The 105,949-nt window shown below is 38.9% G+C and overlaps 2 protein-coding genes across 2 annotated transcripts; both read left to right on the top strand.

Annotated features, from left to right (window-relative positions):
- The first annotated feature begins 10,514 nt into the window (after positions 1-10,514).
- Positions 10,515-17,682, top strand: LOC122865833 (transmembrane protein 230-like). Its single transcript, XM_044174737.1, has 4 exons — positions 10,515-10,672; positions 13,287-13,401; positions 13,687-13,809; positions 16,826-17,682. Exons 2-4 carry the CDS (start codon positions 13,300-13,302, stop codon positions 16,964-16,966), a joined length of 366 nt encoding a protein of 121 aa, XP_044030672.1. The 5' UTR covers positions 10,515-10,672; positions 13,287-13,299; the 3' UTR covers positions 16,967-17,682.
- A 964-nt stretch (positions 17,683-18,646) lies between these two features.
- Positions 18,647-79,904, top strand: igsf9a (immunoglobulin superfamily, member 9a). The gene is made up of 21 exons (XM_044173914.1): positions 18,647-18,939; positions 25,251-25,345; positions 25,522-25,722; positions 35,185-35,331; positions 39,853-40,001; positions 41,512-41,623; positions 44,546-44,687; positions 52,163-52,308; positions 53,981-54,123; positions 55,712-55,852; positions 56,318-56,434; positions 57,760-57,910; positions 58,191-58,302; positions 59,977-60,167; positions 62,128-62,345; positions 62,714-62,798; positions 63,977-64,147; positions 64,535-64,571; positions 64,879-67,164; positions 67,690-67,763; positions 69,263-79,904. Exons 2-21 carry the CDS (start codon positions 25,285-25,287, stop codon positions 69,424-69,426), a joined length of 4,848 nt encoding a protein of 1,615 aa, XP_044029849.1. The 5' UTR covers positions 18,647-18,939; positions 25,251-25,284; the 3' UTR covers positions 69,427-79,904.
- The last annotated feature ends 26,045 nt before the right edge of the window (positions 79,905-105,949 follow it).

The raw sequence follows: 105,949 nt of genomic DNA, 5'->3' as shown, positions 1-105,949 counted from the left end.
TCCCCTCAGGATGATTTGTAATAACTTTGGTGATCCCCTGACTTTTCATCTAGCAACATCATCAAATCAGAAAGTCTCATTTGTCCAATACTTTGGTCTGGGATTAAATACCTGCAGAACTAATGACATTCCCATCAGCCTCAGCTGTACTTTGTGTTTAGTGTTAATTAGCAAATGTTAGCATGCTAACATGCTTAGCTAAGTTAGTGAACATGGTAAACATTACCCGCTAAACATCAGCATTGTCATTGTAGTACAGCCTCACACAGTTGCTAGCATGGCTGTAGACTCTTAAGACAATCTCTTAGTAAGAAAATTAGTCAGGGATAAATGTTGAAGAAATGGGATGGGATACACAAGAATGAACTCCATGTTCAAATCTAGCCATATAACACGTTCAGATTAAACATTGTGTTTTGTAAAAAAAATTTATTTTGAAAAATATAGTTTTAATATATTTGTAAAAATTTAGTCTACCCTCATTAATATAGGGGGGACACAATATTAAAACACCTGTGAGTGTAACCCTATACAATTCAACAGCAACACAAATTGCAGCCTCCCAAATTACCACACAGCTGAATCAACACCTTTCTAAAACAGATTTAAAAAACTGATCATTCCCCTCATGAAGGGAGAATTTATTGCAGGACTGTTGTATTAGCCTGCAATAATTTTAGCTAGGGTACCTAATAAACTGGCAATTAAGTGCAGTCTTGCATATTTATTGTAGTTTTATTTCCTTTTGTAAAGTCACATGACTAATTAATATGTATATAAAGAAACTGGAAGCAATCTCATACAACAAATAAACAATAAAGGCCTTGTTGAATTTTGATGGACTTAAGTTGGTTTGCACCTGGCTGGCTGTGCAATTTCAAAATTAGTAACTGAAAGATCAAATTAACTGACAAACACACAGGCCCTGCTCTTAACAAGGGTCCCCTCCCAGAAACTTTATTACTGCTAAAAAACTAAAAATAAAGCTGCAGAACAAAAACAATATTAAGTACTGAATATCTGCTCCATCTGTTTAAGAAATTGTGATTGATGAAGTGCCACTATACATAAAAACAACCTGGCCTCAATACACACACGTTAAAGGTATGTGTGTGAAGATCTAAGAGGTGTAAACGCTAAGAGGCTTGAGGCAGTTTTTTGGCAAGAAGCCAAACTCGTCTTTCTGAACTCGTCTGCTCATTTGCATAGGTTGAGATTCTATGAGATGTAGACTATGAGGAGCTGTGTTGAAAAACCCTGTTCCTCCCCTGAAATGACAGCTTGACAGTTTTGAGAATGACTCAAGCACTCAAACTGCACTTTAGTCTTCAACAAGAGAAAAGTTTCTTCCTCTTCTTGCTCTTTCCTACTCTCCCTTTCCTTCATTGGCATGATTATCAAAGGTAAGCCAGCTTGCTAACGTGTGATTTGCTCACACTGGTACTTATGTAATAACAGAAGGATATGACTTTATTGCCCTGAAATGTATCTAAAAAGATCAGACTGGTCAGTCACTTATCCCATGGGCAGGAAAGTTTCTGTTTGTGGTATTCAGCTCCTGTCTGCAGTTTTGTTGTTTAACCTATGTTACCTTTCTCAAAAAAAAAAAAAAAAAAAAAAAAAAAAATATATATATATATATATATATATATATATATATATATAATAAACTCTTTCACTTTAAAGGTCAGGTTCCTTGCCTTGGGCAGACAGGCATCTCGGAGAGCTGTTAGGGCATCTTCTCATAACTGATGTTCTCTCACATTGGCCGACTTCAGACATTAAATTGATTGCATTTTGGGAAACTTCTCCTCTCTCCATTTATTGCCAGGGGAGTGCAAACATCCAGCTTCCACTTGGCAGAGGGAAATACATTTCGTTGTTATCAGCTTCAGTTGGTTAAATGCTAAATTATTCATAGGGAGGTAAAGGCTTGCCCTCATGAGATTAGTGCACCTAATTGTTCATCCAGTTTGCTGCTCAAATGCAGCAGCGAGTCTGGCTGAACACCAGCATCATGGATGATTTCTTTAATGAGAAAAAGAGACATGACATTCAGAAACTATTTACAGAACCCCTTAAACTTTTAATATACTCAGCTAAGCAATAATGGCAACTTTGCAGGCTGCGAAAATTAAAGGTAAATTAGACATAAAGTTGGAAGAAGGTGGCTGATGTTTACTCCTCAGTTTTAATTAGAACGAAGACAGGGTCGCACTCAGGAATTTGTCTTTCAATAAAGTTTACTTAATCATCTGTGTGGAAAAATACAAAACCTTTTCGGGCATCATCAGTGCGTACCAATGCAGGGATATGATCCTACATAAATAGGTCAGGTGAGTTAACAGGTGAATGCAATCACTAATCACTGCGACCTCACCCAGAATGGAATCACACATAGTCAACAGGGGAACACAATCATCGCGATTCCACTCAGACTGAATCGCATATAACCTCAAAGTCAAAACATTGAAACTCTATATATCTGATGACAAGCACATATGGAGCACTTGGTTAACTGCTCTGAGGCTTTTTCCATTGTCATTTTTTCTGTCAGTCAGTCTTGAAAAGCTCAGTGCACAAGGATGTGGAAAGGGGGAGCGATACTGCAGTTGCACCACTGTCTGCAGTCGATGGATATTTGTTTGCCACACTCAACTGAAAAACAATCCAAGAAGTCTGCTTAATTATATGCTAATTATACATAGACTGCCATATTGCTAAATGCCTGCAAGAAGATGTGTGCGACGTGTGCTCCTAGGAGAAGAAGACTTAACAGCATCCAAGTGCTTTTAGTTAACTGCAACAATCAATATTTGTGTATCAGCATTGAATTAAATGACTAGAGTGATGTGAAAAGGGTCACTCATGCCAAACCCACAGACAATCATCACCCAACTCTGCTTTTTTTATAATAATAATAAAACTTTATTTATAGAGCACTTATCAAAACAAAGTACAAAGTGCTTCACAACAAGAAAAATAAAATAACACAGTGAATGACGAAATATAAAGAAATAAAACACATGAAATACAGAAAAGCAATAAAATAAACAGTAAAATAAACAGCCAGTTCACGTAAAATCAGGATATGCTTTCAGATAAAAATGTGTTTTGAGACGAGATTTAAACGAAGACACTGACTCAGACAACCTAATTTCTTGGGCAAGTTGTTCCAGAGCCTCGGGGCCCTGATAGCAAAAGCTCTGTCCCCTTAGTTTTCATCCTGGACTCAGGAACAGACAGGAGACCCCTGCCCGAAGATCTCAAACTACGTGAAGGTTCATAAGGGATTACAAGGTCTAAAATATAATCTGGGGCCAGGCCATGAAGAGCCTTAAAAGTAATCAACAAGATCTTAAAATCAATCCTAAAACCAACAGGGAGCCAGTGTAAAGAGGCTAAAACAGGTGTTATGTGGTCATACTTCTTGGTCCTGGTTAACAGCCTAGCAGCTGAGTTTTGTACAGTCTGCAGTCGTGTCAGAGCTTTTGATTAAGACAAGTGAACAGGCTGTTACAATAATCAAGGCGTGAGGAGATAAAAGCATGCACAACAGTTTCTGCATCACTAAGATTTAAAATAGATCGTATTTTTGCAATGTTTCTGAGGTGATAGAAACATGATTGGACAAGCTTAGTGATATATTGCTCAAAACATAAATTGCTATCAAACAGGACACCAAGATTTCGTGCAACAGGCTTGATATGTTGTGACAGGTTACCAGTGGATGGCAGTATTTGTTTAGTGATGTGTTGGGGCCCAATAACAAGGATTTCAGTTTTATTTGAGTTGAGCTGAAGAAAATTTATCGACATCCAATTTTTTATGTCAGACAGGCAGTCCTGCAGAGAACTCAGCATACTAAGGTCAGTGGGCTTGACAGGGAGGTACAACAGTGTGTGTCATCCGCATAACAATGAAAAGAAATACCATGTCTGCGGATTACATCACCCAAGGGAAGCATGTATAAGGAGAACAATATTGGTCCCAGAATTGAACCTTGAGGCACACCATACTTGATATGGGAAAAGGATGACTTGAAGTTATTAATGCTAACACAGAATTTCCTATTGGACAGATAAGATGCGAACCAGTCTAGTGCAGTTCCAGATATGCCCACCCAGTGCCTCAGTCTGTCTAAAAGAATGCCATGATCAATTGTATCAAAGGCAGCACTTATGTCCAACAGCACAAGAATTGAACACATGCCTGCGTCTGCATTCATTAAAAGGTCATTAGTGACTTTGAGAAGGGCTGTCTCAAGCTCACTGTTTTGGTTTTGAGGCAAACAGCAAACAGACATTTAGCAACTAGCTGGTGAAGACAGTGGAACATTTAGCAGCTAAAGAGACAGATATTTTTCTCAGGAGTTGGCGGAGACCAAACCAGAGGTAAAAATCTCTGGGAGAATGAATATTGGACTTACATTACACCAGGTGGACACAAACATGGCTCCAAATAAATGCTAATGTTGCTCTGTGTCTTCTGGATGTGTAAATAGGTGAATGGTTGCTAACGTGTTAGCTATAACAACTTTATGAGATGATAATATGTCAGGGCTGTGTCATCATGTGTGTGATGTCAGTGTTTTAAAGTTCTGCAGCCCCCTAGAGGCCAAACCCCTTTAATGTCTCAGGTATTGGGTAGCAGAAAATAAGGCTTCATATGATGATCTGCAGTTTTGAAAATGGTCTCATTGAAACATCCTACACCTGTTACTATGGGTCCAACAGGCATGCATTATCATTTTCCCAGCATGCTCCGTAACCTGCTTAATGCCCTGACCTGCTGTCACACTGGCAGCAGAAGTTTGAGTTCTGATAGCTGAGCAAGGAAACTGACACACATCTCTGTGCAACCTTCTTAGACCACACTTCATTTTAACAGAGAGACTGATGGTGCACTTACATCCATCAAATGTATGACACACTGTTTTCCCTCCCTGTGTAGACACAGCAAGGTTGGCATTTCAAAGAAATGATGTCAATCCTAATTTGATTTCATGTGCTGGGCAGGGCTCTGCAGATATGCTGGTGGATGCCTGTGATACCAGGGGACTTGTTTGGGAAAAAAGATATGGTGGGTCCAATTAATCATGGAATGCACTTAGATGGGCAAATGGAATTTGAAATGAGCACTTTTGTTTCATTAACTTATAAAGCCTCGGGGGTTGACAGCAAACAAGGATGGATACATCAACAGTTGGGGCAAGAAGAAGAAAAAACTCAAATGGAAATGAAATGGAAAGACAGCCCATGGCATGCAATTAATGGCAGGGACTTGGCCAAGCCAACTTGAAAAATGTCCTATTGATTGCTACAAAAATGTAACGGTTGCTACATTTGAATAAGCAAACAGGTAACTGGTTCTTTCACTCTGTACATGCCTACCACGAATCATCAAATAGGTCTGTTTGCGCGAGTTAAATATTGTTCACTTTCATGTTTTCATATTAAAGGATGTATTAGAAGCTTCTCTGAGGTGTGATGATGATTAGGATTATTGATTCTAGTAACATTTGTTTAAGGATCCTAAGTTCCTTAAAGTTTACTGGTTTCTAATGTTTGACAGAAAACAGTGGATTATTTCATTATTCATTTCCCCCCGAATACACGTAGATGCACAACAGGTTACTTGATGCATATTGAAGAACTGCTGCATACTAAACATACTTATCAAATTTTAATCCACCACCACTCAAAGGAAAATAATTGAAAATAGTCAACATAATATATATTGTATACACACACACACACACACACACACACACACACACACACACACACACACACACACACACACGTATCTTCCAATCATATACACTACATGTACATGCCAGGACACAAACCAACATACACAGACATGCATCCATAAATGCACCAATCGGAATCAACATATGTACACATATATTTTCCTAAATTTACATTGTCTGCAGAAATACAACCAAAAATAAATGTATACCCATGTCTACATGAACACCTGAAAGCCTTGGAAGAAGAGGAAAAATAAGTAGATTGTGTGAATCAATCATTTTGAAAGTCTCAAGTGTAAAACAGAAATGATATGAGAGGCATAAAATGGGGGAAATGTTGGTCAAATGACCAAACTGTAAAGAGTGAGAAAATATATTTCCTATATTATTCCTGTTTTATTCATTTTGTTGTGACAGACAAAATACTTTTACAGTTTAAGAAAGATAAGCAGACAAAACTATACAGACACAACAGTAGGTACATTATGGGCCTGTCGAGGTGAACAGGATGTCCTGCCAGCTCTGCCACAGCAGGCGAGGCACCATGTACATCTCAGGAGTTTTATTTGTATTTATTTTTTATGACTGCCAGAGGAGCAGCAGGAGTGAACATCTTGTGAATATAAAGAATAGGATGGCGCAGGCCATGTAATATTTTCCACGGTAGCAGGCAAACCTTGGCATCAATTCGGGTATTAATTTTCAGCAGAAACTTTCAGCACTTTCTGATGACCACAGACCGAAACAGGGGTTTGTGTTATTAAAGTGCCATTATGCCTTTGATAGATGGCTCACTGCAAGTGCACCTCAAGATATTTTGTCCATTTGATTGGATCTCTTTTATTAAATGTGTCTGGCTGGCTATTAAATAATGGAGCATTTGGGACTGTCAAGGTTAAAAAAAAATTGTTGACCAGAGGGGTTTGTAAGAGTCTGGGAAAAGTTTTAAGAAAAGTGTTTACCTAAAGTTCTCTGGTGAGTGTTGAGGAATTTTGTTTTAGTTAATGTCAAGCTGGGGAACCAAGAGGCAGTGGTGGGACCCAAATGCAGACAATTAGGCAGAGTAAATGCAATATAAATCATTTAATGAACAGAAAAACACTTCTACAGATTCTGGCATGCAGCACTCACAACAGGTAAGCAGTCCATAGCAGGCCCAGGCCAAGTCCAAAGGAGCAAACAGAAATCACAGTCCAAGCTTCCGTGACGGATATCAACGAAAGGTAGGAGAGACGACACACAGGTGAAACTGATCAGATACTCAAAAATGGCAGGAAAGGCAAACAGTGACGAAGTAAAACCACAAGACACACAAGGGAAGGAGAATATTACAAAATAAAACAGTAAATAACATGCATGAACCCTCAAACCATGACAATTTTAGTTCGCTCCCTGACTTTAATACTGTTCATACATTTCTCGGTTGTGGAGCAGTCTGTGCTTTTTGATTTATTATAAAAAGAAAGAAATGTTGCTGATATATCATTTAGAGTATACATGGTATTTCTTTCTGTTAGTAATGGCTTGGATGATGATTATGATATAATTTTTTTTCCAATAGTTGTTCTACTTGTCCTGCCCAGTTCTGTCTGGATTTCACCCAGTAATCAAAGTAGTGTAGTCTTAACTGTGTGGTCTTATTTATGATAGTATAGAGTTCTTATTTGAACACAGTAAATTCTCAAAGAATGTCCCTGGGTTCCTGCCATCAATAGAAAAAGACAGTCAACTCCAGGCTCCAAGTGTTTGTTCCCTCCAGTTATATACTTTTCACTGTTAATACTGCAGCTTCCCAAATTGGTGTGGCTGTGAGGGAGTGATTCGGATTTTCTTCATGTGAATAAAGGAAGTTCTCACTAATTCAAATTGTACTGAATTCAGGATCCGTGCCGCTAGATCTGCTAGTAGCGTGGCTCTATGGATTGCAATCGGTTGGTCTACCACTTTGGTCCAGACTGAAATATCTCAACAACTGTCAAATTGAAATTTTGTACAGACATTTATGGTCCCCACGGGATAAAGCCTAATAAATCTGATGATCCTCTAGTACTAATAGCAGGTTGACATGTTTGTTTTTTAGTGAAATATCCAAACAACTATTGGATGGCTTGCCATGAACTTTGCATATATTCATTGTGCCCAGAGGATGAAGCACACTGACTTTGGTGATCCCCTGACTTCCTCTTGTGCCACCATGAGGTCTCAACAACTACTGAAGGGATTCACAAAACTTTGGTACACACAATCATGTTATTATTACTTAAATATTCTTATGTAGCCTATTAACATAAGTACACAACAAGTGGCTTGAGCTAAAATGCTGTACCTGGAGCTCTTATGTCTGTGAGTTGTGCATGCAGCTTCATGGCTTGTCTTCGAAAGATAAATTGTTTAGAATTGTATCAGGATTTCCTGAACTGTGTGAACTCTCTTCCTCTTCCTAACTGATTGTGACTCCCGCTGATAGAAGAAATGCTGCCTGGAGGAGGGAGGCTGATGCTGCTGATAGTCTGCAAAGGCTGTAAAGATTAGTTTAGCAGTGAAGCAGTCATTAGTAATATTTTTCCTCAGCTGATATGATTTGATTTGCATTTCTCCAAATCAGATTAATAAATGTTTATAGCACTTTCAAAATAAAAAAATGTCTAACAAATCTGACTGACTCTCAATTGGTACAAGTAGTTGACACATTAACCAATTTCAAGTGGAGATTGGCACTTTATGGAAAATTTGTTGCTGCTTAAAGCTCATACACCAGATAATATAGTAAATGTAATGAACTACCTCTATGCTGGTGCACTGTACATTCACATATCAGGACAGGAAGTAGCATACTATTAGATGATGGGGGTTCCATGCAGATCAAATTTCTGCAATACATCTATTTTCTATCACAGAGCTTAAAAATACAAAAGAGTGTGTGTGTGGGTTTGAAGAGGGAGTCGTCCATTCTTTGCACAACTGAATTGTCACCATACAAAGAATATAAATCTGGTGGAAATACTAAATGAATGTATTTATTTATTGAGAAAATCACAGCTCTTAGCAACTTCTCAACAAAAGCATTAGTAATATCAGCCTTCAAAATTCCATATCAGTTTAACACTAATAAAGTTGACTGACATGTCATGACAGGCAATCCACTTTGTAGGAAGCTCAAACTGAAGGATCTTTTTCTGAAAGTACAGTGCCATTTACTTTCAGCGTAACCAAACAGCTGCAGAGTCAATCGGCAAATGGACTGGAACATGATTACAGACTGGAGTATGAGAGATATAACAGAGTCACAGCAGAAGCATAGGTACGACGCTACAAATAAAGAAGAGTGTAATTTAACAAAAGGAAAATAGCATTGACAAACCAAGGAGAATGTGTTTTCTGAGGACTGCATGCCTGGGATTTTGAGTGGAGGGTGAAGATGCCTAACCTTTAGTTACCTTTATTTAGTTTAAAATAGTCTGCACATATTTGTGGGCATCGCACAGCAAGCTAGTACACCATGTGTAACACTTAATAGTTCATGATAAGAATCAGAATCAGAGTCAGAAATACTTTATTGATCCCCGAGGGGAAACTCTTTTGCTACAGCAGCTCACTATCATGTCAGTGCACACAGGAATAGAAGTACTAAACAAAAAAATATAATACACTATAATACAGGTCAGAAAATAAATTAAGTACCAAGTGGGTATAAGTATAAAATTAAAATAAGTGTGAAATACAAAGTGGGTTCACCGGTTGATGATAATAATACGGTATAAGTACGGTATAAAGTAATAGTGCATAGTAATAGTGAACTGTTAAGTTAAGTATAGCTTATTAAGATTATAATGAAACGGAGGATATTGCACAGCAGTAATAGAGGTATGAATGAATATCAATAAATAGGGAATTTTAAACTGAAAAGAGTATATTGCACAACAGTATTAACACAGAATATTACACAATTATGTCAAGTATTGCAGTGATGTTAATGATCCAATGTCGAGGTTAATGACTTAGGGTCATATAGACTGACACTTAGAGGGAGGAGTTAAAGAGTTTGATGGCCACAGGCAGGAATCACTTCCTGTGTCGCTCTGTGGTGCATTTTGGGGGACTGAGTCTTTCGCTGAAGGTACTCATTTGTTTGACCAACACGTCATGGAGTGGGTGGGAGACACTGTCCAAGATGGCATGTAGTTTGGCCAGCATCCTCCTCTCTGACAACACCGCCAGAGAGTCCAGCTCCACCCCCACAATGTCACTGGCCTTAAGGATCAGTTTCTTGAGTCTGTTAGCGTCCGCTACCCTCAACCTGCTGCCCCAGCATGCAACAGCATACGGGTCTTATAAAAAGAAAGAAAATAAAAAGACTTGTTTTTTGCTAAAAATGTTCAATTCTGTCAATATTTTGTAATTCACTGAAGCACATGTGGCTGCTTTTTAAAACACTGAAAGACAAAGGAGAGGAGTGTGGTCAAGGTAGAGTTTTTGAATTTCACTTATAAGTTAATATTTCTACACTGTAGGATATATAAGCCTGTGAACTTCAGCAGCACAAGAGACTGAGTAGGTCTATCTGCGGGTGCACACCGCTACAAGACACGCCTACTACAGGACGCTCTCAAAACAGTCGCAGTTTGGTTAGGTTTAGGCACTAAAACTACTTGGTTAGGTTTCGGAAAGGATGATGGTTTTGGTTAAAATAAGTACGTTGATCCAGGAAGTTCTCTCAGGGTGTGTGTCGTGCAGTGAAATGGGCGTGTCATGTGGCAAAGTGGGTGTGCCGTGCTGCAGATATTTTGTGCACATGCGCACTGCTTGAAAATAAGGAAGTTGACGTAGATCAATGAAAACAATGCAGATGTGGCACCATAGAGGAGCAGTCTACGCTAGATAACAACATTTATGGTGTTTATTGTACCTGAAGTGAAGGTAAGAGAGGAACGAGAAGAAGAAACGAGTTTGAAATTAATATATTCGTGCATGTCAGGTGACGTTAGTTAGCTTTTGATGGAGCTAATGCTCCAGCGTATTAGGTACGAGTGTTTGTTAGATATAAACGACCAAAACAGGTTAACTCAGCAGTTCACATCTTCATTTTTAGTTGTTTGCTGGACAAAAGTCTCAGCTACATAATGTTATAAATTCACAGAAGCTAATCTCCCTTCATTAAGGTCTAAAAATGCGGGTTCAAATCCTACCCAACACCAGGCCAGTCAGGGTTCTGGTGTGGAAATACTAGCTCCTTGTATTGTACTGTGGTTTAGTGGCCAAATGGAAAGTCGGCGGTTCGCTCCCGGCTTCCCCCAGCGCACTGAACCCCAAATTGCTAGTGAATGCGTTACTTTCTTTCAACTGATGAGCAGTTGGCAGCTGCCATCAGTGTATGAAGTTGGAAAAATAAATACAGTCCATTTACACCTTACCATTATTTAAGAACTGTTCAGTTTGATAAATATCTGCCCTAGGTTTGAAAACACACCATATACACCATGTGTGCAATTGTAGAATGTAAACTCCACCTCAGGTTGTCAAAAACCTCAAATTCCCAGAAACCAAGGACTTGACCTCAGTGTCTTAAGTGGTAGCTGCAGTCCTGAAGAGAACCTTAATAAAGCATAGCAAAATATACATACACGAAGTAAAGACAGGTGACAAATTAAAGGAAACACCTGAATAAATGAGGGGATACATATGGAATGCCGGAGCTTCTAAACAGATCACAAGGGCTCACTGAATGGTTTGATGAGGATGTCACCAGATCTCAAGCCAATTGAACACCTGTGGGAGATTTTGTAGCAACGTGTTAGACAGCGCTCATCATCAACAACAAATTAGGGAAGATGTTTTGGAAGAATGCTGTTCATCCCTACAGTAGAGTTCAAGAAACAGGGATAATCTAAGATGAACTGAAGCTGTTCTGGTGGCTCTTGGTAGACCAACACCTTACTGTGATGCTTAATGATGGTTTTTCATGTAATTTATCTCCCATCTGCTCACAGTAGATTTATTTGAATATGTTAGAATCAGAAGACAAAGGAAAAGATGCTACAAGAACAGATACGGTTCTGTCTCTCCCTCTGAAACCAGTCCAGATGAATACTAATAAATACTCCCTCATATTTGTAGTTTTAGCTCGCATGCAAAGCTGCATATGTTTTTCTCAGATAATATAGGGGCATCGTAAACACTTTCCCTCTATTTTTTGCTAAATCCACACTATTCCCTTGCTGCAGTAAGTGCTGTAACTTCACAAAAACTATAACCTGGAGCTTTCCTCGTCACAGAGGCTCTGTGGTGAGTTGATGTGACAGCTGCCAGCAAAGTAGCGGAATGTTTCTGAAAGCTCCTGGCTCTGTGCATTCATGCTCAAGTGCACGGATGCATAGAGCCAAAATACATAAACAAAACTTACGCCTTGAGGAAGATCAGCTCACGTGTAGAGTATAGTCACACTTCTCTTGAGTCCCTCTGGATCAGATCAGCATTGTGGTATCTTTCTCTGTTTGTGTGCATGCTGCATTAACGCTCACTTGGCTTGTGTGTAAGAAATACAAGAAATAGTAGTTAGTGTGAAAAGCAATATCCATCATGGCTGAAAAAGGAGCACTAGATTAATACAAATTTCTCTCAACAGAAGCATAATTGGCACATTTATTTCCCTGTGTGCTTTCTAGGTTTTAGGTTTTGTAAACGATTTTAGTGGGAATGGTAATTTTTGCATTTCATTTTCACTGAAAAAAATATAAAAATGATGATGATTTTTGCTGGGGTCTGCACCAAACAAGCATGTTCCCTTTTGTCTGGAGAATATGATTTGTAGGCCGGGGCATCTCTGTAGCACCACAATGCTTAATTTATAATGGTATGTTGTGACCCTAGACTGTATAAAACAAGTTGTGACGCATTTTAGCTTTTATGAAAAAATTGCAGCTCCTGCGATTTGGACATTGCACATTGCCATATTGCGATTTGCATAATATTTCGATTGACTGTTCCCCAAACCAATCCGACAGAGTGCTGCAAACACCTCACTTTACTAATATAATAAATACTTTAAACAGAGGCAGGCAGTGGCCTTGCACTTGTTTAAACAGTGAAAATTAATGTTTACTGGAAAGTTATATGCTGACTAAAAATGTCAGTTCACTGTTTACATTCTCAAGAAGAGTTGACATTGCGGAAATGATAAAAGGAGATGATCTGCTCACTAACCTCTCAGTCTGCCTAAGATTTTCACTTGGGAAGGTGTACTGTAGCTTTTTAAAAACTGATATTTGCTCCAAGCAGGGTTGTGTGGCAATATATGTCATCAGACGATATACATTTTTCCACCGTGAGAGATTTTGACTTACCATTTATACCGTGGTAGCTATAACCCAACTTACCTAAGATTTCTGGATATGGGCCATATGTTATAAATCAATGAGCAGCAAACAATATATTGTTAAGGAGGACAGTTGAGAAATATGATTGGGCCACAAATCAAAGGTTACTGTGGAGATATTATAAATGATTACCTCTCTGTGTCTCTCTTTCCAAACAGCTCCTCTGCCATAATGAAGGCACCTAGAAGCAATATGTTGGGTACTGGAACATCCAACAACAAGGTCAAGTATTCACGGCTGGCTGCTGATGACGACGGCTACATAGACTTACAGGTGAGAGACTTGTTCTTCTTCTGTGGTAACTCTACAAACCTGACATTATCTCTGATGCCTCATGCTGCTCTATGCATTGCTCAGGAGCTTGCTAATTAGTAAACGTTTTACTACCACAGGAAATTCATTTGAGGTAAATCCCAATTAATGACTTCCTGGAAATGTGTCCAAGCCTTCTGTGATTATACCAGAAATATGAGTAGCTGCCCTGCAAAAGAACACGTCTGATGAACTTTTGCTTCTGTTCTGTGTCTGTCTTTTGTTCACTAATTGAACACTTTACAGTTCAAGAAAAGCCCGCCAAAAGTCCCATACAAGGCGATTGCACTGGCATTATTCCTGTTTTTGATTGGCTCCTTACTGATAATCTTCGGGGCTCTTCTTCTGTCAGGAACCATAAAAGTTGAGGTGAGTTTGGTCAGTTAATGTAATAAAATCTGTTTAAATGGCAAATTACATTGATGGGTCTCAGGTCCAGATTTTGGAGTCAGTGTAGTTGGACTGTGGTTGAAATGTGTCCCCAGTATATACATTTAAATACAATGTCTTGTTCTATTGCCAAAAAGCTTAGTCAAGCATTCTCCTATAATGTTTGGGTTCCATAAAACTGACAGTAAATACCCTGTCAGGCTTGTTCCCAGAACACAAGTCTCTTGAAAAACCATTTGTGACAAAAATGTTTCTGTCTGAGCTGCCTGCCCCCTGTCTGTTCTGAGTGTAATTCCTGTTTGGAAGATACAGATGGGTGACAAATTAAAGCAAAAACCAACATGAAGTGTCTCAGTGTGGCGTCAGGCCACCACGAGCCTCCAGAACAGCTTCAGTGCTCCTTGCCAAGTCTGTGGAACTCTGTTGGCAGGATGAACGCCTTTCCTCCACAAGATATTCCCTCATGTATATATACACCACCTTTATTTAATCAGGTAATATCATTGAGATCAAGATCTCTTTTGCAAGAGAGACCTGAGTACAGCAGATAAAAAACAAACACAGTCAGACATAACAAAAGGACATATAGCATCAGAGACAGTCACAGACATCACTAAATAGATATGAAGATGAAAGTTTATATTATATCATTTGGTCTAATGTAGAGGGTGGTGGAGAGCATTGTCTTACACGTTGGTCCAAAATCTTCTGTAGGTGTTGAGATCTGGTAGCTGTAAAGGCCGTAGCATTTTATTCACATAAATTTCAAACTCACCAAGCCATTCAGTCAGCCCTGGTGCACGGAAGCATCTGCATTTCAAATGTTTCTCCACTCTCAATCAGGTTTTTCCTTTCATTTATTGCCCGTCTGTATATCTCTGTTTGTCTTGCTCCTATATGTGAACTAGAGAAGCGTAAGCGTAGAGTGCAAAGGGCGCTGAATTAATTATAGAAGAATTTACAGGTCGTACAGAAAGAAAGCCATACAAGAAAATTGGCTAAATAAAATATCCTAAAATCTGCAACCTTTTGATTTAAATTAGGGACTGTCTAACCAAAGAATAAGTAAACAAGGTAACTGACTGGTTTTCTGCACTCGGTGCTACAATACGAAAACATTTCAGTCAGTACCAAAAAAGTACTGCAGTCAGATACCCAGCTCTGCTTATGACACAAATCTAGAGAGCCAACACAGCCTCCAAAATTTCAACTCAAGCAGTAATTAAAACACTCACACTGCAGTTAATCCTGTCTTTAAATAGCTATAATAGAACAGTTGTCCTGACATTTTATTGCCTTGCTGCCAGTTTTCTGCTCCGCTCTCGCTCTTCCTGGCCTCAATGGTTTTGTGTGTGTTTGAATATAACTAATGATTTTGATATTTTATACCTTGGAATGCCAGCTTTGGTGGATCTCCTGCTGTGGTTTCTGCTTTTTTAATTCATGACTCCAAGTGGGAGGTAACAGGGCCTGCACATATTATATTTGTAATTACCAGTAGGAGGTTAATGTTAATGTTTTTTTTCCCAGTCTGCAGATTGTGTTTGCAGAAAATTTAATCTGACAGGAAGGCAGCATCAGAGTATTTGAGCCGTCTACTTGCCAATTAGCCCACACAAGTTAAATAGCATATCTAATACCACAAATTACACAAGGTTCAAGCAATGGATAATGGAAAAATAGGATGCAGGCAGGTTCTATTGCAAGAAGTTGTAGGAGATTTGGGTTGAAGGTGGTTTAATTATTTTTTGGTTTCAGCTGTAGAGAGTGTGTGTGTTTATTGCCCAACAGTGTTTCTGGTGAACTGGAGCTATGTCAAAAATGTCAAAAACATTTGAACAAGTCAACCATTACAGTGGCAAATAAAATGAAAGGAAAATGAAGCACATATTCAAACAAGTTAGTCCTTCACTTTACTTTAACTACTTATTATTAATGCTAATAACAGTTCAGGTATTAATTAACAGTCGTATTTTAATCTGAAGAATCAATGGTTGGTTCCCCAAAATTAGAAAAAGACGTGTAAGTTATTCATAGGGGAGAAAAAAATAAATCTCAACACAAGGTCTACTTACTTGCCATTTCTGGGGCTTTCATCTGCATCACCTGGTCTTCATTAGTGGATGGAGTTTGCTCAGTTCTCATGTAGATAGCTCAGTTGTCATCATGTGACTTAAGTATGGAACCTCAGTCAAATGATGACAACTGAGCACACCCCATTGGCTGACAAAGGCCATGAGATGTGGTTGAAAGCTTGGAAAAAACAGTAACTGAACCATATGTCAAGAATTTTCTTTTGTCCAACTACAAAAACACATATTTAAAAGTCTGTTGTATGTTGTTTTGTAACTTATGTTTGTCACCTCACATACATCTCAATAGATACTGCACATGACACAGACAAACATAATGTTTAAAATGCTTACAACCACAATACGATGATAGCCATTGCCACGGCCCATGCAGCAGTGCATCTTTCAAAAAAACAAAAACATCGAGAGGGCTGCAGTAACTCAATGCCCAAGACTGCCATCTGGTGGTGAAATGAAACACTTCACTTGGCGTTGATAGAGCCTGCCTGTGCCTCCTGGTGGTTAGCTGCTCTGTATGTGAAATGACTGATGATTTACATGAAACCAGATCTCAGATACATGAAGTCATCATGTCTGTGTGCCTCCTACACACCCTTTCCATTCAGAGGGTGTTCATGTCGTGCTGGCAGGCGACGTGGAGATAAGTATGTTAAAGCCTGATGAATACATTAAGCACTCTGCGATGCTTCTTCCAGCTCCTCATTATCAAGTACAGTATTTCCAGTATATGATGTTTATGAGTAAATAGTGGGTCCGTCACACGCCTAAAGTAGATAAATGGTTCTCAAGCTTTTTGGCTTGTTAACCCCTTAATACAAAGAAATGTCTACATGTAACCCCTCGTCACAGGTTCTGACCCCCAAATACTTCGTGTTCTGCTCTTCTTTGTTATGTTTTTTTAGCATCCAGACCGCACCATTCCTGTCATCATCATAGGGCTGCTCGTTTTCCTTCCTGGATTTTACCATTTGAGAATCGCCTACTACGCCGCCAAGGGTTACCGGGGTTACTCCTACGACGACATCCCAGATTTTGGCGACTGAGCGGCAGCTGCTGATTGGTGGAGAATCCCCTCCTTTTGCCACACTGTGTAACCTGAGACTGTTGCCTGCTGTTTACTTTGAGTTTCTGAATGTATGTAGCAAATAAGGCAAACCTTTTAACTGTTTTGGTGATTTTTTTTTTTTTTTTAATTCTGTGTTGTTTATTCGCTGCTCTGTGTTGTCTTGTCCTCCACACAAAAGCTTGACAAACCTTAGAGGCTTTATATATTCAACTTTGTTAACAGTGAACCAAACATTTAATGAGTAGAGAATGTCAGACCAGCTGCTTGCCTGCAACAGTACAGCAACACGTTGCTGACCTACAATACTCAGCACTCATTCAAGAAATGATAACAAACCTTGGATGAGTAGTGAGACTACACAGATGCCTTTAACTTACTATTGCTTGAAAGACTGAGAATTTTTGTGTTCTTTGCACAGTTGCACAGCTGTTTCATATCTATTTAATTGTGACTGTAGTCTGTATATCATGAAAAGCTCTGGAGGCTATATTTCTCCTTACGGATTATATTTGCAGTACTATCCAAAGATTTATTACTTCGTTGAAGTACAGTATATTTTTGAATGAAATGTATTACTTTCTGTATAAAGTATTGCAGTTTGTGCATATTCGTTTGGTTTTGGATATAAAAGAGATGTATTTTTACATACATTTGCTTGATTAAAAAAAATATGGAATAAAAGTATAAATCTGATCAAGAATCTGAAGTTTTGTTACTGTGATTCTTGATTTCCGTCAGGCCCATTCTCTGCAAAGTACTTTGAGACATGATTGTGATGGCAGATGACAGCGATAAATTGTGAATTAAACTTTTTACATAACCAAGACACTTTATGATACTTACACTTTACATAAAGAAAACATATGGCATGAGGGGATTGGAAACACACACACACACACACACACACAACCAAAAGGTAATAAATAAATAGAAACATGTTAAAGTACAAATAATAAATAGATCCAGAACTTCCTTCCTTGTAATATTATGTCTTCATTTAAAAAAACATGAATATTGACTAGAATTGAAAGCAAGAAAAGCCAAGAAATCACACAAGTAAGTTTGATCTGTTGTACAGTCTGTTTCAACAACTTCTTTTGTTCAGAGAAGAAAAAAATCAATTCTGCATTTTTGAAATCATTCACAGAAACAGCCAGTGACAATTTACTTTTGGTAAGAAATAATCCGCCTCATAGTACACACAAACAGACTATCACTGTCATCACAAAACAGCACGAAAGTCACACAGGGAGCAGTTTACTTCATTGCCATCCCTGAATCTTCTTCAACACTTTTTGGAAGGGTGACATCTATGAATACGTTTAGAATCCACTTTTTTCACTTTATTAGTAAAAATAAGTCATTTTCTGTATTTCTTTTGACTCATAGGTCCAACAAATGTAACTTTTTTTTTTCCTGGTTTGGCCACCAACATCAGGCAAAGGACACCCTCTTGTGGTTACCAGTAACCCGAGTGCCATCAGGGGATTTAAGGGCTAAAAAAAAAAGTCTTTTCATCCTCTGTCTGCGCAAACAAACGATTTTTATTAAAGCTGCATTGGCCTAAACATTAAAGGGCTTAAAAGGACTGTGCTAGTAACTTTATTTTAATGTGGTTTGAGTCTTTTGAACACAGCAGGTGCCAGGGGAGGAGGAGGAGGAGGAGGTGGGACTTTCAGGAGCTCAGCAGCAAAGTGCGTCGATGCTTCACTGTCACCTGTACGTGAAATGAACACCTGATGCCGGCGGGTTTTAATAACAAAACGCTCATGTTTCAGGCAGTTTGCAACGCCACAAAAGGAACAAGGCCTACGTGTAGTTTGCCAGACAGTGACCTGCTGTCCACACGGAGCAAACTGACGCACAAGTTGGACTAAGAGGAACACACGAAGGATGTGTTTTTAAAAGGAAGTAACATTATCGCAGCGGCTGCCAGTAACCGAGCTACAGGTAGGATAAGTACAAAGAAAAAAAAAACCTGGAGTTAATGAATCTGGAAGTGTTTCTGACTTCCAGCAGCTTTGAAAGGATGAGAAATTAATGCTATGCGCTCGTGCTGTGGGAGTGAGAAATTTCCTCTCAATCCTCAGAACTGTGTCATGCATTTAAACGTCGGTAATTAAGTTTCTATGGGGGCTTTTCATTATAGTGTGAAACTGGCAGAAAGTTTGTGGAGCTTCAACCAACCTGTCAAATGACAGCTAGGACTGTGTTAATCATTTATACGACTTCTGTACCTATGTTGTTTTTTCCCTCGCTGGCATTTATTGTTTTAATTGGGTTATAGTGGTGTGATAACCTTTTACAACAGATTTTTGAACCCTTTAAAACTATGGTTAAACATGGATAAGCTAGTGGATGTCTGGACAACTGGATACATTGCTTCAAAAAGCTGCCAAAAATAATGCTGCATCTATCCCATCCATTCAAATCATGTCCAGGGCTTTAAAAGTGCAATATTACAAACATTTAATCATTCCACATTATATGTCTGGCTTGATTGAGTCTGTCAAGGGCACAGTTTCCCATAATGTGATATTTTCCTTAAAGTTGACATCATCAGAGGGAGGTGAAAGGAAATTAATTTTGTGTACTTTCTTGTGAACGAAAAGGATTTTTTCCTGACACCACCTGAAATATATGGATGCAGTACACACTTCAAATCCTGTACTTAAGCAGATTGAAGTCAATGCAAATGAGTATCTGCAAAACAGTACTGAGCCGATACCAGTGTTTTTGCATGCTTTATCCCAGTGCATTACGCATGGCTCAAAAGCCTGTTGTCTTGTTGATTTAGAATAAAGTTAATGAGGAGACTCATTTGGAAATTCTTCACTGAGTCACTCAACAATAATGTAACTTTGACAGAAATTAAAGGAGACATTAGGGGTGGGCGATACGGTATTGCCAATATCTACCTGTGGACACATTTCTACCATCGACACGGTATATACCGTCTTATCGGCCAACCCTAGGAGGCATTATGATCAGTGTGATGAATTATCCATGTCCAGAAAGTCTCTGCTCCACTGTAATGACATGAATGGGAACCAGCAACTGTCAGAATGTTGGAAAAACACAGTTAAAACTAAGTATTTCTTTATAACACTGATAGTCATGACTAAGTAAGCAAAATCAAAGTTTAAAAGAAACATTATTCTTTATAAAGAGTTTAACACTCAAACTCCATCTGCGTCATTAGGACTGTGTGGGTGTGGTTTGAGCAGACAGGCTTTTTAGCCAAGATTTGAGAAGTATTTGTGACGTTGCCCCATCTCTGCTTTTAAACCCTGACGCCCTTGCTTTTCTGTATGTGAGTGAAGAATATTTCATGGATTAAATCAACAAAAAGACTGTGGCTTTCATCTGGATTTGCCTGCCTGCTTTCTGATTCATAGAAAAGATACCTAATGTTTGTACTCTGAGCATAGAGATGCAATACCCACACAGTGGAAACCTCTTTATTTTTACTTTTCTCTCTCCCTTTTTCAATCTGTCCTATTTTCTCTTAAGTGCACATCAAACCGAGCCACGCAGAGGGTTCCTATTGTGATGGGAAGCTTATGTTAGAATTTGAAAATTGGCTTTTCTATATTATGTGCAAGCTATGAAAAAATAAAATGTATACTTACAGGGGGCAGACAAAATAATGTAATCACCTCCATGGAGAAGAGCTCAAGCGCTGAAGTAACTAAATCACATGAACAATTACTGCTGCAGAGGTGGGTTACAGCAGGTTGAATGCCAATGAGCCGCATTGCTAATGAGCCAATCAGCATTTTTTTTTTTGCTGCGAAAGGCATCAGCGGGCAATCAGCACTCTGACAAGAGTTTTCAAAGCACATCAGCCAACAAAGCTCCAAAGATCAGGTGTAAAAAAAAAAAAAACTACAGTAAAATGTTTACTATGTCAAGAAGAACAGTCACAAAAATCTCAATGAAATGAGATTGGCAAAGATTAACTGTGTGTGTGTTACAAATTGAAACGAGTCGTCCAAGTCTTCTCAATGCAGAGGCCTAATGATTAAACATTCAAGCTGTCAGACTATAGGCCTGTATGTCACTGCCTTACTTGCTTTTTATTGTTGTGATATTTTTAACAGGTCAAACCTTCTCACTTTTGACTTGATATTTTTTGATTTTGAGTCTCAAATCAAGTCTTTAGGGAGCTAAGTCAGAATAATTTTGATGCAGGCTGTCTTCGGGATCCAAAGCTGTGAATGGGCCGTTGGTGGACCGAACTGTCGGCGGTTGGATTGCATTGTGGGTAATGTGGGCGCCAGGTTTTGACAAGGAAGAAGAATGTGTGGAATAAAAAAGCTGATATCTCTGGTTCTGCTGCATCTGGTCTGGTCCACTGTGAGTCTGACAGTGGTACGGCTAAATCTGTGGAGTACGCTTTTAATGTTTTTAGAAGCAACTTTGGAGAAATGTTTGCCATTATGATTTTGTTAGGTCAAAGTTTAAAAACACCATTTTCTGTTAAGTGTTATAGCACATTTGACTTTTTTTTTTCCCTTGACTCTCACTCTGGTCAGAGGTTAATGTCCAATTTAGCTTGCTGGCAGATACAAACAGCCTTGAAACCATCCTAACCCAAAGAACTAATATCCTTTGTTTCACATTTCCTAAAGGATACAGTACCTGTAGCTGTCTAAATCAATACCTGGGACATTATAAAGGACATGTTTTGAGTGTAGACACGGCAGTACTCAGGTGAAGGAAATGGAATTTGATCGGAAAACAAATGTGTAGGAGCCCCTTTATCATTTGGTTTCAAGCGTGGTGGGGCAAGCGGAGGCAGAACTGCTGATAAATCTGTTACTGTGCCTTGGTCGCGATTAATCAGCTGGTCCCCATTTCTCTCCCTGTGTAGATTAAAATGGCAACAACACAGAATTTCAACAGCATGCCTGTCACTGACATTTCTATTTCTGTCAGATGATAAATCTGCCTGAGACAGGACGCTTTCTTTTGTGAGCTACTGGTTCATTTATTATAGCTTTTAAACATTTTCCAGAGTGCTGTGCTGTCACTGTGCTTATGTTTATGCATGTCCTCAATGTCAGATGAAGGAAGAATATGGCTGTGGGAAACGTCAAGAGACCATCTGTGTTACCATGGCTGAGCGTTTCACCTGTGCAGGCCGCTTTGTTTGGCAGCTCTGTGAGTTTTTAGTTTAGATTTAATGACAGAAAATGTCCTGCAGCTTAACAAGATTTTTTTGCCTCTCATCTTTCTTCTTGCTGTGTTTGCCACACTTTCCCTGCTCTCTTTCTTTCCTCCACAGATTTTTTTTTTTGTTGTTCCACTTTATTGCCTTGCTATTTTGCCACACACACACACACACACACACACACACAGATAAGGCTCACCTTGTCAGAGCAATAAAACTAGAAACAACATTTTTATTCATCTGTAGCGGTCTGTATTTGGACGCCAAAGCAGATGTGTCTGGTTATCTTTCTTAAATCAGTGACATGATGAATGTCATTACAGGGTATTCAGTCCTTATCATCTCCAGTTAACAAGAGCCAGTTGATGAATGAGGAGAAGATGCTGAGCATCTGTTCATTATGTGCCAAACAGGGAAGAGTCGCCGCTGCTGAGTCATGGCAACAGGCAGTCTTAATTTTTGCGTGCGTGTGTGTGTGTGTGTGTGCATGCTATTCTTTCCTCCCCGCCCACTGTGTGAAGATGAGAAGCAACAGAATCATAATGTTGAGGTTTTTACCTTGGCTTGCCTGGCTCAGTCTCAGCAAACACTCGACATTCGATTAATTCAAATGTAATAAGTTCAGGATAAACTCTCTGCTGTGCCGCTTTGCATGAAGTCACGCGGGTGAAGGGCAGGGGATAGAAGCCTGTGGATGTTCCAATAGACAGCGACCAGCAGATGCAGAGGATTTTTCTTGACTTTCACTTTGATTTCGTGGAAAATCTGTGTATGCTGTGCTGTTTGCTGAAGCATGGGAGTGTGTTGGAACAAGCACTGCAGTTGTTGACAGCTCGCGTAATTGTTTTTCACCAGTTCAGAATTTGCCCCAGCCATGAAATGAAAGCCCATAAAAGCCTTATGGTTAGGGAGAGCAGATATGGCCTGTGCTGCTGCTGCTGGGACGAGGGTGTGTACACCGTTCATACTCAGGAAGCACAGAGACATCATTCATTTGACAATACAAATCTATTAAAGTCAACCTTGTTATTTATAGTGGACCTTTTATCCTGTAGAATGTTTTAAACACGTGACCATATATGGATAGGAACTATGCACAAGAAACAAAATAAACAAATATATGAGCCTCAATTAAATTTTTTGCAGTATTACTAAATTAATTTGTCCCAAATAGATATTACGTCATTCATGTCTTAGGTGATTGCTTTACATGTTGTTGCCTGCAGTGTGTCATGTCTTAATGTTGCAATGTTTTATACTGCTTAAGTGTCGTCAAGGACAGGATTTTCAGGATCATGGACAATAAAGTTGTATTGTATTCTACAGTATGTGCTAATGTTGACATTGCACTTTGTGGCAGGTAGCATTGAAGAAATGAATGTATGTTACAATTTTTGCAACAGTCAGAAATGATACAAGCCACGTGCTGTCAATCAAACTGTAAATTCCAATTTCAATGAGAGAAGTCTTTACTAATAGTGAGTTATTATTTTCTTTTGGTTCTTGTTTTATGAGCTTTCATTAAAGCTGGTGCACCTCTGCCAACAATTTTTTCACTTCTTTCCTGCTTCTTTTGCATCGTGCCTTGCGTTGAGGAACAAAAGGGTCCATCAACACCGCAATCAATAATTAATATTATGCTATATTAATATGATGGTATACTATATAAGCTGTTACTTCTCAGTCTTTACATTCAAAACATATGATCAGCTTATAGAAAATATGTCAAATTATATAAACTTTTGCTTGTAATGGAGTATTTTACATTGCAGTATTGCTACTTTTTACTTAAAATGAACTTTGTAACTTTTGAGAAAAGCAACAGCACAATCTGAAAAGTTGAATTCATAAACAATATAATACACTGCTGCTACAGGCTTACTTAGTCTGGTATTTGACCAGTAGCTTATAGTGGTTGGCTAATGTTAGCTAACGTTAGCAAACTTTAGGTAAATATAGCTGTATAACAGACATTATTGAGTCAGCTTCCTGACTTTATGACTCTTCTCCATTTGTACTACTGTTACAATAGCTTAGCGTTTTAGATAAATTCTTAAGAGTGGTTTTGCATTTAGCATCCTCCAATAATTGTCATTTGTAGCTGCAGTGGTCGCGGTTACGCAAAAGTTACCTAGTCTTGCTTTGCTAACATGCTAACACGTGCCTGTAGTATTTGTCTATGGCATTGCCACCAAAAGTTAGCCTTTGCTCTTTACATGGGTATCCTGTAATTAACTTAGCTTAATGAGATGTTGTTATAGATGTGGCCTAAAGCAAGCAAAGCTAGACTGGTGTGTAGATGTAGAGCTGATATCAGCCCATTTCCTGTCAAATCTGACGTTAACCAGCATCAGCTGTGGCGCACTGTAAATGACCTGCATGATACCCGGACCAATATGTAGAAGAGAAGATCTTGCATCAGCATGTGTGGCGTTTACTCTGATTTCATGCAGAAGCTGGTAGCTTCTACCATTGGAGGGTATGATGATGATGTATTCCTTTTTAGTGTATGTGTGTGTGTGTATCTTAAATCTGACCTATCATGTTGATTTCCTCACGCTGGTTTACACATTTCATAAAATGGAAGCAGGGGTTGTTTTGACCAGATTGAATCGGTTGCTACATCTTGACATTAAGTTACACTCCTTGATGTCTTGCTGTAGCTTACGCTCCCATCAGCTCAGTTTATCTCTGTCCTTGAGTGCTGACTCTCCTCGCTGCTCTAGCCAAACATCTTCATTGATGTGCTCTAAATAAAACACTTAGATGTCGCTCCGCACATGACTCTCAAAAGATTCATGTGACATTTATGACATTTACTTTCAGAAAAGGATATAGGGCCAAGGAGTTTTCTGGCAGCAGAGGCAGCTCTGCCCATTTGTGTAATGATATGGGATGAATTCCAGTTATTGGAAAGCTGTATAAAAATCTGAGCGCTCCTCTCCCCCCTGTCTGTATAAGTATGACAGAAGTGGCAGCTCTGCTGTAGCCTTTTTAGTTTGAAATCTGTCACAGATGGCTGTCTTCTTGCGTCCAAGCCAAGGAAGTAATGTGATCGTGTGACAATTGTCTCTTTTGCCAACAGATTGAACATGATGCAGGTTGTGTGAGTGACAGATATGGGGTCAGCAAGATCATATTTGCAGACTTTCACTGTGGTGGCCGTTTTTTGCCTATTTTGTAAGTATCTCCATCGTTTGATTAGAAAGATATTTAGCATCCCACTGTCCTTTCAGCTAATCTTTTCCATGATATGTGCACACCATTGTCCATATTAATCATTCAATTTCTTTTATCACATATCACGTAAACTAACTTAAAGTAATTTGTCATTTTGCTTTTGACAAACCCAACAGTGACCACTGAAGGTGTGAGGCCAGAGGTGCGTGGAAAGGTCGGAGGTGTGGTGGAGTTGGAGTGTAGTTTTCCTCCATCAGACCCAGCTGCTGTGTCCTCAGCGTCCCTGCATGTGGTGGAATGGGTTCGACAGGGACTCGACATCCCCGTCCTGATAAAATTTGGATCCTACGCGCCTCGCGTCCATCCACAATATGAGGGTGAGCATCAATGGAAATGATCACAATACGTAATCCATCTGAAAATAGTAATCTGACAGGCATCCTTACTGTTCACTTACTGTTATTGCTATAATTGTCTAAAGCAGCATATTTTGGTATTATACATGCCTGCTCTACATGTACAGTATAATTCTGGTTATTTCTAACCTGGGCTTTGTTTAATATGGATTGATAACATTTGATTATGATCAAACGTTTGTACTTTTATGCTCTGGTGAGAACTTATTTACTGAGCTTGCTGCTAGTGTTCTGTAGTGTTCATGTCATGTCAAAGGAAGGAGAAGAAGAATGATTTTAAGTAAAGACATATCAGATATTTATATGGGAATTGGGAGGGGGGTCTACTTAAATAATTGTGTGTGTGTGTGCGTGTCTAATATATAGACACAGACACACACAGTGTTTTATACAGTGGTGTGCAAAAGTGTTTGCCCCCTTCCTGATTTCTTATTTTTTGCATGTTTGTCACACTTAAATGTTTCAGATCATCAAACAAATTTAAATATTAGTCAAAGATAACACAAGTAAACACAAAATGCAGTTTTTAAATAAAGGTTGTTGTTATTATTAAGAGAAAATAAAATCCAAACCTACATGGCCCTGTGTGAAAAAGTGATTGCCCCTAAACCTAATAACTGGTTGGGTCACCTTTAGCAGCAACAACTGCAATCAAGCGTTTGCGATAACTTGTAATGAGTCTTTTACAGCGTTGTGGTGGAATTTTGGCCCACTCATCTTTGCAGAATTGTTGTAATTCAGCCACATTGGAGGGTTTTCGAGCATGAACTGCCTTTTTAAGGTCATGCCACAGCATCTCAAAGTCTTCATTTTGTTCTTCTTCAACCATTCAGAGGTAGACTTGCTGGTGTGTTTTGGATCATTGTCCTGCTGCGGAACCCAAGTTCGCTTCAGCTTGAGGTCACGAACAGATGGCCGGACATTCTCCTTCAGGCGTTTTTGGTAGACAGCAGAATTCATGGTTCCATTTATCACAGCAAGTCTTCCAGGTCCTGAAGCAGCAAAACAGCCCCAGACCATCACACTATCACCACCATATTTTACTGTTGGTATGATGTTCTTTTTCTGAAATGTGGTATTACTTTTACGCCAGATGTAATGGAACACACACCTTCCAAAAAGTTCAACTTTTGTCTCATCAGTTCACAAAGTATTTTCCCAAAAGTCTTGGGGATCATCAAGATGTTTTCTGGCAAAAATGAGACAAGCCTTAATGTTCTTTTTGCTCAGTAGTGGTTTTCGTCTTGGAACTCTGCCATGCAGGCCATTTTTGCCCAGTCTTTTTCTTATGGTAGAGTCATGAACACTGACCTTAACTGAAGCAAGTGAGGTCTGCAGTTGTTTGGATGTTGTTGTGGGGTTTCAGAATGGCTGAAGAAGAACAAAATGAAGACTTTGGAGTGGCCTAGTGGAGATAAGTTGAGCAAACTGTTTGTGAATGTTTATTCAACATCTGTTGCATAATAGCCGAACCTTATATGGATTCAGATGTGAATTTGATACAGCATTCTAGTGAGGCTGACAGACGACGTAGAAGAAGAACAACAACAAAATGAAGACTTTGGAGTGGCATAGTCAAAGTCCTGACCTTAATCCTATTGAGATGCTGTGGCATGACCTTAAAAAGGCAGTTCATGCTCGAAAACCCTCCAATGTGGCTGAATTACAACAATTCTGCAAAGATGATTGGGCCAAAATTCCTCCACATCGCTGTAAGACTCATTACAAGTTATTGCAAACGCTTGATTGCAGTTGTTGCTGCTAAGGGTGGCCCAACCAGTTATTAGGTTTAGGGGCAATCACTTTTTCACACAGGGTCATGTAGGTTTGGATTTTGTTTTCTCTAAAATAACAACCTTTATTTAAAAACTGCATTTTGTGTTTACTTGTGTTTTCTTTGACTAATATTTAAATTTGTTTGATGATCTGAAACATTTAAGTGTGACAAACATGCAAAAAATAAGAAATCAGGAAGGGGGCAATTTTTTTTTTTTTTAAATAACATTAATGAAAAATGTATTTATTTATGAATTAAATACAGAGGAGACTGCTGAGCTACTAAAAAATACCACAAAGTTAGTCAGTCAGTCCACCACTTTGGTCCAGACTGAAATATCTCCAAAAACAATTGGATGATGGGGCGACCCGGTAGCTCACCTGGTAGAGTGTGCGCACAATGTACTAAGGCTGAGTCCTTACCGCAGCAGCCCTGGTTCGATTTCAGCCCGGCGCTCTTTACTGCATGTCATCCCCCTCTGTCCCCCTTTCCTGTCTCTTTTCAGTCCTATCCAATAAAAGCAAAAAAAAAAAGAAAAAAAGAAAAAAAAGAAATCTTTAAAAAACAAACAAACAATTGGATGGCTTACCATGAAATCTTGTACAGACATCGATGGTTGTCTGGGGATGAATCCTACTGATTTTTGGAGATCCCCTGACTCTTCCTCTAGCGCCACCATGAGGTTGCTATTTGTGGTTTTGAGTAAAATGTCTCAACAACTATTGGATGGATTGCCATGAAATTTGATACATAAATTCATGTCCCCCTCAGTATGATCTGGTAATCTCCTGACCTTTAGTCTAGCGGCATCATCAGGTCAAAATTTCATTTTGTCAGGTACTTTGGTGCATGACCAAATACTTAGCAAAACTAATAAAGAATCCGGCCTGGGCCCTTTACTGCATGTCGTCCCCTCTCTCTCCCCTGCCTTTCCATGTCATTTAGCTCAAAGCACCACTGTGCCTAAGTACAGCCTCAGAGAGCCGCTAGCATGGCTGTAGACTCTTCTTGTTTAAACATCCAATATGATAAGCCATCATTGCTGTAGTAGAGAAAGTAAAACTTTGCTAAATATCCCACAATAATTAAAATGACAGGCCTTAATGCCACCACATATGCAATTTCAGGCCATGGAGCATTGGAAATTTTGATGCAAAAAATGTGACTATTTATTTATTTATTTTTTTTACCACAATCAATCGTCATGATAACAGAAAGTAGGAATTCAAGGCCCAGGTTGAAAGTAATTAGAATGAAGATATTATGACATGCTTCAGTCCCAGCTTCTTCCACTGAAAGAATGTAACCGGTATCTGGGTCTATTTGGTACCACACCTTCATGGCCTTTCAAACCACCCTCAGTGGGAGCTACTTTTTAAAGGAGCTGAAACTCTCGCATTGCATCATCATCTATTGTGCACTTTCTGCCCACAGCTCCGAGAACAAAGAGAGTCTGTGGGGAAAAAGAGCCTCAATGGACCAAGAATACCTATGTGTAGCTCCTGTTATCCTTTAAAGTCACAAACAATGGGACTAGTGTGGACAAAAGCAAAGCATGTCTCAGTGGCTCAGATCTTCCTTTTGTCAGAGTCGCTTTCTTTTCCATAGAGCTGCCCGAAGAGAAATTCAACTTATCGACCTTTCTGAAGGCTATTTGAATTTCTGCTGGAGCGTCATATAGGGTTTTGACAAAAGTGCAGTTTTAGAAAGAAACTGCTCAAGCATGATACCACTTCAAAGAGTGAAATGAATTCTTACTGTTTAACATTCAGGTGGGAGCAGATAGCAGACAGCTAACTACCACTTGTCAATTATTTTCAGCAACTTGCGTACCGGTAGATAGTAGACATCAACATTAACAAATGAAAATGAAACAATTAGATATTTAACCTCTTAAATCCTACTTACCCGCTGTTGCATCATTCATTAGAAACTCATGCTGTGCAGCTAATCATTGTTCAAATCCACATAACTTAATCTTGAATTCTAGTGGCGATCTCAAAGTTTTCAAAGATACCAAATATGTCAGGCTGGGGGGGGTGTCAGTTAACCCATTAGTGGATCAGCAGAGAATGAATCCACAATTTAAATACCCAAAAAATGGGCTCTGGCTCTTTTTAAACCAAACAATGAATCAATTTGCCTTTTACCACCCACTGTTCCACTGTCTATGGGATAGGAGTATGTAGAACTGTAGGACTGCATGTGCTATGAAAAGTTACGTCAATATGAACATGTGTCAATGCATTACATTTTGTTTTTTCTGTAATTTTCAAAAAGAATGCCCTGTCATACTGTAAAAGTAATCCTTGTATGATGCATTTTGATTGGATTAATCAAAAATGATGATAATTATTAGTTGCAGCCCTAATAATAATATTGATACAAGATGATAAGGCTGTTGTTATTCTATAATTTTCTTATTGTCAACAAATCCCATGAAATCTCCCAAATCTCCTGAAGATTTAAATCTACTGCACTACAGTGCCCATGTTCATCGTAATGAAGGAACATGTCAGCCAATGTAACGATGTGGCTCATTAACATGTTTTTAATAATGTTTGAACAACAATGGAGCTCTATGGCACAGAGTAATAAACTATATTAGGCTTCGGCTAAACAGAAAATACATGTTAGTGGGATCAGTTCATTGTTGACTTTGGGATTAGTTTACAATAAGAAAAGTATAGAATATTGCCAGCCTTATATATTAGCACAATCTAGAATTTTTGGTATCACAGATTCATTGGTTGTACTGACATACAGTAAAGAGCGCTAATCATTGCATTTAGGTGTGTGTTTGTCAAAGGATCAGAACCTACTTCCAGCTGAGCCAAGGCCTTACTCATTTGAGTTGGATGCCACTCCCTCACCCAACCCCGAGCAGGAAATACGATACAGACATTTACATAGCAATAAAGTCAGGGTGAACCTTGGCTGATGAATTATCGTAAGAGGGAGCGGGGCAGACTTTAATTCCAGCCCAGGCTCATAAAAGACAGTAGCCTTTTGTCGCTGACTCTGAAGACGATCCTTCAATGTACACTGATGTCACACTTCATTACACTGGATGTTAGTTTCAGAAGCAGGGCAATATACTGGTAGTAAAAACCCTAAAGTTTGCCTACCCTTTGGCCAGTGAATTACACTTCTTGTACACCTCACTCAACCATAAAGCATCCTGCACAGAAAAGCACCTTCTTTAAAATGGACAGGTATGCTAATCGCATGCCTCTCCGGTAACAAACAGAAGGCTGCTGTTCTTTATGGGTACAAAAGGTTTGAAAAAGATGCTTTGTCCAATCTGATGCTGAGCTCAGGCTTTCTCACAGGTTACTGGCTGGTGTGTAACAGGTGCAGCATGGGAATCTAACGCTTTAGAGATGGAACAACTGGTGTGGATTTCACCTCCTCAGGCCATGAATGTTCTCTGGTGTCTCAACAGTTTGGCTTCAGGACCCAGAGTCCAACTGTTGGTTAGCTGCTCTGATTCTTATGTTTACCCAAGTGATTCACTCTGCTGAGGCTCAATTTTTTCCCACCATTCCTCCCTCTTCGCCACCTTTTTAAAAGGGTAAAAATTGAACTTTTCTGTTTGTATGTCACCTCCTCCATCGGTATTTTTTGTGTTTGACTGTGTGTGTAGCTTCACAAAGTGTGAGATACATTAGATTTCCTTCAGATTGCTCCCCTGAGAGTGTTAAGAGCTAAAAGGGTTTAAATGTATTTGTTGTAATGGAGCAGAAAAGATCAAAGGATTAGTGTCTGCTCTGTGAAGAGGACAGAAAGTCCCTCAGCACCTATACAGCTGCTGACTCTATAAAAATACAGCTGTATAAATACTGTTCACAAGCTCTTCCTATGTAAACCCCATCGAAATCAGCAGGAGCAGACTGTGTGCACGTGTAACACGTTACACACAGCTAGCATGGCTAATATGCTTCCTGTCTCACATGGACAAACATGGAGAGTTTGCACTAGGATTACTCCTGTCCATTACAGCAGCGAGTAGTTCTGCCTCTGATTGTGAGAAAGGTCTCAATTCAAATTTCAAGCGATCGCACCGTAGAGCTTAGTAGAGCAACAATCAGCGAGGAGCAAAACCATATCTGCTTCTTTCTCTAACCCAAACCTGAATGCCTCCATGCGGCTTGCCAAGAGCTGATGTCATCTCTTAGAGACGAAGTGGGCTTCCTGCCCGTGAATATGACATTCTCAGGGACATAAACGGCCGTGTCGCGCGAAATGGTATTGAATTTAAATAATTTTTCATACAGTGCCCTGTCAAACCAAACAAGACACTTTCCCGATGACTCACCAAAAGACTTTTTTATCATTTAAAAACGTCATTTCTTAAATGTTACATATCCATTTTGGAAGAAAGAAAATCAATATCTCTGGTGCATCTTTCACTCTGAATGAAACTGAGAACCCCACACACACACACACACACACACTCCTTGGCCTTTTGAAAGTGTTCCTTTTTTCATTTCATAAGAATAGTTGAATTTGTTTGAAATGTGTGTGGGTTTTTTTGTAGTTTTAAGCACTATCCACTGCACAGCTCACAGTGCTTTACATAAAACAGACAATAAAAAACTAAATATGGGGAATAAAATCAACTGAACCCAGCAAAGCAGTAATAACATGACATTCAAATCTGTACAGAGTATAGAACAAAATTAAGGATCAGGCATAACATTTTTGCTGAAATGTATTAAAAGGCCAGTCGATGAAAAATGTGTTTTAAGATGTGTTATTCAATGATTTTGCAAAGAATCTCACTTCAAAACCCTTCTTGATCCATCTCAAATTACTTTACACAGTGGTTTTAATTAGTATTTCAGTTGAATGCAGATTATTTTTCATTTCTCCTTTTGAAAGCAGTTGTCTTAAGAAAGATAATGACGACCGCATTTAATCATCTATTCTACTCTAAAACCAGCCGAGTGTGCAGACATTTCAATTCAGACTGAACCCTTTCATTTGTAAAGAGTTGTGTTTCGTCATGGCACTGAATGGTTTTGTGTTTCTCTGTCACCTGAGAGTTTATTGTGGGACAAAGCCTTTGGGGGCATCAGTTGGAAACAGTTTGGCAAATAAATGCAAACGGGCAATTGCATGTGTGTGCGCGGGATTGAGTGTGGTGTGTGTGTGTGTGCATGAACTGAACAGATAGAGGATATTGTTTAGCTTGGACCTGTCAAAAAGCTGCTCTTTGGCTAATTTAATGGATTCAGTGAGCAGAGGGGGGTGAGTGGGGCAGAGAACATGAGGAGGGGGAGGAGGAGTTCTGTTGGTGGGGGTGGGGCTTCTACCAGTTGTCAGTATCATTTTCAGTCCCTGTTGCAGCTCTCTTATTTAGTTACCTGCATCATGATCTATGGAATCATTTTAGTCTCAGTTTCAGCAGTTATTTTTTTCTCATTTACATTATTTTTAAGCAAATTTCTGGCAGCAGATCTGTAAAGATGACTGAATGTTGGAGAAGCACAGGGAAGTTTGTTTTTCGTATCTATTTGGATCCCCTGAATCTCTCAACAGCAATAACAACTCTTCTTGCTGGGGAACCCAGAGTAGTTTTATTACAAAATCATATTATATATTCACTATATGGTCAAATGTTTGTGGACACTAAACCTTTACACCCATATGTGATTGTTGCACACCTCCAATCCAAAACCACAGGCATTAATCTGCTGCTACAACAGCCTCCACTCTTCTGGTTTTGGGCTTCCCACCAGATGTTGGAACCTGGCTGCAGGGATTTGCTCCCATTCAGGCACAAGCGTATTAATGAGCTCCAACACTGATGTTGGGCGATAAGGTCTGGCTTACAGTGTGTGTTCCAGTTCATCCCAAAGGTGTTTGACGGGGTTGAGGTCAGGATTCTGTGCAGACCAGTCAAGTTCCTCCACACCAAACAGGGAAAAACATTTCTTTCTTGGCTTTACACACGGGGGGCATTGTCATGTTGAAACAGGAAAGGGTCAAATACAAACTGGTGCCACAAAGTTAGAATCACACTATTGTCTAAAATATCACTGTATGCTGAAGCATACGATACGATAAAAACGGCTTATTCTAAGGTAATGAAAACACAGATTCTTATTTTCAGGTGATTATATACTATGCAATGCTGCAGCATATTTTGCAATACACATTACAGTCAATAATTGCTAACAAAAACAGCATACATGCATTGCAAAGAATGCAATTCCCCATTCTTTTGTTTTCCTAATAAGCTGATACTTATCAAACATTTCTTAAACTGTTAAAGGTCCTTTTTATAAGGAGTTTTTATGATAAAGAATTATAAATGATTCCAATGGTTTCTCTCCCAATACATAACTGTTTTCTTTGGTGGCCAGGAGTGAGTTTGGATTGAAAGCGGAAAAGGGAAATGTTTTATTTACATCAACAAGTCAAAGCTAATTTACCTAATTTAACTTTGTTTGCACGCTGAAAACTAAAGCCTGTGTTGAATGCATGCACACACTTGTTTTCACACTGTCCGACATGCGCAGCACAAACACAGAGATTACGTGTGTTGTCCCTTGTCTGGTTCTTTCTTTCTCTGCTCTCCTTCACATTTGGCCTCACACTTAATTTACCTCGCATTCAAATCTCTCGCAGTCATGCATTTTTCAAATGGCAGCAGCTGTGGTGTTAGGTCATGCTCTTGCTTCACCTCCACCCTTCCCTTCCCTTTTATCTGACGACTCCCAGGCACGGTCCCACAACATCCCTGCCTCAGCACAACCTTTCCTCTAAGGTGTTATAGTGACCTATATCACACTGAGCCAGTAAACATGAGAGAGGGGAAAAAACTGCCAGGGGTCAAAGGGTAGGATTTTGAAATGCACTAATCCCGAGTGTATGCTGATGTGTATTTTGCTCTGCTTTAACCCTCCCTCCCCTCTTTTCCCCCCTGTGGATTTAGTCCCCTTTGGCAGCTTGGAAAAGTAAATAAGGTGTGTTATCACTGCCAACATACCTAAATCCAACTTCTGGTTCTTTTGTACTGTCAGGACTGTCCCTCCCTGCCACAGTCACCAGAAATCAGAGCTTCTGTTAATAATTACCATCACAACACAGTCATCCCATTGGCACTGAGGCTTCCATGCTGCAGTGTGATTTCAGTTTACATGTTTTTATTTGTGAGATGGTGCAGAGAGAAGATTGTGTATGTTACGTAATGCTTTCATTGACAGTTTTTCGTCAGCCATGCTGTTCCATGCTGTTAGATCACTGGACAATTGTCTGTCTGATAAAGTGTGAAAATTAGATAGACAGAAAGATGTGGTGCTGCAGACTGGAAAAGATAAAGGGTTGATGTGGCAAGCTACGCTCCGCCGCAAGGGAGCCGTCACCTGGCAACCAGGAGATCACATTTCTAAGTTTGTGCGTGCATGTGTTCAGCTGTTGTTGATGTGTGTTTTGTGCATGGTGCTGGTGTGCGGCCATTTCAGGCAACGTTTGAGGACAATGTTCTTTTTCAGCACAACAAAGCTTCACACTCCAACAGTTACACACAGCTCAGATCTGGGAGATGACAAGTGAAATCAGCATCACATGCAGTTGGCCTGTCTCATGCCCCCTCACGCCTGCCCTCTCACCTTTTTAACTGCACTCTGTTTACGCAGGGCGTGTATTTCTGGTACGAATCACCACCCTGAGGCTGGAGGGCCTGCAGCTGGATGACCAAGGCTCGTACGAGTGTCGAATCCTCTTACTGGATGAACCCACGGATGAGCTGCAAAACGGCACCTGGACTCTGCTTACTGTAACTGGTGAGGTTTATAGAGTTGTTGTGTGTGTGTGTGTGTGTGTGTGGTTTTTATTTTTATTTATTTTTTGGCTTCATGCCTGTATGGCTGAAAGAAGATTATATTTGGCTTCATAAGGCAAAATCAGAGATCCAAATGTAAATAAACGACGGGATTGAAACTAGTTTGAACAATAAATAGCATTTGATCCGGTTATATAAGATGGCCCTCGGCTGGTGTGTCCATTAAAACACAGGAGGTTAGAATGGATAATTTTTACTCTTCAGTGTAAATTCCACAACATACAGCAGAGAAAAGCCAGCCTCAAGTACAGTAGGCTTGTGTATAGGGCTGCGTATTGGGTATATACTTTTTTGCTACCAACTGAAATGTGTCTGTAACACCAAGTATTAAAAACAGTCAAGTACCATTCATAATTTTTGTTTACTTATTCTTTGACTAGATATTTTCTGATTTTAAATCCTAATTTTAGATTTTAATTGGACAGGTTTTGTACGACTGCTTGTGCTTAGACAACATTTAATTTATGAGGAGTCAGGCTCTTTTTGCACCTTTCAGTTAATTAAAGTTTTAGGGTAAACATTTTTTCCAATTGGGCTCTTAAAGTCGAACTGAAATTTGAAGTCTCATCTCTTTTTGTGTAAGGAAATGAAAACTATAATACTACAGCTATTGTGTATAATTTTCCATTTTTAAGAGGATAATACCCAGGGGCGGAGCTAGACTCTAAGCACAGAGGGAGCGGAGCATTCTTGAGGGGCCCTTCTGATAAAGTCGTTTTAAAATTCCCATCTGTAAAATAGCTGATATATCCTATCCGGTATATCCGATAACAAAATACAGCATACATCGTTTCTTATTTTTGAAAGTGCCAACAGAATGGATCTTAGTACTTGATCTGTTTTAAAAAAACAAAAACAAAAACAAAAAAATGAGCAGTCTAAAAACAGTCTACAATGATCTTAACTCTAAGGTGCTGTTGGGAAATGGGGTCCTGTCTTTGTACTCACAATCCACTAAACATTTCACATTCCCCTTAAACATTTGCACTTACTAAATCTTGCGCATGTAGATTAATGTGTTGGTTAACACACAGAAACACAGAACATTAACAAAAAACGTGTTATCTATACATATATGTTCTTCGACTCTTTGTGTGACTAATGGGGAAGCAATATTTTGAGAGCTTGTACTTTTGCGGATAGTTTGTTTCCATCTAGTTCCATAATGATCTTCTGCAGAGCTTCGAAGGTTTTGTTTTAGCTCTCGCGGGTAGCTCAGGTTTAGAGAATACACAAGAGCAAGCAACATCGCCACCATAAAAGGTACATTTCTCAACTCATCCAGCACTTGCACCCCCTCCTAAAGGAAACACCCTGAGGGTCATCACTGGGCTCTGCGCCTTCGTGTCGAATGACAGAGATTCCAAAGTTGGTCTCTGCCATGGCCGTTCGACTGCTTTTGTCATCGCTCTGTGACAGAACGATTGATTTTTCACAGATGTACATTACATCCCATTTTTATAGCATGTGTCATTTTTACAGTATTACTGTATCTACATTCATTAGCTTCATTCACATAATCAAAACAAATTATGACCATCTGCTGCTAAATTGGTTCACTGAGCCATGGTGAGCTACTTCTACAGCTAAGCCCTACCAGTGTCCTGTCTGTTATTATCATGTGTTCAGTGGTTGTTATTCCATCATTACTACTCTGTGTTGTCGAGGGGATTATTTTTGCTCGGCCCAAGATTTATTTCCGTGTTCTGCCGACAGCGTTATGAAGGACAGCGAATGCATTCTCGTCTGATGTCAACGCTGTCAGTTGAAGTATGCAGATCAGAGAGAATATGCAAAAAAAAAAATAAATAAAACCAACAAACAGGAACACCATCTCAACCAACCAGCAGTCGGTTTCACATGAATGATGCAATTTTTAACTAGATTCACAGGAAGTCACAACATTAAAAGCGTTCAGAGGCTAGAGTAGTAGTGTATATACAGTGGTTCTTGAGAATATGTGAACCCTTTTGGAATAGTCTTTTTTTACATATTTCAGACTTATCTTTATTCTGTATATATATTATGTCTTCATATACGATAATTTTCTTTTTAAAACATGACACGATTAAAGGAAAACAAATAGTTTGAATAGATTTGGATTATTTACTAAATGCAATGATTAAACATGCAATATCCATGTGTGCATTAGTATGTGAACCCCAAGGATTCAGCAGCAGCTGCTGGCGCCTGTGACTTCAACTAAACCTTAGACTGTAAAAACAAGGTGAAACATGGTACATTCAGGTGCACCTCGTAACTTCTGAAATCTATACTTGAATGGCCACAAAGTTGTTTAAAACATGAAAGTTTCTCTTTTTTTTTCTTATTTTCCTTTGTTGAAATACATACATCTGTCATTACTTTCTTGTTCTCTCACTACATAATTTTTTAATAATCCAATAACAAAGCAAAGCCATAAATTCCAATCTTGATGTCACTGACATCACAGTGGGGTTCCAGAATCTATTCTTATCTATACCTTTTCCGTACACATTTGTGGAAACAGTGTCTGAGCTTCAAGCCTCTGGGTGGGTGTTTCCCACGGCAGTGTTTGACTGACATTTGAGGGCCGCTGTTGCTAGGAGATGCACTGTCATCTCCCATGGTGCGCTACTGACTGAAGCACGTCACAACGCTGTAGCCTAAGACATCTGTTTTAAGTTATTTGTGACTGACTCAGCAGGTGTTGAAATAGAGAGGCGAAGTCTCTCCCCGTCCGGTGGACCACCATGATTTTTGAAAAAAAAATATGTACAGTAGTTAATGGCGAGAGACAAAAAATTTGTGATCCCATTTTTGAATTGTGACATGAATTACACATATGTTTGTCAATTTAAAAGATAATTTTGCATGTCAAGAAAGTTGCAGAAATCATGCAACAAACATTGTGTCCTTTTTATTTTGGAATCCAACTTTTCACTGGAGAAGCCACTCTCTTCTCTCTCTTTAGAAGCACATTTTGTAGATCATACATTTCAGTTTGTCACTCCCTATACAATGGCATGATTTCAGCAACTTTCCATACCTTGGCCAAAAAATGCAAATCTATGGGTTTTCAGTACATTGTTTTCAGCCTCATTAAGCAGTTTAATTGAACGGGTACTTTTAACAAAAAATCTTCCATAACATCTTCCGCACATCTTGTCTTTATTTAATTTAGTCTATAAAGCACTGCTTTAACACCGTCTCTTGACACTTGCTATATGTATAGCACTTCTTTAAACTTTAAACTTTTGAAAAATGTTGTTAAAATAACTTTAAAAAAACAACCTTTTTTTTTTAAACTTTCCAGACAGATCGGGTAATTTGGATATCTTTTGACATTCTTCACACAGGTTTTGGAAAGAATCCTCTCTGACTGGAGTTATCATCATACTTATTGATAGGTTTAAATAATAAATCTAAATATGAAATATGCATCATTATTTTTTGTGCTTTGAAGTTTATCTGTATTTGGGAAAACCTTTGCTATGACTCTACACACAAACATACAGAACAAAGCATCAGTGCACGCTGCAGATCAAAGCGAGGTGAGACAGTTTCGCCGAGTTGGTCTGTGTGAGCGTCAGGTTGGAGATGAGAATTATAATGGAGTATAACTTTGTACTTGAGGCCTTGGATGTAACTTCACTGATATGCCCTGCAGGTACGCCCTTCACATCCTATTGTTTAGATTCTGCCTCAACATTTGAGCTAGTCAGTGGCCTTCACAGGCTGAAAAGTGCAGAGCTAAAAGAACTGTGGTTTCTAGAACAATTTATTCTACAAAGGTACAATAAGGGTATGAGTCCTGAGAAACTGTCAATTAACCGTTGAAGTTGCAAATGGTTTCTTTATGTTTGGAGTGTTTGCAGACGTTAAAGAAAGAAAAGGCTCTCTCTCATACATAATTCTGCACAGTGAAGCTCAATCATGCAACTGTAGGAACAAGAAGAAAAACATATTTTTGAGTGGAGGGGGACTTTAAAGTGGCAGCAAAACGTTCACGTTAGCAGATCTAAAAGGCAGTGTGGCTGACATTTTCACTTTGTTATGTGAAATAATAATGTACCTTTTATTCCAGTAAACTGCACACAGGGTGCTGCTGTTTAACAAACAAGGCCGAGCGGCTGTCACGCTGTATATAAATTGATGGGAGAGGGAGACAAAAGACTTACAGTCTGCTAGCAGCTATTCTCTTTGCAGTTTTCTCTTATTGCTGCTGCTCGGCAGACAGTGTGGATCTTGCCTTAGATTTATCTTTTGCTGTAGACAGTGAAGTGTCCATATCTTAGGCAACATTAGAGTTTTATTCACCTTAATGGGATGAATCTATTTGAAGAACCCAAGTTTCTGATTTCTGGTGTATTTTTGTAGAAAATCTTGTGTTGTGTATCTTTAAACATTAGGCGGTTTCCTCATATATAGATGAATAGATGCGTTTAGTTAAACTTTGCCTTTTTAATGTTTTGTTTCATAGCTCCACCCACATTCATTGAAGCCCCGCCTCCTGTGGTGGAGGCTCTGGTTGGAAGTCACCTCACTCTTGCCTGTGTTGCTAAAGGCAACCCTACTCCAACCATCACCTGGCTAAAAGATGGCGGTGTGATTAAAAGAATAAATTATCAGGTATGTTTATACAATTGTGTATGCATTATTGTGTGCTTAACTGAATATATGGATGTTTACCGCGTCACATCCATCTAGCTACTGTCTTCTGTTTGTAAAGTTACTATATCTATCTAAACTCTCTATCAAAATGTGTTAAAACATAAAATATTGCAGAGTAGGCTCTGTCTATCTAACTAGATAGTGCTTACTGTGTTGTACAGATACTTTTACTACAAGCTAGCTAGCTTAGCCAAAGGTACCTACCTGTACAACACAGTAAAAATACTCCAAGTCCTGTAATCACAATCTTACAAAAAAAGTCCAAAAGTATTAACAGCAAACTGTACTTGAAATACCAAAAGTAATAATACCTGTTCTGCAGAAAAATGGCCCCTGTGACTGGTTTATCATATATTACATTATTAAAGTGTAAATACTGATGTATCAGTATATTAGCAGCATTTAACTGTTACAGCAGGTCGAGGTGGAGCTAAGTTTAACTATTTTATATACACACACAGGTAGTTTAGTCCAGTGATTCCCAACCTAGGGGTCGGTTAGACAAATATGTATTAATTTTTTGGACTTTTCTCTAATCCTTTCTTGTTTGTCAAAAATTGAATAATTTGAACAGTTATTTAAATGAAACCATCTGCTGCAGTTACAACTAACAAGGAGCCCCAACTACACACTGCTATTTATAAAGGGCCACAAGCCAAAAATGTTTAATCACTAACATTAAACATTTTAAAATCTTAATCTGCAAAGGAAACTACTTACATGTTGTCAAATAAACGTAGTGAAGTAAAATGAAATATATACTAATACTCAAGTTAAGTGCAAGTACTTGAAAATTGGACTTAAGTACACTACTTGAGTAAATGTACTTAGTTGCATTCCACATCTATCAATCCATTAATCTATCTGGTATGTATCTCTCTGTTTGTATCTATCACATGTACTGTCTGTCTGTCTGTCTGTCTGTCTGTCTGTCTGTCTATCTATCTATCTATCTATCTATCTATCTATCTATCTATCTATCTATCTATCTATCTATCTATCTATCTATCTATCTATCTATCTATCTATCTATCTGTCTGTCTGTCTGTCTGTCTGTCTGTCTGTCTGTCTGTCTGTCTGTCTGTCTGTCTGTCTGTCTGTCTGTCTGTCTGTCTGTCTGTCTATCTATCTATCTATCTATCTATCTATCTATCTATCTGTCTCTATCTATCTATCTATCTATCTATCTATCTATCTATCTATCTATCTGTCTGTCTGTCTGTCTGTCTGTCTGTCTGTCTGTCTGTCTGTCTGTCTGTCTATCTGTCTGTCTGTCTGTCTGTCTATCTGTCTGTCTATCTATCTATCTATCTATCTATCTATCTATCTATCTATCTATCTATCTATCTATCTATCTATCTATCTATCTATCTATCTATCTATCTATCTATCTATCTATCTATCGTATCCATATGTACTACTTGCATCCGTCCACCTCTCAGTTTATCTGTCATATCATATTTACCAGGAAGGAGCCTTGTCTCTGAGAGCAGTGAGCATGCAGTCAGCAGGACAGTACACCTGCAATGCCTCCAACTCTGAGGGAAACGTGACTCGTGTGACCAAAGTAAAGCTCAAAGGTCAGTTGTTGCCTGTCTGTCTGTCTGTCTGTCTGCCATTTCCTTCAGTCTCTGTGATGTCTGTGTGCCTGACTGGCTGGGAGCCACCGTAATTTACATTTCTGTTTCTCCCTCTTGCATCATATGACAGAGTGGTAAAAGAAACTCAAACTGGATTTAACTCTTATTCTGTCCCTGTGTAGATAATATTGATATCATGATAGGAGACGGGATATCATCTGGGATTTCGGGGTGCTGCTTTATCGTGATAAAGCTTTGTGTTTTGCTCAATTTTAAATGGCTGGATTTTAGAGACGTGACTGTTTTCTGAGCTTGTTAGGCTGCTGTAGCTGAGTGAAATGAGAAAATATCTGTTTGGTCATCAAATTCACATTATTAAAGTATTTTTCTCTATATATGAAAAATACAAATGTCTCTTGAGGTATGTGGTCAAGATTTAATGTTTTCAATATTTCCAGGTCCTAATACACCCTTGACAGATTCACAGAACTTTTCAAGATACAGATTTACAAATTTACAGTCCAGTTTAAGGACAAATACATGTAGAATATGCAAATATGCTACTGTGTATCATTGGATTACACCGACACAGCACTGCATTATACATTTTGGAGTTTATTTCTGACTTCTTCTTCTACTCCTACTCCTACTCCTACTGCTGATTTTCTCTGGAGAACCAGGACGTGTCTGGAGTGTGTCATATGGGGAAATATTTTGTTTTGGCATAATGTCTCCTTGAGGTTTCACTTAATTTTGGAATCTCACAGTCGCAGTGGTCACATTTATGAATAATAATCTTCATGAGCCTAACACTCTTCAGTCTACATTATCTGAGCTTTGGCGGCGTTTTTCCACACCATTGCCACATGGATGGATTACAGTAGCGTAATGGCTGATCTGGATGAAGTCGGACTAAAAGCCTTAAGTAACCACTAAAATGTCACTCATGCATATATCCATCAAGCATTTAAGGTTATAGACCCGGTCAGCAATGACTGCTGTACTGATCATGTGGTTATTTATACATGAGACATGTGGCATGTCAGGCCTCCTCTATTAGCTCTTTGCAAATAGCACACGTGTTGGAGGTTTGTGCGGTAGAGGGAAAAGATAAATGCAGCTACACTGCAGTAGCTGTATGTGATTAGTTTCCAGGGAAATTACATTGGTAGATTTGACAGCACACAGTCTCAGGGATATCGACAGCTTTTCTTAGTTGCTTTCGCATAATCGGCAAATGAAAATCATAATTCTCAACAGCAATTCTCAAATCCACAGATCATTCTCTCACAAGACTATATGCATTTTTTTGTTGCATAACCCAGTGATGCAATGACTTTTCCTTGGTTTGTATTACTCTCAAGCACATTTATCAACATGCTCATTGTATAAATCCTCACATGCAAACCTTTCAAACATAAATGTTTCATATTTTCAGTATTCTAACATTATCTTAATGCCACAAGAACTGATAACAGGTGAATTTTAACATACAGATAGCAAAATGTTCATCCTCAATCTTTTGTGCAACTTAACTGAGTTTTTCATAGGTACCTCGGTTACTAAATTTGGAACAGACTTACGTTAGAGAGGGACAACAGGCCTCTCATATATGTAAAAATATACTGTATGTAATGTGTTTGGTCCAGCATAGACATGTAGGGGACAGCTGCATCATGCCAGGGCAAATATCACATAAACAATAGTGTGACCAGATAGTGTTGGGATAGCCAATGAGTTGTTTATGGGGATTTATGTATTCATTTGAATGGTTCCTAATTTACATGAATTTGTTGTATTTGATATTTGACATAACATTATTTTTTGTTGTTGTTTTTTGAAAACATTGTCTTCCTTTCCTTTTTAATTGTATTCCCTATAACCTGTGTAACCCACCCTCATGTACCCGGCTCCATCTGGCACAGCTTATACTATCACCCCTAACTTACATCAGTTGCGGGAATATTTTGTATCACAGAACCCCAAATTGTCTACCATCGCTGTTGTGTGGTGGGTAGGTCAGACGTCCGTTGTAGTAAAATATATATCTTAGCTGCTGTCATAGCAAGTAAGACAATTATACTGTGAGACAGAACCACTGCAAGACAACAAATCACAATCCCCCAAAAGAGCCACACTTGGTTCCAGCTTAATGTCTCTATGTAGTATGTTACTGATCTGTTGATGTTTTGATGTCCAATTGCATATCCACAGCATATGAAAACAAATCTGCATCCTCTTAATTGCATCTTGGACATTTAGAAGATACTGAAGGGTAGAGATGATGCAATTTAAAAGGAGAGTGACTTATAATGCAAGACATAAAGCTGGACTAATCTCTGTCTTGTGTTTGTATGAATGGATTGTGAGTCTTTCAGGATCTTTTCCCATTTTTCAACTGTATAGCTCTTACCAGGATCTTCCCATTTTGTCTTGCTGGTTAAATGTCATGAGCCACATTAGCAAAAAAGGTGACACTAACAGTGAAAAAAAGTTTTTTTCAGTTGGGTGTAGAAGATATTTCATCATTATAATTAGGGTTACTATATTTGACTTTATTTTTGGGTTATTGTGTTGAAGTCTGAATGAGAAATGAAAAAGAAACACAATTTTAGTGTCTTCTGCCATACTGACACAGTTCCTCATACAATTACCTGTCTTGACTTAAGCAATAATGAAGTGATGTGTCATTTTGAAGGCAGTGATGCACTCAAAGGTGACATTATTTACTTTTGAGTGAAATGTTTTGAGCTAGCGACCACCTTTTGCAGGAAAAAGAATGTGTTGTGGTCTCTGGTGATCGCTTCTTATGTTCTGAGAACTGCAGTAGTGTTTTAGAAAACGAGCTTAAGCAATTGAGAATATTATATGCTACACTCAGGCATGATGGAATTGTGATGGACTATTTTCTGTTCCCGCTAGGTCCGCCTGTCATTGTCGTCCCTCCCAAAAGCACCTCTCTCAACATGTCCCAGAATGCACTTCTCCGATGCCAGGCTGTGGCCGATCCCCCCAACATGACCTACGTGTGGCAGAAAGGTGGAGAAAACGTCTATCACATAGAGTGAGTGCAATCATTACTCTTTGTTCCTGAGCAGTCCATTTTTTTACCCTTTGATGTTTTATGTTGCGTGTTTCAGCTGGTGGAGTAAAATGTTACCTTTTGTGGGGTTTTTTTTGTTTTGTTTTATTCTTAACATTCTAGAAGTTGCAGGAATGGTTGTTACATCTAATTCAAATCTAGTTTTGCATTTCTCAAGGAAGTTGGGTGTTTTGTAAGAGAAGACAAAAAGACAAAACAAGAGACAAGACAAAAAAAACAACAACAAAAGGATACAACACAATGGTGAAAATGTGAAATAAACAAAGGACAATCAGTCAGTTGAATTCAAAGATCAGTCAGGTGAATAAAAAGATCCGAACATTTTGTTTGAAAATGAAAAGTCCTCTGGCAGACTGTACGAGAGGTCAGATCTATAGAGACTAAAATGTTCTTCTTTATGTCCACAGACTCTAAAATCTGCTTCTCCGTCAATAGAAACTAAAATCTTAGTTGAGGCCCATGGAGTTACAGTACATGAAAGCCAGTCCCGGTGGACCAAACAAATCTACAAGTGACATTTCTTAAAAGCCTGTCTGACACGTGCTCATGTGCCGCTCCACTGAATGATTTGATGACAAATGTTGAATTTTCTTTTAAAACTGACGGAGTAAGTGGAGTGATTTTCAAAAACGGGTAAAATACCTGCTTTGCTTCAGGTCTTTCACATGTGTTGCTATACTCTAAATAAAACTTCTCAAAGCTTTGTTGACTGAGGGCCAATTTGGAGAGTCTACATTAGATGGAAGACCACATGAGAACACAAAATGCACTCATGAAATTTACAGTAATTTGAGTCAAAAACCATAAATTTTATATGTTACTCAATCATTACGCACTCAGAACCCCTGCCTGTGAGGTATGAAAAAGTCAGCTTATGAAACTCTCAACATGGATGTTGCATTCTTTGCTTTGGAAGTCCCTTCATGCATGATTTCTTCTCAGGTGTGAGTTGGCTAACTACCTTTTGCTTGCACTAAAATAGCAACCCTTTGCTAGCAACTGTAATATCATGATAATGCTTCTGCAATGCCAAAGATGGCTCCTTGGAGAAATACACACCACTCCATATGTTTTTGTTATTCATGAAGACAGAGTCTGTCCCCTGGGAGTGTCTATGGTGATTCCTGCTTTGCTTGCTACAGTATGTAGGTACAAGTAAAACATTTTAAGGGACAGAAGCAGAGCTGTATTAATCAAAATGAACAATAAGTGATTTCTAATGTAACTTTTTCTTTTCACTTGGAGATAACTTTGGCTGCCCAAAATGTTTTTACAGGCCAAAACACATCTAAGGGCCACATTGGAGAACTTAAAACTGAGAGGTTTCTTTGGTAGATCATAAAAAAAAAGAGCTTTGCAGTAATCAAACTGCTAGTGATGAAAGAATGCTTTATTCCTCCAGTATTTGCCCAAGAGAGAGTGAGCTGTACATCGGCAATATTCCTGAGATGACAAAAGGTGGATTTTTCGCTACTTGTGATGTGAAATTCAAATCGGCATCAAGAAAACACACCAAGGTTACTAGCTTGGGGCTTGACATTTTGTGCCAGGGATTTTTTAAGTTAGAGCACAGCTTCTCTTTTTGGATTTTTACTGCAATGTTTTGCACCTCAGTCTTATGTTGGTTCAGTTGCAAGATATACTGTAACATCTACAGTGGTGTGAAAGTGTTTGCCCCCTTCCTGATTTCTTATTTTTTTGCATGTTTGTCACACTTAAATGTTTTAGATCATCAAACAAATTTAAATATTAGTCAAAGAAAACACAAGTAAACACAAAATGCAGTTTTTAAATAAAGGTTGTTATTATTAAGGGAAAACAAAATCCAAACCTACATGGCCCCTAAACCTAATAACTGGTTGGGCCACCCTTAGCAGCAACAACTGCAATCAAGCGTTTGCGATAACTTGCTATGAGTCTTTTACAGCGCTGTGGAGGAATTTTGGCCCACTCATCTTTGCAGAATTGTTGTAATTCAGCCACATTAGAGGGTTTTCGAGCATGAACTGCCTTTTTAAGGTCATGCCACAGCATCTCAATAGGATTAAGGTCAGGACTTTGACTAAGCCACTCCAAAGTCTTTATTTTGTTCTTCTTTAGCCATTCAGAGGTGGACTTGCTGGTGTGTTTTGGATCATTGTCCTGCTGCGGAACCCAAGTTCGCTTCAGCTTGAGGTCACGAACAGATGGCCGGACATTCTCCTTCAGGCGTTTTTGGTAGACAGCAGAATTCATGGTTCCATTTATCACAGCAAGTCTTCCAGGTCCTGAAGCAGCAAAACAGCCCCAGACCATCACACTACCACCACCATATTTTACTGTTGGTATGATGTTTTTTTTCTGAAATGCTGTGTTACTTTTACGCCAGATGTAATGGAACACACACCTTCCAAAAAGTTCAACTTTTGTCTCATCAGTCCACAAAGTATTTTCCCAAAAGTCTTGGGGATCATTAAGATGTTTTCTGGCAAAAATGAGACGAGCCTTAATGTTCTTTTTGCTCAGCAGTGGTTTTTGTCTTGGAACTCTGCCATGCAGGCCATTTTTGCCCAGTCTTTTTCTTATGGTAGAGTCATGAACACTGACCTTAACTGAAGCAAGTGAGGTCTGCAGTTGTTTGGATGTTGTTGTGGGGTCTTTTGTGACCTCTTGGATGAGTCGTCGGCGCGCTCTTGGGGTAATTTGGGTCGGCCAACCACTCCTGGGAAGGTTCACCATTGTTCCATGTTTTTGCCATTTGTGGATAATGGCTCTCACTGTGGTTCGCTGGAGTCCCAAAGCTTTAGAAATGGCTTTATAACCTTTTCCAGACTGATAGATCTCAATTACTTTCTTTCTCATTTATTCCTGAATTTCTTTGGATCTCGGCATGATGTCTAGCTTTTGAAGTTCTTTTGGTCTACTTCACTTTGTCAGGCAAGTCCTATTTAAGTGATTTCTTGATTGAGAACAGGTGTGGCAGTAATCAGGCCTGGGTGTGGCTAGAGAAATTGAACTCAGGTGTGATAAACCACAGTTAAGTTGTGTTTTAACAGGGGGGGGCAATCACTATTTCCCACAGGGCCATGTAGGTTTGGATTTTGTTTTCCCTTAATAATAACAACCTTCATTTAAAAACTGCATTTTGTGTTTACTTGTGTTATCTTTGACTAATATTTAAATTTGTTTGATCTGAAACATTTAAGTGTGACAAACATGCAAAAAAATAAGAAATCAGGAAGGGGGCAAACACTTTTTCACACCACTGCATACGTTGACATGAGTTCAACATCATATCATATAGAAGTGCACAGTTGTGTATGATCTGTTAGAGCAGAGCTTGGGGTGCTTGCCCAAGTTATAAATAAAATTTAAAATCACTATCATGATACTGTATATGTCATTTTATAATGTGATAACAATATCGATATATAATAATTGATATAGTAAAGTTGCTGGAAAATCTATTATTTGTGGAAAAAGTTACCAGACAGGAATGTCTCTCTGTTTTTGGCTAATTCAGCAAATTAAATACCCAAAAAGTCAAGTTACATCACTACACTGATGCAGAAAAACAACAACAAATAAGATGACTAAATAAATATCAGTATCACATATAGCAGTTCTGCTCATTAATTTGGAGCATTGCCCACAATGGACCAATACAACCACAGATTTTAATGCACAATATAAACAATATCTCTCAAAGGTGCAGCGATTCTAATCCAATACACTGTTTTTATCAAATTCGGTGAATATCACCTCACGGTCCGCTAGCTGTTCATTCTGTGTGCGCGCTGAAAAAAATTTGGTGTTTGTACACAGCCCTGGCTCTGTAAATGGGGGGGAAAAAAACAAAGTGACTCGGGCCGAGCCACACAACACTATTCTGCCTAATCAGCAACAGGGGGCGTTTGTGCTCATGCTCCGCTACTCTTCCATGTCCTCGCCCACGAGGAACGGAGCTCCACCATAAACGATATTACCTTGCCAACTTGGTATAAAAATATTTTACTTTACTTACGGCAGACCTCATATTCTTTCCTTTGGAATTACACGTCTTCGCCTGTGTAATGTTACTCATCCCGCCTATGTGCTTTTCTGTGGAATTACACCATAGTAAGAAGAGAATCTGAATAACATCAGAGATATACTCTAAAATAACATGGCATAGTTATAAGTTACTGTTGAAGTTACTAGTGATAATGTTAACGATACATAGGCTAAGCTACTTCTTGGCTTAGATTAATCTCTTATTAAAATATCGACATACTTATTGACATACTTGCTACAATACTACAAAAAACATAGGCCGCCTGCATTTTCATCGCAATAAAAATTGCTTCCCCTTATTGAGGCTAACTTACCCTCAGGCAGCAGACACTCTGGATTCCGCCATATTTCTCTTTTGGTCAGTTAGCCCAGTTGTTAATGTCATTGCCTTGGCAATGCACATCCATATATTTGGGGGGCGGAGCTTCTGAAGGAGCATTGGTTATGTCAAAGAGTAACTTAACATCAGCTTAACACCTTGTTTTGCTGACCTCCAGTGTAGTAGTTGCCACCTTACTGCAGTGATGTAGTGTGTTTTTTAAGTGTGGACATACAGTAGGTGAGGAAGAGATCAGTTTACAGCTTGGTGTTAAAGGTGCCCTGTGGAGTTTTGTAAACAAACAAAGTAATGTTTACAGTTAGTCTTTCTTACCAAAACTGTATTCTTGAGGTCTAAAAAAAACACTTTTAATGTATTTGCTTCATGCATCATAAAACATTTGCAAAGCCCTTTTATATTTAAATCTTACTTTTTTTAAAATTTGATTGCTAGCTAGCAGTCTCCTCCACTATGCTTGTTGACGAATTACTACATTTCTTTGCACATTATTGCCAACACTCAATCAGCGGAATAGCGTAAAATCAGCACCAAGAATGTGTATTTCATGTGCCATGTGAGTGTGTCTCCTTGTGCGAACAAAACATTGGTCCATAGCTACTTGTGGTCAAAAACTCCACAGCAGTACCTTCTCATGCTATCAGGTAGTGGTCATTAAAGCTCCACTAATCAATATTTTTTTTATAACAATTAATCAAATGACCATTTGTAATGTGAAAGAGGTTAAACAAACCCAAAGAGAATTATCACCCACCTCTGTTGCTCTGTAGAGCTTTTTAGCCTGTTTTAGCTCATTGTTTTGGTTTTACGGCACATTTGCTGCACGGTTCAGTCTTAGCACTCACATCCACTCCGTTTCCACTGGCTGCTTCCTGCTTCTCACCAAATGGCAGACAAAGTTACTGACTAGCTGGTGAAGAAAGTTGAACAACGGAAGATCCACAGTTAAAAAGACAATGAATATTAGACTTACATTCATCAGGTAGACAGACACACGCCTCCACATGAATGCTAATGTTGCTCTGTGTCTGCTGCATGTATGAGACAACACATTAGGCAGAATAACTATATATGGCAACATATAATGGTATCTGCTAAAAAGACACATAAAATACAAAGTACATACACAAATAAAATAAAGGAGAGAAAAAAAAGCTTCAGTCATGTTACTTTAAAAGAAAAAAAAATTGGCCTGAAACTGGGAAGCACTGAATGAGCTTTTCTGTAGGAGAGGTTTCACAATAGCAGTGTTCAGTGGCAGGGAGAAGATTCAAGTGAGCAGAAAAGCGGTTCATGATTGCCAGACAACTGAACACTCTTAAAAAACGATGGCTGGGATAGGGTCAGTTGGACAGGTGGAGGGCTTAATTTGCATTACTTCTCCTCCTGAGCATTTCTCTATCACACATATCATTATTCATTACAGTTGCACTCAGGTTAATACTCAACCTGATTTGATGAGGAAAAAGTTTCAGAGAGGCTTTTTGGAACTGATATATAATGCTGTTCACAGCGGAGTAGAGCGCACAAGGATTATTCTGATTATCTGTTACTAATTTTGGGAAATAAGCTCTTTTGTAATTGCTTTGTTAAAAATAGTGAGGTGCTCTTTGAGAATGTCAAAACAGACTTTAAGTTTAGTTTTTCTCCATTTACACTCAGCATTCCTGCAGATTTTTGTTAGGTTGAAGATATCCTCAATTCCATGGTGGGTTTTGGTTTTGGTTTGAAGCAGTTTATCTGGCACATATAGCGTTTATTATGAAAACTAAATCATTATAGGAGGAGTGAAGAATTGGAGAGATACCTTATTATGAATTAGTAGATTTCTTTTGCCACATGGGGGAAGAAAAACTCCCGCTGACCAGCCCTGACAATTATAAAGTTGTTATTGCTTAAGTGTTAAGTGCCAACACAATTTGTCAATTACTTGATATTTCAGTCTGGATCAAAGTAGTGCACTGACTGACTGACAGCATTTATAGAGCCATGTGGCAAGCTCTGCAAAAATAATTCAAACATTCTCTGTTTCCAGCTTCTCAAATATGAGGAATCATTGATAATCTCTGTTTAATGTCATTGTAAATTGATTATACTTGTGTTTTAGACTGTTGGACAAGCAAACCAAGTAATTTGAAGGTGTCTTTTTGTGCTTTGTGATGGGCATTTTTCACTTTTTGTTTTACATTTTAGTGACTAAATGATTAATCAGTTAATATAAGAGAAAAGGATCAATCCATAATGAAAACAATCATCAGTTGCAGCTTAAATTTGTTAGCAAACAGTTGCCACATTTTTTTTAGAGTTATGTTTGTATCCAACTGATGAATGTACATCATATCTTCCAAGTTCTGAGAAAAATGTTTGGCTCTTTAGCTGCTATATGCTCCATTTTTTTCACCGTTTTGTCATTGTGCCGAAAAACCAAATCAGTGTGCTAAAAGTGTGCCTAAAAAGCTCTGTAGAGCTGCAGAGTTCGTTACAATTATTTGTGGGTTTGTCACTGCAAGCGACCCCTTTCACGTTAGTCATTCAATTCATTGTTAATATAAATAATATTGGTAAGTGGAGCTTAAATAAAAGCAGCATTCAGAAACACAGGTTGATGTTGATATCAAATGCAAAGAGAGGAAAACCAGAGTAGTGATGATAAATATCCGGGTCGGTTACAGTACATGAGTCATCTGACCTGTATGGTAAGTAGCCCAAATGTGTGACAGTGAGTCATCCCACGATCACATATCGTCAGTGTGCATATGTAACCTGCTTGTAAGGTGTTGCAGCCTGGTCTCAGGTTTTCTCTCTGGTTTCTCTGTAAATGTAAGAATGTATAAAATGAGTGGGCATGCCTCATCCCACTCTAACTGAAGTGAAATTTCCTTAACCTCCATTTGTACACAGTGGTGAATAACTCACAGGAAAAAAAACAAACAAAACATTCCCTTCCTACACTGTTGATGCTCGGAGAGCCAGTTTGAATGGAAGAGCTGAATTACCTCTCGCTGTAATTCTGAAGTGGCTGTATTGTTCTTTATGTATTGAAGAATTCTGTGTGTTTTTTCTCAAGGTCTCTGAAGTCGCGAGTGAAGATCTTGGTAGATGGAACTCTACTCATCTCCAGCCTCATCCCAGGGGATTCTGGGAACTACACCTGCATGCCGACCAACGGCCTGCTGACCCCGCCCACCGCCTCCGCCAACCTCACAGTGATGCGTACGTTATATAGTCTGTAGTTGTGAGCCCTCATAAGACATCAAATATTTATTTTTCTTTTTTTTATTTCTTCAGAGTTTCAACACTTTATGGTTCAACAATAAACTCTACAGTCAAAGGGATTTTTTTCATGTTTTTTAGCTTATTGACACTAAAACACAATTTGTAAAGTACTGTATTATCTAATTGCATATTAAAATATCAACAAATTAATATTGGTATACATATAAATGCTAATTTGTTATTAACTGTTGATTATTACATAAGACACTGCTGTCTCAAACTTAGGATAGGTTCAGTATAGGATAAGTTAATACCAGGCTGAAAAGCAGTGTTTCAATGCCCTTTCTGGGGCGTTGAAACACGTTGCTTTTCAACGCTTTTTTTTTTATATAGCCCAATATCAAATAACAAATTTAGAGGGGTTAGGGTTGAGGTGCTCTGTTGCACCTGTAACTATACCCATCAATGATATCACAGTGTGCTGACACACCCATAATAACACTTCTACATCACTACAGAAAATTGAAAAGTTAAACCACTGGAGGTCAGCAAAGACAAGATTTTCAGCTGTTAAGTTGCTCTTTAACTTGAGTTAACTTTATTGTCATTACAACAAAAATATACAGTATAAATACATATAAATATACTATAAATAAATGCAGAGAGGACCATAAGCAAAGAATAACAGGTACCTTAAAGTGCCATAGCTTTACAATTCAAGAGTCAAAAGTTCAGCCTTTATCAAAAAGCTCTGAATATTGTTAAAGAACGAGATTGAAAGGAGTAGCCAGAAGTTTTAGATACAGTCTTTAACTATTTTCTCTAATGCATTGATTTTAGCTGTAGTCACGGTAACAAACTGCAATAGAGAAAGTTAGCACACTTTCCCTGTATGATATGTAAAGCTTCCATTGAAAATCCCAATATTTTTCTTATTTCTTCAAGAAATATTATTGATGAGCCCACTTTATGATTTTCTAAACATCGCTTTGCCATTTAGATATAGTAGGAATTCCAGTACCAAAACTATATGTACATTGTTGTGTGTTGACCAACAATTATTCTGACCATATGAATTACAGGTATATTCACATATTTACAGTAATTGACATTGACATTAACATACAGTACATGAAAAACAAGCATTTTTGTGTTTGTCAACTAATCATAATTGAAAATATTAGCCTGTTTAGTAATAACTGAGATTTAGTTGCTGTTTATTGGTAAATTGTGTATTAAACGACATGTTAATCCATTTGAGAGTCACAGCAGTAGGTTCCAATCATGCGTTTTGAATCTTGGTGGTGGGCCTATTATATTGGATTGTTCCTTTTTTTAAAGAAGTGCACATTTTCTAATGTATTTGCTTGTAAATGTTCCTGGAATAAATCATTAACAGTTAGAAATGACTTTCCCTCTGAACATTTTACTGTTGTTTGTAGAACTGTAAAATCCTTCCGACACATTCAGTCAGCTGTAAATACAAGGAGTAGCACTTGTAGTAAAAACATAGGCTCACAGAAAATTGATTTACAACAAAACAATCTGTTCTCAAAATGGATCTCTGCACCAGTACACGTGATTTTCCACAGTATTAAAACAGTAAGGTGTATCTCACTTGTAGTAGTTCTTACAAAATAAACGACTTTAATTTCTTTCCTCTGCTCAGACCCAGCACAGGCTCTTCCAATGCCCCAGCAAACGTACCTTCCTACAGGTATGGGTGGTGTGGTCACCTGTCCAGCAGCTGCTCAGCCTCCGCTGCTCCGTGTGGATTGGACGAAAGATGGAGAACCACTTGACCTGTCCTTGGTAATAAAAATAATAATTTCCAGAATTTCCAGCGCAGGAAACATAATATAGCCCGACCTTCACTGTGTGCCCAAACCCAAATTTCTGTCGCTTTGTCCGGTCAACACTACTCTATTTATTATTTATATGAATATCCGTCCGAATCCATTCGTGTTCTTTTAGCAGAGAAATGTCAGACACCACTGCTGACTACAGGCATCAATGAAGCGACAGCCGTCAGCAGCCCATCATGCAAAAGCTTTTCTAACAGTCAGCCCACTCAACTTGCCTACGGAACAGCAGAGCAACAATTTTCTTGCTATTACAGTGTGAACACTGAGGTAGACATTCAGATTTTTTTTTTTTTTTCAGGCATTTCAATGGGACAGTTCCAGTGTCCACTGATGGAAATGTCCTTTCAGTTTTTCAATTGAGAAGTCATTCAATCACATAGTGTACATCTTAATGGACAGGGCAGATGTGTTAAATCTTAAAAGCTTTTGAAGCAATCCCCAAGGAACTTCTTACAGCCCCTTGATCTCTCGTTTTTCTTTCTCCTCTTCCACTTCAATCTACTGCTTCCTCTGAGGGATGGGCGTAGGAATCTTTATAGATGACAGGCAGGGGGTGTGACTTGCCAGTAGTTTACAACATTTTTTACCCTTTGTCTTTCAGATTGGAAAAAATACATTTTCATGTCTTTTTTTCTTCTTCTTTCAAAATAAGCCCAGTGTGGCAGCTTTTAAAACCATTTTTTTAATTTTTTTATTTTGCGTGCAAAAGATCCACCCACTTCCTCCTCCTCCCCTCTCACATGCTGAGTTGAGCCCACCCCCCTCAACACTTTGGTCTGAGCTATGGACATGCCGGTGGATGAGTCGCACTGCATGAAATGTGATAGATTCCTGTAGTGCAGGACACAGGCGTTGGAGTCAGGCTGTTATTCTGCCAATTATTCCAATTCCACCCTGGATGTCACAAGCTCTCATACCCACAGTAATACTTTCTAACAGCCTCATTCTGGGGATGATAATAGCAGTTTTAACTTCATTAAACTGAGGGGACCTTTTGCGCTGTCACAAGCCTTCCACTGTAGCCTAAAGGAAAATTTTAACTGCTTTTAATGCAAATGCTTCAAAAACTGATTTTGAAAGCTCTTCAGACCCTTTCTGTCACGTGTGGTTGGATTTACCAGTGAAATATCCAAAAAAGGGTTTTTTAATTAGAAGAGCAGACAATCACTATCTTTTACATGTTTTTTAGATATCATCTTGCAAAAGCTGTGACAACATTAATAAATAATACACAATTTTAGAGAAGTTTGGAACTAATCTGGCCAGTGGGTACTTAAGTACTTAACCACTGCAGGACTGTGGCAGGCAGATATCACTTTTTTTTTTTTCCTGTAAATCCTTCAAACACAGCTGAGGAGCTCATATGTGGCTTTGGAGTGGTTACAGATTTCCTGCCTTTTAGCTCTTTAATCTCACACTTCTAACTTAATTTATTTTTTTTTGCCATTAATGCTGTGTATTAATCAAGACTGCATGTGCTAGTTCCTTTTCTTTCTAGCTGTCAGAGTGGTAAGAGCAATGTGCATTTCCCCCAGTATCCAGGATGGACCTTGACACCAGAGGGCTCTTTGTTCATGGCCACAGTTAATGACGATTCAGCGGGTGTGTACACATGTACCCCATACAACAGCTACGGCAGCATGAGTTCATCTGGGCCAACGAACGTAATTCTACAGGTTAGTGTGCACTCCAGGCCACCTGGGTCACTCAGTGGAGAGTCATTTAAAATACTTAATGTACGGCAGACTACATTCCTTGCACTATAAACACCATTGGTCAGTCATGCTCAGGAAGCTCAGGAACTGCCACTGAATCTCTCCTTCTAGTTCTGCCAAACTGTCAGTCTACACCAACGTGCGTGTATTTTAATTAGCCACAACTGCATCTGCCACAGCAAATTAAAAACTTAACAGAAATGACATTTCATTGACCTTTTCACTCCGACGTGTGAGCCCTCTGGCATTAATAGAAGTCAACTTAGACTCACTACAATGGCACCACTATTGGGGAGTTAATTGTGTGGCTAATCCATTTGTTATTAAGATAATCTTGTCCAAAGCGGCAGTAATCCAGTCTTAAAATCCATTGTTGGCATTGCTGCAATCTCCTTGATTCAGCTATATTGCTTTGCCAATTCACAGGACCCCCCATCATTCAGCGTCACTCCAGAGAAGCAGTACAGTCAGGAAGCTGGGAGAACCCTGCTCATCCCATGTCAAGGAAATGAGGACCCAACACTTGAAGTGACCTGGAGCAAGGTAAATAACCCAGTACAGGACATTCAGTAAGTAAGCAGTCCTGTTTTATTCATGGCACTGCAAATGTTTCCTTTTTTATGTTTCTATTGAACTAGCTCATGTTACAACAGGCAAGGTCAGACATCTTCAAATTGTGCACATAGTGGCTTTAATGTAAAACAAAAACATGCACTTTTTCATGCAGTATGTACAAGAAGAAAATGCTTACAGAAATATGCGCGTACTAAAACATATGGTGCATTCCGGACATATTTGGACAGTGACAAATTTTCGTATGTTTTTTGTCTCAGTCGTCTTATAGCAGCTTTATATCATGTATGGGTTATGTGTGTGTTAGTTGGCAAAAACTTTGTTTAAATTTCCAAAGGAGTGTGGTTGAAGTCTAATTTATTTATTTCTACCTGATCCTCCACCTCCTGATCTCACGGCATGGATGAGGGAGGTATGGATAGACGCCAACAGTCCTCTACAGTATGTTGCGCTGTATTTGTTAAGCCCACTTGTTAGGATCCAATCAAATCTGAAGGATTTCCCCCTCTTGTAATTATACCCCACATATTTATTTTCACTCTGAAAGTCGCTCTAACTGCCATTTCACTGTAACTTTAAGGAGTAACTGTACAAAGGCTGAAAGTTCTGCTAGTGCTGCTATCTAGTAGTTACAGCATGATCTGTACACAACCTGTGCAGGTCAGCACTTCACAATGTGATGATGAATTTGGTCAGAAGTGCAACCTTTCAACTCAATGAGATCAGTGCATCAATGCTTTTCGTCCGTAGAGATTTAGTGAACAGTTTCTCTGGAGGTCAGCACTTTTTAAAAAGCATCTTTAACACTCTGTTTCCGCATGGACACACCCACTTCTCGAATTCAAAAAATGCAGAGACACAGACACTGGGACTCTAATTTAGTGTTAAGGTACTCTTTAACCTCACTGATTATTTTATTTCAAATCTAACCTGCTGGACAACAGAGCCAAAAAAAGAGAGAAAAACATACCACTGTTCTAATACTTTCTGACTGCACTGCATGTTAGAGCTGGACAATATGACCTAAAATCTATATCGCAATACATTTTCAGATTTAGCTTGATAACAATAAGTGTAATGAAAACAATACATGAATTGTATTTCCTTACTTGTGTGGAGCTCTTCCCAGTTAAATTACAAGATTGAGTAAATATGAGTATATTTAGCTCAAGAAGAGAGCCATTATGTTGGTAATTTTATGTATTTATTTTTCTGCCCCCCCCCCCAGCTGTATATTCTGTATAGTCATACAGATGCAGAGAGTTTTGTTCTTTGTCTTTGTGTGTTCTTGGTAGGTCGACTTGGCTCGTCGCACATCTTACTCCATAGAACCCAACGGTTCTTTGCTCCTGCAGCCTCTCACTAAGGACCACCAGGGGGCGTGGGAGTGCAGCGCTGCTAACCGTGTAGCCTCTGTGAAAGCCAGCACACAAGTCTTTGTCCTGGGTGAGTGCAAACAGAAGGTTTCCTATCTGAGCATACCATAACAAAAGTCAGTTTTCCTGTTACGTGAGCTGTCCACATTAAAAATATTTATTTCAAATTGTTGTCTTTATACCTGTGTAAACCTCTATTATACCCAGCACAGGCCGGATGCCAGTGCCTCCACTCCGCCTCCAACGGATAAATGCGGTGCATCTAGATATGGCCTCTAATCTTTAGCGGTATCAGGTAGTTGAAGTGCTGGCCGATTTCCATCAACTCCTCTCCCTTCCCTCCATTACAGGAACCAGTCCCCATGCGGCTACCTCTCTGTCCGTTTCTCCAGGGGTGAAGCAGGCCAACATATCCTGGGAGGCAGGCTTTGATGGAGGATCAGCACAGACATTTTCAGTTTGGTGGGTGTAAAGCCTCCCACTTTCTTCTTGGGCTGTAACCATGGCAGCCATCGACAGCGCTGGTATTACTCTATTGATCTCGAGCATGAGGAATTCATTTATCTGTTATCACTTCTTGGCAGCTACAATAAAAAACGCGGCTCGAGAGCATTGCTTTATAATGCAGTGGCTATGCTAGCTACAATAGGAGGATACTGACAAAAAGTAATACATTTGTGAATCAGCACTTTTATATTGGCTTAGAAATCACACATGAGTGTCTTGTGTTTGCTTGAAAGCTGAGTCTTTTGGATATACCTGTGATGCATTAAAAGAGAGTGATGGACAAGATAAAAGGACTGTGAAACGGCAGCCAGTTGGCCAAAAATGAACCAGAACCATACTGTTTGGAATTAGGAATAAAAAAGTCCTTGTATTACAGTTATAATGTATGGGCATGATGGTTATTTTAGTTCAATTAAGTAAAGGTTTAAAAAAAAAAAAAAAACTGGATTCACTAATCATATAGAAAGCTATATTTGGATTTTCATGTTTTTTTTTATGTCAGAGAATGCAAGTGATGATATACAGAAAACTTCTCCTAATGCTCATCTTAATCACATTGTAACCTGGGAGCGATACATCAGATGAAGATGAGATGAGCTATCTTAATCCCTGAGAGGGAACTGGGTCATCGTTGCAGCAAGGAGCAGCATATAAATAACAACATATAAAGCATAGAAATAAATGTAAATTACATCAAAACTATAAAAATAGATCAGCCAATCAGTTTAAACTACCTCCTAAAGTCTCACCTTGCCTGACAGCCTGACATATTATGAATATGATATATATTTTCTGTACTGTAAGAACTTACAGGTTATAATGTGAATGTTTTCTCTTTGACATTTCAACTGCAATCTTCATTTTTTTCTCTGGCTGAACATGATTGCAGGTAGGTGTTGTTAGCACTTTGTGACTTCCATCAAATGAAAAGTTAACGGTCATGCAGCTGTGAAAGCTCTGTGGGCAAATATTCACACCATATACTTATCTACAGGAGACAAAAAGCACCCCCAAATCTAATGCATTGCTCTTAGAAAGTGAACTGATCTCCACTCTTGTATTTTGGTTTATAAATATGACCTGCTTTATGCAACACAATAACATACAGTAACTAGTCTGAATTCAAATTACACTTGAGTTTCTAAAAGAGAATGACCTCACAATTATCCACGCCTCGTAATATGTGAGTAATATACTGCTGCCCTTTCTATTTTCTTATAAAAGAACATACCACTTCTGTTGAGTCAAAGCCATCATCTTCAAAAACAAAAAAATGCCTCATGTAGAGACTGACATTAATCATTTTCAAAGCTTCTGAAGTTTTGAATATGTGAATTTTTTTTTTTTTTTTTTTTGCCTCGGGTCAAGTCATTTGCTCTGTATAAAATAGACATCTAGAACCTCAGCTCCGGTAGGAACATGAAAATCACCATAATTGGAGTTGCAAGCTCTCTGTGCAGTAGCAGGGATACATCAGTGCTGTCTCTGCCACAAAATCTGGAGCTGATGATGAGTATGAATGATTAATGAAACCTACTTTTCTGTCATGTTTCATAAAACCAGACTCCCAGAATTCCCCGCCACTCTTTTGTTCTCACTTCTTTTCTCTCGGTCTCTCTCCCTCTGCAGGGTGAAGAAGATTTCAGCGAGTGATAATGATGGGAAGCAGGACTGGTTCTCTGTGCCCGTGCCCCCCTCCTCTGGCACCAGGTTGCAGGTGACAGGCCTGTCTCCTGTCACCGACTACCAGTTCAGCATCCTGTCTCACAATAAAATGGGCACAGGACCCTTCAGCGAGATTGCCACCGCACGGACCTTGGGTTGGTACCATTCCGCAGTTGTATATAAAGCCGATGCATTCCAATAGCCGATTCCATTTTGAATCTCTTATCGAGTGTTGTATTTCTCCTTACTCATTTTTATTATCAACGTACAAAACATTCAGCTAGCAGGCTTTTAATTTTTAGCCGGTGCTGGCTGTCACTTTCACCGGTTGAAATGGCAAACGCTGCAGCAGCAGATTATATCTTTACAACTGTAGCTTATTAAAGTTTATTCCCTGAATAACTCGCCCAAAGGCCAAAATGAAACTTGGCTATTGTTTGGTTGATTTTCTAACCACAAGCTGGTATCTGTACTCAGCCATAGATGGTTTGTTGGAGAAGGAAACGCCGCTCTACGATCACAGCTGTTTTTGCAGTTCAGGCTGCCTCATCAGTTACTTAAGTACTCTGTACATTACTCCACCATTTGGTCACATAGCATTCCCAGCACAAACCTAAACATAATTTTTAGCCACACTACCGACTACGGATGGCAACGTTGGTCGGTCGGTCGGTCTGTTGGTCGGTTCACCTCTTTGGTCCAAACTTAAATCTCTCAATAACTTCGGATGGACTGCCATGATATTTTGGACAGACATAACTTTGATGATCCCCGTAGTTCTAGAACACACCTTCTGGTGCTACTTGGACCCGTCTTCAGTGATGATCCCGGGGTCACACTCTGCTCCACGGGTCCCCCTTCTGGATCCACAGGGGCTTTTCAGCAGCCTCCAGAATGTTCTTGGTGGCTCTTCTGCACTGCAGTCCTTTTTACTCCAAGGATTTTGAGAGTTTGCTGGGAACTCTCAAACCTCCCTAATTATACATCTAGCAACATCATCAGGTCTAAATTGTAATTTGTTACTTTGGTTTATGACCAAATACCTTCAAAACTAGTGAAATTTCTATCAGCCTCGGCTTTACTTTTACTGCTAATTAGAAAAGGCAAAGGTAAACATTATACCTGCTAACGAGCCTGTACATCATGTTAGCAATGTCAGACCATTTGCCTCAAAGCACCACTGTGCCTAAATACAGCCTCACAGAGCTGCTAGTGTAGCTTAGTCTTATTTCACCTGTTATCCAGCAGCGGGTTGCATCTTCAAAGTTATTTTCAGGATGTTACAGATGCCTACAGTCTTCCTGGAATGGTCAAAAGTTCGCCAAGGGCAAACTCAACATTCCAATCCAGTGTTTCCAAACAATGTGCCACTGCTCTTCTCTTCTTCTTAGCTGGATGTACAGTACATTAAGGTATGTTTAGTCATCAGCCTGGCAGTCCAGGGCAGTGGATGGTGCAGTCTGTGGAAATGTTGTGAGTTAAATGTTGATTTTGCCCCCTGGAAACATTTTATCCTTCCCAGCAGAGAGTAGACACCCTTGAGACATCTGAGAAAATACCTTTGAAGATGCAACCCGCTGCTGGATAAGAGGTAGAAAAACAACATTTGGATTCTTTTCCCAAAGGTCTTCCATGATGAAACAATCTAGTTGATCATGTCAATTTCAGTAGTTGGAATCTCCCAATTGTTAAACTTTTATGCATAAGCAATCATCATCAATATTCCAAGCTCAACGTAATAGTTGTGTGCCAAAGTAAGTGACCTGTTATTTCAATGTGGCAGTAGGGATGTGGCAGTATCAAAGGTACATGCTATGATTATTGTTGGCAAAAATATCACGGTAAATAGTATAATCACAATATTAATCAAACTTTCTGAAATAATACTATTAGATATTAAATATAGTAAAGATGTCTCACACTGTTTGCCTGAGGTTTGATCAAACCTAAAAAACTGGTCAATAAACTGTATATTGCAACTTATTAACCCCAACCCTACTCCCCTCACACCCTCGAGTTTGAACATCTGTGGCCGTTCTTCCACTCTAATTAAATATTTCCGCCAGAACGGACCTGGCTGATCGACTGAAGGTCTTTTTTATTTCTCTGCATCAGATCCTCCACCAAGGAGAAGTAAACTAAAGCCTCCCTCGTCGCTGTCTGCTAATCAGAGCTCAGCAGGTGTCGTTCTGCAGTGGTCCCCTCCTGAAGCTCAACACCCTCCCATCACGGGCTTTGTTCTCCAATCCCGCACCGAGCAGGGGGAGTGGTTTAACTTGGATGAGGACTTGAGTGCCAACAGTAGCGAGATAGTCGTTCTGGGTCTGCACAAGGTAACAAGCTAGTCACACTGCTCCCTCTGAGACTAATCAGACCACGCTGCTTGTTGAATGCCTTGGAGATTTTTTATCTAGGCTATACCTCCGTGGTTTTACTTTTGTACACTCTCAATTATGCACACTACATGGCAGCCATCACTTTTCTGTCATCTTCCAATCGGTGTGCACTGTCTTTTCTTCTTTCTCCCTGTTTCATCCTTCTTTTTCTCCTCTGTATAGGCCTACACAAATTCAAATGAACTTCATTAGCATTGCAGGCACAGTCCCGTGTTGACAAAGTGTGGTTTCATCCTCTGTCCTCCCCACTCTGTGTGTGTGTGTGCGTGTGTGTTTGTGTGTGTGTGTGCGGCTGCTGGTCTCAGGACTGTGTGTACGAGCTGCGGCTGCTATCTCGTCGTGGGGAGTTGCTGAGCGAGCCCGGTCCATCAGTCAATGTCTCCACTGTGGGTAGGTGTTCGAGAGCAACCTTGCCCCCTTCGCATTCTCTCCCCACCCTCTGTTTCAACACATTCTCCTCTCTCTGTCTCCTGTTCTTTATTTCTTCCCCCGTCCCTCTGTTCCCAGCGTTGGACCAAAATTAGAGCAGTGCCTCGGGGAATACTGTCCATTAGAAGCCTGAATGATAGAAATAGCTCCACTAATAATTCTCAAAAGAGTTAGTGATAGAATTTGTACTGGTCTTTTTTGATTCTTATGTGAATGTGACATGAATGTTTCATAACATATGGCACAGAGATATCGGAGGGATTTACAACCCCCACTGGTATCGCCCATGGACTGCCTAAACAATCAGGGCCATAGATTGTATATTGTTTAACATAGCTCTGCTGATAATCTAAATTTGACGTCTGAATGAGCAAATTATGCAAAACAGTCAACAGTTTATGATTTGCTGATAATGATTATCAGGGACATAGATTTGAGATTAGATCCACTGGTACGACCAAACCTCATAGCAATCTTGTATTATTTTTTACTGGTTTCTTTGTTTGTGATGTTAATGAATAGTATATTACTGTAGTTGTAACAGACTGACGCAAGTGGCATGAAATATGCATGTACTGAAGGTCAGCCAGTCTGATGAGATGATTATACAGCTTCATGAACAAAGCTTTTTCTCTTTCAAACTCATTTTTTTAAATTAATAATTTATAAATATCCTATCAATTTCAATTTCAGAAATTATATTTATAAATTAAAATATAAATGTCTAAAATATGTTTTAATGTATACCTAAGTGTATCCTTACCTAAAATGTATCAACATTTATTTTGAAATTTGTATTTTCAAAATAAAAAATATCTACTTTTTTAAAAACATGTTTGAAATGTATCAAAAATATCTTTTTATTTCTGAAAAAAATAATCTAAGTTTACAAATAAAAATATAGAAAAATGTATAAGAAAAAAGGGGAAGAATTATATTTGCATTTTTAAACTTCTCTTTATTGTCTTAGTCTTGTTATTGTTCTCAAGTGTGTGTTGCTACTACGGCAAGCAATGGTTTATTTCTGGTTCTTTTAATTAAATTATTTTGTACTTTTTTATGGTTCTTGCTGACTCTACAGTCACACTTGCTTTTATTTTTATTTATTAATATATCTCACTAATGAAATAATGTCACAGGGATGGACATATACCCCGCCACATCCCGACTCCTGGAGTTTGTCCCAGAACCATTACTGGCCGGCGTGCTGGGCGGGGTCAGCTTCATGTGCTTGGCACTGGTCTTGCTGCTGGGGTCCGCCTGTGTCATCAGCCACAAGAGGGACCAGCGCCGCAGAAAGAAGAAGGACGGTAAAACGCCCCTCACTCCAGAGACTCAGCAGACACTCACTTTGATGAACTGCATCATGAATATCATCATTTATTCAATAAAATATTGAAGGCACTTTCAATCCATTATATAAATCATACCCCACTGCATGAATTTGGCGCTCCTCTTGTCCCCCGCTCATCCATTCAGTTGTAAAAGTTATTGATGTCATTTACATTACTTGCTAATTAGGGTAATTTCTCATTAGTGGCTGATAAATGTAAGTGTAATTAACTTTTTGGACAAGCCTGGATGCCTCGGGCCCTTTAATGGGCTCTTATTAGGGTTGATAATGTTTTTACCTCTTGGTCAGTGTGGTTGTATCCTAATGAGTCAGATACCATCTTGCCCCTCTCCCTCCCTTTCAGAGCCCCCTCCTGCCATCTATAAATGCTCCCCATCAATGTAAGTATATACCTCCCATTATAATACCTCCCATTGACCTTTCCCTCTGCTTCCATTACAAATATGTTGAAAATGCCAGCACTTCAGTTATTTTCTATTTCATATCTTATTTTTCTTGCTCATCTTCATCTATTGCTGCTGCTGCTGCTGTTTTGGTCTCTCTCTGTCTACATCTCTCCCGCCCCCTCTTTCACTCTCACTCAATCTTATATTCTCTGTCTCTATTTCTCTCCCTCTTATACCTCCGCTTTTTCTTACAATTTTCTTCTTTCACCCCTCCCTCCCCCTCTTTCTCTTTCTCACACAGAAAGACTTCAGGCACTGGCAGTCCAGACAGTGTGTTGAAGAAAAGCCTACTTCCAGCCAGTATCCTCTATCCCACCACTTCCTCTACCACCACCTCGTCCTCCTCGCAGACTGACTGTTCCTCCCTTAGCACTGAGAATCAGCATCGGCGGAAGCTTCTGTTGTCCAACTACAGCAGAGGCCGCCTTACTAGGACAACGTCTTCTCCGATTTCACCTCAAATTGAGTTGATCTCCAGAGGTCCAGATGGGCGCTTCTTACTTTCACCATATGACAATGACATGCTGAGTGTTAACAGCAAGAAAAGCGTTAGGTATGATCAACCTGCCAGAGTCCGAAGGTCTGTGTCACTGCACTCGGAAAGGGAAGACAGGAAAGAGCCACCGTTTGTGCTCTCTGTTGATCTCCCATCTTGCAAACCAGCAGAGGCTAATTCCACAAGCCAGATTTGTGGCATGACCCAGCGCCTGCCCAATCACGTCCCCTATGTTTTGGATCAGAAAGCAAGCTGCAATGACTTTCCCGACCTCAGCAGCATGTGCTCAAACAGTAGTTTAGCTACCGTTCCTCATCACAACAGAGAACTAACTCCTACATTTCCAGTGCTACCACATATCCGATCAGGCCTAGGTCAGCCATCTACGACCGCCAGCAATCTGGTTCTCCAAATGGAGCACGAGCGGGAGAGAGGAAACCTGAGTCACTGCCTGAAACTGGCTCAGGAGAGGGAGGAGCTGGAGAGGGAGCTCCAGAAGTACACGCTGGAAAGAAGCTCCATGAGAGAAATGAGGAGGGAGTATTCAGACTTGGAGGGGAGAGAGGCTGGTGGTTATGAGCTTTTGTGGGAATATAAGAGCAGCACCTTGCCACACAGATACCCCCAGGGCAGCAAGGAGAGCTTTGGACTGTCACCGAGCCCTTTCTCTTCATCTTCTGTGTATTGGGAATCCTGTCCTCTTGTCTCTCCTCCCACTCTGATCCCGGCCCGGACCTCATTTCAACCATTTCCATCCAACAACCATCATCCCGCTTCATCCTTCACCAAACAGACCCCCCTCCAATCTGAGGAGGCAGGCAGTTTTTCCAAAGACAGATTAACTCTCCCACATCTCTCCTCAAAGCACCAGAGACATGAAAGGGTAGAGGCAGCACCAGCGGGCTATGATAATTCACCACAATCCACACTCTTAGAAATGCAAACGAATGATTCATGCTCTGAGGCACGGAGACAGAACAATCTTAGTCATGGCAACCTTTCAACGTTGTCTTTCCATAGCAATAAATATACTGCAAGATCTAATTCGGCTCTTGATGCAGTGCCAAACTCTTCAAAAGCGGAGGTAGCGTTCCCCGAGCCCACTGATGAAGTTGTGTGTGTTGAGATGAGTGTGGATGAGCCAGAGTTGGAGGCATGTGTAATGCGGCCTACAAAGCCTATGCTGCACCACAGAATCGCCTCTCATGTGCAACAAGGGCACTCGCTGACTCGCAGAGTCCAGTATGAAGACATGAGTAGGAGCACAAGCTTTAATTGCTGCAGCCCTGCTTCTGTGGATGATATTATCAGAGTCCCAGCTTCTCTGCAACCTCCAGAACCAGAACTCTGCAGAGCTGTGACCCAAGGCTCTAAAATCTGGGACTCTAAGCAGCGAAGTCAGAGCCTTGACTCAAGGAGACGGAAAAATGCCAAATTCCTGACTCCTGATGCGTGGATAGACTCTCTCAGCCAGGAGAACTGCTCTGTTGCATCTTCCTGTCGTCCAGACTCTCTGTCCTGGGAGCCCCAGAGATCTTCTACTAGGAAGCTCTCCAAACCTCCTTCTGCTACCCAAGCTGCCTCCTGTTCACCTGCTGTGGACCCTATATCTCCAAGGAGCAGTCCAGAGAGGCCCATACCAAATCCTGACGTCCCTTGCCACTACAAGCCAAGAAGAGAGTTGTCCATCTTTCCCAGTGCTGCCAAATGGCCAATCACCTACCAGGAGGCCACGAAAGATGCAGAAGGTTCCTTGGAGGCCATGAAGAAAGCTTCTAGATGCTTACCGCCGGATAACAATGATCAAGAGGCACTAGAAGTGGAGGCAGGAGGCTATGATGGAGTACCAGAGTCTGGGAGCAGCTACAACAGTTATGCCAGTAGCGGCCGAGGCAGCATGGAACCCGCTAATGGACGCCTTTCCCTGTGTCACCCTGTTTCCCCAACCCTCACCAGCTCACCTGAGACTGTAGAGGAGAGCCAGGGCAGCACAGAGGACAAGCACAGTCACCAAATGGAGCTAAGCCAAAGGTATTAAGGACATAATGAATGAGGGAAATTATATTTTGCTATATACTTTTACTAAGTACTATATTTTTATATAAACTGTATTGAAGTGCATGGGTCTCAAATTCTGTTAGCACATCATGCTATGATTTGAAATAGTGTGAGCAATGTCAAAACAATATAAAAAGCAATTTATCTGTTTGACTAGCTCAACAAAGTGATAAATTGCATAAAACAACTGAGAATTATGGAGATTCATTCAGTGTCTTTGTGCTGTATGCAAACATTTCATCAAGTAAAATATCTTAGTAGGATGTTAGAAGATATATTAGCAAACATACCCTAAAAAATCTCTGATTTAAATCTCAAAGTATGAAACATGAAAGTATTTGAGTAGAAAAAAGTTCTTTTGTGAGAGACGAGTCTCTAATGGACTTGATGTATGCTCTGCAATTTGTAGACATTGATGAGTGTGTGCATTAAACATCCAAACTGGCATTAAACATCCAAACTCTATTATAATAAATGGTGTTTTGTGACCTCTCCCAGGAGAAAGGCCTCCGTTGATGAGAATTATGAGTGGGATGCTGCTGATTTCTGCTCACAGCCTGGAGACCGTGATGGTGAGGATTTTTCTTTTCTTATTAATAATAAGCAGTTCTCATTTTCGGTATAAACACTGGTGAAAAACTAGATACATTTGTCTGTTTAGAATCATTAATCAATACAGTACAATGCTGCAGCAAAACAAAATGATACACTGGGTGATTGTTGTGAAGTTAGATCTCTGTTGATCCTAACGGTATCTTTAGTTCAGTAGACAAATCCTCACCATTTAACCTGTGGGAATGCCATGAGGACTTGAGTAAGGGTGGGGCATCACATTTGGTATGGGGGGGGTCATTAGATCTTTTAGGGTGATCGCATGGGAGAGCAATAGTCGTTACCTGATTGGCTGGCGTCATTTGGTAGGTGAGGAGGGGAGCTGTTTTTTAGCCTATTAGTTACTCGCACTGCCTTCAGTCATCTGCTTTGGGCTCACCAAGCCTTCCCTCCAAAAAGAAGTTGAAAAATATGATCATATAAAAAGGAAAAAACTTCTAATAGGCTGGTGGAACTAGTAAATCTGCCCATTAGAGTAAAAACATGTCACTCTGTATGACTGATGTTTGAACTAATGCAAAGGAGACATGCAAAAGTGGAAAAGGAGAAAATCCAGAGAACCTGTCTCCAAAGTAGTAATGATCCGATGAGTGTTTTATGGTTATCTAGATCGCCGCTCATAACTTTGTTTTTAACGTCAATAAATATTAAAGAAAGTGAAATCTAATGATTTTAGTGGCACCTAGTGCTTTTTCACTGTGCAAATGAAGCTGTACACTCTTTGTAGCGGCTTTTGGCCCAAAGAGCGACATCAAGCACTTCAAACTCTGCCCCGATACCTTCTGAAACATCAGAAGCTACAACTTTTCTTACACCATCAGTTATGGTTGAGGAACAAAATTTAGAGCCGGGTTCCTCCGGTTTGAAATGGTTCCTGGGCCCCTGGAAAAGTTGCTGTAGTGGAAACCGGCTAATTGATAGATATTTGGAATTTAATGTAAGCTTTTTGATGACTGATTTGTCTGTTGATACGTATTCTGTATTTATTATTAAAATGTATTTAATTCATTTGTAGTATAGTGTTCCCTTCTGGCTCAATTGTATATTCAAACCAGTGGGCTTGTGCATCTTGTCATGATTTTTTTTTATTTTATTTTATTCTTTATGCAGTGGCAGTGTTGAATATGTGGTAGAGAGCAACATTTAACAAGCCATTACTGGAACACTTAGCAATTTCTAATCTGATCTAGGTGACATTTGTTACTGTATTTTCAGGAAACAATTAAGAGAAAGGTCAGACATGTTTTCACTCGCTCTTCTGAATTAACTCGCAAGCTAACCTGCATTTGCACTCAAGAGCCAATATTTAATATCCACCCTTAACCTGTGAGTGTTTCATATCTGTGGAAGTTCAGGATGGAGGGCAAACCAACAGGGTGCAGGCATTTAATGAAATAACATCTGCGGTAAAATATCAGGAAACTCAAAGATAATTTCACAAGTTTCTTTTTACCCACAGGCCTGCTTCCTTCATTGAATCTACTGAAGCCTGCTCGGTGCTATAGCCTTCCCAGTATGCAGTGCTCCACTAAGGCACTGAAAAATTGCACTCAGCTCTCTTTGCTCCCGGGGCATCAAAGCAGCTGCACCGCTGAGCCAGAACCAGACACCGTGCTGTTCTGACAGCGCCAGCCTTCGGCTCATCTCGCCTAGTGTGTCCTTTCACTCATTGACTCACATCACAAGGTGACAAAAAGTGCATGTGGCAGAGAGCAACGACAGATTTGCGGGGTGGCTGTGGCCACCATGGAGTGAAGCCTGGCCACCCTATTGGCCACCGCAGTCGTAATTGCCTATTTGGGGCTTTTTGTCTTGGGCAGAATAATGGTTTTTTTTAGAGGCGGAACCATTTCTGTATAGCCGCAACACACTGGGATGCATTTTAGGTGCACCCACACACCCACTTAGGTGTGCACCCACAAGTGCCTCTGGAGACTTTACAACGGGCAAGTCTAGTAAACCAACAAATGATTACAGTTAAGCTAATAGTATCAGACGGAAGATTTCTTTTAGACACTTTTAATTATTCCATCCGTGACTGTATCGATTTAGAGCCCCTAGCATGCCAGGAGGAACAAATGCATCATGCAAAAACCTAAGGTAATCCATAAATAAACAGTTCACGAGGCACAAAAAAAGATGTATTGTTACATTTTGAGTCATACCAGTTTAAGTCAAATTATATTTTTAATCATTTTTATCAGGGAAATTGGAGACAATATATTTGGTGGTTACTCACTGCTCACTAGTGTATGTTAGTACATTCCATTTTATTTCAAATAATAACGTTAATTCACCAGTATCATTTCTGCCTAGCTTCCTAGTAGGGGCTTGTTTTTAGATAATCCAAAAGAAAGTGATAGGAAACACACTCTAACCTCTGCTAAAGGATACATTAATTTGCTGCAAGATTGAACCTATTGCTACAGTAACTTGATTAGCTACATTGAAATAAATCATAATACTCCTCAATCATAATATAAATTATATACTATACTCATCTATCTATCCATCTATCCATCCATCCATCCATCAATCCATCCTCATCAGTCATAATATAAATCATACCTTTGGTACCAATGGCAGTCATGCTGGAAGAAAGAACTACACAAACATTCCGTGCAAGGCCTCTATTGTGATTTACTTTCAAATACTTTTGCAGCTTTTTTGAGATGTCACATTTATTCTGAATCAAGAATTCTCGGTTTTATGTACATGTTGATTATATTTATTGGTTACATACAATGTAATCAGACTTTGATTAAGAAACTCCTTTTACCTATGTTTCTGTCTGTCTCTGTATCCCTGATGCTACGGTGACAGAGAATGAGCATAGTGCTGCTGAGCACCATAGGCTGAGCTGAACATCTGCTCTCAGAACAGTAGCAATACTCTGTAGCTTTGTACTTATAGTGTAAGCTTCTTTGTTACTTTACCTGCAGAAATAAGAAAAAAATGTTGGATACACTAAATATTATTTGATCTATTCCACCACTGCCTGAATTCCAAATAATGTAGAGTAATGTGTTGTAGGTGCCTAAAATAGCCCTTTATTTTCTAGTTAGACACATTTTTATGTTCATATAATAGTGATTTCTGTACCACCACAAAATGACCACTGGTCCCATCCTGGCCACCCCACTGAAAATGACCTGGCACTGGCAGAGAGTGAGCTTTTATCTCATCAATTCAATTCTCTTTTTCAAACCGCAAAATAAAAGGCCAAAGTACTGAATGGCTTGTTTCAGGGTATTCTGCTTGCTCTCTTCGTTGAATTTCACTTGAAAAATAGTGGTTTTCAACAATACAGGTCAGCGTAAAAGTAATGGAGACACAAAATCACCTTTACCCTTATGCAGAGCTTTAAAAGTTTGTTTCGCTTTGTGACCTATCACCATCACGTTCTTGACATTTTCTTTTCAGACAGTGCCAATCTGCCGATATCAAAGCGTTTCACTGTGCTGATAGATTCACCGCATTCTCTGTGTGCAGTTTGATATGCATTCATCATCCAGGGATGACTCAGTGGCCACACAAGGGACAAAGCGATCTCAGTCATCATCTAAAAACGTAATCATCATGGTTAAGTTTTTAGATATCATCAATCACCTTTGAGTTTAACAAAAGAGGTGTTTATGAAATGCCAATAAATAAGATAGAAAAATAGAATATTATAGGTTATTTTGCTACTCTGTTACTGTTTTGCTTTAGTTTAACACTGTTTCTAAAAGTGTAGTTTGCCAACAGAGATCATTATCTGCTTTTTTGCCCTTAATATACTGAGAATTTTTGGAATCCAAAAATCTACTCAGTCTGGATGAAAGCCTTAGTGTCCTCTCCAGGCCGTCTTGTTGTTCAGCGAAGCAAGACCTCTAATAATGTTTGGTAATTGAAGAGGCTCATGTCAACTTGTAGGGTTTGTCCTTGTAAAAGGCATAAAGAGAAATGAGCTTTTATTTTGACTTTAATTTACCAAGGGTCAATTCACTTAATGATGACTGCTTTTCTCCCAGCAACACCTGCATTATACTCACGCAGCTGTTCACATTGACACTTGGGAGCCCACAGTGGTGCTGATAAGTGGCACCAGTTGATTGGTTAAATGCCTTGTTTGAGGCCATGTCAACAGCAGGTACTGATCACATCCTCGTAGGGATGGGCGATAATTCACCATTATTGTTTATGGACTAGTTTATAGATCGTTTAACAAAATGCTGTTGTCCAAATTTAAGCATTACAAGCAAGTTTTTTTTTTTATTTGAGTGCTCAATCGCATCAGAATTTATAACAGCAAAGTTTCAGACCCAAATTAAGCTCTCCTCCACTCACTGAACACAGTCAGTCCAGAGAGCCACAGCCACATGAGAGCACATTCGCTGAGAAATATTGGTGACTGTCTTTAAAGGCCCTGACCCATTGGCTGTCGGTGGGCATCTGTAGCCCTGGTTTTCGCGGTGTGTTCCGCACCGTTGGCAATCGTCGGTCCCATCGATGTATTATAAAAACTAAAAAAATTACCCCAAAATGGTACCTATTCATTCCAATGAGAATTGCTCGCGCATATGGCAAAAAAGTTTTCTAGCTTCCGGGTTTACTTCCGGGGTATGCAGCCCACTGAATAAGCACAGCAGTGTTTCTCCCACTGGCCCCGACCGTGAGTTCCCGCTCGGCCCATAGACTTTACATTGTGATGACGTCAAAGATTTTTAAATAGCTTTTCTCGGCTCAAGGAACGTTTGTAAAACCTCCCATGGATCAATAATTCATAATAGAAAGAGTCATAATTGACCTTGTTTTGCAGTTTGAGGTGTCCTGTCAACAGTTTTACAGACGTCTCTTTTATAATTGTGGCCTATGGAGAAAATGCTTTTTGGGCCGCAGGTGGATTTTTCGTTACAATATTGCGAGTGACCACTGGAAAAAAATTGTGTTGTTGTTACTGTGCTAACGTTAACTGGCTAACTAACGTCTAGAATCCGACCTGTCTGTTTTCAGTGAACAAAACAGGAGATCAGACATTTCCTCAATTAGAAGCAGCTGTTTTACGAAACCGTCTGAGCGAGAGCGGGCAAAACTACATCCATGGGTCTGCTTTTGTTTATATCGGGAGTCCTGGGTCTTCCGGTGTTTCCTTTTTGAATGACGAATGCAGACTACCGCCACCTACTAGTATGGAGAGTTATTACCTCTCAGGCAGGTGCAGAACGTACGTGCAAGTTGGCTGTTCGCTGTAGTCGGTGTGGTGTGTTCTAGTGTGACTTTTTGGCACAGGCGACGTGAGGCGACACAGCAGTCTGCTTTTGCCGGCCTTAAGGAACAACACTAGCTACAACCAACAGTAGCCACTGCACGACCGGCATGTAGTAAGTATGTCACCAAGCTTCCAGCCCGTGGTGGAAGAAGTACTCAGTTCTTTTACTTAAAAGTGTGTGCACCAATACGACAGTGTAGAAATAAGTAATAGTCCTGCATTCAAAATTTGACCTGAGTAGAAGTACAAAAGTATTAGCAGCAAAATGTACTTAAAATACCAAAACTAATTATTATTACTCATTATGCAAAATTGCCCATTTCAGAATATTATATTATTGGATTATAATTACTGTTGCATTAATGTGTAAACATCACTTTAACTTAGCCCCACCTTTACCAGCTGAAACATTAAACTACTTTATATACTGCTGGGAAGCTTAATTTGTAATAATAAATCATAATTAATTGATATTGTGTATTAATAATGTGAATCTGCAAAGTAACTAGTAACTAAAGCTGTCCGATAAATGTAGTCCATTTTTAAAACTGTACTTAAGTACAGTACTTGAGTAAATGTACTTAGTTACGTTCCACCACTGCCTCCAGCACCACCTATTTGGCAAGGAAGCACAAATGAATTTTGCCGTACCACTTTCTGGTGTGACTGGGCACTCACATGTGTGAAGAGTTTTGTAAGGCATAACAGTGGAACACAGCTCATTGCATCCGACATGAAGTTGATTCTCTTATGTGTGGTATATATCCTGTATTGTGATACATATTGATATTGGAAAATTGGACACACTAAAACCATTGATCTCGCCAATCCCTACTTCCCAACGTGGATTAAGATTGTACCTATTAGTTTTGGGGGATCAAACCAGCCACTTTCCAGGCACAAACCGGCCACCACTGCCCCTAAACCTGCTGAGAGAAACATACTTATGCCTCACGCTCTCTTTTCTTCATGAACAATGGAGGAAAAAGGAAAATTGGTTTTGCTTGCTGCTAGCTCAAGGCCTTCACATTAGTCAACCAAATAATTAACTCAGAACTCCACAGTGTACCAGAGCATTGTGGGGTATCCATCCTATAATTGAAATTCACTCATAGAGGCTGCATTTACTGCAAATCAATGTTTCACTTCTGTAGAACATTTTCATTTTCTGGTGTACACATATTGTACCTCAAGTCCATAAATGATCAAACCCCATGTGCTGCTCTGGGGATTTGTAGTCAGCACTACTTTTTTGCCTACGTTTTTGAAATTGAATCTAAATATTGTGCTTCCAATAGATCAAACAAGGAAAAGTATGTGAAAATATTACTGGATATAATACTTTCAAAGAAATAATCTGCCCATTTTTGACATTCAGGGCTAAAAAATATTCAAATGATGTGTGTCGAGTGCTCTGGAGGATTCAGTCAACAGTACTACACAATACAACAGCACAACAGAATAAAACATCACAAAGGAAACCTGTTCACAAAGAGAATCGTGGACAACAGCGAGGGCTCATAAACCTGATTGTTATACTGCTACCCTTTTCAGTTATTGTGCATACTTGGTGGATAAGCTTTAAAGCAAGCACTCTTTTATTATGTCCATTAAGTAGTGAATGAATTATTTGCAAATGCCAGGAAGTGACTGTTGAAGCTAGAAACCAATCAAGGTCCTATGAAATGAAATGAAATGAAATGAAATGAAATGAAATGTCACATACATACCATATGCCACTCCCAGTTGTTCTAAACTCGCCATAATTAGTGAGTAACTCGAGTCTTTATGTGAGTGAAAGTCAACGTACTGTAAAACCTTCTCTGTACTGTATTACAGCATTTTTCAAAATACTCAGATAGCAAGTTTTAGTTTGTAGAAAAATGTCAGTTTCAGTGGAATAGCCACATAGTGGCTTTAAAGCTAATCATTTTCATTTTCTACCAATTTTCACTTGAAAAATACCCAGATTTATTTTAACTGTAGCAGATGAGTTTACACTGATTTTCATTCAGATTCTACTGTATCTGCCAATGCATTGAAAAGTTGTCTTTTCTGCTGCAAGAAGAGGGTGTTAGCTGAAGTAAAGTAGGTCCGTTTGCAACACTGACAGGTCAAAAAAATTTGCTTCATTTTATAGAAAGTCCTGATAAAAATGGAGACAATGCAAATAAGCTGCTGATTGAGTTCTTCTAAGTGGTAAAAAACAACAACTGTTAAATACCAGAACGTTTGAGCTGCAAATGGTATTTTAATAGTCCAAATCTCTCATTGTTTTTGTATTATTTAAAAAAATAATCAGATTTTCACACATATCTGAACATTTGTGAAGAAATTCCCAGATTTCTTTCTCAATAACTTAACTAAATTAAATATTCATGACTAAAAAAGAAACAGTTTAAAAAAACCCATCAGAGTATAACTCTTAATAACACTCAGAATGCTTCATTAAGACTGTCTGGGTGTGGTTCGATTAGATTTGACTGACACATTTCAAACCAGTGAGAAAAAAAGCAAAACAGAAATCTCTCAAGTAAAATAACAAAACCTTTTGGAACTTTGGAAGAAAATAGTCTGTTCATGTAGGACCCCATTGTTCTCACCCAGTAAGAAGCTGATTGAGAAAATAGGAACTCCATAATAAATGGTTGTTGTTGTTTGTTTGTTTTTGTTTTTTTTGCGCTGTACACATAATCACAGATTAGATTCTTGTCTTTCCAGCAGAGAAACAGAGAGTCTAACAGTAGCCACTCATGGCTGGTTAGCTCAGATAACGTCTCAAGAAATTCTGAACATTCTAATAAATGTAAGCATTATAAGAAGAATTAATTATTAAAGTTACTATGTTGTTGGATTCATAAGATCTAAATGAACAGCTTCATTCTATTTTTATTATAAATATGTAGTTGAAAGCAACATTCTGTGCTTATCAGGTTTTTCAAGGCAACAACAGCTACTCTCTCCTCACTTTGCTCCATTTACACAATGTAAACCAGAGAAGCAGTCTGTGCTGGTGTACAGATATAGAGCTTGATTCTGCTCTTTTGACACTGAGTGGGCAGCCGATTTCATTGACTGATAAAATACTTGTCTTACATCTGAACCAGCTTCCAATTAAACTAATGGTATTAGTGCTGCAGCACCAGATGACCCCCATCCCGAGAAAATGATCGGAGGTAATGTCACAGTCATCTTTTTTAATCCTCTGCAATTCCATTTATTTAGACTTTTATATCACTTTGACATTCGAGATTTAGGGGTGGGACAAACACGTATTTCTTGTCTGTGGCTGTGGAGTTGAGATTTCACAATGCTGAGAGCAAACAAAGAAAGCAGTAATGAGTGTGTGCAAGTGCAGCCTGGGCACGGGTACTTCAAGAGCTTATTTCAAGGGTGAAACACTCGTTGCATTCAAACGACAAAACAGCAGTTCACACTGACAGGTAACATTTTTTGTTTTTCAGTACGTGTACATGGTGTGAATTTATCAGCTGTGTATTCACTGGCATTCTGGCTTTTTTTCGTAGCTCAATCTGTAGCTGTCAACCCACCAGTGACTGGTTGTTTGTGAAGTGATATTTTTCATTGAAGACGTTTATTTCATCCTGTGATTGCTTTTCTAAGCTTTCTATACAAGAAGTGACACAATGACAGCTTAACATCATCCTTATAAAAGAGGAGGTGCATAAGACTGGAGGTATGATGCTGTATTTGGTTTGTGATCTCTGTTGTGACCCTTAACAAATGTTTGCTGATGGTTAGGTTTATTTTCTTCAATAGCCTTTACTTCTCAGTTACTTCATGGAGTATCATTAAAAGTTAAGTATGCTTAAAACAAACTATGACTTGTAACTTTTAAAATTATCTTCCATAAGATTTCAGTCCTGGTTGATATGGTGAACACCGGTGGTTACTGTGGTAACAGTGCAGTTTAATTCTACAGGTCCAGAATTCTGGGGGCAGCAAACACTCCTTGAGCAGCTACTTTATCAGAAATATAACAAAAGAGCAACTGGTAGAAATGTTTACAGTGCAATCAAACAAACTCATCCTGTTTTAGCAAAGAAACCAGTCAATAATTGGGCTTTTTCCATTATGTCATAAACAATCTGATTTTATGCGGCACGTGTAGTTTTCTTTCTTGTTCCGTTACTCCCTGCAATATTTAAATCTGATCAGATGCATTTTTAATGAGCAATCACAGTCATTGCTAACCTCGCTGAGAAATACACTGTGTTTCATGTGACTGCTTCACAATCAAAGCCACCCCAAGTTTCGCCAGTTGAACGCTTTTAATGTGGCGCTGCAGCAGTAGGTAATGTTCGGTTTGCATTAGCATTCACTTAATATATCTCTTATACGACTGTAGGAGTAAACAACAGTAACACTGGATTACATACATGCATTGTTTTCTGACAATCCTTCATAGTCGTGAAGGCAATTCGAATGGCGGACTCCACCACTAGCAATAACTAATTAATTAGAGAGCTAATGACAGAATTTTGATTGGGGTCTGGGTTAATTTCATGAAAATCTGCAGGATTATAACTTAAAAGCTCAGAAAATCACGTCCTGTTTTAAGTCATCTCTAAGTCAGACTCTGTCAGAATAGAAATTTGTTCCATTATCTTAAGTCATTCGCTCATGCCTACCTCAAAGCACGATTACTGACAGAAACGGAAAGTGTTCTTCAGTCGTTTTACCTGGAGGCCAAAGCAAGCGCTCAATTAACAATCTGTACTTTTCTCTTCAGTGGAAACTTTGGTGTAACATGCGAGTGAGATGAGTTTACAACTCATTCATTTTAAAGTTAAAACACAGAAATTTGTCATTCATTCAATCCACACTCATTGTTTCATCATTACAGCACTAGCTGATATGAGTCATGATTAAATAAGTTAATCGGCAGATAATTAAGTGATAGAAATTGTAATAGTGAATTAGTAAAGTTATTTAACAAGCAGAAAAGCCAAAAATACACTGGTTTCACCTTGTCACATATTAGGTTTTGCTGATTTTTTTCAGTTTGATATCATTGTAAATTCGGTATTGGACTGTTAGTTGAATAAAAGCATTATAATATATTGTAAGGGATGTTTTTTACCTTTATTTTCTAGATTTAACATTATATTGAAAACATAGTTGATAGATTAATCGATAATGAAATTAAAAGTTGCAGCCCCAATTGTCAACTCATGAGACATTCAGGATCTCTACAAAAACTGACAAAACATTGCTCTGCAGTAAAAAAGCAAAATAACAAAATGACCACATTGTGGGATACATGGGACTAAACATGAGCTTGAGGAGTTACTACAACATATAAAATTGTACATGAAATTCACACATGACCAGTTTCTAGTCGCAGTACGTGACATTTTCATATTGTGTGTGTCAAAATGGTGTGTGGCATTTATATTTCATTTAACCTTGCAGACATAATTATTTTTGTGTTTTTCCATCTTCAAGTGGACTACATCAGGTATTTTATTTTGCATGACAGAAAGAATGAGGATGGCAATTAGTGCTTGTTGCTGAGGATAAGCCGAGACTATTATCTCCTGCCAAGTGTAAAATTACTGCGATTATCAGCAATATTACTGTAGAAATATGGTCGGACGTGGATAATTTAAAGATTGAAACCTAAATGGGACTTTTTCAATCAGTCTATCTGCACATCCAGCATTCAGTCTGAGAAGCAAGAATTCACAACATGTCAGCGAAGTTAATTACCTCACCGAATGCCTCCCAGCAGAGTGTGGAATAATAGCATCAGGGGAGAGAATGACTTTTCTTCTGTTGTATTGGTTTTATAGCACAGCAGAATCTTTCTTAACCTCTATTTCACTTTAATTAGGCATTTGCCCAAGAGACTTGCTTTTTGAAAAACATCTGTGTTCTTGTTATCCCAGAGGGCAATAACCTTGCAGTAAATGTTTTTTATTCTCTCATTGATTACAAAACGTGTTCATCCAGAATTGATGACCTTATTACATAACGTGTGGTTTGTAGTGTGTCCATGAGAATCCACCCCGAGAAGATAAGTGAGCACCATTTCTCACAGCACCTGTTGACATTGTGAAGCATTTTTGAGGTTTTTGATTTTGACTGATATATAGCTTTGGACTTCATCATACTTGGAAAGGGAGACAACATTTTTACAATAAAGGAAAATGTAGACACTTATATTATTAAAAACAGGAAAAAAAAACACATATATTATTAGAATCAAGCTTATATTTGTGTGTAGTTTGCTTTTGTAAATGAATTATGACATTACTCTGTTCTCACTTCTGTATTTACTGGGTTTACGTGAACTTTCTCAAACTTGCAGCCAAGGTTGCAATAATGTTTACGACAAAAAAGAGCTCATCAAGATGGAAAAATATATCAAAAAATGTTAAAGTTTTCTTATTAGGAGCTAATTTTGTTTAGGAACAATGAGGAATTCTAGTTTTTAAACATTGGCTTACTTTTCAAGTTTGTTTTTTTTAATGCCACATTTAGAGATGTACCTTTTTGATTAGAAGACAGCTGTAGTTTAATTTTTTTATGTTTTGTGTATTTGTGTCATGTAAAACGATAACTTTGTTGAATAAATACTATTTATATGCAATCCCTGAATCAGGGTTTCCATTGTTTCAAATAAAAATGCAACGTTGTAAAATATTTTAAGAATTCATGTACAGTACTGTTAAATGCATGATATATTTGTAAACTCTTTGGTCCTCTGTCTTTCATTGCCTCTAAACTGATCATCTATTTTTCCTATGTAAATCATAGTTTAAAACCTAACAGGGCAGAACTGTATGTACCTAATTTTTGTATTAATAAATAAACCTGAACCATTTTTATCTTGCCCAGCCTCAGATTATTCCACTTCATTAGATTACATTGTTTAGCAGACACTGGAATAAAAAGGTGTTCACAAATATCGATCGGACTCTCCTACATCAGAGAAGTAACGTGAATTCTTAAACTGACTGGTATTCCCCCTTGCTCATTTTGAGTGTTTTGCATACACAAATACATTCAAAATCAATGGAACTTTGTTGATCCAAACCCTTTGAAAAATGGGGCTATTTTGGGAGAATGTAGGTGCTCACTGGCATAGAAATGAATCACTAAAGTTGATTTTCAAACTATATGACAAATAGATGTACTCTGTGAGAAAGTGCAACCTTCAGTTCGCACTTTCCCCTTCTGTTTGCAAACTATTTCCAAAGAAGCCTCGCAAGGAAATTGATGGTTTTAAAGATGATGGTTTCATTTTTGTCAGCTTCAGACGACACAGCTCCTTTTTCATCTGCCTTTCTCCATCTCGTTTGTATTGTGATCAAGACTGGATGTGATTATCATGGATCACTTTTGGAGATGGACTGAATTCACAGCAGTTTAACTATGTCAGCAGGTAAGCCCTTTAACTGGCATATTGAAAAAACACACGCTCAGTTCTTATTGGGTCCAGAGCCCATTAAAGCTAATAAACGCACACACACACACTTGTAACTGTTTTTTCATTTAAATAAGCAATAATGTTCTAAGTGACAAGCACCATTTATATTAACACTTAGCGTAAATGTTATATGGCAACTCTGTGGCTCCACAAACTAAAAATGCTTTGTGGATTAGTGAAATATAACCATCATTGCTACTTTTTCCATGATTACTGACTTTTTCTTCATTGCAGTGATGCATAATAAGCCTCTCCAGGCAGTGCTCAGCAGTTACTGTGCTTTATGTGGCTTCCTGTTGTTCTAGGAATCACTGGGAAGCTCTCACAGTTTATCAAGTTATTCAAGAATTGAAAAGGCACAATATGAAAAGGATTATTTAGCCTGTAATTTTCACATCATGAATTTGAAGTGATAAGTTTCTAACATGGATCACCCTCCAACAGACAACCACACTGCTAAATAAAATGAAAAACCAAACAAAGAACAAACGGAATTGCTCATAAATACCTACAAGACCAGTAGGGTTGAGTGGGCATTTTCACACTTCCTCAGTAATTACGGCAGTAACACGGCAAGTGTGTCTGTTTAATTATAGCACTGGCAGACAATAATGCAAGAGAACAGCAAGGGGGACTGGCTGCTGTTTCTTCCATACAAAGAGAATACTTAAGTCAAGGTAACTAATCCTAATAATGACCATAAAATATTTTGCCATATTTGCCTTCTGATCGAGTTACTGCCTGTCATTCTGATTATTTCAAAGATTATTTGAAAATGTTTTGATTTTTACAACTGGAATTGAGGCCGACGTCATCACAGGTGTTGATAGGATAATTCACTAATCCATACTAATAAAAACCTAAAGTGCAGAGCCACAGCACAAGTTCACTGACCACTAACTCGCATAACAGGACATGTAACACTTTGTTCTGCCACAATTCTCTATCCAGCCCTGACTCTTAAAGATTTGCATTAGCAAATACATTTTGTACATAGCGCCACCTAGATTATATTTTTTATCAGTATAATAAGGAACATTTACAGTGAAGGTATCTGAAAAAGTTATCATTGTCATTGTACTTAATTTGTTTTCCTAAAATACCCACTACTGGCAACTAAAGCTTGATTAAACTTTTTAATCTTTTTTTTTTGTTACTCAGACAGAAATATCTCAACAACTACTAGATGGATTGTCATCTCTTACTTGGGATGAATTTTAATAACTTTGATGATTGCCTGACCTTTCCTCTAGTGCCACCATGAGGTTGACATTTTTGGTTTTGGATGAAATGTCAACAACAACTTGGATAGATTATCATGAAATTTGGGACAGACATTCATGTCCCCCTCAGGATGAATTGTCAAAACTTTGGTGATTACGTAACTTTTCATCGGGTCAAAATTCTAACATGTCCTCTAAGTATCTCACCTGGGGGTCAGGATGTCCCAAGGGGTCCCAAGATTCATGGGAGGGGTCACAAATGGTTAAATGGAAAAGCAAGAAAAACTTATATTTCTGTTACAATAAATGATGGTGATATATTCTTAGACGTTTTGCCTTTTTCTTGTGAAATACTGTATACTTTCACCTTTTTGAGGCCTTTAAAAATCTCTGAAAAAGACCAAAATACACTCCTTGGTTGAACCCATGTCCACAACAAGGCATCACCTGTGAACATGACTTTATTTTAAGGGGTCACAAGTCAAAATGGTTGGGAATCACTGTCTGAAAGTGACCCCCCCCCCCAACACACTTATCCTCAGTTGCTTTAAGTAACAGAGACAGACAGACTTGAGTATTGGTCAAGATTAAAAATAAAAAAATAAAAAAATCTGTATAGTGGAAATAAATTGTCATGGTGCTTAGTATTCACAGGTTTCAATAATCCTCAGGTCTGTTCCCAGCTTAAGGTGTTACTGTGATCCCTTGTGACTTGTCACTCCTATGACAGTTTGCCCTCAATCAGATGAGATGGATGCTGCCTGCAGCTGTTCATTTCATTCAGAGCAGCTGCACAACATCACATGTCCACACAATCTCCATATTACACCTGTTGATTCGCTTCCAGATCCCTCAAAACGCCTCCAACAGCAGACGAGGCCCATGAGTGAGGAGATTGTCCTTGACATGTAGTTTGCTTTGCCTGTGATATCCACACTGTGTATTGAAAAGAATTGGAATTTGTTGGCTGCTAGTGGCTTCGCACAACGGCACACCTATATTTTCCACAGACAAAACACTTCAAAGATAAAAATGCCAGATGTGAACTAAATTATGCCAAATGTGACAGAAAATTAGGAGTGCGTCGCTGTCAGTGGGAGTTGTCGTGCAGACACTAAGCTAAATGTCCTGCAGGAATACACAAAGACACAGCTTGTTTGTTGCCTCATACTTTGTAATTGCTAGTCTAGGGATGAGAATACATCATAACCTAATATGTTCTATGATTTTCATTAGACTGTTTTGATGCATAGCCTAAGGCGTGAAGTATAGACTACGATGATTACAACGTAAATTGTCCGTTTTCACCTCCAAATACAGCTGTCAACAGGCTATTTTACACAATGAATGTTCACTGTTTCAGGCAAATAGACTATTCCATTAGTCAAATTGATTACAAATGGGTTAGTGGGGTCGACTGTGTTGGCCAAACAACAAATTAGATAAAAGTGAATGCAATCAGTCTGGTGTGCTGAGGTCTATTGAGTTTAATTCTTCCCAGCATAGTGCTGTTGTTATATGCTTTCTTACTTTATACAATATATTACCGTTCATTTTCATCAGCATTTACATATTCCTTTGCTTTGGTGTATTGTCTTGTTTGACATTTCTCACTGGTTGTTAATGACTGTGCTGCGTTACCTTTCACTGGTGTTCACATCAGTTTGACGTGCTGTTTATTGAGGACTGACAGCTGTTGACGTTTGCATTCATTGATGTGTTCTGTCGTTTCCAGCTGCTCATCCCTCCAGTCGCCTGAGTTTGTCCATTCTGTCCTTTGAGTTCGTCCATCACCTGTGACGTTTGAGTTTGTCCATCTCTTCTGTCATTTGAGTTCATACATCATCCCTTACGTCATTTGTCTGTCATATCTATGTTTCAGATTGCATTATCACTCTTTTGGAACAAATGTAACATCAAAGAGGAAATTCTGAATGGAGATTGCTGCGACTAAGTAACAGTTTGTAAAATCTCTACCAGTCAAAGTTTTCCATGGTTGTCCTCATCTGCACTATAGCTGGCACTGCTCCGCTGGCTGAAACAGGGACAAAAGCCATTTGGCACCACTGGCAGATAATTCATATGGTGTAGTGCTACAGGATTAAACCAGGAACCACTAATGGAATTGAGCACAAGACTTCTGCAAGGCTATTTTCAAGAATGTCCTTGAGCAATCACAGTCACAATGATGACATGATGGAGAGGAAGCTGAGTCTGTGGGAGCATAAATGCTGTTATTAGACACGTCTGTATTGTTATTATTGATAATAAACAAGGAAAGGGCAAAGTATACTGTAAAATGGTGAGCCCAGTGTTGAGACATGCTCTCTTTATATTTCCACAATCTACAACAATCCTCAATTACATCTTCACAGAGACTCAGTCATGCCAGTGTGATTTTGTAATCCCTCGAGCTCGGGGAAACGTCTCACATTCAGAATCCTTAGGTAATTCTGTACAGAAGATAAAAACAAGAAAACAGGGAATTAGCACTGGACTGAAAATTGTCTTCTGAATTCAGTCAGTCATCATGCATCTTTATGCACTGGTGTAGTTGAATAAAAGCCTATAAAAATAGGGAGGGGGGAGGGGATAAATAACACCAATCACAGGACACCCGAGTCCAGCAGGCCAAAACTCACAAGAACAACCTTTGGATCAGCAGGAAAACAAAATTCAGGGATTCAAAAAACAAATCAGGAAAGGGAGGGGTTTAACTGACATCATCAGTCAATAACAAAAGTCCTATATGAAGCATCATTCACATATAGCGGGTTTGGGAGCTGTGACAAGTTCCTCGAATACCTAGGAGCCCTGTTTTTAGAAAAAACTAATGTATACTGTATATGTATATATGATTAGTGGGAGGGGCTACACTTGGATTTACACTACACAACTTTCGGACATAAACTAAAAAATTCATACATTCACATATCCCCATTAAATTCTAGAATCTTTACACCCAATCAGTAAAGAAGTTGATTCTTAAAGGGACAGTTCACCCCAAAATCAAAAATACAATTTTTTCCTCTCACCTGTAGTGCTATTTATTTTGCAGAGTTTTGGAAATATCAGCTGTAGAGATGTCTGCATATAATGGACTATATGGCACAGACCTTGTTGTGAGCAGTTTCATGTAGGAACTATAGGTAGAAAGAAAATAGTTCCTATATGAAACAAATCTGTGGATTATCTTGAGCAACCGGGTCATGATTTCTGGAAACAGACATTGCTGTTGAGTTTTTCAAATACATTTTTTTGGTACTTTGAGCACCACAAGCCATATAGTCCCATTATATATATATAAAAAAAGCAGATATCTCTACGGCCGATATCTCCAAAAATCTCCAAATAGCACTACAGGTAAGAGGAAAAATATGTATTTTAAATTTTGGGGTGAACTATCCCTTTAAAAGATGTCCCAAATGTATACAATACTCCCCCGTGTGTCTGATAAGACAATTTCAACATTTCTTGCAAACAAAGTCAAAACATAAAGAGGAATTTCTTTTTATAGTCTTCTAAACACAAGCGAGTCATGAAAATCAACCACAATATGTGATTTGTGAACATATTTAAAGCTATAAAAGTGTAATTATGCGATAAACTAAAAAAGACACCTTGTTGCAGAACACTCACGGCATGCGTACAAAGAGAGAGTGAGTGAGTAAGTCAGTCCACGATAACGAGGCTGCTGAATTTACAGTAATTGGTATTTTGTGTCATGAGGACGTCAGTCGCACTCACCACCACATAATGTTTCATTAGCATCTTCAGGACTGAGGTGTGTCAGGCAGCGCACAAGCATCAAGCATCTCAGCATGAGGTATGAGTCACTGTTAACTAGCACTTCAGCAGCATTTCAGTAGCTTACAAATTCATGGTGGCTTTATGTAGTCAGTTGTGATGAAAATAAAGTAATACAGACTTGTGGCATCAATAAACCCCCTCACTGTAACACAGGCTATTGTAACACAATGTTGTTAATAACTAGATTTTGTATTCATCAGCCATTCAACAAGTTAGAGGCTGGGGTAAGTCTCAAAGCTGTAAACAAAAATAACCTCTCGTATATATAACAGTGTCCCTGTTTCATCATCACCTGCCAAACTGTGCAAAATGGCTCTTCTAAATGTAAGGTCTCTCTCTAATAAGTCCATCATTCTGAATGATTTTATCTCCACCCAACCTGGAATTCTTATTTTTGACAGAAATCTTGCTGAAACCTGGTGAACACAGCCAGCTCTTGGAAGCACGTCCCCCTGACTATGACCTTTATAGCGCCCCTCGGCCCAGTGGCCATGAGGGTGGCTTAGCTGTCATTTTCAGAAACTGCCATGAATTCACTCCCATTGGCACTAATGTAAACTCTAGCTTTGAAGTCCTGATGTTTAATACTGGGGGTTTAAGTCCAGCACTCTGTGTAGTTATGTATCGTTCAGCTAGGCTGGATGGCATTTTCCTCACTGAGTTCTCTGAGTTTTTATCATCAGTTGTTGTGAATCATGACAAAATTTTAATCTCTGGTGATTTTAATTTTCATGCTGACCTTTCATCAAACGTTAAAGCCACTGAATTTCTTGTTATTATGGACTCTTAACTTTGTGCAGCTTGTTTCCGGCCCAACCCATAACTGAGGCCACACACTAGATTTAGTTTTTACGCTTGGTCTGACCATTCCCTCTGTGGCTGTGGAGGAGATGGGGATCTCAGATCATATGTGTGTCAGGTTTTCCACCATGTTTTAGACTGTTCCCAATTCTCAATTACCTGCCTCTTACTTCCTTACAATAAACCCTTCTACAGCTAGCAAATTCTCTGACGCTTATCCAGCTTCTTCCCTATCCTGCTACACAGAGGCCCGCTCCTCCTGCCTGAGCACAGAGGAGTTAATCACCTGGTTCAACTCAACTTGTGCGCCACTAAAAATCAGAAAACCTAAAACAAAAACTCAACCCCTAATGGTCCCATTATTAAAAAGCCTAACCTTTATGTAACTGTTCAAAATAATTTCCGGCATATTCCTAAATTGCCATTTCTGGCCATCTAAAGTCATGGAAAAAATTGTCTATTCTCAGCTCTTGGAGAAATTTCACCTGAAAATTGTCCCTAATGCCTTCCCTGCATTGGCTACCGGTCAAGTATAGGGCCGAGTTTAAGGTTTTATTGTTTGTTTTTAAATCTTTCCACGGCCTGGCGCCCCGGTACATCTCCGAGCTCCTCTGCTCCAACCCCAGATCCTTCAGATCCTCAGACCAGCCTCTCCTGGCTGTCCCTCGGGGTAAGGGTGATCGTGCATTCGCAGTAGCTGCCCCAAAGCTTTGGAATAGTTTACCATTTGCAATTAAGTGTTCCCCCTCTGTAGACACTTTAAAGGCTAAACTAGAGACCCACATGTTTCCCCAGGCCTTTGAATGTCCATAATGTGTTATGCTTCAGTTTTGGTCTTCTGTGTTTTAAATTTTCCACCTTTTTCTTTATTTATTCATTTGTGTATGGCATACTGTTGTTATGGTGGCTACCATGTTATGTTATTCTATTTTATTTGTTTTATTTGTGTACACATAAGAGAAAACTTTCTCATTATAATGACACAATCAGAAGCGATCCCCTCCACCTCTTCCTACACCAAAGCATCCGAGGACCAGCTAAAAGCCACCAAGATGTGACTCCATGAAAGCTTCAAGTTTCTAACGTGGCCTTTAGTCTTTACAGCCCTGAAATGAGGGCTAGAAAAAACTTTGAGTCTTTCCTTCTTGTTGCCAAATAGAATTATTCTTGTCTTGTCTGTTTTTAAAGTCCAACTGAAATTAAAATAATTTATTTTCCAAGGAAATCAAATAAAATCTATTTGGTATTTGTTTTGCATTGTGTGCTTATTTTGTCAAAATTGTCATTTCCCCCCTAAAATTCTGCAGTTCTCCAGTGGGCATGAATTTTTGGTACTGCAATTTGATTGGTGCAATATCTGTGTGGGCAGGAACTAAAAATAGTTTACTATGTCACTTAATTTCCAACAGGCAGTGAATAGAAGAGCCCAGTTATTAACTAGCTAGCAGATACAAATGGTAATGGTTTATATTATCAGGAAAAATTCATATAATTTTAGCCCCAACTTACAGCATTCTGTACATTACTATGTGAGGAACAATAACATAAGGAGTGCTTTGGTCACAAATGGTGCTACATGATGCTCTGAGTTTCTGATCATTTGTCATCACCACAAATGAAAGAAAGACACAGCTAGATTGTGCAGGAGTTTGCCAGTGGCACTCAGCAGGTATTAAAGTAACATATACAAGAGTAACGTCTCTTGCTAGCATGGCTAGTATAATAAAAGCACAATGAGTACTCCAAAATGTTGAATGTTGTAAAGGGACTGGCAGCTTAAACTACTAATGGTATATATCAACGTGGACTTGCAATGTCTTGACTTGAAAAAGAAACAAAAACATCTGCGCTATGTAACATTCTCCACTTAGTAGCACAACAGAAGTTGACAGTGCAGCTCCTAGCCTTCAGTTGTCACTTAGTTGATGTCATAAGAGCCGTTACGGTGCTTTGATGTCATCAGAAGTCAGATTTGTCAAATAAAGCAAGGTTTGGAATAGTGTACATTTATTTAGCATAACTTCACGCAGGTTGCTTGTTATTTTAGGACAGACTTAATGAAAACATCAGGGAAAATGCATAACTGGAGTTTGGCTTTCACTATTTGCAGCACATCAAAGGTAACCAAAGACAAAGGGGTTCTGTTGCAAAGGGAGAGAATCTGATCAATAATGAAACCCTACTGGAGTTTTAGCTTTTCTGAGACTGATGCAGGAAGATGGGAGGCAGAGCATGGTCACCTGTTGTTCTACTGTGTGCTAAAGTGGTTATTCAGCAGGAAGGTCATGGACACACTGTCGGGACTGAGGGAGCAAGTGAGGGCCCTCCCAGAGTGCGAGGATAGGGATTGATATGACCTTCTCTGTGACAAGCTGTGGCTGGCCAGATTAATTTACTTTATACAGATCTTCGAAACCTCAGTGAACCTGATGCAGGCCCTCATCACGGCAAGAAGTCAAGCATTTTGTAGCTTGAGGATGACACTCACTACACTGAGTGAGGTTACGACAGGCTTGACTTGACTCATGCGATATCTTTTCTTCACTATCTGTTTACCATAAGCTAGAAGCTTTTTTTTCTTATGCTTGTCTGAAAAAGTAGCTTATGTTCTGATTCAGTCTGGCACTTCACAACTACTGTACATTCAGTGACCAGATAAAAAGAAAAGCCTGTACAATGTGATTATATTCTGTATAATAGCCGTGAAAGAACTACTACAGCACCTTTGTAAAGCTCATCATACACTTTATTGTTGCAACTAAATGTCACCAACATCTCAGACCAAAACAAATGGCTACTACGGCGCACCAGACTCCATTGGGAAAAACAGTAATTTTACCTTGCAGATCATCGTAAAACACACTTCATTCAAACTGGACAGAAACAAAAAGAAAGTCACCAAAACCGTCTTCGTTAGTGTTTTCACTGTTCCAACAATCACCAACTCTACTTTGGTGGAAATAAATCTTTGATTTACTGCATTAGATGAGAAAACTAAAAACAGCTCTCCTCACAGACGAACAGTTTCACATGAAGGACTCACATGCACTAACATGCACGTGCGGCCAGTGCCGCTGTTTAAACAAAGCACAGAGAAGCTCTGATAACACAGGCATGATACTGTACGGCCAGCTTAACTTGTGATACAACATCTGTAGGCATTTATTTGAAAAATGCAATGAGATAACTTCTGTTATGAATTGGTGCTATATAAATAAAATTGAATCTCACTTATTACAATAGTTTTCTACACAATGCAGCCCACTCTTTCATCCTCAGACACAAATGTAATGCATTTTGCAAATGGGGACAGAAGCTGGATGCACAGGTGTAGAAACTAAAATCAGTAGGGAGCGGTAACTCTATGCCATGTAAATTTGGTTAATGTGTCTCAACTTTGTGTGTTTTTGAGTAAACTGGACAGTGAGTAGACAGTGATTATCTTGTGACAGTCACATTGCTAAAAGCTACACACAATAATAAAACCTGAATGCATGTAAAATGTGAGTGAACCGTGTTATATACTACAGCATTACACTCAATATATTTATATATATTATATATACACAATATATTTGAGAATTACTGGCTGTATTTGCTACCTTTCATCATTTAGACCCACCAAAATCAAATCCTTAACGTAGGCAACACACCAGCTGTGGTGTAAGAAAAAGTTGACATATGTTAACATTGTGGACAAGTTCAATTTGCAATGCAAGCTCTAGGTCTTCTTACATAGTAGCTAGAGTGACCCATTACTGTGACTGAAGGAAAGACAACAGTAATGATTAGTAATCCAGGATTTTATTTCAAAGCGTACAGCCTTTACAAAAATAATCTCTCGCTGTGGAGCGATGGCACATGCAGGTGGTGCACTCAATCTAGACGTGGAAAAAAACCCAGACTGTTATCAAACATATTGTCAGGTTCATGTCACTCATCCAAAGAAGCAGTTTAATCTTTATTAGTCATTACTATATTAGTTCTTAAAATTGTGTGACATTCATCAATGTCAGCCCCTGAGCGCTCCTCCGCACAAGCCTGACACAGTTTAATAATTTAACAATTATGACGATAACTGAAAACACGAGTTCAGTGTTACATCCACAGACGTGCTTTCTACAATACACATTACAATCCCCAGTGCTCCATGACAGGAATGTATGGCATGTGGATGAATTACAAGTTAGCAATTATAAAACTATGTGTATGTTCTCTGTACAGTTGCTGAATGTGTATTCCACCTCAACAATTTGAAAATACCAACTCATCCGCTTGCAAATGTCCTCCATTCCAGGCCAGTAGCCAGAATATGATGGCACTGTGGGTTTTGTCCGCTCCACAGTGCCCACCAAAATGACTGCGGTGAAACTCCTCAGAGATTGAGTTGGCCTCCTCTGCTGTTGACACAACTTTGCCAGGTGCTCCGACCACTTCTTCTTTTGCCTCAAAGATGTAGTAGTCTCCGTCTGGTGTTTCAATATCATGATATTAGATATATTGGGAGTTGTTCCATAGCAGATGATCATTATTTTCCATAATGCATCCTTCCCCTTTATCCTGAAGGTGTCAGCTCTTCTCTTGATCACGTATTTCTCCTTGCTGGTTAACCCTTCAGGATACTGGTTGTGGAGTTTCAGATCCATCTCCTCTTGAACAATTTTACGTTCAATTTTTCCACCACCTATCTGTCCCTAGACCCCCACCTATTTACTCCTACTCCTTCGTACTCCCACGTCTGTCTACCTACTTACCCTCACCTCTTCACACACAAACAAATGCAACAAAATACACAAGTCAAATGGCAAATGCACACAAACCACACTGCCAGAAACAAATAAACACAACAAACCTACAATACCTCTCTCAGAAACACACCTCAATTTCTCACCCACTATCACTCACAAGGACAACCACTCACACAATCAGTCACAATCAGTGTTCAGTCACTGTCCAATTTACTCAAAACCCCACAAAGTTGAGACATATTAACCAAATTTTCATAGCATAGAGTTACCGCTCCCTACTGATTTTAGTTTCTACACCTGTGCATCCAACTTCTGTCCCCATTTGCAAAATGCGTTACATTTGTGTCTGTAGAAAACCGTTGTGATAGGTGAGATAAATGTCTGTAGACTTTAATATAAAACATGATCGATGGTTGTATCACAAGTTAATCTGGCCGTACAATATCACGCGTTGCCACAGCGCACTCCACACTGAGATCGAGCTGGGTGTAAACATACTCTCCAGACTGTTTCACTTCCAGGCTGAATGAAAGTTTGAACTGTTTTCAAATCAACTTGACGTCAGATTAATGACGATATATGACACAAATATGAGACTGACAACGAGACAACTTTGTAAACGATTACAGAGAGTGTGGAATATAAAGCATGATCGATGGTAAAATGTATCACAAGTTAATCTGGGCGCACCACGCTCTCCACACTGCGTTCCAGCTATATTAATGTTAAGAATCTCATTTACACAACATTTAAAGGAACAGTGTGTAGGATTTAGTGGCATCTAGCAGTGAAATTGCAGTTTGCAACCATTTGAGTACACTCGCATCACCCTCCCGTTCCAAGCATGTAGGAGAATCTATGGGGGCACAGGACCCGCACCCTCTGTAGATAAAGACGGCTTATTCTAAGGTAATGAAAACACAACAATTCTTATTTTCAGCTGATAATACAATAATGAAAAAATACTTATAAATAGTAAATTCCATTTCTGCCAATAGCTCCTAAATGTTACACACAGGACCTCTAAGACTTCAAATGTTTAACAGAAATTCTATGTTACAAAATTAGGGTATGGAGTTTGAGAGATGTAGGCATTTACCAGATAGAGCAGCTCTAGTGAACAATGCTATTGTGTTGTGATGGGATTTGTAGGATTCAGTGTTTTTAGAGCTTGACCCATGCAAGGGACTAAAAGTCAGTTTTTTCGGCCTCTGCTGATTCCATTTGACCATTCCCTTTTAAAATCTGTTTCTTCTGAGTCCCCAAACTTAATGGAAGTGCAATGCTAAACTGCCGGAGTGCCCCTTTAATGTTTTGTTCCGCCATGTATGTAAAATCTTAAACATTAAAGTTGAATTTTGGTACAATGCCTGAAAAGGTTTTCGAGCCCTGGCTGCAAGGGAGCCTGAGCCTTGAGGTGCCTCCTGGTAAAGTTTTTGGTTTGCAAGCTTCAAAAAAAGAGAAGTTGATTTTGCCATTTGTGTAACAGTATTACAACTTTTACCTTACTTGCTAATAAGAAGTTTCAGCTTCACTGAAATTGTACTCAGGAGTTACATGAGGTGAAGTGAATCCATGTTGGTTACATTCAGACACGTCATGTGAAACAGTAGCTTTTCCAGCATCAAAGTGGACATGTGAATGACTGCACAATTACATGGGGGGTATATGTATGTGGGCAGAGGGTGCCACATGAGTGTACCAGAGTTGTATGCCTGAACTAGCGTTAGAGATGTCACTGTATCCCAGTTTTATTATTTCACTGATGTTCATTTTAAATTATTTTACTTTACTGTATGCTGAGTATTAAATACACAATTCTCCATATGCAAGCACACAATGAGAATACTTAGGGAGAATGGCTATTTCATCAATTCATTTCAAACTACATCAGGATAAATTAATTAATCGGTTGCTGAATTCATTCAGTGTTTCATTATAATTAGAAAGAGACTTTTGACTTGTGACCAAACAGGTCCAACAAATGACTGCAGTACATCTTATTATTAGTTAGTTATTTAGTTATTTATATATATTTAAATTAAATCTATGATACAAACTAGACTCGTGATTCGTTTAGCAAACACTTTGAAACATGCTCTTGCAACTAAATTTGATGTCATGAAAATTTGCAGTCATCACTTTCTAAACAGAAAATTTGAAATGTGATGAGTGAGGATGATAAATTCAGTCCAGAAGAAAATGAAAAATGTAAGTTCGTAGCTCATGTTGCATTTACATGTGAATCAATAAGGTAAAGATGAACAGCTACAATAGCAGAAAACATAACTGGAACAGCGATCCAAACATAGACGATCAATTCTTTGCGGCTCTTGATGATCTGTTAGCTGATGGATGTCTTTCGTTTAAGCATGACAACAAAAAACATTTATGAGTGCATGACAAGAGATTACTTGCTACTGAAGAATTACATTTTTAATGTTGCTATACTGTCAAGCAGTGCTTGTCAAATATTTATTTCCAGTTTGATCTTTCAAATTCATATGAGCTACAAATGGTGACGTGATTCAAATGAGTGAACAGTACAAAATGTTTTTATGCTAAATTCTTTAAAGGGAACAATGAATCTTTGACCCCTAATAATGTTTGACTACCTAAGCAGTCACTCCATTTGTTCATTTCTGAGCTCTTAAGTTCGCTCTTTAGTGTTTTGGAGCAGAATGTCAAAAGAGCCATAAAGAGAGCAGTTTGGCAGGCATTTTGTTAAAAGGTGTGCACAAAATGAACATTAAATGTCAGCGTTTATCTACCCACCTTAGGGAACCTTCAAACTGAAACGCTGGCTGAACTGGAGATAGAGCAAAACGATCATTTCATTTGGCTTTTAACTTATTTGTAGCAATATCACAAAAAGCCTCACACACTACTCCATTTCGCTTTTAGATTTAGCAGAACTGAAAGCATAGTTGTTAAGGCATCATCAAGAATAATTTTTAGCCTAAAATTACATGTCTGACATTTCAAATATCTAACGTATAGATTTGTAGCCATACTGGCGGCATCTACGGATGGCAATTTTGGTCCGTCAGTCAGTCCAACACTTTGCTCCAGACTGAAATATCTCAACAACTATTTTATGGGTTGCCATTTACATTTTTTACAGACATTCATGGTCCCCAGAAGATGAATCTTACTGATTTTGGTGATCCCTTCACTTTTCATATAGCGCCATCGTCGGGTCAAAAGTGTAATTTGTCCAATACTTTGGTTTATGACCTGCACAACTAAGTGACATTCCCAGCCTCATCTGTACTTTGTGTTTACTACTACACTGTGAGCATTTTAACATGGTGACATTAGCTTTTAGCTCAAAGCAGCACTGTGCCTAATTACAGCTAGTTTCTTTTACTGCTGAAGAATAACAGACTCATGCATGTTTCTGGTTGACAAAATAGTTCAGTGGTGTTTTGAACATTAAATACACACTAAGTATACTATGCAGTTTCAATTCGATATTTTAATGTTTTTTCAAATACATTTCTGTGTGTGATTATGTAATTATGTATAATTATTCACAGAAATAGAAATGATTTATATCACCTAATCAAAAAGTGTCATGTAATTAGAGAATAAATAAATGACAGGTTTGTTTCTACTTTGTCTGCCTCCACCGCTCTTTTTCTTTCCCTCTGGAGTACACACACACACACACACACACACATATGTCTGACACAGACACATTCTCCCTCTCGCTCTGTCTCGCTCATTCTCCTGCCACCCTGGGGAGTTCACTGCTCTTGCTGTTTTAACCTCCAACCCGGGTTGTCCATGCTGCGCACGCTGCGCGTCACTCAGTGAACTGTTTGTTTGCCACTCATCGCTCACTGCCCTGTTCCTGTCCCCACACAGCTCCCTGCAGGCAACAAACCACTGGAGTGATTTCACATCACAAGCCCCGTCTACACAGGCTACTTCCCCCCGGAGCAACTGGTAATTTACTCCAGACAAGGCATCTCTGCTCCCATCAGTGAGATAACGCTTTATTCTTCCTTTCCGACTCCACCTCCCCCCTTCTCTACAGCAGCTTTACATGATCTGCATGCAGTATGACTCACCATGTAAGGTGTTATCAATAATAATACTGCATCAAATAAAGATATTACTCCACCAGTACATGATGTATTTACACTTCACAAGCAGCTTGTAATTAAAAGTCAACATCAGGCATGGTGTCTTGCTTGTTTTGACTTGTCAAATTCACAGTGTGCTCCCCTATGACTGTGAAAGCTGACTCTGTAGGAATAATGACAGAACACATGCTACACAATACAGAGAGCAAGCCATGAAGACTGAAATCCCTGTTTGGTTTCATGCCAATGCAACAGTTGCAAGGAGCAGAATTAAGGGCTCTGAAAGTTGGCAGCAGCAGGGCAAACACTGAATATGAACACGTGCTGTCACACTGACGTGCTTCAACAAATAACCTCCATTTTCATTCTGCTGCACTAACAGTTCCCTCCTATTCTCTTTGTGTCTCCACCTCAGCCCTGCTCCTCCATGGTTTCCTTGCGTCAAATTGCTTTTGAACCTTCACTGCAAAAATCACCATCTTCTTTCTTTAACTGACTCCTCCATAATCTTATTTTCTTAAAGGTTTTGAGTGAAAAAATACACCAGTTTAGTAAGAATATTGTAACTTGTTTCAAATGGAAATCAACATGTTCTAGAGAAAATAACACAGGTTTCCACTTTAGAAGAAGACTTTATTTTCGATACCTTACTTTGAGAAATATTGAGGGTCTTTCTACAAAAGAAATGTTTTCATATGTAAAATGATGTCCAACAAGCAGCCGTACTAAAGAAAAAACAATACTAAAAGTCAACAGCCATGCTACTGGCTTTTTAGCTAAATGCTAATGCTAACATTGCACCATGCTTGCAATAACAATGCTAACATGCTGGTGTTTATCAGGTATAGACGGGTCTCCAAGCAACATCATCAATGAGATGTGCTCATTCATGGGGGGTAGAAAACAAACCAGAATGACTGAGAGCTTATGAAAAGTTGTTTTTGTCTCAAAACTTGAAACCTTAAACTGAATCCCTATAATAATGGGTGCAAAATGTTCATCATCCCAAGGAGGAACCCCCCTGGTTAGCTGAGAGTGCAGAATTAGCGATTAGCTCCAGAAATATGGTCAGAGCCCTGCATTTAATATGGTGAAAAGTACTGGAAGGTGGTGGATAGTTTTACATATGGTGTGGAAGAAACACTAATTTTAAGGTATGACAGCTCACACCGTTACTGTGTATTTATGGCTCTTTAATGAACTGTGTGAACATTTGTCAGAATTTTTTGGAGAAAAAGTATCAAATAGGTGTGCAGAGTCTCTTTTTATGATTCTGTGTGGCTGATAATTAATACTTATTAAATCCTGTATTGATGCAGGTTTTTTTACACTGCAGTCATCTAATATTTTGTACTAATGTAATACATCGATGTCTGATCAATTTTGATACAGCAGGATTTTCATGCATCCTGGCATTATTACTATAATATCCAGCATGAGAGAGGTTCTGTGCTTATATCTTGTGCGGCAGTCAAACAGCAGGAATTTCATACAGTATACGCTAATGTTACTTTTTTCTAATGCAAATGTTACTTGTGTGAGGGGGGCTTCTGTGCTTTTAACCTGTGCTGCTGGTTGATGTTTTGGGACACAGTTTGTTTCTCACTACCTATAGAGCTAACTTTGTGTAGTCTTGTTTAGCATTATAATAGCTAGGCTACTAGCTGCCGTTTCTCACCAGTATTCCATGCGTCGTGTTAGCTAGCCAGAGCTGAGAGGCTAAGACAGGCGTGTGGTAAAGAGTTTTGGAAATTCAAGGACACATGCCACATACAAATTTACCTTAAAACAGTATTTTGACTGGTTTCCAGCAAATTTCTTCATTTCTAAATATTGAAAATGTTATTTATTATTAAACTACCATGACATTGTGGCAACATGTTTTCTACTACTCTGCACTGTTTGTAAATGGGAAACCAGTCTATAATATTTGTTAGCATGCTAACATTTGCTTATTAGCACTAAACACAAAGTTTTAATTTGATGTAGGCCTAAATTTGTGGTCATGTCTTAACCAGACATTTGATGCAAGCTTTCAGTACTTCTCAGTTTTCAATACTTGATACTGTGTCAGATTTTTCACTTGTTTTACAAAAAATAAGCCATTCCCTCACTCCAGTCTCTTCATGCACTATTACCTTATACCGTATTATTATCATCAACCGGTAAACCCACTTGGTACTTCACACTTATTTTATTTTATACTTATACCCACTTGGTACTTAATTTATTTTATTTTCTGACCTGTATTATAGTGTATTATATTTTTTTGCTAGTACTTCTATTCCTGTGTGCACTGACGTAAAGGCGAGCTGCTGTAACAAAAGAGTTTCCCCTCGGGGATCAATAAAGTATTTCTGATTCTGATTCTGATTCTGATACTACTGTACACTTGTGAAGGCAAACATGTGTACAAAAGCCACGTCAAACTTTGAGAGATGCATGACCTTCTTGTTTCTTAAAAAAACAAGCTGATTCACAGATTCATTTCACGTCTCCTGTGCCCCCAAATGGGATGTAAACTGTATTTTGTCAGCCATGTATATTGTTCTTTGTTATCAGTCTCTGCATGCATTGAGAAATATTGCTACAAGTACGGCAATTAAATGGATTCCTTGGGCTGTCACGGCAAAGCATTGAGGTCTTTGTTATTCAAGGAGGAGCAACCCAATCTATACTAATGGCTGTGCATGCTAATCGTATGTTGTTCACTTTTACTTCCACTGCATATTGGATTGCTAAACTCTCACTTGGTCTTGCTTCATGTGGATCATCAATGCAAATACTCCCCCTAATCCACTCACTGCTTCGATGACCATGCATCACATCAGTACAAACTGAAGATATGAGCACTCTATATGTATATAAACACATAATGTTAGACATACATTTTGGATCATGATCATGTTGTTTAGTACTTTTATTTATGTGGCATTGTAATATAGAATACTGTTTGGACCTAATGTTTCCTTTAAAAAGTTATATTTTATATTGTTTATATTGTTAAAATCAATAAACTAGCTATATTGACAGTCTATATTTACAAGCAGATTTACAAGAGCAGAGTCACATTTCAAGTGATTGTGCTTTGTGTTGTGGATTAAATCAGTGATTTTAGTTACATTGCATTTCATTCATGGTAAACACAAGATAATTACTTTAAATTAGGGAGGTGTGACCAGACTTTTATTCATGGAAAGTTCTTGAGGGGTTTATCAGTGTGTTGCGTAATCAACACTTGTCTAAAATTTTCAGCTCATTAAATCTAAATTAAAAAGACAAATCATATCAGCTTTTTAACTAAAGAAGAATTATGTTGTCAAGTTTTTTGTGTTTTTGGAAAGAGCCACATACTAACTCATATATTCATTAATTTATTTAGTAGCTGTATTTACTGTATGACTTCAGACTTGCATGGGTGCATTCCATGTACAGTATGTGCCTGTTTTTGGTGTCTTTGCATCTATGTTTGGGAAATAGTTAACAAGCAAAGAATGTTCAACATTTCCATTTACTTCCACAGGAAAATGTGAGATCATGCAACAAAATCAAATTGCATATATTGTATGCAGTTTCTGGGCATAACATTATATGCATGATGATCTCTTTTATGATTTTGCTTTCTGATAATAAAGGAGTGTATTCATGCACATGTCGCGTGTAGGTGCAAGGCTATTGGAGATCAGCATTGATGAAAATGCACACTAACTGCAGAACCACCAATTTCATAAATTGATAATGAATCCATCAGAGTCCTCCACTATGCTGTAATTTATTGTACATAATTAATTTTTTTTACTGTACATGTATGTATAAAAATACAGAATTACAACAGATTTAAACTAAACAGTCTACCCATTTAGCCATCCATCATTTATCTACCCTTCTATCTAGAGTGCACAGCTATAGTCTGTCGTTCTACCTTTCCAGTATGCAATAAAAATTTAAGGGCAAAATACAGTGAACACAAACTCCTCATCCCACCCACGACAAGCAGACCAAAAATACACTCCAGCTGGGTCCCTGTGCAAATCCTAACCTACAGATGAGCAGAGCGAGGTGATGACAGTCATGCTTTCGTATTTACCCTTTCCTTTCTACAAATGGCACTGTAGAAATAGCAGTGATAATTAAGAGTTAGATTGTGCATCTTGATTTTGTATTTCATCCTTCAGTGATGAAGATTGGCCCAGGGTTACTTAGTCCCCTACAGCACAAAATAAGTCAAATTTCTCTTTTCAAAACAGCATACTCAGTGTATGAGTCTTTGTGCTAAATGTTATTTTGCATGTTATCATCCTCATAATAACAATACAAACATGTTGATGTCGACCATGTTCACCATCTTAGTTTAGCGTGTTCCATGCTAACATTTGCTGATTAGCGCTAAACACAAAGTGCAGCTGAGGTTGATGGGAATGTCAAACGTTTTTCTAGTATTTCGTCATGAACCAAAGTATTAGACAAATTAAAACTTTGACCTAATGATGGGACTAGATGAAAAGTCGGGGGATCCCCAAACTCATTAGGACAGATCTTCTAGGAGCCATGATTGTCTGTGCAAATATTTTGCCAATCCATCCCGTAGATTTTGAGATATTTTAGTCCGGACAACCAACAAACTCCCTGACAGGTCGACATTGCCATCCATAGAACCGTACCGCTAGCTTGCCTGGCTAAAAACTTTACATTCAAGCTTTTAGTGCAAGATGAGGTCACCAAGGAATATTCCACTGAAAACCTACGTTTTGAGACTCACCCCCTGTAGGCAATTGTTGCTTCCCCAATTAACTGCTAAATGTTCTACTTCCAGCGGACCGTAAATAGTGTATTTAGCATAAAAAGCTTTGAGTGTTTGGAACATGCTGAACATATGGATCAACAGTGGAGAAGAGGATTATACTGAAGGAGGGTTTTGAGATATTTGCATCAACATTTTGATAAATTTTGACTTTTTTTTTTTTTTACGTTACTCTGGATTGCCATTGGGTGGGGTGCACGGTGGCAGAGCGGCTAAAGCTCCTGCCTCCCAATAAGGAGATCGTGGGATCGATTCCCGGACCAGACCATCATCACACAATCTCTCTGGGTGGAGTCTGCATGTCCTCCCCGTGTTACCGTGGGTTCTCTCCGGGTTCTCCGGCTTCCTCCCACCGTCCAAAGACATGCATGTGTAGGTTAATTGATAACTCTAAAAATGTGAATGTATGTGAGATGAATGGTTGTCTGTCCTTGTCTGTGTCTGTGTTAGCCCTGCGACGAGTTGGCCACTGTCCAGGGTGTACCCTGCCTAAGGCCCAAAGTCACTGGGATAGGCTCCAGTCACCCGTGACCTAATGGGACCAAGCGGTAGAAAATGGATGGATGGATGGATTGCCATTGGGATCTATTGTAAGGACCGTGAATCCAAGCTGACTGTAGCTGCCATCGTTTGCAAAGAGGCAAGATACAAGCTTTTCAGAGCCAGTTTTTTAAGCCTACAAGGGGTGAGTGTTTAATACTAAAAATATAGATATAGAAAAAAGATTCACTGTTCACTGGAATTCAAAGTCTCCATTTCATGGGCTATTTAAGGGCCACCCAAAAGCCTTCCATTACAAAAACTGTGACACTGAGAGCAAAATGTGTCCTTGTTAGATGAGTGTGTGTGTGTGTGGCATGCAGTGCGACAGTTGAGGGGTCACTTGCCGACCTTGAAATCCGTCTCTTTGGACAAGATAAGAGGGTGGATGGGAGCAGCAGACAGGAGCAGCACTTGGTCTTGCTTATCCTCTGCTCTGTGATGTCTGCTGTTAAATGACCAGTTTGCCAGGATTTTTGTCCTCGCCTACATCACCCTTTAGCCTGACAGGGTGACAGCTCTGCATCTAAGGGTTTAATCATCACAGTTATCGCAGGCAGGTAGCTGAATATATCCCCTTTGTGACCGTAGCAGCATCGTTAAGCAATAAACCTGTCAGCAGGCATCTTCTTTTGATAGCTGACGTTTGGCTGGATGCATATGCACAATGCTGCACGTCTATGTGAACCACATTGTTTTATGTGGTTGGATTATGACAGAGGCAATGGTATTACAAGCTGATCATTTTTCTTTTATGGTTTTTGATAACAGGAGAAACTTTGATACAAGCAAAAATAAAAGATGTGCATTTCAGTTTAAAAAAAGATTTATTAAATAGCATTTAAAATAAGGCAAATTACACCCTTTGGGTAGATAGATTTAATAAATGTGGACAGAAACGTCTGAGTGCTTTTATTTTTTTTTCTTCTCCCAAGGGGGGCTTGAATTTACAGAGTAATTAGTTGAGTAGAATACACCCTCTAATTTACCCCCAGCCCATCCTGCTCTCCTCTGCAGCAAAGTTTACATTTGGTAATGAATTAAGAGCCTTGCGCTATTAAAAGGGGGTTTTGCTGACATCTCTATAAGCTTAAGATAAGCTGGGCCTAAATCAAGAAAAATGCAGACCAAGCACATTGCAGTCCAAGGAAATCTTAGCGAGAAGAGCTTTCAGCGGAAGATAACAGTAGGTATATTTGCCTTTGCATTACCCATAAAACATCCTGGTTTGTCTTAATTTGAAAATGCTTTTAGAGGGAGTCCTACAAAATTAGAAGGCTAGAGTCCTTTTATGTTAATAAAAAGGGATTTTAAATACTGTTTAGTTCTAAAGTTATATTTTTAGATTATTTTATACCAAACTACTTTAAACAGATTATTTGCATTAGATTTAATTGATACTATAAAATAAGTGTAACTCACAATCCTCCACAGTGAGTTTCCAATAAAAATCTGCTGCCAGTGCAATCATGTGTTATGTAACTAGAGTCTGTTTCTGACGCTTTCTTCTTCCTTAGTACTAATACTGTATATACCCTGGAGATGGTAGCTCACAACAACAAAAAAGATTGAATGATATTTTGTCTCCTTTTGTGGAAAGTGATTTTTTGCTCTCCAGGCTTGGTCCCTGATGTTACTTTCTTTCACACTAGATGTACTGTATATATTGAGCTGACAGTGCTGTACTGTGTATCCATCTATACTGCAGAGAGGCAAACTTTGACGTACAGACTGACCCCTGACAGCTGACATCCGTATGTTCTGGTAGCTATAGTTTTCTGTTTGCATCACATCTCTAAGTCGTGAAGAATGCAGCACATACACATCATCTCCACAGCAGACTGCTTTAGGAAAGTGTTCTTTAAAATAACTCCGTGCAAGATGAATGCGAATTAGCTCCACTGTAGGGGTCAATAATGTTAATTATGCTGGATACAAGCAGCAATAAGAGTGTTATCTTAAGACTCAATCTACCTTGTAGTCATGACAATTGGTGGCGAGGAGTTGTTTCCTGGCAAGTCACAGGTTTGATTCACACAACAATCAATCTGTCTATATATCCTTGTTAAAGTGTCCTGGAGCAAGACACTCAACCCCCATTTGTTAATAAGGGCTCTGCTACCTCTGGCTACAAGTTTGTGTGCACCTCAGAGAGAAATGTAATTAATGGTTGTATTATATGTAGGTTGATACAGTATGTATAGCCTTCTCAAACTGTGACCTTGGAATGCCACTGCCAATTCAAGAGAAAGCTAAATGATTTTACAAAGATTAAAACCTAAATTTCCTTTGTGCTCTGCATTGAGAGACAAGAATGTCCATCAACAGCACACTCAAAGATCACGCAAATTTAATATTCATACTGAAATTGTTGAGTATATTTATTACATGCTCTATATCTCAGTATGTAGTTAGTAGTTATGAATTAGGAGCTCCAGTCTTTCCAGTAAATCCTTCAAAACAACCCATATGACTTATCCTAAAATGATGTTTTTGATCTATCACGTCTATTTTTAAGGTATTGCTACAACTACTTGGTAAACTCACCGTGCTTCACTTTTTTGGCTGCAGCAGGCAGCTGATTTTAGTGAAAAAGTATGCTAACTGCCCACCACCAACAGACACTGTTAGGAGCTATGCTGGTGAACATTGTGGAGCATTTGGCAGCTAAAGAGCGAGATGTCTCCCTCAGGAGTTGGTGGAGACTAAAACAGAGCTAAAAGGAGAGTGAATATTGGACTTACATTCATTAGGTGGCTCATTCGGCATTTCATTCGGAGTCATGACTGGATGTGTGAATAGGCAATTGTATGCTAACAAGGTCAACCAGCTGAAAAAGTCATCTCAAATTTGAATGTCACCAAGTAAAACTTTAGCATAATTTATTTACTGTATTAGCAGGCAGTTGGGAAGCTTTACTGTCCTTCAATTCACTGAATTCCTCCCGGTTCCAGCAGCACCGATCCATCTGCGGAGGGGCAAGCGATAAAAGGATTTCCAGAGCTCAACAGAGGATCACATCATCATAAGAGTTCTGATAAGGTTTCGTGCTCAAGTGCAGCGCTTTCATTGCATTGATGCAACACAGTGAGGATCACAGTTTACTCACCAGGTGAAAACTGAAAACAGAGCAAAACAGTGTTGTTTTTTTCTAATTCCATAGGTTCTGGGTAAGAGTTTAATTAGAAAACCATATCCAATACCATCAGCTGCACTGTTATTTAAGATATATAAGATGTTATTATATAGCAGTTTTAAAATGATTCATTTATTCATAACAATTGTAGAGCCAAGAATATTTTAGTTCATTGTACAAATCTGTAATAAATGAACTGTTACGCAGTACTGTAGATACTGTAGTATGACATGGTTAACATGTCTGAGTCATGCTGTATAAAAAAGCAGTTTAAGCTGTCACACTTAAGTACACGAGGAAACAAAGAGGGAAAATGACTCAGTGACCTGCCATGCTGAAAGAGAGTGTAGTGTTTCTCAGCTAACAGCGTAGCGTGTATTGCATGTGCCGTACATTTCTTTGTGGAATCAGCTCATGTAAAAGCTCAAAGAGAACTCGGTATTATCCTCGTCAAGATCTATAACCTCAGCGTTTCCGTCCTGTTGCTTTTGCAGCTCATTCATGTTTCAGCCACACTGCTGTTTGGTCGACCAAATCTGGCAACTTGCATAACCAAGATGTTATGTGAGCCAGCAGTGTTATGTGAGCTGGAGATTTGTGAGCAAGGGTAAGAAAGTAGCTGATGCCAACTGAAAATGTCACTAGATTTGTTGCTTGGCTCTTGTCTGATGTTTAGGCACTAAAAGGAATCTGAAAAGTCGCCAAATCTGGTGAAAAAGTTGCTAAGTTGGCAACAGTATTGCTTGGTGAGCATGAAGTTGATTTAAATCTGGGCAATAATGGGTAGATACAGTTTATGGTCCCTTGTGTATGATACTCCTGCCTACACATAATACTTATCGTCCTTTATTGCTAGTACTGTAATGTTACTGTTGGGGTGGAAAGTGTGCTGTACACCGGTCACATTAGATCTTTTGATAGAAGTCAAATTGTCATTTTAAGACTGAGTTTCTTTTTTTCTCTGTCAGTTAAATCTCCATAGGCTGTGGTCCACATCACTGTGCGCTTTTAAAATGTCAATGTAAATGTTTGGTTTTTTTTAGACGCATTTTATTGTGATTTCTGACATGCACATCTAATTCATGCAACCATTTCTCCTAAAAAAACCCCAACATCATTCATATACAACTGTTTGCATTTGCTGAATGTATTTTGGAGGAACTGTTTGCTGGCAACATTTTTCATTTATTTCCCCTTAGATATCCCCATGTGGCAACTAAAGCATAATTAAAGTATTCAGGGTTATGTGTAGGGAACTAAAAGTACTTGTGTGAGATTGGGAAAATATTGTAAACTTGGTCAAATATAGAAAAAGCTGAGAAAAAGAAAGAAAAACTTATCTGCAAACCTTGTACCTATTGACTTTAAGGAATACAGTGTGTTTTTGCTAACAGGAAATGTCCATCAAGGAACTTGTCAAATAGAGCAGCAGTGTGGCTCTTTTATGTATGTTTGATTGTGAGTTTTTGGACGATAATAGACTTCAATGATACTGAATTACAAACTGTATCGGGCTGTGGGTACACAGACACAGACGTTAATTTTGGTCTCTTCAGAGGATTTGTTTAAAATAATAATATGGTAAAATAAAGTGCCTTATCCTTTATGTTTGCCTGCATTCCTGAAATTTCACACATTTATTTGAATAACACATGAACAGGCATTTCTCTTTTGGCACCTTAAAATGATTGAATGTGCATAAAACCTTTCTTTGTTTTTCACATTCCCAACAAGAAGAAGCCACCTTCATTATGGAGACCCAATGACTTTTCCCCTGGTGCCACCATCAGTCCACCTTTATGTAACTTATTAACTGGCTGGTCTAATATAATTATCTATCATCTATTCAACCACATTTTTGCTTGTAAAAGTTACCGGCTAACTGGAGCAATTTTAGACCTTCCATGCACTCTGCTGAGTGTTTTCTTGTTTGCGTCTTTTAATCCCTGCAGGGCTGACAGGTTTGTAATTTTTTTCTGTTGTAAAAGACACCATTTTTGTATTTATAGATATAGATACAGTCATTACAGTGAAGGACTTGGCAAACTACAGTACCTACTGCAGACCGGATCAAATAGAATAGAAAAGCAAGGATTCCTAATTACTGCCTTTAAAGTAGGGAAAACATTTTGTTTTTGTTTTGTTTCTTTTTTCCCTTCCGTACCTCAGGTTATCAATTTTGATATATAAATTCCCTTTATTGTATTCCTGTTTTCCTCTCACTTCAACTATTTCTTACATTTCTAGAAACACATTTCCATAAACATATAATCGTTAAGTCTGCGATTG

Source organism: Siniperca chuatsi, linkage group LG18 (genome assembly GCF_020085105.1).
Source record: "Siniperca chuatsi isolate FFG_IHB_CAS linkage group LG18, ASM2008510v1, whole genome shotgun sequence".
In the NCBI taxonomy this organism is placed as follows: Eukaryota; Metazoa; Chordata; class Actinopteri; order Centrarchiformes; family Sinipercidae; genus Siniperca; species Siniperca chuatsi.
This window is presented reverse-complemented; position numbering and strand designations above follow the sequence as displayed.

Coding starts and splice junctions, on each gene's coding strand:
- LOC122865833 (XM_044174737.1), top strand. CDS start 13,300: ATGAAGGCACCTAGAAGCAATATGTTGGGTACTGGAACATCCAACAAC. Junction 13,402..13,686: donor ACGGCTACATAGACTTACAG/GTGAGAGACTTG, acceptor AACACTTTACAG/TTCAAGAAAAGCCCGCCAAA. Junction 13,810..16,825: donor CAGGAACCATAAAAGTTGAG/GTGAGTTTGGTC, acceptor ATGTTTTTTTAG/CATCCAGACCGCACCATTCC.
- igsf9a (XM_044173914.1), top strand. CDS start 25,285: ATGGGGTCAGCAAGATCATATTTGCAGACTTTCACTGTGGTGGCCGTT. Junction 55,853..56,317: donor CAACGAACGTAATTCTACAG/GTTAGTGTGCAC, acceptor GCCAATTCACAG/GACCCCCCATCATTCAGCGT. Junction 62,799..63,976: donor AGTCAATGTCTCCACTGTGG/GTAGGTGTTCGA, acceptor ATAATGTCACAG/GGATGGACATATACCCCGCC.